The sequence below is a fragment of the Azolla caroliniana genome, unplaced genomic scaffold (assembly GCF_043228905.1).
Source record: "Azolla caroliniana isolate FFs.n. ecotype wild unplaced genomic scaffold, voAzoCaro1.0.p SCAF_1, whole genome shotgun sequence".
In the NCBI taxonomy this organism is placed as follows: domain Eukaryota; kingdom Viridiplantae; phylum Streptophyta; class Polypodiopsida; order Salviniales; family Salviniaceae; genus Azolla; species Azolla caroliniana.
The window spans coordinates 30,121,232-30,224,185 of record NW_028230436.1 but is presented as its reverse complement, the minus strand read 5'-3'; the positions used below and the strand labels follow the sequence as shown (position 1 = coordinate 30,224,185).

General features: G+C 36.7%; 10 protein-coding genes, 1 long non-coding RNA gene and 1 pseudogene across 15 annotated transcripts; 3 read left to right on the top strand and 9 right to left on the bottom strand.

Annotated features, from left to right (window-relative positions):
* Positions 1–1,528: 1,528 nt before the first annotated feature.
* On the top strand, positions 1,529–5,394 carry LOC147869618 (iron-sulfur assembly protein IscA-like 3, mitochondrial). 2 transcript variants are annotated; one of them, XM_087331369.1, is made up of 3 exons: positions 1,529–1,862; positions 4,852–4,997; positions 5,073–5,394. In XM_087331369.1, exons 1-2 carry the CDS (start codon positions 1,655–1,657, stop codon positions 4,971–4,973), a joined length of 330 nt encoding a protein of 109 aa, XP_087187495.1. In that variant the 5' UTR covers positions 1,529–1,654; the 3' UTR covers positions 4,974–4,997; positions 5,073–5,394. The 2 variants fall into 2 exon arrangements, with proteins under 2 accessions (XP_087187495.1, XP_087187489.1); XM_087331363.1 differs by having other exon boundaries at positions 1,532–1,862; positions 4,852–4,969.
* A 1,233-nt stretch (positions 5,395–6,627) lies between these two features.
* LOC147869617 (31 kDa ribonucleoprotein, chloroplastic-like) lies at positions 6,628–7,812 on the top strand. The gene has a single exon (XM_087331324.1). The coding sequence runs from the start codon at positions 6,670–6,672 to the stop codon at positions 7,558–7,560; it is 891 nt and encodes a 296-aa protein (XP_087187450.1). The 5' UTR covers positions 6,628–6,669; the 3' UTR covers positions 7,561–7,812.
* A 3,008-nt stretch (positions 7,813–10,820) lies between these two features.
* Positions 10,821–70,564, bottom strand: LOC147869612 (glycine-rich domain-containing protein 2-like). Of its 4 annotated transcripts, XM_087331287.1 has the most exons (11): positions 16,778–17,193; positions 16,492–16,633; positions 15,563–15,811; positions 15,034–15,471; positions 14,368–14,918; positions 14,099–14,214; positions 11,886–12,067; positions 11,616–11,771; positions 11,371–11,515; positions 10,978–11,187; positions 10,821–10,938 (listed from the first exon to the last, which is right to left on the bottom strand). In XM_087331287.1, the coding sequence occupies exons 1-11, from the start codon at positions 16,939–16,941 to the stop codon at positions 10,925–10,927; spliced, it is 2,367 nt and encodes a 788-aa protein (XP_087187413.1). In that variant the 5' UTR covers positions 16,942–17,193; the 3' UTR covers positions 10,821–10,924. The 4 variants fall into 4 exon arrangements, with proteins under 4 accessions (XP_087187413.1, XP_087187403.1, XP_087187423.1 ...); XM_087331277.1 differs by having other exon boundaries at positions 10,821–11,187; positions 16,778–17,194; XM_087331297.1 differs by lacking the exon at positions 16,492–16,633 and having other exon boundaries at positions 10,821–11,187; positions 16,778–16,945.
* Positions 12,193–14,092, bottom strand: LOC147869616 (uncharacterized). The gene is made up of 2 exons (XR_015531034.1): positions 12,841–14,092; positions 12,193–12,810 (listed from the first exon to the last, which is right to left on the bottom strand). It is a non-coding gene; the product is annotated as an uncharacterized LOC147869616 (long non-coding RNA).
* Positions 21,489–24,353, top strand: LOC147869615 (pentatricopeptide repeat-containing protein At2g13600-like). Its single transcript, XM_087331266.1, has one exon. The coding sequence runs from the start codon at positions 21,601–21,603 to the stop codon at positions 24,073–24,075; it is 2,475 nt and encodes an 824-aa protein (XP_087187392.1). The 5' UTR covers positions 21,489–21,600; the 3' UTR covers positions 24,076–24,353.
* LOC147869614 (Exostosin family protein) lies at positions 25,514–33,406 on the bottom strand. Its single transcript, XM_087331255.1, has 6 exons — positions 33,114–33,406; positions 30,813–31,109; positions 29,906–30,192; positions 29,321–29,553; positions 26,118–26,275; positions 25,514–25,857 (listed from the first exon to the last, which is right to left on the bottom strand). Exons 1-6 carry the CDS (start codon positions 33,276–33,278, stop codon positions 25,753–25,755), a joined length of 1,245 nt encoding a protein of 414 aa, XP_087187381.1. The 5' UTR covers positions 33,279–33,406; the 3' UTR covers positions 25,514–25,752.
* On the bottom strand, positions 36,390–38,670 carry LOC147869613 (uncharacterized). The gene is made up of 5 exons (XM_087339313.1): positions 38,496–38,670; positions 37,962–38,170; positions 37,377–37,613; positions 36,439–37,162; positions 36,390–36,397 (listed from the first exon to the last, which is right to left on the bottom strand). Exons 1-5 carry the CDS (start codon positions 38,668–38,670, stop codon positions 36,390–36,392), a joined length of 1,353 nt encoding a protein of 450 aa, XP_087195439.1.
* Positions 70,565–73,383: 2,819 nt separating the features above from the next.
* Positions 73,384–76,490, bottom strand: LOC147869611 (uncharacterized). The gene is made up of 5 exons (XM_087331246.1): positions 76,160–76,490; positions 75,670–75,719; positions 74,795–74,918; positions 74,541–74,648; positions 73,384–74,316 (listed from the first exon to the last, which is right to left on the bottom strand). Exons 1-5 carry the CDS (start codon positions 76,428–76,430, stop codon positions 73,679–73,681), a joined length of 1,191 nt encoding a protein of 396 aa, XP_087187372.1. The 5' UTR covers positions 76,431–76,490; the 3' UTR covers positions 73,384–73,678.
* Positions 76,491–81,499: 5,009 nt separating this feature from the next.
* On the bottom strand, positions 81,500–86,331 carry CLP2 (CLP protease proteolytic subunit 2). The gene is made up of 8 exons (XM_087331235.1): positions 86,131–86,331; positions 85,971–86,043; positions 85,035–85,155; positions 82,873–83,010; positions 82,664–82,780; positions 82,283–82,351; positions 82,079–82,174; positions 81,500–81,930 (listed from the first exon to the last, which is right to left on the bottom strand). Exons 1-8 carry the CDS (start codon positions 86,270–86,272, stop codon positions 81,793–81,795), a joined length of 894 nt encoding a protein of 297 aa, XP_087187361.1. The 5' UTR covers positions 86,273–86,331; the 3' UTR covers positions 81,500–81,792.
* A 1,292-nt stretch (positions 86,332–87,623) lies between these two features.
* Positions 87,624–90,224, bottom strand: LOC147869609 (putative TPR repeat-containing protein At2g32450 pseudogene; annotated as a pseudogene).
* Positions 90,225–91,279: 1,055 nt separating this feature from the next.
* Positions 91,280–94,495, bottom strand: LOC147869608 (pentatricopeptide repeat-containing protein At4g18520, chloroplastic-like). The gene is made up of 2 exons (XM_087331223.1): positions 92,078–94,495; positions 91,280–91,984 (listed from the first exon to the last, which is right to left on the bottom strand). Exons 1-2 carry the CDS (start codon positions 94,419–94,421, stop codon positions 91,821–91,823), a joined length of 2,508 nt encoding a protein of 835 aa, XP_087187349.1. The 5' UTR covers positions 94,422–94,495; the 3' UTR covers positions 91,280–91,820.
* Positions 94,496–96,330: 1,835 nt separating this feature from the next.
* Positions 96,331–99,059, bottom strand: LOC147869607 (large ribosomal subunit protein uL3-like). The gene is made up of 4 exons (XM_087331213.1): positions 98,907–99,059; positions 98,129–98,239; positions 97,342–97,646; positions 96,331–97,131 (listed from the first exon to the last, which is right to left on the bottom strand). Exons 1-4 carry the CDS (start codon positions 98,989–98,991, stop codon positions 96,466–96,468), a joined length of 1,167 nt encoding a protein of 388 aa, XP_087187339.1. The 5' UTR covers positions 98,992–99,059; the 3' UTR covers positions 96,331–96,465.
* Positions 99,060–102,954: the final 3,895 nt, after the last annotated feature.

The window sequence follows — 102,954 nt, the reverse complement described above, 5'->3', positions numbered from 1 at the left end:
TGGTGTATCCAAAAGGCAAAGTTCTTGAAGGTATTCCAAAATGTGACAAAGAGACACACTCAAAGATTATGCATAATCTTAAGAGGTTCTTTGGATAACATAAAGGGTAACACTCAACGGGCAGAGTTGCAACAATTGGAGTTTCATGCCATATGGGACAAAGGAATAGTATGTAGGCAAAAGTTGACAAGGTGGAGTGGATTTACTCTACAATGAAGTATTTATTTAAGTAGATAGTTAGAACTTGAACATTGTTCACAACTAGGGGTAATTACCTACGAGTACCTTGGGGCATTTCTTAATACTAAGGCATATAATTTCTTGAAAAAAGAAGAAGTTATTAAAGTAGATATCTCCTTAGAAAATATATTTGATGTGTTCAATCAACAAGATGTATATACACTTGTTGCCTCGATGAGATTTTTGCCACCATACAATGAGGACAAGAGGCTGCAACACCATTTTTTTTAAAGTATTATATTATGAGCCAAGGTCAACAAAGGGCACATTTCAATTAAGTTCCGTCTCTCACCTAGAGCTTGCGCGGATGCCAATGAAGAGGCATGGCTAGTGTATAGTTTCGTGTGTGAGAGTGTGGCATGGTGGAGGTGTTTGAAGGTCGGGTGGTGGTAGTGAAACATCTAGCAAACTCAATCATGTTGCCAAGGAATCAACTAGAAATGGTGCATGTCAATCAAGAAAACATTGAGTGAAGGGTTTGTTAGAGATTATTCCCAATGTAAGGATAAGACAATAAAGAGTAAGAGAGAGAAAGAAGGGTGTCGATCCATTTGACCACCCTTGAACAAAGGGATTGGGGCGGACCCGAGCCTTGATCAACGCCATGGCATCGAGTCGTACTTGGTACTGGAGTGCACTCATCGGAAGCGTTTGTTCACCACAAGGTCATAGCTTCGACGTGGTTGAATAACATGTTGATGAGGAGGATAGCTAGGCCTCATACATATTTATAGCCAGACCTAAGGCCCTCATGCAAGTTCACACTGGGGCTTGGCCTTTATGGGTTGTGTCAATCCCTTAGGATAAAAAGTAATCCTCACTCCTTTACATTCTCGATTAACCCTCACGCTTTTTATCCTCGTGTGTAGAATACTACAGTACGAACTACAACGGGATAAATGATGGTCATATGCCAATAGCATGGTTCATGCGAACAAGGAGTTCGGTTGTACAAAGCATGTGTGAAGGACCATAGTCTCAAACTCAACACAAACACAAATAGAGAGAGAGAGAGAGAGAGAGAGTTAAGGATCATGATATCTCTCTCGATGGGCCTTGGGCTCTAATCAACCAACTACAAATGCGAAAAAGCAAAAGGCAAAAGGCAAAAAGCAAAAGCAAGCAAGCAAGCAAGACAAATATGTAAATAGATTTTAAGGAAGAAGCAAATAATTTCGTCGGTTAACAAACGAATGAATATAACTTTTTTTGTTCTGTTATTATTATTATTATATACAGAGAGAGAGAGAGAGAGAGAGAAAGAAATAGTGTTGTCATCACGTGAAAAGAAAAGAAAGGAGGTAGGATTCGTCGTCTCCGTTGGTGGAGAGAGAAACAGAGCGCAGAGACAGACTACAGAGACAGAGAGACAGAGAGACAGAGACAAAGACAGAGAGGTAGAGAGAGAAGGATTATGTCTGCGGCGTTACTGGGTAAAGCCAGAGGAGCAGGGGGGGGTTCGGCTCTCGCCGCCGCCGCTGCACGTAGGCAGGCCATATCCATCACAGAGGCGGCTGCCAACAGGATCCGAGAGCTCCTTTCTCGCCGTCAGAAACCCTACCTGAAGCTTGGCGTCAAATCACGTGGATGCAGCGGACTCTCCTACACCATGACTTATGCAGGTATTTCTTCCTTCCCCAAAACCTTCCCTTTTTTCTTTCTTTTCTTCATTGCTCCCCCCCCCCCCTTTCCCGTCCATCCATCGTTTGATTTGTACATATGTGTTTCTTCTGGACGTTTGAAAATGGGAGAGAGAAACGATAACCAAGATTATAAATTATATATATAGTTTGATCGAGAGAGAGAGAGAGAGAGAGAGAGAGAGAGAGAAGGGGGGGGGGATGATGTGTTATATCTTCTAGTGACTACTACGCAGTCTTTGGTGAAGCAGAAAAAACCTTACACATTGGAATTCTCTGGACAATAACATAATCTCTGGCCTTAGAAGACGTTAATATATCTTTCTTTCTTTCTCTCTCTCTCTCTCTCTCACATGCATATCAATCCACAGGCTGGATTCACAGATTATGATCTGAAGATGATATCGCCTGCATACACTGTCCTTCTAAAGCTCGGGAACTCAAAATTCCAACATTCAATTATTTATGCAGTCTGAGAGGCATGCAAGATTTTCATATAATCAATTGTTAATATCCAGACCTTCTTAAAAATTTCGAAAGAACTTTGATAGCCATTTATACGACACGTTTTACTGTTTCTTCTTTTTCTTCGTGTGCTGGAGAAAGATGCCCAATATTCCAAAGTAAAGGGTCCAATGCTAATGTGGCTTCAACGCAGTTGTCAAGCATGAAAGAGTAAAAAGACATGTATTTCTAAAACATTGGCATTACTATGCAAATGGACATTCTTGGAACCATTCTCCAACAACATCAGAGCCCTGAACGTTCATTTGTAATTTCAATGGGATGGTGCAAAAAAGTACTCACTCAAAAAATCAAGACTGCAATTTTGACCCCAGGTTGATCTGTGAGATTCGAAGCCTATCGACATAAGTTGTACAGGGTAAACATTCAGACAGGGGATCCATCTCCTCTTATCATAGATAGATTATGCAGATTACCAAGTACAGCTAATTGTCCCTAAGGTTGAGAATGGGTTAGATTTCCTGGGTGTGATTAACCATCCTTTTAAAGAGAGACGAAATGTTTACAGCAGGTTGAATTAACAAGTGGAATTAAATAGATTACATCACATTGAGTCTAATAATCAAGGAAAAGTGGGTATTATTTGTCCAAGACACATCCTAAGCTGGCCTTTTTGTCTTCTTCGTTATCTTCAAGAATAAACTCATTGAGAATGGTTTCTCCAAACTACTCCTATATAGAAGGCGTTTGATTCTATCTACTTATATCATTTACCCCAACGGAAGGATGGTTTCTAAGTCCTCCATCTAATGCAACTTATGCAAGTATTCCAGTTTTGAAGGAAATAAGAATACTACCCGTCATTCTCCTCCCCATAAAAGGTACGATGCATAAGATCTGTAAGGGTGAACCTTACATTTTAAAGGTAACTGCTAGCTATGGATTTTGTGGTTTAGTGGGATTCGGGTCTTGTCATGGCGACTGTGGATGCAATAAATTGTTCCTGTTCATCATAAGCCTAAATTCATCAGAGTTCACTTGGAATCCATTGACATGATTGTCTACAGAAAGGCACTGGCCAGTCAATCAACTAATTACTACAATATTGAAATTGGTCTGCCCTTTCTTGGAAGCACAATGGATGCGTGCAATACAAATTGGCTAAGTATATTTTTGTTGTTCCTGGAAACAATTATGTCATAATCATAGGGGATGGCTATTTTTTACTGCAGTCTGTCTCTTGTCACCTCTCCTTTTTCCATATAACATGTGAAATATGAACAAGTTTTGGGTGTGTTAAGCACCCATAAATAGCTGTCAAATCACAAATCCAATGAAATAATACATGTGGGTCTTCTGTGCCTAAATAAATAGCTTACTAGCCACAGCCATCTTTTCATAGGGATTTCCCTTAGATTAGGGGTGTGGAAAATTCCGTCCTAATTTGCAGGTAACATCTATAAGTACGTCTTGCACACATATGAAAATTGCAGCACACAAATGAAGCCTGTGGCAGTGTTAGCTATCAATTGAACTAGGAAGCTTTGATATACTGCTATGCAAGTAGAGAATGGAAAACCACAGATGTAGGTTTTGTCTGTCCAACAAATAGTTAACTAGATCCTCTGCTCGCTTGCACATTATCTAACATTTCTTTAGCTTTCTATGACATAGTTGGGGCCAAGTTTGTGACTCCAGTATGTGTGCCCATATGCCTGTCTTATATAGTGATAGAGGGAGAAGGCTATGAATTTGCATTCCTGAAATGAAGAACACTATCATCAGATATTTGACAAATTATAAGCTATTTGAAGTATATGAATTGAGAGTATTTGTCAATATAAATTATAAGAAATAATCCTAGACCGTGAATTCATATTTGGAAAGAGATTGCAAGGAAAGAGAGGCTAATGATGAAAAAGAGAGTGAAACTAAAAAACAAGCAAAGCTCAGATGTTCAAAATTTGTGATTAAATAACAGAATGATTTTCAACTATTTCAGTTGCAACATTGTCTCGTGTAACTCTCCGTTGTTAACAAACTCATGGTAACTCAATACATTCTAGTCACTCAGATCCATTACAACATATAATTCCTGTTTTCCATTATTTCCTTAGCACATTACCAGATGGTAGTCTTAAATCTTTTTACATTATTGAATGCAAATTCTAAGTTTTGCTTTGGCATTGCATCTTTATTAGCATAATGAAAGCAGGAAAACTTGCCCCATGGACCAGAGATGGTCAGGTTTGGTAGCATCGATTAAAAGCAAGAAAGATTCCCCTTTCTATGGCTTCTTTAGCATTATTGGTTAAGGGTTTTCTTTTAACATGATTGCGATATTTCTAGGAGGTCAAGATTAACTATTTATTATTATTTACCAATTACATGGTTTTTTGGATGCTCATTAATAATTTTAAATAAAAGATTGCCGAAGTGTTTGTTTTTTCTTTCTTTATTCCAATGGTTTCTGAAGTAGTTTTTTGTTTGCTTGGTGTCTGTGCAGATGAACAAGGGAAGTTTGATGAATTAGTTGATGACAAAGGTGTGAAGATTCTTGTCGATCCAAAGGCATTGATGCATGTGATAGGGACGAAGATGGACTTTGTCGAAGACAGGCTTAAGTAAGGAATAAAATCCCCATGTAGAAATGTAAGTAAATTTTAGATACTGACAATCATCATTATAGTCATTTTAATACACTATTACACATGTTCTTGTTTGCAGATCAGAATTTGTATTTATCAATCCGAATTCAAAAGGTCAATGTGGATGCGGTGAATCATTCATGACTTGATAATATCTAAAACAACAAAAAATTGAATTTTTCAAAATAGTTTCAAGATGGAAAACCCCTCCATCTGAGGCATCATACCATGCATCATTTCATTTAATAATTCCGTCCACAGTGTGACTGAATTACAGTTGAAAAGCCAAGTACAGAGGCATGTATTGTAAATGTGATGAAGAGATTTGATGGATGAAGATTTGTATCTATTATTGTGTACCTACTCGATTTCTTAAGTTTTGTACACTATCTTCATCTCGATTCTCTGCCTTTTTCATAGTAAAAGCTATGTTCTCATGTTTGAGTTTGGTAACTATTATCTTAAAATAGGGCTAGAGTATGAGGTTGCCTCCAAGATTTCCTCTTGTACTTGAACCTTTTGGCCAAAAAATAACAAGTTTGTCAAGAACATGAATATCCGTAAGACATTGGTATGGTGGGGAAAGATAAATGCAAATGTGTAAAATGGTGATTTTATAAGATTGACGCTAACAAATCCAAGCTGGATGTACAAGGGTAAACGTTAACTCATAGAATCTTTTGATCAAGCACATAATTGTGTCTTCATCAAGTCTGTAGTGAATGTAAGGAGGAAAATGCATTTTCAAAGTGCTTCAAGCTAAAGAGTAGGGTCTAGTACTTTTAAGCATTCTGAGAAAAAAGCAGATTTAAGATTAAGGTAAAATACAGCACTCCACTATTTCCGTTTCTTGCAATACAGATTTGGTCATAACTAGCACTTGATAATCCACATCTAAGAAGGGTGAAAGATGAGCCTTCTTGCTAGATGCTCCTTGAAATTATGCGAGAGTTGGCAAGTTAAAGTTAGGCAAAATATATGTTTTGACTTGTTTCTCAATGGTTACCATTTGCATTGATAAGACAATTATGTCAGGTAATCATCCATGTCACCTTTTATGTAATAGTATTTGTATTCCATGTCACCTTTTATGTAATAGTATTTGTATTTTTGTCTGTCGTGCATTAAGCTATTTTGCAAGGGTTTATATACCCTTTTGTGATGCTAAATGGTCTCATCTTATCCTACCCCATGCCTTGTTTCTTCTTAAAGAATCAAACGGTGTTGGATACCATGCATGCTAATACTAATAGTGGTAGTCAATGTGAAATGGAATGGCTCACTAATAAGGTCTAAGTTTGTTTAAGTGTAGACCAATCTAGACCTTGATGCTTCTTCATACCATTGGTTAAACTGTAAATCGTGAATCATAAGACCCTAAACCGATGGACATAATCGAAGAAGACGAGGGTGGGGGCTGAGGAATACATACAAATTTACACTGTGTGACATTTTTGCAGTCCCAAACAAAGAGTGTGGGTGGGCACCCAATACCTTCTTCTTCTTCTTCTTCTTCTTCTTCTTCTTCTTGTCCATGTTGTCCTACCGTGTGAACAGAAGCGCGTTATGTCATGAATAACCAAAAAAGAAGACTTACTAGAGGAACCCACCTTCCCCTTATTTTGTCACTCCATTCCCAATTCTTCTTGGAGAGGGGTTTCCTAGGGTTTTTGGCTATGGCGATGGCTACCCTGTGCAGGAAAAACAGACTAGCAGGATCCACCCCGGCCGCCCTTTTCATCTCCTTGCTCAAGAACTCGGCTCTCTGTAATTCAGCTTCTTCTTCATCCTCTTATTTTTCTTCAATGCGATGGATTGCCTCATATACTCTCCCTTCTTCTCGGCTCCGGCCTGTCTCTTCTGTTTCGTCTACCAAGCTTTCCATATCCATAGCAAAACCTCTCTGCACAGTGGCCTTAGACCCAGATTTCTACAAGATACCGCACGTGATGGGCATACCTAAAGGAAGCAAACTGAAGCTATTCAACTTACCACCCACGGAAGACAGAGAGAAGCTAAAGAATGACTTGATAGAATGGTTTGTGACATGTGAAGAGCAAGAAGAACCAGTTAAAGTGATGAATTTCGAGTACACAGATGATCCGGAGTGGAATTCTCAAGGGGTCGGAGCATTTGTCGAATTTGGAAGCAAAATGCAGGCGGTGACGGTATACGCCCGAAGGGATGCTGCCAAATTCCAAGGGCGCTATGTGCGAATGGACTTTGTTGAACGTGACCCATTCCCTCCGGAGTGGCTGGCCAAGAATGCGAAATGGTTCCGGGATGATTCTTCAAGATCAAATGCAAAGATATTTGTGGGGAATCTCTCCTGGTCTGTTGATGATGCCAAGTTGCAAAACCTGTTCGCAGCTCATGGTACGGTCTATGATGCGAAGGTTATGACTGACCGGGAGACGGGGAGATCAAGAGGTTTTGGCTTCGTAACTATGTCGAATGAAGAAGAGATGAAGAAGGCCGTCGAAGCTCTGAATGGATCGCCTCTTGATGGTCGCCCCTTGCGGGTCAATGAGGCATCTCAAAAGCCTGCTGCTTCGGCTTCTCAATGATGACTTTGTCTTTACGGAATTCCCTCAATGCAGTCGCATTTTGATAGTTGTTTTGCTTCATGACTTTAGGGTATGCTATCAATGTTGCTCTTCATATATACATTTGGTTAGTTGCTTGTATTAAATGCGTAGGGTATGTGATCAAAGTTGCTATCCGTATATACATTGGATTGTGGTTTTAGAACATGGCCTATGGTACTTCCTCAATGTTGCACTCCATATATACATGATTTTATATTTGTTTTACTTCAAGACAGGGTATGGCATTAGTATGGTACTACATTTAAACAATCTTGCTTGTAGTTTTGCATCAGGACCTGGTGTATTGATCAATGTTACTCTCCATATATACGTTTGATTGTGGTTCATTCATGGCCTATAAGAGGCCTATGATATGCCATTAATGTTTCTATCTATATATACATCTAGCTAGTGGGTTTACTGCATTGACTAGGGTACGCCATTCTAATTTTGGTTAGTTGTGTTACTTCTTGACGTGGGTTATGCCACAAATGTTGCCCTTATTATTTTGCTTTTTGCAGAAGTCAATATGTTGGGCTAGGATATGTAGAATGGTTGATAGTTACACTTCATAGCTTAGGATATGTGCTTCATTTGGTGGCCCATTGTGCACTTGCGAGTGGTTTTACATAATGTTCTAAGATATGGCATTAATGTTGCTCTCCAAGTATACATTTTTGTTGATTTTACTTTACTAGTGAGCTAGGGTATGCCACCCAAGTAATTGTCTGTAAATACATTTGGTAGGTATTTGATTTTGTGCATACATTTTTATATATACATTTGATTTTGTGGATACATTTTTATATGATTTTGTGTATGTGCCAACAGCCGTTTGGTATCACTAGCCATGTACTGGTTTTACTTAACGACTTGTGAAGCATGTGTTTTTTGTGAAGAACGTACTTGCTTAGCTTTTGCCAAACTCCGTAAATAAGAAGCTTAATGCATGTATGTGTAGGTGGATGTGTATACATGTAGGCCAGTGTAATGGTTTTACGCTGAGGCGTGCATTTCTTGTGAACCTCAAATCAAATTAACTAGGTTCTTCGGGAAAATCAGACAATTAGACTAAGGGGAGTCCACTAAGAAAACTCACATGCAACATCTTAAAGAAAATAATAGAGGAAATCAGATTCATTGGAATCACAAATGCACAAGATTTTGAAGGGTCTTGTTATATACACATTGTGATGCACAATATTAGGCAACAACAGCTCGTTATGAGAATACACTAAGATGCTTACATTCTTCGTGATAGATAGTATCCTTAGGTATGCATATTTTTTGTGTCATTGGGAAGAAATGAAACCTTTCTTCCTGGGTGGAATGCTCATTTGTTGGCATCCTTGCATGGTATTGTATTGTAATGTGTTCCTTTTGAGAAGTAGAAAATTACGCAAACATTGTGATAATTGGCTCCATCTATATCACATTATGGCATCATACCTATCAACCTAGCATGACATCATCTCTATTGCTCTAGCATGAGGTTATGACTATCATCCTAGCATGACATTGTAGCTGTTGTGGCATAACAACTACTATGGTAGCATGATATTATAACAAGATTCCTTTGGAAACTCGAAAAGAATTCAAAGTTTGTTATAAATTGCGACTCCACCATCTTATGGTCTCCATGTCTATAAGGAACACTATTCACCAATCTCTGACAAGAATCAAGTTGTTTTGCATCAAAGTGTTATTACTCCATCTTATCCACATCAATTTTCTCTCATGAGTCATGAGTCTAGAGCAGAAATTGTGCTTGCAAATTCAACTGTTGAAATTGGAAATAAACAACTAGTAGACATTGTTGACAATGAGTTTTGTAATGAGAATGTTTTACTTTCATTCCATATTTTGTAATGAACATTGTAATTAGGAGTGTATTGTGAAATCAAAATTTGCTTCAAATGTTTTTGGGAAAGGAAACTCAAATACCATTGAAGATGGTCCATTGCAATAGAGAGATACAAAGATTTGAGAACTAATTCATGGTAAGATACGACTCCACCACTGGCTTTGATATGTGGAAATATGAGGAAGCACAAGGATATCATTCGAACAACTATTATATGTTGTACTAGTGATCTATTACGAGCCTATATCAATACAACACCAACACAACTAAACGCCAAGTCAAACAACTACATACAACCACATGATCAACTAAACAGCAGTCTTTAAGAAAATTATGATTTTTATATGCAAAATGTGCACCTTCCTTGGAGTCAAAGAAGAGACCTTGAATGTGTGCGATTGATGTGATAACTAGCTATGCATAACAATAATATGCCCTCTCTATTGTCTATTTGTTTGCTACAATTCAAATTTGCCCATTCCTTCAGTAAACTTCATGCAAATCTACTTCTCGTCAACCCAATTTTGATTTCAAAATGAGCTCATCCTTAGGCTTTTGTGCTCTCCTCTAGTAGAGATAAGACTTTGGCCAAAAATAACCTTTACGAACCATTTTCATTGCTCCTTGATCACCACCTACGGATAAAGGCCCAATGCATGTCCGTGCACATGTGACATGCATTTCGCAAACAAACGCGTGCCCAAAAGCAGATATGTAGATATACAATCAACATACTTGTTATTTATTAGTGTCAATGGATAGTACAAGAAAAACAAGTCCTCTATGAAACATATACATTACATTTTTGAGTCATTCAAACTAGGCAATCAGCCCCTACAACCTCCACCACAACCCTCACCCTCACCCCCATCACAACCACCACCACCAATCAACATACTTGTTATTTATTAGTGTCAATGGATAGTACAAGAAAAACAAGTCCTCTATGAAACATATACATTACATTTTTGAGTCATTCAATCTAGGCAATCAGCCCCTACAACCTCCACCACAACCCTCACCCTCACCCCCATCACAACCACCACCACCAATCAACATACTTGTTATTTATTAGTGTCAATGGATAGTACAAGAAAAACAAGTCCTCTATGAAACATATACATTACATTTTTGAGTCATTCAAACTAGGCAATCAGCCCCTACAACCTCCACCACAACCCTCACCCTCACCCCCATCACAACCACCACCACCAATCAACATACTTGTTATTTATTAGTGTCAATGGATAGTACAAGAAAAACAAGTCCTCTATGAAACATATACATTACATTTTTGAGTCATTCAATCTAGGCAATCAGCCCCTACAACCTCCACCACAACCCTCACCCTCACCCCCATCACAACCACCACCACCAATCAACATACTTGTTATTTATTAGTGTCAATGGATAGTACAAGAAAAACAAGTCCTCTATGAAACATATACATTACATTTTTGAGTCATTCAAACTAGGCAATCAGCCCCCACAACCTCCACCACAACCCCCACCCCCACCACAACCACCACCACCACCACCACAACCCCCACCACAAGCACCACCACCACCAACATCGGCACTGCCACAAGCAGTTCCACAAGCACCACCACCACATGCTCCTCCTACTACAACATTGCCATTGTCATAAAACAAGTAGACCCACAGTAGTGGTGAAATGTCCCACCAAGTATAATATGGTATCATGGATTTGTATGCAATATTTCCTCTCAAGACAACAGAGCCTACAAGTGAAAAACAAATCTCAATACTTCATCAAAACAAGATGACCTGTTTTCAAAAAGCAGCCTCAATCTTGTCACACAGATGACAAGTGAAAATGATGGGAAAATTAGCTAAAAATATGACAGATGGGAACATAGGCTTGTGATAAATGTTTTGAATACAGATGGCAGATTTTTACTCACCCCATTCATCAGATGATTGCGTTGATGGGCTTGGAAAAGCAGGGTTCGACTTGAATCTCACATCCAAACCCTCCATGTCAAATACAGACATGGAAATGATTGTTGACAATAGTAAGACAAGGATTACGCTTTCGTTTGGTGAGACCTAGAGCATACATACACCAATAATGTTCACCTTGGACATCTGCAAGTTACAAAAAGAAGTATACAACATTCTAATTTAGGGACAATGATATAAACCAAACCTCCATAGCACCAGTTCTCCAATTGAAGAGTGCTGTTGCTCGTCCAAAAGGTGCATCAATGGTGTCATAACGTATGAGAGTCACAAAACCCCTTTCGTCTTTTTCACTTGCTCCATTCACCTCGTACTCTAGTTTCCTACCACATTGTACACTTATCTGTATCATCCAAAAAAGAGCAATACTATGAGGTATTTCTGCAAATGTGGCATTTAGAGTTTACATTTAAAACATCGTGTTTCTTTCTCATTAAGGGTGGCATGTAGAACAAACCTGATTTCGGAGACTTCCATCGAGCTCAAGAAGAGGACTGAAAATCTGGCCACGTGTGTCTCTTGGCCTGGTCACAATAAGACGGCTGGTATTTCCAAAGAAACACCAACATCTTTGCATAGATAGTGCTTTTTTTGTTTCTTGGCCGGTCACAACTTGATGAGCAGTTGCCACTACATTGGCTGCAAATACAACATACGGATGTGTGACGCTTAAGAAATGAGTGTAAAAGCATAAAAGAGAACAAATTGTGATGAATTATGGGGGAAGAGGAGAGAGTTTCTGCTTGAAAATACACAAAATGGAGTTGATTATTAATGATGGAGACTAGCATTATTTATGCCATAGATTCCTTTCACATGGTGTCATTTTATACCGAGTTACCATCACTTAAAAGCCCTACAAATATAGCTTGAGACACATCATAAAAAATTGCGCATGATGCAAACGGTGATCACACTAATAAACCCTCGCTAACAGTGTACATTTCTTTCACCAGCACATTGTACAGGTACCCAAATGCATTAATCAAGTCTCAGGCCCTTTATGCATGACCAACGGTTTATGGGAGCAAGGTTATTATCTCTCATCTGCATAAAATTTAATACATGCCATTGTTAGCAAAGATGGTTGACGAACACCTTACGAGGCTTTCACATCTTGACTTTGATCTCTACATTTCATTCTCTTCAGCAATGTTTCATGAACATACCACGTATACCCAGATCCTTCTACATTTGGAAATCCTTCCTAATGGCCTTATTTGATGAGGACTGCATAACACACAAACAGGACCTAACGTATCTTGACCAGCTACTATTATCGTAAGACTAATATGCAGAGCCAATATATGAATGGTTGCACTGCATTCCACCACATAATACATTTTCATAGGTTTGTGTTCAGAATTCTGGATGCCCTACTTCTGCAAAATGTATCCTTTCTGCTTCTGAACCTTTGTTTCCAAATTTCCCATTTCTCCTTTTAATCTTGTGGAACCTAAAATTTCCACTTCTGGAAAATTCTTCCTTTTGCTGAACCTCTCTCTCGCTCTCATTTTAGTGCGCAACAGTGAAGGAGTTGAAGGAGACCGCATCCTTCCATCCATGAGAGCTGGTAGGACCACCATCTGAATTTGTGAAAACATACACTTTATTGCACAGTTCCCAGCATTTCCTTGTGGTGTAATCTGGTTTAACAAAACAGATGATCCCTAGGAATATGGCGACTGGACGCTTCTTTTCTCTTGCAAATCAAGTTATGTACTACATTGGACAGTAATGATGGAAAATTTTATTGCCCATTCTGACATCTCTTATGGAAGAACTACCATCTCTGGTCTTGGTGCAAGTTGTCGAGAGTAGCCAGGTAATGCATATTTTTAGGGCCTGTAATGACATTGATTGCCCAGTCACCATGCGTCTTACAACATGCTAATTAGCATCCCCTTTGATAAAAGATTTGAGTGCTCTGAGCATTTTCTCATGTATGAGATGGTAATGATTCTTTCATTTAAAGTTAAAGAAATTGAACTACCTTCTAACTGAAGGTTAATGACATTCTGGACAGCTCAAGATTGATATCATATACCCTGACACTAGCAGTCCTTTCAAAAGAAGTTGAAAGGTCTGCATGCCTTGGTTGCTCCTGTTTCATTAATTTTGAGGAGCCATGGTTGGATTGGTTCTTTGTGGGCAGAATACCACTCTCTAGGCGTGTCTATAAATCATATTTACAATTAGTTGGTACAGGATTGGGTGTTTCAATTAGAAGCTCGCAAAGCATATTCACATACTTTTCTTCTTTTTCTTATTAAAAAAATAGGGGATTTATATTACCTGTATCAAAACTCCAACAGCATTGCCAAGTTAAACTTTTGTCAATAGAAGATTCTCTCTTTTTAGTTAGGTCAATCATAAACTTGCTATTTTTGAGAAATTCTTGATATGCTATATTTTATATTATGCTAATCCAAACAATGACTAACACAATGTCATGGAAAGATGAACGAACATTAGTACATACATTATCTGTAAAGTACTTTTTATGTGTATTTTAATGAAATGACGAATCATGGAGCAATTAGTTCATATCATAGTTATAAGTATTCAATTATCTTTTATTTCTATTCTAGACTACCTTTATTAAGACAAGGAAAATAATTTAGAGGTTTTTTTTATTAATTAGAAAATGACTTGAAGTACTTGCTATACCTGGAGCAATCCCTTTACCAGTACTGTCTTTGTACTGCCAGCCACCTTGATGAATGTTAATGCACTTTTCACTTTCAGTTATTCGTTTGTAACCAGAGATTGTGCTACTAGTGTACCTAGTCAGAGATATAGATTATAGCTGAATGTTCATGATGTGATGGAAAGGTAGTTGCATTTGGAAGTTTTCTCTACACGTAGCATTGCACAATCCTAATACGCAATGCCTAGTCAAATGTATAAATATTTAGCAATTGATTTATATGAAATACCTGACACGGATGATGAAGACTTCCCTATTAGCATGGTCTAGTACAGTCCTAGATAACCAGCGTCCAGAATGTTTATCAACCAAATTTTGCATTGTGCCTGTGTTGTCTGTGGGTAAAGCCTTGATGGTACGCAACAACTGTGGTGCCAGCTGTGGAGGAGTTAAAGATACAGATATAAACAGGGATGGTTCTGGCTTCTGATAATTGCTGCTCTCTAAAGTGACCCAACCATTGTAGGCAAGGGATGGGGATTCAAGCACCTTTTTCCATGAAAGATGCAATTCCCCTAGAACCATGGTACGAGAATCCCTAGATCGGAATATCTCTGTGAATTTTTTTGAACGCCGAAATTGCAACTCCAATGTAAAGCCTTCTGTTGATATTTCAACTCCAAATTCCCATTTTTGGTTCCATGTTACTTCTGATGACAATGGAACAGCTGGAGTATCCATTTTAAAGGAGCTGGATTTACGCTGCATCCGCAACCTGACGGCCAGCTTACCCTTTAGGTTGGTCGGAACATTCCGAGCTGCAATAACTGCCAGAAACACCTGTGCATCAAAGAGTCAGTACATATGCTCATAACAGGGAGAAAGGAATGGAAAGCATGTTACTTTCACGGAAATCACAAAGCAAGGAAAGGAATTAAGAAGTAAACATACGTACTTGCATTGTTTCCCGGTGTGCAATCGGCGTAAAATCTAGTGGGGTTCCCAAAACTTCAGGAAGCATACGTTGTAGTGACATTGACCTAGGGATAGTACTTGGAGGCTTGCCTCGGTACATGGCACCAGCTCGCTCATATATGCTACCATATGTTTCAAGCCACAATTTACAAGTTTGATCAAACCCTTCTTGTAGCTTATGGCCAGGAGTTCGGTCGGAATCAGAATCATCATGCCCTAAAACTCTTCCGAGAATCTGTGTAATGTCTTTGTCGTAAGCTATGGGATTGAGCTGGTGAGCATGCCATATCAAGTCAATGTCATAAGTTGGAACGAGAAAGAACTTGGAGTTGGTCATTCTGAACAACTCCAAAAAACCCTTGTAGCGTTGCTCTGCGGCCCTCAAGAAACTTTCATCTCCCATATGTGTTTCAGAGACCTGCTCAAATCAATCCAAAGGTGGAGATCAACGGATGGGAACGAATTGTCACTATGCACAAGCAATTTAAAACATAGTACAGTAATCATACCTGGTAGAAGAAAGTGCTTTGTCTAGCAACCGCCGCATGGAGATCGTAACTGAACTTCGACTCATGTATGTTAGTAGCAGGAGGGATGCGCCCATCAGCAAACATGGTGAGATCAAGGGTGTATGGCTCATGTGGAAACCTCTTCTCCCAAAATCTCTGAGTGCTCTGTGTAGCCTCAAGAGAGTCAAGGTCAGGTGGGGGACCCAAGAGGCGCCCATAGTGAAGGTTACAATTTCTTGCATATTCGATCTAAGGAAAAGAGAAAACAGGAACTCCTTCAGTTCAGGAGAAAGATAAAGAAAAAAAGATTTGATCTAGAGAACTATTTATATACATACAACCTAGAATATATCATTGTTTGTTGGAATCATGATCCTATCCTAAATTAATATACATACATGACTCAAGAGTTATGTCCAGTTACACTTGTACATGGAGCACTTTTGTGGTCACATAACTAGCCAAAGTCTGATGAAAAATTTGATGTGTTTTGAGCATAGCAAAAAAGAGATGTAACATATGTCTCAATAATCATGTCATTCTCAATTTGCGGAAAACCACTTTCACTCCCCCCCCCACCTGAGCTTCCAAATTCAACAACAGGCACAAATCTTTACTGGATCAGTGGATTGGAAGGTTCTTCTAGATGGCGTAAATAAGTTTTTATGTACAAAAAACCCATGGCAGGTTTGGGTAAGGTCAAAGACAAGGCAATGCCAGTCTTTCTTTCTAGTCTTGTTTTTTGCGGGTTTTCTCCAGGCATGCGTGCTCTAGAGTCACAACAGAACCCTTTCTTCAACACAGCTTTCTCCCTAATGTCAGTCACTATACCATGTTTCCTGGAAACTAGAAGAATTAAAATAAAAAAAACCAAACCAAAACCCTAAAGAAATGAGTGGGGTTGGAAGTAATTTGTGGGAAGTTTTTACCGGGTTGAGGCGATGGCAAAGCCAAACCCACTCGCAGTCGAGAGGCGGGCGAAGCGGGAGCGGTTGTCGGCCAAGGGATTCGGCCAAAGGTGTGAACCCGTCGGGGGATGAAGCAAGGAGAGGGAGCCAGCATTCCTCGTATCTGTATGTATGTATGTATGTATTACAATTGGGTTGTGGGTGTGGGTTGTATATGTGGTATCAAACCAGAATGTACTCATTTGTTTTTGCCTTTGTTTTTGTCTTTGTTTTTTTGCCTATGAATAAAGTCAGAGCAATTCCTTACCTTCGTATGGCGGCGGACAGCGCGGGGCCGTGGGGGACATAGAGGCATGGGTGGCGGTCAACGGCGGCCAAAAAGGACCGCAGCCGTTGCGCCGATGCCACCAAATCAATGCTGAAGCAGATCGACTGAGCACGCCCCCAATTCTCCTCCTTCTCCTTCTCCATATATCATATATGTTATACTAAGTCTTCTTTTATTGTTGATTTAATTAATCCTAATGATATCCAATCTAGAACTTGATTATCTCTAATTATGCTATTAGATGGGTTTTAAGTAGACAATCTCCAATATGTTGTGTAGCAATTAACACCGATCCAAATAATAATAAACACCGATAAGATATCGATGATCGATCTTAAATAGGCAATCGCTTTTAAGTATGGTTGGTTATTAGAGAGATTAAACAAATTAGGCTATTTCATGGTATTACTGCATGGCATAGAGTTATGCTGAATATATATGTTTTAGATTGTGGCTTTAGAATTTGACCTGCATTATTTATATTATAATGAGCGCCATTTGCTTTTGTACATTTCTATTTAATAATAATAATGAAAGAAGACTACAAATATATGTGGAATAAAAAATAACCTGCCTGAAAAAAAGGAGGTTTGGAATGCTTAAAATCCTTAATGAATGCCCTATGAGAACCTATGTGTTTAGATAATGAAAACATGATATGTAGTGGAAACATTACCATGTTTTTAAAAGCATATTTATTCTACCTCATAGTTGTGTACAGCATTCATCATCAAGCAAACCTGCCTTTTCCTTTACATTAAAATCAGCAACATGACTTTGAATTCCTGGATTGGGATGAGAGGGCATGGAAGTCAAAGATAGAGTGGTCTCAACTTCAAAAGGAAAACGAGTGAGCATTTTGTCTTTTCCTATTCGGCCCCATGTTTCCAAAGATTGAATACAACAAACATATTTTGAGTGGCGAAGACATTTACCCTACTAAAGCGCGATGTATTGAAAACATTACATGTTGACATTCATGCATCTTGACAAAATCGGTCTAATTTCTTGTGCATTTTATGTGAACATGATGGAGTATATTGACTTGAGGTTCATAGGTTCGTTATAATAAATAAATAATAATAATACTTATAGTTCAAGGTCATGGATGGCCCCGAAAATACATCTGGATTTATGAATCACTCCTGAGAGGAGAAGACAATGTAGTGCACTGCCTTACAATATACTAATAGAATTATTGGTATTATTATACCTTAAAGATGGTGCACGATACGGATAAGGTTTTACAAATCACTTTTGATAACAAAAGCGCTAAAAACAAGACCGTTGCCTCGAGGCAATGCTAATAATGAAGCCACCCACCCAAGTATTTGTTTCTTCATTGACAAAAATTATGATATCATGGGAGCTTTTAAAGATATTTTCTCTTAAAAGCATTAAGAAAAAGTAACAATATGGACAAGTGAGAGAAATCAATCGAGGATGACCTTTCAAATTGAACACAAGTCCCTATAGCTTGCTTTTTGCTTGTCACACTAAGTAAGGCCAATAGGCAAATGGGCAATGGATAAGGTTAAGGATATAGATCTCTTCTTCTTTTTTCCAAAAAAAAACTCCTTCCATTAGTTATAAAATTTTACAAATGAGATGATTATGTACAAATCCCTGAAGGGACGCGATAGTTCCATCTTATGTGGCGGCCCCCTGACTCAAGAAAGGGAGAGGATGACCATTGTTGGATGAAGGCTATTCGTTGTCTTTCAACTCCCTCGGAGCCGCCCTTAAGGCCATCATATTGGCTCTTCAGAGTGGCTACAATTTCACTCCATATCTCTTGCAGTAATCTTGTTGGATGTGCGGTTTGGTTGGAGAAGACTCACCTACATCGTTGTTTCTATAGAATTCAAAGGGTTATTGGGCTGACCAATTCCAACACCTCTTGAGATTTGACATTAAGAGGAATGGAGTGGACATTGCTGCTGGAGGAGAAAATGACCTCTTGTGCTTTTATCACCAAAGTCATCCCCTCCTCCTGATGCTTGTATCTGCCAATTGTAGCCTGCCATGATAGCCAACATATATATTCCCCACTGGATTGAGCCTTGCACCTAGCATAATTGCAACAAGCGGCCAACCCCCCGCCATATTCGATGGGACGTTGGGCAGTCCCACAGAGCGTGTCGTATGGATTCTACTGCATGTGGGCACTCTGCACAATTAGGAGAGCTAAGGTTCCCATGTTGCCATGCTCCCACCGGTAGGGACTTATGTATTAATAGCCATTGAAACGTGGTAATACGCCTCGCGTGTTGTTGTTTCCAGATTTTCTGTCAAAACTTGGTGATTATTGTGGAAGGAACTTGAAATGTGTGTCAAACCTTCGTAGCAACTGGTTCTCGGGTGGCTTGAGCAGCTAGAATGTGGTGACCCAATCTAGTTGTGAATTGGAAGAAAGGGATGGGTTTGCTTCTTGCCCCGTGTAGGGATCACGCCATGTCCATTGCAAAGGGTCCCAAGTGACCTTACGTAGCCATGTGTTTTCATGAGTACATATATGCCAATTGGGTTGTACTTTGATCGGATCAGGATCTACAATCCATTTATGACTAGTATACGCGAGTACTCGAATTGCGTTATTCTGTGTTGGTGTCTCAGTGTCTTGCAATTCAGAGCCTTCGAGTCTGTCTGGTGGTCCCCTACCTCTTGGGATCAGAGATCCCTCCTCCTCGTGGCCTATCCATTTCTCCATTGTCGTCCTTTGAGTAGCAGATTCCCTAATCAGTAGAGCGTTAATGATTTCAGATATAGATCTCTTTCATTAACTCCAAATTCGCATTACAATGATTTAGATAATCTAAAGTAAGTAGCTATTTCCTTATCATTCTAGGGAACATTAGAGACCAAGGAAATGATTTTGATCCTTGGTTTCTAGAAGCAAACTTCAAAAATTTGTTAGTATTCATTATCTTAAACTAAAACTATGATGTATCTTTAAAATGAATTCACAACATATTTGACCTACTTGCGAAATACTTGAATACACAACCTTCAATACTAAATTGTGTTTTAAATTTTGTTAATATGATTGATAAAAGTTGAGGCTTATACTCACATACAAATTATTAAATACTTCTAGTTAGAAAGTGATATCTACTTATTGGGAGAATTTGAAGCTTGATTATAGGCCTAGTAATTCAACTTTAACCAAAGAATATATTACCAAACCAAAATGCTATAAGCATACTATAAGAACCAAAACATCAAAGTATCTTCATGTTATTCCATAGCTTCACCCCCTTGAAACATAAGAGTATCATCATGTTATTCAATAGCTTTACCCTTGAAACATAAAAGTATCTTCAGGTTATCCATAGCCTTAAAATTGTACAAGGTATTATGGAACCCATGATATTATAATTTTTGTCGTTGCTAATATGAACCAATCAGTCTTTGTGTTCCATTTTGCAACCTTCTTTATATTTGTTGTGGAGAAAGAGGGATAATATGGGGATCACATGGGTTGCATGGAACCATTTACCAACCCATAAGTGCTTTGGGGGAGATAAATATTGTACTTAATCTATTCATATGATGGTTCACATAGTCTCATTATTGCAAGATGTATGTTCATACTCACAAGTCACAACTACGAACATTGATTGTAAAATGTTTCATCGAGAAAGAGGGTGTAACACATGGGAGGAGAGGATTAAGACATCTTAGTGGTAATTACTTAATGGAAATATTCCACATAAAACTCTTTGTGTACTCAATAGTTTGTTGCCTCATGGTACAAAGTGTTTTTCTTTATTTTTATGTGCATTGTCGTCTAGTGGAGAGCATTGCAATAATTCATTGCAAAAGGAGTTACTTGTGTCTTCTAATTATATACGTTAGCATGGAAAGGAGATATTGTGGCCTAAGTTAAATCGTTTGTTTCGTTTAGGAGTCAAAGAGGTGGGTGATATAGTTGAGGCTCGATTTATGAGATTTTTGGTTTTGGTTGAAGCATGACGATTATTATGCATCCCACCCAATTACGACTTCATTTGATAGCAACTACAAAGTATAAATTTTTTATGCGGGGTCTCCCTTTACAAATCAATGTATAATGTTGATGGAGGTAGGGACATGCATGGGAGGAGCTAGTGATATGTTGGATTTAAAAATGTGACATACTCTACCTTGTACAAGTTAGTTAACAAAAAGTGGTTTGCACACACACACATAATGGTCTTTGTATCGATGATACCATTATAGAGACACAACCATATATGTATACATAAAAGGCTTTTCAGACGTGAACTTAGTGTCGACAACGAATGTCCACTTTTTCGCCTGTAAGTCGGAAGATGGAGAGTAGTTGTTTTCTCTCTCTAAAAAGATTTCAATATCAAAAAGTTATTTAGACTCTCAAAATTTTGTGCGGAGCACCTCAAGCTAGAAAGTATATGTCAAAAACAAACTCGTAAGATAGATACCGACTAGTTTCAAGTGCACACATACAACCCATCCCACACATGCTTGCGTAGTATCGTGAGCTTATATCGACTTGGGACACACTCTCAGGAGGTCCAATCACGAGCCAACAGACAAGACAAGATAGAATGGTGGGGGGAATTTGTGGCCACCACACCATGCCCATAGTGTGTGACTTTTGTCCATGGCTTCAGTTTTTTCAAATTACATACATACTAATAGTAAAAAGAGCAAGCAGACAGAGAAAGGCTTTGGTCTATGGCTTCAGTTTTTATCAAAATTACACACATACTATGCAGTAAAAGAGAATTAAGGATTTGAATTCTCTTGTCATGTGACCGACCAATGGATCCTTCATTCCCATGCAGAAGAAAGCTAGACATGGTTTCAAGGTTCTCCTTCTCCCTTCCCTTCCCTCCTTCTCTACTAAGCATTCGTGGAGAGCCTCGCTGCATTATAACCCTTACCCTGGCTCAAAGGATGAAGGAGATGTTGTTGAAAGCCCGATCTCCCTACACCAGGACAAGCGTGGATATCCCTTTTCTTCAGCCAGGAGGATTCTCGAAGGTCTTGATAGGTTGGACATTCCTGTGGATCCTTCCACTTATGAATCTCTCCTCCAGCTCTATTCGAATTCTCGGTCTCTCCAAGAAGGTAAGCTCGTCCATATCCACATCATTTCGCATGGAAATGGACTTGAAATGCATGAATCGTTGAGAAACCTTCTTCTAGAAATGTACTGCAAATGCGACGCTATGGAAGATTCTATTGCATTCTTTCATAGAATGCATACAAAGCCGCAAAACACTTCTTTGTGGAATGTTATGTTAAAAATGGTAATTGAACAAGGTGAAGAAAGATTGGCTATGGTGATCTTTGAGAAAATGTTGTTAGAAGGCGTTTTGCCAGATAAGGTTACTTATATAACCTTGGTTAGTGCTAGCATTGGCTTATCAGATGTGATATATGGTATCAGGATTCATGCTCGGCAAATGTGGCATGCGTTTGTAGTAGATGTTATTCTAGCCACGTCTCTAGTCAATATGTATGCCAAATATGGCCTGGTTGAGGATTCAAGACGCTTGTTTGATTATATGTCTAATAAGAATGTCATTACTTGGACAGCCTTGATTTCGGCATATTCTCACTATAGCGATAAGAGAAAGATGACGTTTCAACTTTTCTGTCAAATGCAAGAAGAAGGGCATTTGCCAAACCGGGTTACATACATTGCCATTGCCTCGATCCTCGTAGAGCTTCGAGAAGGAAAGCAGATGCATGCCATCATGTTGGCCAATGGATATGTTGGTGATGTGGTTGTGAGAACAGCCTACGCTGATATGTATGGTAAGTGTGGTAGCCTTAAGTTTGCTTTGGAAATGCTCCATGAATCATCAGAGTGGAATGTAATAGCTTGGAATGCAAGTATTACTGCATTTGTTCGATGTGATCGAAACAAAGAAGCTTTACATAACTACCACCAAATGCAGCAATATTGCATTTTACCAGACAAGGTTACATTTCTAACAACCATCGATGCATGCTCTAATGGTGTGGATTTGGTTCATGGAAAATATGTTCACTCTTGCATCGAAGCAAGTACATTTCATCATGATGTTACTCTTGCGAATGCCCTTATCAATATGTATGAGAAATGCAGTAAACTTCATGATGCCAGTGGTATATTTGATGGAATCCTTGAAAAAAATATTGTGACTTGGAACACCATGATCACAGCTTATGCAAAACGTGAACATGGCAAAGAAGCTCTTCAAGTCTTTGCTCAAATGAAGCAAGAAGGATTTGAAGTTGATAAGGTAACTTTATATGGCTATTTCGATGCTTGTGCTGCTGAAAATGCTTTGTCATTAGGTATCCAAATGCATGCTTGCATTTGCGTAACAGAAAGTGACACTATAAAATTGGATGAATTTTTAGGTAGTTCCCTCATTAGTATGTATGGAAAATGTGGTAACCTTGACTATGCCCAAAAGGTCTTTGACAAAATACCCCAATGTAATCTCATAACTTGGAATGCTCTTATTGCTTCATATGCAAATCTTGGCAGGAGGAAAAAGGCACTTATGCTTTTCGATCAAATGTTATGGGAAGGAATGACACCAACTGAACCTACCTTTGTTGGTATGCTTAATGCATTTGCTGAACCAGCATCTTTGGCTGATGGAGAACGTATACATTGCATCATATTAAGTTGTGGGTATGGTCTAGATGTGATTGTAGGGAATGCACTCATAAACATGTATGGCAAGTGTGGCAGTTTGAGCTTTGCTAGGAGTATATTTGATAAAATGTTAGACCGAGATGTGATTTCATGGACATCAATCATAGGAGTTTATGGTGAGCATGGCCAAGGAAAGAAATCTCTGTTACTCTTTGATGAGATGCGAAAACTTGTAGTACCTGACGAGGTTACTTTTCTCAATGTCTTAACAGCATGTAATCGCAGTGGATTGGCTGATGATGGGAAACATTGGTTTGAGGTCATGAGTAAGAACTATGGGATTGTACCAAATCCTGACCATTATAGTTGCATGATTGATTTGTTGGGGAAGTCAGGATGTATTGAAGAAGCCCAGAGTTTGATGATGAAAATGCCGTTTCCACCAACCTATAATGCATGGATGGCTTTTCTTGGTGCTTGTAGATGCAAAATTGATGTAGAACGAGCTGAGATTGCTGCTTGTCATCTCTTTGAGTCATATCCACAAAACCATCAACCTTATGTATTGTTAACAAACTTGTACACTGCAGCTGGCATGGTAGAGGATGCCTCGTGTTTGTTAAGCATGATGCAAAGTAAATTCGCAAAAACATAAAAAAGGGAATTGTTCATAAAACTATGTTTCCTATCATGTCTTGACCATGGCTTGTGGTGATTAAATTACTAACTACTACTACTTGGCCATCGAAAATGTAAAATCAATTAATGGGAGAACAAGTACTCCTTGCTTCAGGATTAATGTCTGGAAAAAATATGTTCTCATTCACAAAATTCAGGTTGAATTTTCTAACTTACCAACTACAAATATACTTTCTGTATATTTGTAAAGTGAACAAAATATGCTAATCCTATTATTTCATGGAGAAAAGAAACTTGAACCATTAATAAATATAATTTGGTATTTCCTATCGTTTCATGGGCAAAAAAGTAACTTCTGTCATTAGTAAATCAAACACAGGGTAGAAAACCTTATTTGCATTTACTTACAAGAGATGTGCAAATGTATGATAATGGAACATTTCATGCTGGTTCACATGAGAGATAAGATTTCATATTACTTGTCATTGTATCATGTTACTTGTTAGAACAACATAGATTATGTGATTCCACATTATGACTGAATAACATATGTTGGCTTATTAGGTGATTAAATGTACAGAAGCGAGTCAGTTAACATACACATCAGGAGAACTGAGATTGTACATATTCTTACTATGATAAGATGCTTTATTAAAAAGAAACTGAAATATTTTACCATTTGAAAACTAAGAGGAGTGTATGCAAATGAAAGTTAAAGGCATCTCCGTCTGGCCAGTGCAGAAGATATGATTTTAATATTAAAACACAAACAACAACCCAATCTCCCACCATAGCAAAATTCAAAGGGAATCCCTAATGGAAGGTGGTTTATCTAATGGGAGGAGAATGGAAACGGAAAACAAAGCTTATCATTAAGTTATGATTAACATGTCAGCAGGATGTGATGTCCATGAACCAAGCGTAGTCATTTTCATTTTGGTGGTATTTTATTTATTCACAGTGGTGCTATGGAGGATATTTTGGTATTACATTTTATTACATCATATTACAATTGAAATGTCAGTGGCATGTGATGGCTATGAACCAAGGGAAGTCCTTATTTTAACTTTGATGATATCTATGCAATGATCAAGATCTTCAAAAAGTGGCTGTCACATGACAGTAAATAAAATTGTGATGAGAGCTTGTTTTGTGGTTGACAAGAAAAAAGCAAACTGGATGCTCATTGCTTATCCAAGCTTGAATCTAAACAAGGAAACTGCTCATTTCATCAAAAACAAAATATATGTTAACATTATGTTAAAAGGAACTATCAAGCTCCCATTGGATCATCATCAGTTACAGATCACCTTTACACTTACCATGATACAGCTTCGCTAAAGATTTAGTTTAGTGCCTTCATTCTCTTATTCTGTGTGTAAAATTCCTCACAAGTCACAACAATTTTTAGTGTTCTCGATATGTATGAGCTGGACAAGTAGACTTCGTCAATATTGGATAAAATGAATTAATCTTTAGCTTGAAGTGAACAATTATATAAGTGGAGGCAACAATCGCGCTAGTTTCCTGTGAGTAATTGAAGTTTATTATTAAAACATACATATGTGGACTCAAACTTCGCATGACGACACAACCACTCTCAAATATTGTGCACTGGTCTGGGTTTAAAGATGACCTCAATCTCCAAGCATAGATCCTTGAAAATGGACAAAAAAAATAGAAGCTCTCTTTTTCAGCTATATTTTACAACATGGTGTCGATGCCAAAGCTCGTACATTACCATGTGGAAGGCATCATACTTTACTGGTGGTGAGTGCCACTCAAAATGCTTTTGCACCTGATATCATGCAAAATCGGTACCTTAGTTCTTTTCAATGAACTTTAATTGTTCATACAAACCAATAACAGGCAAGGGAGATGGCTTTGTCCACTGCCATGCACTATCAAATTAATGAAATGACTTATCGCTACTTTATTTCTCCTTTCTTGAAATAATCAAATAACTAATCAGATACCTTATTTCTCCAATTCTGATGCAATTTTCTTGAAATATTGAAGACACTAATATATTCAAATATGCGAGTTGACAACACTTACTCGACGAAGAGAATGATGCAAGGCTGCATATTGCTCATCCGAGACTGACTGCAGAACAGCCTTCAAGTTAGTAACATCTTGCTCTTTGAGAATTATTGAAAATCTACGCCAGTTCAAGATATCATTGAAAGGCAAATCGTAATAGTCTGAGAGAATCACTGCAACACAAAAATACATAAATGTTGTCAGATTACCTCGCACATTAACAAAAATTATCTTATTTATTAGGTTTCTCTGTTGTGCCAACAAAGAAATATTCATGAATATACTAATACACATCTAAACACATTATATTTGAGAGCTTCACATTAGTTCCGATTTAAAACTTGAAAACAAGATTGGAAGATATAAAAGTTCCAAAAAAAACCAAATATCTAATAGCATATCATATATATGCTAGATGTTATATGCATCATCTTCATAATCTCAATCCATGTTTATATTAGGAAGATGAAGAAGATTCCGATGTCCATGTACATGTCTGGGGGCTGTAGTTGTAAATTCCCAAATATCATATATTGACTCGGATTACTTGGAATGCCAAGGAAAACAACTACACAAGCAGTAAAGGAAACAAGGAAAATGTAGATTAGACTGATCATGCACAATGGAAATAATTGTGGGACACACAATAGAGGAACAACTTGCTTCTTTCTTGGAACCAATGGAAAGATCAGCTCGATTGAGGACTAGCTTTCTACCTGACATAGTGCAAGTGTTTATTTGATCACACAGAAACAAAGGGTACTTGGCCTTCAGAATCTACATTAAGCTATAAAACTCCTTAATTTCTCATAAACTCAACTTATCTGCATGCTTTCAATCATTCCGCTCTGAACCCAGATTCCTTAGTTGGATTTTTCCTAAAAACTGTTCTCACCATCCATGATCAACTTTTGAAGTTGTTGGGTGTAAAGGCCCTTTGTACACTTCAGGGTATTATTCATTTGTAAATGAGAATGCACCCTAAAATATATTCTTTGTGCACCAACACATTGCATCTTGGTACACCTAAAACGAGTAGCCGGTTGTGAAATCAAACAGTTTGATAGTTCAGGTTTTTTTTGGGTATTCTTTTCTTAAAAGACTGTAAAGATGGTTTGCAAGTAAACAAGCCTGAATAGATAGATATCTGATGAGGATTGGGTTAGGGTGAACAAGAAAGTTTTGGCCTTCATCAAAATGGGTGTCAATGATTATATCTTGACAAATATCAATTGCTTGGATACAGGCTAAGCTATATTGGGAGAAGTTGAAGACATTAAATGATATCACCACACCTTTCAATCAGGTGCATTTGATGCAGAATTTGGTGAATATGCAACTGGATGCGTCCAAGACAGCCTCTGAGCACTTGAATATTTATAGGTATTCTGAATCCGTTGCTGAAGGATGCAAACTTTGATTTTGAGGACAAGCTGAGTGTTATTTTCTTAATCATGACACTGCCAAATTGGAAACATATATTGGGAGAAGTTGAAGACAATAAATGATATCACCACACCTTTCAATCAGGTGCATTTGATGCAGAATTTGGTGAATATGCAACTGGATGCGTCCAAGACAGCCTCTGAGCACTTGAATATTTATAGGTATTCTGAATCCGTTGCTGAAGGATGCAAACTTTGATTTTGAGGACAAGCTGAGTGTTATTTTCTTAATCATGACACTGCCAAATTGGAAACATGTGGTTTCTCTGAGCAATAATCCTAGTCTTATGTTATTGATGCATTATCATCAAGTGATGATTCAAGTGCTTCAATTCATGTCACTCCATGCTCAGAGATTTTTGCCACATTTGATGCAAGCAATTATGGCAAGGTTTACCTGGGCAATAATAATGTTTGCAATGATTGGCACCATAGATTTGTTTTGGATGATAGACAGTAGTATGTACTCAAAGACGTCAGATATAAACTTAGTATCAAGAAAAATTAGCTAATAATATGAGTGATGGTTTTGCGTGGTTGCACCACACTCTTTGGTGGAGGATTCTGGAACCTTAAGGGTCTATGCTTGCTATCAAGGGCACACTATTATTTGCTTGCAAAGTCTTACGTAGAAAAATCTTGCTATTACTGAGATTAGATCTCATGTAGAGCTTTGGCATATGAGGTTGGGCTATATGAGCCAAAAATGGACTTAAAGTCCTATTTTCTTTGAAAAGGGTAAGGGCTCAAACCTTGACTTTTGTATGATTGTCAATTTGGTAAACATGTGAGAAGTTCTTATTATTTTGGGTCTCTCACAAGCCTCTTGTCTTGGATTTGGTGCATTCAAATGTGTATAGAAGTCTGTAAAATCTATGGGAGGTCCTGCATATTTTATTCAATGATTAATGAACGTTCCAAAAACATTTGGGTGTATTTGTCGAAAAAGAAAAATGATCCAGTTGCTCCATTTAAGTTTTTTATGCATTTGCAAAATATCAGAGAACAGAAAATGGTGGTGAATTTCACACTGCAGAGTTTAAGTTCTTTTCGGATTTGCCTGGTCTCAAAAGAGAACTTACAATTTTATGCAGCTCTTCTTCAGTGTGGTGGGAAAGATGTAACAGGACCTTGTGTTTGAGTGTGTGGTGCATGTTGTCCACTGCTAATATCCCTCATTGATATTGGGGAGAAGTGTCTGTATGACTTAGGCATGAGAAAAGAAATAACCTTTATTCCAAGTCCACCAAGAGCGCCTTTACGGGCTATTGTGATGACAGTGACATAGCCTACAAGATATGGTTACCCATTAAGTTTGAGAATCTGCCTCATAATGCTTTATGGAAGGCTGAAATTGTGATCAGCTGGTAATATTTAAGCCAGAAGCTGGACAGGTAAGAAGTGTTATTAAGGGTGATGGACAACATGATGCAGGTGCTGGTCTTGGAAAACACGACAAAGATGCTGAACAGCATGGACAATATGCTAAACATTGTTTGCAGAAGCCAGAAAATGCTGAAATTTATATGCTTCCTGAAATAGAACCAATGCCAGAGAAATTGGGTCATCAGGTATGCAGTCTATTTATTTTAGAAGGTATCCGTTCTTCTACAGACATGATATGTAAGCTATTGTGCCTTTAACCAAAGGAACAAAAGCTCTTCCAAATAAGTGGGTGTATAAAGTAATATTCTGTTGATGGGAATCTACACGCAAGGAAATGCTAGTTACACAAAAGAAAAGAGACAGAAAGGGAGTGTGAAAGAATATTACCAGGAACACATGCATAATGGATCGAGTCTGCAATACGAGCACTGTTGACCTGTGAACCTCCAGGGCATATACAAAATTTGCTTCTATAGAACTGCTTTTGATACACAAGTTCCCCAGTGGCCCTGCTAATTCGATTGTTGCTGATAGAAAGCACTGTATCATTCTCCCACATCCTTGCAAGTATAACTCTGATCTTGGAATTCCGATGACCAGCCCAGAATCCTAAAATTGTCCTGTTCATGATAAAAAGTCAGGGAATTTTATGGTCTTACTAAACATAAATGGGGAGGTGGTTATTTATGGGTTATGAAACTCAAAAGGTGTATAAATTTGGTCTAATCTTTCATATTTTCACAATATCTTATTTTGTCAAGTACTACGTGCAATTGCACATTTTGGAGAATCTATCAAAAGACTCGATCATTAAAATAACCAAATTTTGGCAAAATGATCAAAATTGAGCCATTTGGCAATAAATCACCCATTTTTATATCCTAGGACTCCTATCCTTCAGAATGTCGTCATCACAAATGATGACATGCAAAAAACTTAACTTGCCTAAAATAAATAGAAGAATACAACTACCTGTTTTTTATGTCATCTCCTCCTTGTGGCAGAGCAAATGGTTGTAAGATCTGTGGCAATGCTACATCCTTGTGAGGAATGAAACCCACATTATAACTAGGTGAGCAGACAACCCTAATTGAGTTCTTAACAAGATGTGTGACATTCTCTGTTGCTCGCACCCCAACATCATGACATGTTACAAAAAAATGATCTGCTCCTAGGGTTCTGTTCCAGTATGGATACTTCTCCATCAGTGTGTTTACATAATCCCGGACTATGAGTGCCATTTTCTCATAACTGGTTCCCTGGAGTTCAAAAAAACTGCATTATCCATAGCTGTTAGGATTGAATGCAAATTTATCATTTAAAATATGAGCCATTCTGCTTAACCTTAGAGATTCGCTCTCTGCCCATGAATATAAAGAACTAATTGCATCCCATGCTACACAAAGGAATATCTAGACCATTGGGATTTAGGGATGTGCACGACAGTGGCTTTAACTTGCCACCACTACTAGAATGGAGGGAAATATGTAATATGCACATGAGGATAGCCCAACCCTTGTATATACATAAACCTTGTATCTTTTGGACAAGCCATACTTATCCATATTGCTCATGGATAAAACCATGCACATGCAAATGGACCTATCTCTGGCTGTGTTGATTAATTAAACCTGAAAGGAACTCAAGGATAACATAGGGGTGCACTGCAGATTTTTTTTGCATAATAATGTTACAACTTAAATCCATAATATGTTGGTTAGCCATTTTGACATTATATTACACATTATACGTGCTTTGTCACAGCTTATTTGGAATTTCCCTACAATGGAGTATCATAAAATACACAAATTACTGCCTTGCATATTAAAGGGATTTCTTCTATTTTAGATTTTTACACAGTAATATAAGGAAAACAAACCTTGCCTCTCATTTTATGACAGGATATTGGAATGAAAAACATGTGGGCTTCCTCTGGATCATAAGTACGAAACTGACTTTCCCTTATGTTTTGAAAGAAATAACCTTCACTAGCATACTTTCCAGTCAATTTACGAGGTGTCTGATAGAAAGTATTTGGATCTCCATCTGGATATATAAACACTTTGAACTTCTCTTCCATTTCTTTATAGTTGAGCTTAAACACCTCTGGTGAGTTAAAGTCAGACATTGCAAATTGCTGATTCTCCTTATTATTTAAGCTCCCTGAAAGAGTGTCCTGCAAAATAGAAACAAAAGACAACCTTAAACGGAGACTCTTCCAAATGCTCTCTTTCTATCTCTCACCTTACAAGAGATCTTTCGAAGCTCAACATGATGAGCAAAAGAATAAAATATTAGGAGAATAATAGATTAAGGGTGCTTAACCACACCAACCACCCTCAAGCATCGAATATACCAACAGGACATGAGACAAACATAAAATACTATCGGTGTCCCATAACACTGAATAGTTTACTTCATGGTATACCGTGGTGGTTGAATAACTGACCCAACAACGAGAGCCTTAGCCACACCAATAGTCTCAGCAGCATCTCAAGATGTCGTAATGAAGGGGATAGCTAGTCCCCTTGATATATCCCAACAACTAAGGTTCCCAGATCACCACATGTTCCCACGCATCATAGGTTCTTCTTGGTTTGTCTCAATTCCTAAGATAATTGGTTTCCCAACTATCCTACCCATACCCCATTAAAATGAGCTATAAAAATTGGTTCATAAGGTTATGCCTATAACACTCTACCATCCCCCCCTTCCAATGTGACTCATAGGTTATGTTGGCCCCACATGGACTTGTTATCGAACACATGAAACCTCCATTGGAGTCATGTGTCATTTTGCCTTTTTGAAGTCCTGAACACATCAATTTCCATCTCCATATTCCATGTCTTCTCATATTGGAAATGATAATTTTAAGTTTTCCTTTATTTTCAAATAAACAAGCATGTTCTCACACACATTTATGCAGACAACATTGTACTTCAGACATGTTATCAACTATGACTGCAAACGCTTCTAGATATGATCATTCTTTTTTTGAGAATAGTGGCCTAGCAATCAACGTGGCTAAGATCAAGTTAATGGTGAGAAGCAATGTCTAATCTGAAAGTCAATAGCCTGTAGAGTACCATGAAGAGGAGACAATTGAAGTGGTTCATAGTTTCAAATATCTCAGTGTTGCCATACCTAGTCAGCACACTTGGAATACATGGTGAATGGAAACCACACAGATCCATACTATGAATTTGAGAGCATGTGACACTTGAGCACAACCCAAAGATGGGAGATTACAACAATGTCATTCGTATGCATGCATCACACAAACACTGCTTCATGAAATAGGTATGGGAAGAAGCAAGCTCATGGAATGAAATAGTGAAAGTATAAAAGAGATTTCACTGCCTTCATTTAGGGGGGTTAAGAGCACAACCCCCGTACATCTAGAAACGGTAAGCAAGTCAATCAAGTGGTGTGACCTTCAAAGGGTTTTTCCAAGAAAATATTGAAAGTAAGGATGACAGCACAAGATTGTATCCTCAACGCAGAATGTGAGACCATGTTTTACTCTACAACACTGGAAGAGGTCCATATGAAATTGAGATCAGCCAGTCATAGATCTAAATTTAAGTGCTATTCGAGCTGCATTTATACTCGATATTAAGAGAATTTTTTGGGAGGCTGGCCAAGGCCTAACCAAAAAATATGTCCACACATGCTGAAGCACGCAAGACATGCCATCACACAGATGTGCAACACTCGTGCACATTGAAGATAGAAACTGGGGGTGTCTGAATATCAAGCATTAAAAAGAGAAGATGTGAGCTATTTTGCATCAATGTAACGGAGAAACCAAAGAACATGTCATTTTGGACTGCCACAAATATGAGGATACCATGCATGATTTCCAAGAATTCCTAGAAGGTTAAACTAGCTTCCACAAACTCCTAACGAGGATGGAATTGAATGCACTGGGAATGCTATTTACTCGTCTAGTCGATCACAAAACCAAACTCATGGAAGATCCAAACTGTGAGATTAGAAAACAAGATTAAGTTTTCATGTCAAGTTTCTAAAAGTCAAGATATAAACACCACCAAACATGTTATTACTTCTTGACGCAGTATCAAAGGTGAGAAATTTCTACCCTCGCTCTCATCTAACACATCAACGGTGAAGAAAACTTGCTGAATGTGTGTACGTGTAAAGCGCGAGAGATACATACCTGAATCGGGAAAGCGGATGAAGAAGATGATGATGATAACAAGAAAGACGAAGACGCTGGGGTTCGAAGGTCGGGGAAACGGAAGCAGAGGAGAAGCAGGAGGAATGTGAGCATGAGCGTTATGATTGTCCATCGGTGCTGTGGAGGGAAAGATCTCATCGCCATCACAATCTCATCTGAGAACTCTCTCTCACTCTCTCTGCGTGTCCGTCTGTCAGTGTCGGAAAAACGTTTTTGCTCTCACTGAAGAAGCAAACACCGTCATTTCTCCTTCTCTTTCTTCGTCTTTGATCTTTTCTCTGTTTCTATTTTTACCTTTACCTTAAGACTGACTCTCTGTGTGTGCAACAAAGAGAGGAAGAGAGCTCCGATGGATGTAGCTCAGATGGAGACTAGGAGGTCATGGGTTCAACCCCTACATTCCACAGTGGCATCTAGTAGATTTGAGAGAGATACATATATGGAGTAATAGAGAGGTGAGAAATTGGGTTTGGGGACAAGCAGTGTAACAACATACTAGGGTAAGCTAATTAAAAAAGAAGAAGAGAGAGCGTGTGTTTGTGTGTGATAGAAGAAATTTAATTACCAAGTATTATCTATTATCCATGTACTCAGATCTCTCTTTTGCATAATCAAACCATTTCATCCAATATATATGTATATCTATCTATGCACAAACACACACACATGCATACATACATACATTGTAAAAGCTCCCATGCATGTTTTGGGATCCAACTTATGACAACAAATTATCGTCGTCCTCTTTGCCATGTATAATACTGACAACATTGCGCAACCTTCTTGGGATGCCAAGCTATAACCCTAGTGTTATTCCAATGGATGAACTATGGCTGGTCCTTCATTCTTCACTTGTGTTGTTTGAGTTTGTAGGTCGTGTCACGGGTCATGCAAGGCAACATTGTTTTTAGTACGTTATTTGGCTTGTATGAGTTGTGTGCAATAGACATCCATATTGCAAGGTCATGGTGTGAGGTTCATGAAGTTTTGCACAATATGAGATGAAGAAATAATCATCGCCTCAACTTGTAGACGACAATAGATACTTGTATACTCATCTTCTCCTTCTATCTACTATCTCAAAATTTAAATTAGCCCTATTTACCCATATATTTGGGTGAGCCCATGATTGGTAACATGTTCCTTTCTAGATTAGTGAATGATATGTTTCATCCTCTACTAGATGTTCCTATATAATTCCATCCTACATATTGCTTCTGAAACAAGAAGCATTGCTTAATGCATGTAGTTTGCCTTCTAATTACTAACAATAAAATGGATGTAGAAGGACATTTAATGGAATATTATCAAATTGAACCAAAGTGTATACTTTGTTATCCAGCTTCTTTGTTTTGAACAAGTCATGAATTGTTGCTTAATTGCACAACGTCCTAAAGTATAGTATCGCATATGTATATATATGTAACTCCATGCGAAGTGCTCAAAGTTTTGATCAGTTGGCAAGTGAACAAAAGGACCATTATTCTTGAATACTTAAGTAAATTTTGATTTCCATATAAATAAGTCAAAAACAAAATAAGACATCCCAAAGCAAATCTAATCTATGAAAACGATGGTGAAGTCGATTGCTCCGTGACTTTTGCCGGGAAACTTTTGTTTCTACTTCTTACGGACAAGCATACCGAAGGAGAGAATGTGTGAACATAATAATACTTAACAAAGCCGCGAATGAGATAGTACTACATATCGTAATTACAATTCGGAGAGGGGGTGGAGGAATCAAAACTCTACACATTGGTAACACAACGGATAGGAGCAATGGGATAATATATATAATGTAGACAATCATGGTTGAAGCACAGTGATTCGATTAGCAATTGATGAGATAGGGGCGGGGGGGAGTGTAGGTAGGGGAGGTAATTAATTAATTAATTAGGCTGTGATTAGGAGGGAGGGTTAAAAATAGGCGCTTGATTGCTGACGGACGGACGACATGGAGGGAGGTAAACAAAGATAAGGTTTTCTGAGAACACACGGTGGTGGGTAAAAGTGACACAATATGTATGTATGTACATACATACTACCTACAGACCTATATATAGCTATATATATATATACATATATATAGCCTTAAATGAAAGGAATGGGAGGGGGTCTATCCAAGAGAACTAATATCTTAACTAAAATCAATAAATTTCAAACTACAAAAAAAACAAATACAAATTAATATGTATAGTTTTTAGGGAGAAAAATAGGAAATGGAGAGAGAGAGAGAGAGAGAGAGATAATAATAATAATAATAAAGACACGGCATCCGTAGCACGTGGGAAGGCCCTGACGTCACGTGCTCACAGGCCCGTTGATGATGACGTCAGAGCGGGGGGCAGCCGTTGACCCCCACCGCCGTTAATCGCGCAGGTAATCGCGGAATCGCGATCTCCCGTCAGCATTCCGGTCAATGATTCCGTCAGCTGCACTGCCGGAAGGATCAATGAATCTCTCGGTCTGTAATCGCCAAATCCTGCTGTAAAAATGATAAACTGACTACTAATTTAGTTGTTGTTGTGGTCGTCATTATGATTATGGTTGCCATTGGCGCTACTGCTGTGATTAGGGTTCCTCATGTTCATCATCATCATCATCAGGAGTTCCTCCTGTTCTACCGCTACTAAGGATCGCAGCAGACTCACTGGATTACTAGTCGTCGTCGTCGCCGAAGAAGAAGAAGAAGAAGAAGAAGAAGAAGAAGACCCCTGATCTGCTTTTGCTGCTCCATGATGATGATGGTGATGATCATCACCACAATTCGCGATGCTTGCCGCCTCCATAAATGCACAGCTGATCCCTAATTACATATAATAATAGACGACCCCCAGCCAAAGGAAACAACCGAAAAAGATTAGTTATTTGATTTCCATATACAGTATCTGGAGGAAATTTTGATCCATTTTTAGTGCATAATATATAATATATGTACTGTATGTATGTTTAACGGTTTCCGATGTAGGGGAAAGAAAAAAAAACTAGCACGCAGATGATACACAATGCCAAGAAATCTAATTAAACAATTGACTCTTTTGTTTTTCCGTTATAGAATAATGAATGTAAACAGTAGATAAAGGAATTGTATCAGTACCTATCGCTTGAGCTGGAGCAGGATCTGCAAGAGGGGAGTTGGATGGATGATGGCGATCATCATGATAATGATAATGAGCAGGAAGAGGGGGAGCCTGCTGCTGCACCTTGCCCACTAAACATGCTATATTACCGATATATTCAGATGGATAATTAGCACTAATCATCTTGTGCTCAAGTCCCATGGCAACATCACAATTCATTATACCGGAGCTATTACGATGATGATAGGTGCTAGTATTAGAAGAGGGGTGGATGTAATTAGGGTCATCGACACCATAATCGTGCTTAATTAGGGTGTCGTACTGGGAGGGGGCGCCAGATGTCGTCAAAGGCCATGGCATGTCACGGACGTCTGCAGTTATCATACAATCCATCTGCGATGGCGATGGCGATGGCGATGGCGATGGGATCACCAGAATATTATTACTCCCACATTGGAGCTGCTGATCATCCCTGCATGCAGGCAATTCATGGCCGCTTGACGATCTGGACAGAAGGAGGACATTCCGTCCATGTGTCCGAGGTCCCTGAAGTAGGAAGCCATTATCGTCCATGTAATCAGACGTCGAAGCATTGCTACTACTGCTGAGCCCTACGAAGCTGTAGAGGCTGTTAGTAATAGTAGTAGCAGCAGCAGCAGTAGCCATGGTTACCTCCGCCTCCCCCAGGCTTTGCGACGTTGTAGTTATATTTGTGTGGGGCGACTCCTGCAAACCTGGTAACTGGTCGCTAATCGTAACTGTATTATTAACGTTGATCTTGTTATTACTGCTTATGCTCATATGGTGCCCATGCTTATTCTTAGTTTGATGATTATGATCATGATCATGATGATGTTGTAGCCGATCTGTCAAGGAGTCGTTGCTGTGATTAGGGAGCTTCGACTTAGATCCATTTTTCTTAAACACGCGGCACACGACCCATTCATCCTGTATATGTCGTAAATTAACGATCAAGGTGAGAATTAAACGCGAGATTTACTGGAGTACAAAGAAGCTACAGAGAAATTAGTTATATTGTAGTGATCGATGAAAAGAAATAAATAACTCGCGGCACATAATCAATCCAAATGCTAAAATTTTCAATTACGATCGACAAAAAATAATTTATAATGCATATCTATATAAATAAAAATATGATTACCTTGCAGGTGGTGAGCTTAGTCGAGTGATTAGGATGGAGTAAGGATGAATTATAAGTAGTGGCAGGATTCGGATTAGAGTAATTAGATGAGGCAGCAGCAGCAGCAGTTAATAGATGGTGGTCGTTATCAATGAGTCTGTACTCATGCATAATCCAATTGCTCTTCTCTCCTCTGGGTGCCCTTCCTTTGTAGAACACCAATGTCTTCTTCATGCCCACCAGCTTGCAATTCATGTTCTTCTTATTATCCTGATTATAACTAGCAGTACTGTTGTTATTGCTATAGGTGTAATTACTATTATTATGATTAGTAGCATTGCTCTTACTATAACTAACCGCATTTAAATTATTACTGAAAGAAATCAAACCGGCTGGTAGCTGCTTACGATTAGCGTTGTTTAGACTATAATAATAATAATTATTATTATTATAAGCAACAGCATCATCAAGTACATTGATTTCATGGTGATTCTTGCGATCACTACCAATCTTACAATTAGATGTATGATTGCTATTACTGCTAGCTGGTAGCATGTATTGGCGGTGGTTGTGATGAATGTCAGTAATAGGGTAGGTAGGGGTAACATTGTTAGGATGATTAGGGTTAGGGTTAATGGGGTGCTGGAAGAAGACTTGTCTGTCTTTGCCTGTGGCCTTCCAGTAGCCGGACAGGGTGGCCCTGTTGGTCCGTAGCCCTGTGGGGTATTTCCTGTCCCTCAGGCTGAAGAAATACCTGCACTCTGCATCCTTACTGCTACTGCTCTGTTCCTGGAGAAGACTATGATCGCCCATTTCTGCATTGTTATTTTAATCCATTTCAGAAAACCCCACTAATTCACTTCATGAAATCATTACAAAGAAAAAAAAACACATCCCAAATCCCAAACCATTTCTCCTATTCTTACTAATTTTGATTCAACCTCCATCCCCCACCACATTTTCAATCAAGGCAATCCGTCCCATTAATTAGGGGTAACCCTAATAAGCTACAGAAACGAATGGTTACAAAACATTAAACTGACCCAATCAATCAATCAGAGTTTACTAAGTTAGTCAATCCATTTGTCGGATATTTATATACATATACGAATATATATATAGGTAATGGTAATAAGGTACCAGGGAGGTCCCATGGTTCACACTTGTTGAGGTCAACTTCAGCGATGGCAGGAACGTTAAAGGAAGAAGGATTGGCCACCTTATTGGAGAGGTAATACACGATGAGCTCTGCATCGGTTGGATGGAATCTGTAACCAGGTGGCAAGCACATGGGCTGAATATCTCGAGGAGACATGGCCACGAATCCATGGCTATCACTGATCAGATGGTTCGCGCCATGATCATTGCAGCTCTGCAGGTGATCGTGATCATCACGATGGTGACGATGACCACGAGGAGCGCGACCACGATGATCATTCTCATGTGCATATTGATTATTAGGGTTGTTACCATTGTGAAGGTTGCTAATGGTGTTGTAATTAGCAGGTGGCCTCATTAGCAGTACATTAGTAGGAGCCGGCGCATTGTTTGTGCTCAACATGTTCATCAAATAATAACAATAATGATATTAATAGCAATTGATTAAAAGGTTGCTGCTAGTAATTAGTATTTCGGTTTGGAGTAGCAGTAAAAATAGTGAGAATTGTTTCGATTGTTGCTGATTGCACAGGGTTTTACTACATTCCACTATCACACATTATGGAATAGTTCCATTCACAGCCTTAATGGAGATTTTGAAGGGTTAAAAATGAATTAACCAACGTGAAGTAGTCTCTAATGTCTCAATAGGAATTAATCCGCTAAATTGGACGAATTAAGAAGGAAGGATTGGTATGTATAAATGTATGCAACGCTCACAATTAATGCGTGGAAAGAAAGGGAAGGCAGCAAAGCAATTGAGGGAATTAGAATTTGGGGGAAGAGTTTAATTATTATAGATGTGTTACAGTAAAAACAGAAGAAGCTTAAGCCATGCAGAAGAAGAAGCTCAAACGCAGGAGCCAGAGAGAGGGGTAGGCGAAGAACGTGGAAATGTAACACCGCACGCACATACATATATATACATAAATACAAATACATACATATATATATACGTATCTACGTATGTATGTATGTGTTTGTATTTATGTACATAAATATATATATGTATATATATGTACTATTTATTCTACATTCTGTATATTATTATTTTATTTTATGTCATATTTCTATATATTTGTTTTATTATTATTATTATATTTTTCGGATTATATATGTATGTGGTATGTACACACATGTGGGTATGACTTTTATGATGTGATTGATATTAGGTAGTCATGACAACAAAATCAAGAGGGAATTAAGGGGGGGGGGGGGGGTGGGGGGGGCACGCACATGCTCTCATAAGAGAATTTCCCTCCTAATTATATTTATTTACTTGTTTTTGAATCTTAATCTACGATTTTCTCTCGCTTGGACATGCATTCACCCATCATTTGCTTCTTCTTTTGTGTGTGTGTGTGTGTGTGTGTGTGTGTGTGTTTTGGTTTTGGATTTTGACTAATATCTTCAGCTTCATGTATCTCTTCTCTAATGTTTTACTTATTAAATTGATCAGAAACAAAGCTTCCATTCATGTCCAAATTGTCCTCCTCACTCATACCACCCTTAGTGTTCGCCTTAACCAATTAAACAAGTCAAATGGATGTGGGTGCACACCTCATGCAGTCAATCTGGCAGAGACAAATTCACAAGGTTTACTATATGGCAAAGTTCTCACAATAGATATAAAATGATTGACACCCCATATGTTAAACAATTTAGAAGGTTTTTTACCACTAACACATGTTTCACACTTTGAGATCCTAAAGTGTTTGGAATACATATCTCCAGACTTTGAGAGTGGGATCATATCACCCATATTGAGTATTGAAGGCATCATTAGAAAGCCTCCATCCCCTATCATGACATGCTACACGTTGAACAAGTACTTAATCAAGCCCGGATGAGAGGCAAATGAGCTCATCTAAGTTAGTAATCACTTTGGGGAGAGTTGAAGAATTGAGAGCATCTGAGAGATGCCAAGGCTGAATGGGAGAAGAATGAAACACTATACCTCGACACATATATTAGTAATCATCTCGTAGTCTTTGAAGGTTTTAGTCTATTGTTCTTCCCTTCAATGGCCATTGCACCATTCATTCTTTTTTTGCAAGCACTTTGTGGGCCAATGCTTTCATCTACCTTTACAAAGCCATTTCCAAGTCAATTATCCATTTCAATATCTATAAGGTGTTACTTGGACAAATATTCGATCCACTCCTAAGCACAATACTTCAATCAAGCTGACATAGCTCGTCAAGTTGTGGGTTGGTCAACATGGCCAATCCTACCACCTCTTTTATTATCTTCTTAGGTCTTTTTTTCTAAGTTAAATTCTTACATGAATGGATGAGTTGAAAGATGTGATGTTTGTTTTGGTTTCATATGCTAGATTGTAGGCTTCTTTTCTGTAGAGATATCCATACGCTTCTCCTATACGAGTCCTATGAAAACCATTACAATGGCATAGACGTTATAATGAAAGATTGACTCTAAAATAGAAAAATGTCCATGGTAAATTTGAGGTGTGAAGAGCCCATACCAATATTGTAGCACATAACTTCTCTTAAATGTGAATCGATGAACAATACCATAAAGAATAAGCCCAAGTGAGGTCATGTTTAGGTATCATAACATTTGTGGTTCCTTTAGGACATAACCATACCCTATTTTGGGGAAGAATATTTGTCCCATGATTTAGAAAACATCATTTAATATTCTTTTAGATGTTGAAAACCCCATAGTGCTTATCTAGAGAATGTGATATTTGTTTGTTTATTTATGACATGTTTCGTTATTTATCACTTTCTCTAATCATAGAAACTAAACTGACTAAATCATAGAAAAATGTCCATGGTAAATTTGAGGTGTGAAGAGCCCATACCAATATTGTAGCACATAGCTTCTCTTAAATGTGAATCGATGAACACCATAAAGAATAAGCCCAAGTGAGGTCATGTTTAGGTATCATAACATTTGTGGTTCCTTTAGGACATAACCATACCCTAGTTTGGGGAAGAATATTTGTCCCATGATATAGAAAACATCATTTAATATTCTTTTAGATGTTAAAAAACCCATAGTGTTTATCTAGAGAATGTGATATTTGTTTGTTTATTTATGACATGTTTCATTATTTATCACTTTCTCTAATCATAGAAACTAAACTGACTAAATCGTATGGAAGTCTTCAAGTTATCTTTTTGTTTGGCCACACTCATGTTTGTGCTCTTCTCTAGATAATGTGTTCACTTTTTCCTGGTGTAATATCAAAACTCAATATTCCACATTGATCTCCATGTGCGGCTATTGGAAAAACAACAAAACACATGTAGATATTTTCCCCTCCTTGTTATGGATTGCAAGCATAACCTTTCACAAATTACAGAGGAAAATCAAACAAACAATAACCCAACTCTAGCTCAGAAGTCCCTTGTAGCTTTACACATTGTTGATCGAGGGATGTCAAATACCAACATACTAAGAATTTTTCATTTATTGGACTTTTATTAAAGGACTATCTAGTTCACATTATAACAAAATAACTCATGATATGCTGAAACACAAAGTGAGAGATTTAATGACTCTATGATATAATTCATATCATTTAGTTCATATATCCTTAGTTCCCACCATATATGCAATCTAACAAGTGAATGTTTATAAGTTCATGATCATACTCTATGAAACGGTGAGATAAACATAATCATACATATCTTTGCCTTGCAACATCATTAAGGTTGTGGATTCAAGTGTCAAACCATGGTTGTACCAAGTGAACTTTTGTTCGTTATTCCATAATTTTCATATATTTATTTATTTATTTATTTATTTAAAGGTCAAGTACATACCCCTAATGTCTATCGCTTAATTCAAGTATAAACGTAAACTATTTTCAAAATATGAATGACCCAAATTCTCTATGAATAGCTATTCATCATATAATGTTCGAATATTCTATAATCGAGTATTGTGTTATGCATGATGTTTGAAGATATATAGGATTATTACGTCAACATCAACATTTATGTTAAAGGAATAAAGTAATGATGACTTTCCTTCAGAATTTGTGATTTGAGATCGCACTTAAAGCTTTTTATTTAATTATACGTGCTCATTATGACTACATAGGATGTTTGAAAATTATATACATCTCAATGCATTTAATTGTTATCATGTAGTATAAAACGCTTATGTAGTTTAATATACCATGCACAAAACCCTCTATGACAGGCCTTCCCTCTACTAAAATACCAAAGATAACAAGAGAAAAATGTTGGGGTTTGTTCAAGAGTCATGATATTATTTAAATTCATGATTTTAAATGGATAAATGTTAACGAGAACTCAATAAGTTTCAATGTAATTATAACACCATGCCTCAATTTCATGATTCGTATGGTAAATAACATAACTTTGAAACCTTGTTAGTGCTCAAAATCAACATTTCACAAACTCTCCTATGCACATATACTCGATCCTTGCAAGGAATTGAACCTTACACAAGCTCTTAGAGCTAGTAGAGGGCTTTGCGAAGCTTTTTTGAATGTCAATGAAGTTCTTTGTGAAAAGAAGAGACTAGGAACTAAAGACATGGCTACCTTTACAATGAGAAATTTCCTTATTAAATATTTAGATCATCTTAATCTAGCGCTTATGAAACTCACTAAACACGGGCCAAGGATGTCACAACATGAGCACCTTGTCATCTATTTGTTTGAAGCCCTAAATCATGATAAGCATCATTCGAAAATGTTAAGCCAACTAGACTAATCACTATTGGTCATATCTACAATTTCAAATGTTTAAACCTCTTGAATGATCTTCTCTTCTTTGGCTTCCTAGTTTTACAACCCTTACACCTGTCACCAATTATGAAATGCCAATATTGTATACCTTATTGGTGTCATTTTTGAGTTAACAACAATTTATGCACATCCTTGTTTTCTTAAATGGTCGAGCCTAAACTCATTTTAAGCCTCTCCTAAAATCTCTATTTCTTAGCAACAATCTTTATTTTGGTTCGCAATTTCCTCTTTACATGCAAAATAGGATATACTTGTTGGTCACCATTATAATATGCTTAAAGTTTGATCCACCAAATTGTCAACTTGCATGTTCACTTGTATGAAGGAAAAGGATGCAATATACAAATAAAAATCTAATAAAACCAAAGCGAGGCAATTAATCTATAAAATTTAAGCTAGACTATGCTTTTGAACCCCATACCCCTAACTAAGAATATCATAGGTTAGTGAAATTATTGATGCTCTTGAAATAAGAATTGAAAAATTATCTCTTGAATAAAGAATTGCTTGCATCCACTTGTTTATTGGCAAATAGTTGTTGGTGCCCTCTTGGGGATCACCATAAAATAAGCAATTATATCACGTGAGTTCCATTGAATGTAAATTCTAGATGTCTTTTAGTACTTTTTACACACACAAGGGTACAAATAAAAGATGATATTTACATAGAATAGAATGGATATGTTCAATTTATGAAACACATACAAATAAGGGTTTTTCTAATTTGTCCATGAGCACACATGATATAGCATGTTTATATAGAAAGAACACAATGACTTGGTGTCTTGTGATCCACAACGCATTCATATTCAATATTGTTGCAGTGTTTGGCAGACTCTGTTCCTCACATCCCATCAATTCTTAAAAATGACCTTGTCACAAAACATGCGGGACAACTTCCTGCAATGCCAAAATAAGTGGGGCACCATTTCTTCATCTAATTTGCTTAGATTTAATGTGAAGAAAATTTTCTTGGATAATTAAATCATATGCTATGTGAAATGTTCATGCATAGAATGAAGCATTGTAAATATTTATTTTGTATTTGTTGCATTGAATTGTATCAAAAGTTGTATGACTTATTGTCATGGACATGACGTTCGTGACACTTAATAGTTTAATAGCGTATAGTTTTATTGTTACATTCACAAACTAAATTTAAGTTTACATACATTTTGACAATATCTTATTGCAATATTGCCCTTGGAAGGCATAACTATATAACCCAAGTACATAATGCAAATATAGGTATTCAATACAATTTAGTGTATTCCATCGAAGTGAATTTGTGTTATGCATGAAAAAGAACACAAAACAAGTCTATTCAATTGAAATAAAATTGTTGTATGGATATGTTGATAATGGATTTAGTCAAGATGCACTAATGTGTTTACACATAATGTAGCTGGAGAATCAAGCTCCAAGTGTTACAGCCTTAGTTTCCATCTTGAAAGCATGTGGAGGCTTGAGAGTTGTAGATAGTCTATTCAATTGAAATAAAATTGTTGTATGGATATGTTGATAATGGATTTAGTCAAGATGCACTAATGTGTTTACACATAATGTAGTTGGAGAATCAAGCTCCAAGTGTTGCAGCCTTAGTTTCCATCTTGAAAGCATGTGGAGGCTTGAGAGTTGTAGATAGGATACGTGAAAATAATTGAAAAGGGATTTGAGAGAGAGATCCTAGTCAAAAACACACTTGTACATACATATGGCAAATGTGGCAGCATCAAAGAAGCACAAAATATTTTCAATGCTCTATTTGCAAGGGACATTGCATCTTGGAATGCAATGATAAAAGGGTTTGGAATAAACCACGATGGATATATGGTTGTCCAATGTTTCGAATGTATGTTGAAATCAAGTCTAAAACCTGATGCAACCACATTCACATGCAATATTCATTGTAATAGTGGAGGATTTTTTTATGGAAAAAGAAAACTGAACCTTCACCTAAGAAAACTAATTTTGCCATTATAGTTGCGCAAGAATTAGAACATATATTTTCACTTGTTAAAAATAATAAAATATACATGCAAACAAAGGACTTTGAATCTATGTCACAAAATAAAAAGGCTACAATTATAAATAGGAAAATAATCAGAATATTTATCAAGCAACATTGAGAGAACACGTTTTCCTTATCAAGAGGAGCAAGATCATGTATTGGAAAACTAGTAATGAAAAACGACTCGAGTAACATAGTTGCACATAACAGTATCATGGTTAATACATAGATCATAAATATATCAAGACATAACCAAATATTATATATTGCTCTTTGTAATACTACTTTTTTACTCATGCATTCAAAACTTATCTATAACATATTGACATAAAGTAGCAAATCCAATGAAAAAGGAGTAGCAATTTATGCCAAGTCATTTTGGCAATCAACAATTAAGTTATGTTTGTTAGTATTTCCAAAATATCTAACCAAGTAAGTGAAATGATAGTGTCAGAGTTGACTAACTATGGAGATGGTAAGGAATCAAGAAGCACATTTGTGAATTAATTAAGATCAATAAGAGAATGGAAGTACTAAGAGCACTGAGGACTACTAATGTGCATGTAAGAAGTACCATTTTACGACTCTGACTTTGTCATTAATTTGTGCATAAGTGCACGACATAGCTAAGATGTTGATTTCACATGGAATCTAGAGAGGTTACATTTTGGTTTCTTTACCATGATAAGGAGTTATGGCATACCAAGTTGGCAATCACTTTATGAATATTATGGAAGTTGGTATACAGTAATTGCACATAAAATGCTATTCGTTTTTTTTTCCTCCCTCGGGACTTTAAACATCCAATGCAGATCTCACAAAGTTTAAAACGTACGTTTACAAAATAAAATTACTAGCTTATATAGATAGATAGATATTCTAATAATGCATGTAGATGACATGTAGCTCTTCTATCAAAGGCAAATATTTCTGACAACTTCGTACCCTCAACTATATTTTATGGTTCCTCCTCGTGCGGGTTCCCTTTTTACTACTTACATTACGACAAACATGAGATGTAGAGATGGTAATGTGGAACGTACATTATGTTTTACAACAACTTACTCGTGGTTCGAGAAAAAGTGTCCAAAGTTTCTAGGGTTTCACTAAAAAGTGAAGCTACTAAATAAGCACACAATGCTCAAACACAATGTTTCATTCGCTTCTAATTTGCCACCCTAATAAATACATATAAAACTTCATTTCTGTATTTCTCCTTGGGCAAGGATCCATTTGAGGTGCATTAAGAAAACCTTTGATGTATACTTTTAGTTCAATATATAATGCCCTCAAATGACATACACCATGTTTTGTTATTGAAAAAAACTGAATGCATATTATCCAAATATGCTTTCCATTAAGACACATTAAGGAACATACACCATGTATGCATCAATGATCTATTTCAATAGGATGATGTAACTCAAACGGATTCATGATCTATCCGTGAGGACATGGCAAAATAAACATTTCTAACACATACAATCTTGATATGATATAGAAACAATTTTAAAAACTTACGTTGCATCATTATGTTCATTTGACCTAAATTTATAAAGGTAGCTTCATCCCTTGATTTGTTTTAAAGGTGCAATTTGATCAATTGTGCAGTCTTCCTTTGTTTAACGTTAATACTAGTGTACTATCTTTCTTGGGGAAAAAAGAAGGTTAATGGTAAGATTTTAACTTAAAATGTTCTTTAATGGGTGCGTGTCTTCTTTTATTCGTTTTTGTGACCCAATGAAATGGAAATCAGGATTCACCATGGATGCATGTTTTTGAGCAACATACCCTACTAGCTAGTTGCTTTGCCAATCTTGGCCCCAATACTTACCACTCATCTTCTATTATAACCTCGAAATTCATGCTACACATAAAAAGGGAAAAAACAACCACAACGCAACAATTGAGGGAATTAATGCTTATAAATAAGGAATCTATCCAAAATTTAAAAAGTTCAAGTTGCAAAGGATGATTGGATTTTCAGGCTATCTACAAAGTTCACAAATATGCTTCTTCTGGCAGTTTCTTTAATATCTAGATTGATATCCAAGTATTTCTAGGGAATGCTTAATAAAATGTCATCAGAAATGTTGTTTTGCTACAATTCTCAAGGAACATGTCGATCTTTAGTCATGCATACCAATATCAATTTATTGTTGGATTCAAACTAGGTTGTGCCTGCATCCTACTTAGTTAGTTAGGCAATCTCATTTCGGTTAATTTTATGACATTTTACAATGTGCCAACGGAAGTGTTGAAGTACAAATTTACTAAAACATAGAAATGAATAGCGTCATTGAAATGAAAAGCCAACTATAACGCTTACAAAAGCTACTTTTTGTTGGAAAAATGTACTACAAGCGTTTTTTTAGGTTGTTTGGCATTATTGAAACCCTATTGAATTTATTGTTTACAAATGGGCTTTTCGTGATCAGGATCGAGAAAATTAGTTTGAGGCTATAAGTTAGGGTTCACCCATATATTTGTTGGGCTCAATTGATTGCATGTTTTAGTCGAATTTTTACATGGGTTTTACATATAATATCCATTGACAAATTTATCCTACCTCAATACTAGAGAAATATTGAGATGATGAGTTTGTGTATGATGCAGAAACATCCCAAAAATTATGTATGAACTCTTGACAAATTGTGGCTTGGAAGGTCTTACTAGAGGGATAGCCATTAGGGGACTATGAAATAGAGTGAATGCTCAAGTAATTAATAAAAGTTTAGGCTTAAGCACAAAATTTAGTATTACTAAACAATGAGGAAATTTGCAACATCAATACAAGCGAGACAAAATTTGGCCTATGGACTTCCATGTTTATCCATTGTTTTTCTAAGTTAATCACTAGGGCTCCAATTTATATATGCTCAATGTTGAAGGAATATAGCCCCTTTGCAAACCAAGTTCCAATTATCAATATGAAATATCTTGTACTATCTTGTACGAATTTTTACATGGGTTTTACATATAATATCCATTGACAAATTTATCCTACCTCAATACTAGAGAAATATTGAGATGATGAGTTTGTGTATGATGCAGAAACATCCCAAAAATTATGTATGAACTCTTGACAAATTGTGGCTTGGAAGGTCTTACTAGAGGGATAGCCATTAGGGGACTATGAAATAGAGTGAATGCTCAAGTAATTAATAAAAGTTTAGGCTTAAGCACAAAATTTAGTATTACTAAACAATGAGGAAATTTGCAACATCAATACAAGCGAGACAAAATTTGGCCTATGGACTTCCATGTTTATCCATTGTTTTTCTAAGTTAATCACTAGGGCTCCAATTTATATATGCTCAATGTTGAAGGAATATAGCCCCTTTGCAAACCAAGTTCCAATTATCAATATGAAATATCTTGTACTATGTGATAAGTGCACTCAAAATCCTTCATGGTGAAATGATTGCATTTGCATATGAATGGAGGTAAGAACTATGCCACAAATGTCTTCTCCATTAGTGACCAGCGTACATGCGAGGGAGATATGACTTCCATTTTCACAAGTGTGTGCATCCTTTCTTGATTAAGGGCTTTATTCGAGTGCATCACACACGTATCATCCACCATCATTTAGATGGCATTGTCAATGGCCAACTATGGAAATCAAAGTTTAAGTTAACGACAAAAGCACAATTCAAATGCATCAGCATGCTACTACCCAAGTGGATCATTAAATAGAACAAAGTAACTTGATGTATAATTGAGCTAGAAGCATGCAACAATAATAACACTCCCAAGGAAACATGGGATTTATTTTTTTTATTTATTTATTTTTTTTTGGGGGGGGGGGGGGTTGTAAATGTAGCCTTTTTCTTCCTGAACGATTAACCGCGCTAGTCTATGAGACTACGGATAGAACTAAGCTAGGTGCTACAGTTACCTTGATGATCCTTTCGAACTCAAAATAACAATAATGTTGAATGTGTGTTTTGGCCCTTAGTTAGGGGTTGGGGGGGAGAGGGGGGGGACATTTTGGGAATCAATGAAAGAAAGAGAAAGATAATGAAGTGATAGATAATGTGGTCATGTGTTACAAAAGAGAGGACAAGGCTGGAAACCGTGCAAATGCAGAGAGATGGGGCCATCATCATCAACACCATCACCATCACTATCACATTAGGAGAAGCAATGGAAAGGAAAGGAAAGGAAAGAGAGGCTGGATGGATAGATACAAATGACAATATATGTACATAATGCGTTAGTTTATCATACATGACATACATCCATATTATACATATGTTCATATGTATGTAATGTATATATGTATTACGTAAGGTATGTGTGGAGGGAGCAACAGGACACTCGCATTAAATGCTTTCACACACAGCGAGGCTAGATAGCTATCTTCTGCCCCACGCACACCCTACTTTATTTATATATGTACATATTCATATCATCTCCCTCTTTCTCCCTTCTTATTTTTCGTATATGCATATATTATTCTCACACAATACATACATACGTACGTACGTACTCTGTACACAAACAATACAAAAATAATAATATGCCAGTTTTATGATTATTTAAGTATTATTATTATTTTGCTTTTTACCGAAATACTACGTCATTGGTTTTTTTTGCCTACGCTCTTTACTTATTTTATTATGCCTATATTAACTGCGAAGCTTAGCCCATTTAAGCAGCATTATTGGATTAAACAAACAGTTAGGGTTTTTATTTAAAAGTTTGAACATTTATAAAACGAATATAGATGGATTAGTAAAAGAAATTGAGGAGGGAACCCGGGGGGCAATGAAAACCGCTTTTGGGATTTGGGAGTTTTTTTTTGGCTTCGACGAGCGGTTTTCTGGGGTTAGAGTTTCGAGAGCAGCTGATTTCCGTTGACTTTTGCAATCTAAATCCTACATTACAATTTTCGGTGCCCTTCGTATTTAATGGCGCGCACGGGCCCCACATTTATTCTGCTCCAATTCCCCGCATCCACGTGGTCAGTCTCCTGCACTAAGATTCAGCCACGTGGCAGGCCATCGCCCCTGCATCTGACACGTGGACCCCCCCCTCCCGGGGGGGAACAAAGGGAAATGGATTTATCATTATTTTATAACAAGTCTTTAGAAATTCGTTTACATGTTTTTCCTTTCACCCTCTTTTCTTTACAAGACATATATGTATGCCATGGCCCTAGACATGTCAGCCTCAGAGTTTAAATGCCATCTTTCCTTCTTCTTTTTCGCGATGACGTTGAATTGCTAATCGCACTCACCTCAAAAACATCAGGCTTGGTGCAGAAATTTAAAGGATCCTTTTCGAACATTGGAATTCGGGGATCTGACGAGTGCCTGGTCTCTACATACTGGGACCATACAACTCTTCATTTGAAATGAATCCAATAGTGATGGGAAAGTGCTCTCAAGGCACATAAAGCTATTGGTTGCAAGTTCGGATTGGTGTTGAGCTAGGTAAAATAGGATGCATCAACGCTATGTAGAGTTAAAGTACCAAAAACCTATATCCAATGTCAAAATGTAATGTAGTTGGCCTTTGAAAGGGGGAGGGAGGGGTGGCACAATGTTGAGGTGTTGGAAAAATATTCGTTGTGCCATATGTGGTAAGCCTCGTGTTTAACTATGTAACAACATTTTGTGATTTGTTGTTTTACAATCTTTCAAAAGGGGGTTGGGGTGAAATTTGAAAAAGCATAGCCTAATAGTAGGCGATAGCGCTCACATGGTGATATAAAGGTATCTATGTAAGATAAGAGGTTGAAAATGTGGTGATTCACGCACAACACGCTCCATCTCCTTGGCTTTTGGTTTGGGAGAACATAAATTTGAGAGAACCCATGTGGTTTATCCTTGCCATGGGCGGCCCCATCTCATAGATTGTAATTGGTCTCCTGTGGATCTCAAAGAGATCTCTCTCTTTGTATTGTAATTAAGTTACCCTAGTGGTACGTCATTACACTACTAGTACTACATCTTGGCTCTCTCTCTCTCTCTCTCACACACACACACACACACACACACATATAGAGGAGATTTATCTAATATTTGGAAATTTTACATCATTATTCTGTGATTTGTGATATATTCACATACACTAAGTATAATGTATATGAAATGTCCTAGCCAATAAGCCATGGTGAGCCTTGTTGTCTTTCATGTGGTTATCCTTGGGCTTGATTAGAATTTCTTTTCCAACAGAATTTGTACTCTCTAAATTCACAATGTCTCGAGTTTTGATATATCAAGCAAAACCTCACCCTTTCCTATTATAGTTGATTAAAAGTTTGAATGTTTCAAATATATCTTAGTTCCAACGGGTTATTGTTTCACAAAATTGATGTTAAAGATTCGATCATATTACCCTTCTTTTGTTTTATATTGGACAATAATTTGCAACAACAAGGCACTTGGTAATGATTTAAAAGCAAAAAATGTAAGAGTTCATGGCATTAATAAGCGAAGATCATTCCAATAATTCCATTTGTGAGTTTTCATGTATGTATCTAAGATATTGAAGTTGGTGTAGACTACACTATGAAAGGTTAAATTTTGATTTTGTGTTGGCTAATAAAATTTGGTGAAATGTTGCTCATTCCATTTGACTCCATAATCACTCAAGACTTCTATGTTTGATGTCTCAAGAACTCTTGGATGGAATAATCCATACAAATATAATGAGAAAGTAAGAGCATCATGCTTTTATGTTACTTAGAAAACTAGTCTTCGTTCAAATGAGGAGAAATCAATGGCCTATAATTAATACGAAAAACTTGCATCTCATGACAATAAAGGCCAATTATTCAAGTGTCCATTACCTTATGACATTTGCCATATTGGTGGCTCATAGAACTATTTTCAATCATGATTGTTGAAAGTGGAAAAGGTCAACGCATTGCAACTGTGTGGCAATTATAGTATTAGTATTATGCTTCTAACCTAGCAATATTTTGGATTGAATTTGGATAGCATTAGTGTATGTTTAAATAGTCCCAATATCATTTAGGCAACTCAATGACCCTCTTTGTACGCATATAGATTTTGATAACTAGCCTTGGAGACTTTGATTAATTAGAAACCATGATCAACATTCATGTACTACAACATAATTATAGATTTTAAATTTCAATGACTAAAATGGTTTGCCAATTTTGTTGATAAGGACGTCTCCTTTTGATTGTGAACCACTAATACATTGTTTTCCTAGGCTAATACCATATTTTCTTTGTAAGATGGTTCACATTGAGCAAGATACATTGTAGGAATGTCCTCTACCTTTTAAAATATTGTGGAAAATGTGTCAATGTCAATTATGTGAAGCCGTAAGTTTAGGAGCCAAAAACTAATTTGTGTCAACTAAAAGTAATATTATGAAGATGTTTCATGATAAAAGCATCACCAAGCTGCTTTGTTGGAGACTTAAATCCACAACTAAAATTGCACCCCTATGTAATCATGCTTTTATATTGGCATTTTAGAACTATAAAGATATGTAACAAAATGAATCTTTAACAATGATTTGAGAAAGCTTCTTAAGTCATTTTTTCAATGTATAAATGCATGTTTTCCCATTGTGCTTTAGGGCTTAATATCTTCTTTGTTAGAAAGCATTACTCCAAATAAAACAACTCCATAATTTTGTGCAAGGGAGTTATTTAGAGGTTTGGCTACTTCCAATATTTTATGATCAATGTTTGAAACAATTATAGTATTGTTATTAAGAATTTGATCAAAGAATATTAGTTACAATTTTATAACAAGCACAAGGGGACAAGTGAATTTATGATAAAGACCTGACAAGCAATATTTTTGTCGTAGTCAGAAATGGTTTTCACTCTAAATCAATCATGTATAATGTCACTTACTTAATGGCTAGTGTCGTCTAAACTATAGTAATGGTAGCTACATACCATTTACTTAAAAAAATAGGGAAACAATTTGTGAGCATCATTTCATGTTGACGAATCAATCACAAATTAAAGGAGAAGTATTAGTTTAGGTGTTTGTAGTACTTAATGAAGTTCAATAGGTATGAATAAACAACTAAGTCTCTAATTTCAATAGTTTCAATAGACAAGGTAAGTACCACATCTATCCTATGCATTGTATATGCACGTGGCTTCTTATAGTATGCAAGCATGTGTAAAACTTTTCTCATGGGATACCACAATGGACTTGGAAGAGGCAAGCCACTTAGTGGAATGGCACCAATATAGGGATCACATAAATGCGGATTTTGGTTTAGTCACAATCTCATACTAGGAACATTGCATGGGGCAAGCACTATAATACCATAGAGAATATACGCCTTCAATGGGCATTGATTGAACAATGGGACCTGCCACTACTCTAATGGCTCTACAACCATTATCAACTAGGCCTAAGAGCTCTTTCCAAGGGACAACAACTATACTATTTTTATAGAAAACAAGTTTTTAACTACTAGGCCTATCATTAAGTTATTCAAATAAATTCCTAAGGAAATTCAAAATTCTTAGAGATTTCTTGAAATTAAAAATGATGCCCATGAATAGAACTTGCATGTGTTATGTTATCATTCCAATCACATAATTTTACGAGGAAGAGGATAAGTTTTATTGCTGTAAAATCATTGCAAGCACCTTGGATCAAATGAAATTTATCGATGTAAAAAAACCTAATAAATTAGTTTGTGAACTTTTCTATTGTCTAGAGTAGGAGGATTATAAATATATATTTGTCGAATACCCTAGTATATGTATTTCATTTAACCTATCGGTCTAAGCTCTTGAATATAACAAATCTAATAAATTGACCCCTAACCATTCATTAGTGTGACAATCACATGTGACTAGAAAGTCAAATAAGTTAATATCGAATGTTATCAAAGGTTGTTTCCTTTCTCTAGTCAATTAGGTACAATAACGGATTCATTGTCGACCAAGTTTATGAGCCTTCGTCTAAGAAATTTCATATATGAGGTTTTCATAGATGATAAAGTTGTCTGCCTATATTTTGTAGCGAACTAGTTATATCAAGGTTATATATCACGATTCACATCACTATTATTATCATAAATGAAAATCAATGAATGAAAGCGAAATAAAGCTTGAAAATGCCAAGAAACCTAGGCTTCCAACATTCTTACATGAAGGTTTATGGTTATCACAAAATAACGTTTAGCAAGATGGAAAGTTTTAAATAAAACTACTTGACATTAATTCCTTTATAGATTGGAAAATGCTAGTAAAAGTGGAAGCATCGTCCTAGGGGATTAATGCATTAATTTGATAGTTGTGTGCCTTCTAGGAGTGATGTCGATCCCCTAGTCATTGAAGACCAATTTGCAGTAAGACAATCCGGTTTTGTCTCTTGTATCTTGTTGCTATTGTACATTCATCATTCTTCTATTTATTCTCTAGACCCAAATCATCAAAAGTGACTCATGAATGAGGTATACACTATGAATGTTTCATGTTTTTCACTTGTATATAGAGCTATTCTACATTAGGGGCATGATAATTAAGTACGATGTGGAGGTATTCATGAGAATTAAATTTGAGAATGATAAGGCATTATCATATGTAAAAGAACCCAAGGATTCCATATGAAACAAATCCCAAAACTAGATAAATGGAGGAAATAAAACCTAAAATTCAACCTACAATGGATGAAACCGAATTTTCTTAGAAGCCTCTCCACATGAAACCTTACCTTACGTTTTAGGAGAGAATGGGAATGAATATTTTCATGGAAAACATAACAATAAAAGGACAATGCACTTTAAATATCTTGGAGATGTAAAAGACAAATTACAAATGAAGCTTGGAAAAAGTTGGATTTTCATTTTGGGAGGCTTTCTGCTCTTTGTTGTGAAGATCTCTTATCAAATCAAAGTTTTCCTCACATTCCATCTTTTGTTTCTCCATAACATCAATAATCCGAAAAGATATTCTAAGACATTTCATTGCATCCTTGACAATGCTTCAAACATGAATATACGTGGCTGAATATAGAGTGTACTTAATAAGGAAGCCGAATATTCTGTAGGGTGTGATTGATGTTCTGTAGGTTTCGGTTGATGTTCAGTGGCAACGGCAAGTGGCCTTTGAGAACCACCGATGGCAAGGAATTCACTTATTTTTGGATACAACTACTGATCTGAAGTGGAATTATGCCATACCTTCTTTTATGTTGCATAGTTGATAGTTATGGTTCTACTTGTTTCATATATGACATCATCTTTTTTATCAGATGCTTATACTAGCCTTTGCATCACAATAGAAGTGAGATGAAATGTGTCCTTCTGTTTTCTCTATGTACAATTTTCAAGTAATATATTAAGGTGCATATTAAGATATTCTTTCAAAAAAAGAAGAAGGGAAGCTGAATGTTTTCTCAGAGCTAGAGAGAGCAAATTTATTGAATAGAGTGAAATTACTAAGGGATGAACTTTGCTCTAGGTGTTGAGTATGTAGTGTTTGAGATATTATATACTATAATTTTAGTGGAAAAATTTGCTAGATCTGATTAAGGATGACAATAAGAGTTCCAAGACTGTATACTCTATTGGGATTGGTTATGAGTGAGTGCTCTATGATTATATACAACATCATGTTAATTAAGTTTCTCGTGGCAACAACAAAAAATCTACCTTTGTATTCTATTTTATTTTGAACACGAATAATATGATTAGATTAGTAAAGTAAACCCACAAAGAGATTACGAGGACTTGATTGGAGATGTTTGCTAGCTAGGAACATGTCGTCACGTACCTCAACACTTGGTTGTTGATTTTTTATGTCACAACACTAAATGTTAATTTTGTGATTGGGATCTTGATGCAACCATGTTATGAATCAACATTTATTTTCCTTGATTTTGCTTATTAGTCTTCGCATAGAATCTTAAATCTTCTTGCCCAAAAAACGGATCCCATCGGCCAAGCGGGATTGATATATCTAAAGGTTGAAAAGTCAAATGATGTCATTCGGCATAAAGGACTCTAGAACGTGTGTCTAATTCAATTCATACTACTTATTCAATCAAACAATCAAAACCTCATACAATAATGTGCTTTTGCATACTTGATCATTTCTATATTTTTGAAATTAAACTTTCAAGCTACCCACTAATTACTTGGTGTCTATTAGCAAAAAAAGTCAAAATAATTGTCTATGCATGGAGGAAACAAAGACAACAAAAAGACTATTGAAGGACAAACTATCAACTTCCTAAATAAAGCTTGAAAAGTGGTGTCCATTCTCAACAACAAACTTAACCTGAATTTTACAAGTACATGATTCTTCTTTCTATGATAATAGTAATATTAGGAAGGACAACTTGAAATTGAAATTTGAGTTGATTCCATGTCATTCTTTATGCATGTGAGTTTTTATTAAAAAATAAACACTTGAACAAAAATGAAATGATGTCGCGTGGACCTTTTCTTTATGTACACTCTCTTAAATCATGTTTGGATTCCCAAAAGAGGAGACTCTCATGTCGATGTATATTATGTATGGAAGACTACACTACACAATTTAGCACCATAAATTTGTTTGTGGGAGCGATAGATAATCATGTTTGATTTCCAACTTGATTCTTGAATCTACATCGACATTGTGTGTTATGTTAGTATAATCTTAATGCATAGAAGCATTTCTCATTACCTTCCTTTTTTCCATTCACCCATCTTCAAAAGGGCTACCCTAAAATTTTCCAATATAGAGTGTGAAAGAGTATTGCAATGAATATGTTTGTAAGTGTTGAGAGTTTGTTTGATCATATGTTTGTAAGTCTAAACGAATGACATTCAACATATCTCCAACTAGTGAGGAATGGAGCTCAATAGAACTTATATTTGTGACAACATATGCCAAAACTTGATTCATGCTTTAAATGGTAGAGATTTGAGCGAAGAATTGTGTACGTTAGTTGATCGCCTTCAAATCCGAGATGACAGGTTGAAGAAGTATTGAATGGCTCATAACTTTGACGTGAGAGGGCTTGTTTCCAAATAGAGCTACTTTCGTTGTTGCCTATGGATAATGATATATTGCAATGTGTCTAGGGATTAGATTGTAATTGTTGAATTGTTTTCTCTATGTTGGAGTACATAGATTTGTTTCCTCAACCATTGTCTACACAAGACGGGCTTGGGAAAAAATACTTTGTATGATGTAACCGTTATGACCTTTATTTATGACTAATGGAAGGATAATTTGTCTTGAAGAAAAAAGGAATTATGGTACATTGTAAGATTTTAGAATAAAATGTAAAACAATTATATGCTAGAATCCATCTGATCCATGGAAAATTCTGACTTGCAATTTCACTATTTCGGCAAGCTTTTGGTGAAATCAAGACTTAGGTCAGGGTATGTGCCATTTTCTTCCTTAAAAGAGAAGAAGACAAAAATGAGGTCCTTTTGTTTAATATTGATCGAATGTTTCAACAAGTGTATTACTTTGGTGTCATGGTTCACAAAGCTAGGATAATACTTCATATTCGTATTTGTCTTTGTTTTTTTAAAACAAAAGATACACCTTGGTATTATAAAATCATAAGCAATACAAAAGTTGATGGCTGTTTCGGTGAGAAGAATAACCCCACCAAAACAAAGCTAATGCTAACCATAAATTCATCCATCCATTCATGAGGAGAAAGGGACCTAAAAACATTTTTGATTCATGGATATTTGCAACCTCCATGCCGATGAGAAATGGCTGAAATAATACTTTGGACATCGGAATCGTTGTGCACCTGTAGTTATCACTCCATTCCACAATATAACATTTCAACTTGACAACTTTCCGAGCAGTTTTTGTGCTTTCAAAGGAGCACCACATTTAACATACATGCTGATCAAAACAATTGCTACATATGTCTTTGTTGTTTTCTTGATGCCTAAGGACTAGGAATCCGATTCAATCGGACTAGCTTTACAAGGGACAATTGTTTTGGTTTTCTTCGTCTTCTTTAGAGAAAAGTGAAGGAAACATGTGAATGAATGTCATATCCCATCCCATGATTCTCTCCATTTTGCTTGCCCATCCATTGATGTGCGCATTTTTGGTCATGCCATCCATCATGATGCACACTCATCACACACACACACACACACACACACAACGCCACTAACTTTTTATTCATCACATCAATTCTGTATATTCTAATTCTTATCTTTCTCCAATAAAAAGCAAAACAAACATTTTATTCCCTCTCCTTATAAAAAGAAACTTTTTATTTGTAATATCTAGATGCATGCACATGATACATCGTAACATCACAAAGCAACGACAAATAGATATACATATGAAAAAACCCTCCCCAAAAGGGTGATGACAAATGGGTTGAGATAGCTAGGAAAGAAAAACATAATTGAATCATTTGATTGTTAAGGTCCCAATGGAGAGGCTCACTACTCAATCGTACGCCTTTTGCTATATTTATGAACCTCTATATCTATACCCACCACGTTATCAAAATATAGTCATGTTGGGTCTAGTCTAGACTCTAGACCACTTCTACTCCCAATTGGCTCGTAAATCCTTTGGGTCTTGTCACGGCCCTTCGAAAGTGCAAGATATTCACCATGTTCTTATTGGCAAATCCATTATGAAAGAATAGCATCCCAAGAACATTTTTCTACTACTACCTTTGTACATCCCCACCTACAAACACATGGTTGTCTCAGTGCTCAATGTCCGTCTAACACCCCACCCCCCCCCCCCCCCCCCCCGCACCCCCCACAAGTGTAGTTGATTGTGCAAACTAGATGTCTAGTGTATTCTTTTATTGAGAAATGATTATGAACGAGTGACATCCTAAAATTTCACTTGTTATCTACAACGATAAAATGTTATACGTAAACTTAGATTTGTGTTGAAATTTTACATGCATACGAGATATTGTCCTATTTAGAAAACAATGTACTGTGAAAATCTGCATTGCCATGCATTTTGATAGCAAAAAATGTTTTTATGTGATACTTGGTCTCACCTCAACGTTAAATCCCCGTTGTCTATCAATAGCCATCTCATCATCCCATGATTTCTTCGAAAACCTAGGAAAAATATTGTATATGACTTTGTAGCACACTGTGATAATTCATTTCCTTATATTCTATGCTCGTTTTAAACTTTTATAAATTTACTTATCAACTCCACATGCACTACATGAAAATGTCACATTTCAGCCTCATAACGACAAATCTCTCTCTCTCTCTCTCTCTCTCTCTCTCTCACACACACACACACACACACACACACACACACACACACACACAATACTATGACATAAAGCATAAAAAACTAGAGTTCATGTTAGATTGTTTGTCCATGAATTTTTTTTTCCTTTCCAAAAAAGAATATCCTTCCATTAGATAAGAAAACCAAGTTTGCTACAACATACAAAGTATGTGGAAAGAAAACCAAGATACTTCCTAAACCCCTCTTGTAAAATTCAATGGGCAACCATAGATCTTTCCCTAAAGAGGCTAAGGAGATGGATCTATATACATCCCAACTTACAATGGAGAACAACCAACAAAGGGGGGGAAACTGCTAGATCATCTTATAATCTACTCATCGAAAAACTAGAATACAATTTCGAAGCTTCTGAAAAGAAATTTGTAATAACAATGTAGAATCCATATATGTAGCAATACTATCATATTTGTCTTTTATCCAAATTAGAGAAATGCCCATGCTTTGTATTTGTTCAAATGAATCGAGTGCTTTGTGGCCCTGTCCATGCTGCCCATCACTTTCTTGGCTGTTCCAAACCTACCACATTTGTCATACATGTCCATCGAAGCATTGCCCAATACCATTATATCATTATCCACAAGAGCCATATCTGGTTTTCCCTTGTCGATAGCTTCTACATTTCCACAAGCCTTTGCTACGACAAGCTAGGAGACCACATGTAAAGGAAAAAACAATCTCCAACATGTAAAAACAAGTCCATTTTATCATGATTGCATTCCAAATGGCCACATTTGTAGTTAGAAGCGTTTGTCCATGAATTCATTTGATATCATGTCGTTTTTATAAGCGACTTATTGTAACATTGGGCATAGATGCTACGTAACATCGTTCTCACCTCAAGTTTCAGAAACCTCAATGACACACACATCTCTTTGAATGGTTAGTAATCATATATATAATTTGGCAAATATTTCAAACCCTAAAAAAATGATGCCACACCCACCCTTCTTAGTTTCAAGACTGATATTGCTTCACAGTTCTCAACGATACACTTCAAAACTTAGTAGAAAGCGTATATTTGATCTCCATACATAACATGGGATGTTTATGTCAGTTGTTAATATGCTATTTGGTATTCTCAGAATCCACAACCATGTACTCAATAGATAACATGGTATTGTTACTTTATCTATTAGAGCTCACTAAGCTAATCTTTTGAGAAGCAATCATATCCCTAACAAAATACACAAGTATATTGTACGCATTCATGTCCCTTTGAATGTGTAAACGAAATTTCTTAGTAGAATAAGTGTTTAGTTTAATTGAATATACGTTCATACACACATTCAAACTTACTTGAGCCCTACACTATCCTTGATCCTTGATCATTCACCTTTACATAGATGTTCTCCATTGAGTTTTTTTGTTTTCCCCCCTCTAAAATACATTTTCTTTTGCATCCCTTCATAAAAGATAACACTTGATCAAACGAATCCACTCTTTGTATACTGTCAACCAATTCTCAAACCTTTCCAATATGATGAAGAGCACAACATATTTCCAAAATTAAGTTACATGCAAAAAGTAGAGCCTTTAAGTAACTACTACTACTTCTACCACTAATACTAATACTACCACCACAACCACCATTCCTCTTTACTATCACATAGATGATGACTGTTCCTACTAGGAAAATATTTCTTTAAAGAGGAAAACAAGTAAATCCATATGACCTAACTTTCTTAGTACAAATAGTAAAAGAATATCACTTCCATCTTTTCACCAACGTAGATCGTCACATAACCCTATACAAGTCCCTACCATACACGCCCATTAAAATAAAATAAAATGCATCAAACGAGGTTTGCTTTGTCATCCTTTTGTTGTTGGCCATTGTGCCCATATCATTGTTGGAAGAAGGTATTGTTTAATCTTTCTTTTCTACATGGAATTGTTTATGATTAGTAGAATGTTTTAACCACTTTTTCATCATGTCAAACATTGTCTCATTGTATCAAACCCCTTTCTATCATGTCAAGTCCTAGTAATAGCAAATGTATATAAAAAAGAAATTTTGTAGAGAGGGACGACAAACAAATAGACTATAGTCCCAACTTGCATGTACAATACATTAAAACAAAGATACATTTTATTTTTGACCACATATTTTATAATTTGATACACCTAATGCTCTCATAATGCTCTACCCAAGAAGGCATCAAAGAGATTGATAACACTCATATGTACACGATCTTACGTTACTTAGTTTATATCATACTACAAATGGTTCTTAGTATACCAATTCCAATATAAGTTGCAAATATTGTATTGTTTTTATCTGAAAAAACTTAATCTCATTTTCCAATGTTATTTTTTTCTTTCATCGTCACCAACTTATTATAGAATTTGATTGTTTGCAGTTCCATTACCTTCCTCACAATGATCAAATGATCCTCAAGTGGCACATTCACTCTAACTAAATACTCTCTTCATCATCATAAAGATAAAATAGTTAAGGTTATAAAACATTACGAGGAAGGCATGAGATATGCTAATTTTTCCCAGTAGTGAATGAGTCGTCAAAGATTTATTAAGTGAACTCAAAAAACATGTGCATGTTTTATTTGTTTTTTTTTAAAGGAAGATGCACCTTAGTATATTACTTGAAAAGTCTACATAGAAAAAACAGAAGGAGCCATTTCATCTCACTTCTTATTGTAAGATACAAATGCTAGTACATCTGATTAAATAGATGATGTCATATATGAACAAGTAGAATACCATTATCCATTATCCAACATAAAAGAAGGTATGACATAATTCCACTTCGAACCAACATTTGTATCTGAAAATAATTGAAGTCCTTGCCATTGGTTCTTAAAGGCCAATTGCCGTTGCGACAAAACATCATCTGAACCCTGGAGATAATCATATTGACCATGTCGTGTGTGAACAAACAACATCCAAAATTCAATAAGCATAGTGTTGAGCTGTATGTGGACATTGTTAAAAACAAAATCACATCTCGCTTTCCATATTATCCAAAGAGCCAATGATGTAATAGTACGCCAAATGACCAGATTTTTAATTCTGAACCGTGGAATAGAAGAAGGAAACGAGGTGAGAGAGAGGTGTCCATAAGAAAAACGCATGTTTTATATGTTTGTGAGTTCATATCCCAACTTCTGATGCAAAAGTTCATGCATAGTTTAAGACCTCACATCCTAACTCATGGCACACTAAGAAAACCCATGTATAGTTTGGAAGGAAGAAATTTGGTTTGTTCACTAAACGAGGGATTTCTGGATATGTCATAGGTTGTTAGATATGATGAAACTTCTCAAAATAAAACTCACGAGCAAAGATATGTAATGTATTTTGAGGCCTTTTTTTTCAAAGAAAAACTCCTTCCATTAGTTATAAAATTTTACAAATGAGAGTGTTATATACAAATCCCTCTAGGGACGCGATAGTTCCATCTTATGTGGATGCCCACTGACTTAAGAAAGGGAGAGGATGACCATTGTTGGATGAAGGCTAGTCGTTGCCTTTCAACTCTATGAGAGCCACCCTTGAGGCCATCGTATTGGCTCTTTAGAGCGGCTATGACTTCACTCCATATCTCTTGAATTAACATCATTGGATGCGCTAGTTGGTTGGACAAGACAGGTCTACACCGTTGTTTCCATAGAGTCCAAAGAGTTATTGGGCTAACGAATTCCAACACAACTTGAGATTTGACAGTAATAGGAGTTGAGTGGATATTGTTGATGGTGGGAAAAAAAACCTCTTGTGCTTTTATCACCAGAGTCATCCCCTCATCTTGATGCTTGTACCTGTCAACTGGGACTTACCATGATAAACAACACACATTTCCCCACTAGATTGTGCCTTGCACTTGGCATAATTACAATCGGCGGCCAACCTCCCACCATATTCGATGGGTCTCTGGGCATTCCCACAAAGTGTGTCATATTGATTTTGTTGCATTTGGGCATGCTACACTATTAGGAGAGCTAAGATTCCCATGTTGTCACGCTCCAACCGGTAGTATTAATTCGCCTCCCATGCTAAGATTGTGCCTTATGTATTAATAGCCATTGGAACGTGGTAATTCGCCTCACGTGATGTTGTTTCCAGATTTTTTGCCAAAACTTGGTGATAATTGTGTGAGGAACATGATACGTGTGCCAAACCTTTGAAGCAGTCAGCTCTTGGGTGGTTTGAGCGTTGAAGCCTTCAGCATTCAGAGTGCATGAATGAATACATAATAAAGTTTTAACTTAAAATTACCGTAAGTTTTGAAAGCTTTGTGAGTCAATGACCATATGGAAAAAATATGTATAAATAATATAGTATTTAATATGATCTTGCATTTTTGTTTTGTTTGATGGTGTTAATGTACAATGTTATGGTCATGTGACCAAATTTCATTTAGTGAGTTGATTTCTCATGCCTGATTCAAACATGTTGTTAGAACATTTGCATTATGATGGCGTCATCGTTGCCCAATCACAACCTTTGTTTCCTTAATCGTGCTCGAGAAATTTGTATCACGTCGGTTTCTCATCCTAACATTTGGCTTGGGTGTTCTTGACATCCAAATCTCACTTGCAGTCAAATATTTATGACGATCTAAAGGGTTTGCTTAACGTTTGCAAGGCAGATTCTTGTAAGATTTCTATAACTCCAATGAGGGAAAGCATGAGACGAAGTTTTGGAAGAGCACATTGTGGAGCATGGAATAAAAGATGTATATATAGTTCAACGATTGTATGCCCGCAAATTGTTACCAATATATGTATTGGTCAAAATTTACTTATTGAACATCTAATAAAGCTTTAAATCATCTCAATGAGTGCACCAAGTAGAAGCTTGGCTCTTGATTTTGATAAAACATATTTACACAATTTAAATTGTTAAACGTAAATATATGAACATGTCAATGCACTTTCCAGTGTTGCATCATGAATATGTTTCCAGTCTTCGGCATTGGGCCAAATATGTTGTGAATTCAATATGTAAATCCTTCATATTTTTAGTTTAAGGTCATGAATACTAAGAAATTCCTCTATTTACAAGTTTATTTTCTCGAAACCAAGATAATTCTGTTGGCTTAGAAAATCCACCTATAAATGTGTGGTTATAATTTCTAATTTTATATTATTTTAGATCCTCGTAATGCGAAAGACACTAGAGTGGCAAAAGATAGATTTAACCTTAACCCCATCTCTTTCTCGTTGAGGTGTACAATTATGACAAGCAAAAAGGAAGTTAGTTGAAGTTGTGTTGAATCTAATGGTCATCCATTGTCGCTTCTCTTATTTACCCGTGACATTACTTTCTCTTCAATTCTTTAAGAGTAGATCTCACAAACCTCAAAAACATAATGACTTTAGCAGCTTTATAAGCACCATCGCAAGGCCATGTCCTTGTTTTTAAGACATCGTTGAAGACAGTGATTTGTAAAAGCTTGTCCTTAGGTGCATTATCTCGAAGATATGAAAATGTTAGTAGCACCTCTATTAGTACATTGTAATACCATGATATTATTTTCAGCTCTTGGGTTGTCGGAAGTGATTTGTAAAACCATATTTTTTAGGGTCGTACATAATAACCTCAGACTAGAAATATCAAGATTTTTATAATGAACATATGATTAAACCCACAACCTTAAGGACGTACAAGCTTGATTGCTATACCATCATGTTCACATTTTTTAGTTTATATAAAATGCATAAGAAAATATTTTTTAGATCAAACTGGTCGGGCTGTCTAAATGATTTATAAAAATGATGCTTTCACATTGTGCTCTAGCATTGTCTTCACTCTGGATAACTTAAATCTTTGAATATATTTTGTTGTATGGAAAAAACTCAACTATTGCTTCGTTTTCCCATGAAAACTTGATTGAACTACTCTTTGACATTCCTCTTAATATGAGAAATTCAATGACGTACTAGCTTTTATTTACATGAAAGTTTCCTTGATCCTATTAATAAAATTTTTGGCTATAAGCTAGAGTAGGCAATCTAATATATTATATGGCCATGTCCTACTACACTTTGGCAACTTGTGTTAAAAACAAAATTAAATCTATCAAGACAAGTATGTGACATACGTTTTCATGCGCAACAAGGATTTTTAACGCCACCATCTAGAAAAGCACATCTCTATGCCATGCACAGGAAAACACGTTAGGTCACTAATGCGCATCACGTGGCATAAAGTTGAGCGGAGATCTTTACAAAATGGTTGGCAAAAGCTTTCTTTACTCACATAAAGATCCCTTTAAGGAAGGGACATTCAACAGACCAACCAACCCTTCCAAGGAAAAATTAGTATTGTATTTGTATAAATCAATGGTTGATTAGGTTATATTAATCATATATATTAATCAATGGTTGATTAGGTTATTTGTATTTGTATAAATCAATGGTTGATTAGGTTATATTAATCATATATATTAATCAATGGTTGATTAGGTTATTTGTATTTGTATAAATCAATGGTTGATTAGGTTATTTGATTAATATAACCTAGTTTGCTTAATCTATCTTATAGTCAAAAGTAAACATTATGGAGATGATTAGTATTAGCATTCCTATAGAACGTACCAGAAACCTCTAATAATAATCAATCCATTTTGCTTGATTCGTTCAGTCATGAATATCGAAGATAGTCTACTTTTGGTTGGACATCTCGAGCAGTATTACCAAGATTAATACTATTAACAATAAAACACAGACATAACATGTATGAAGAAGAGATTTGGTAGATACCACTTGAAATTGAAAAGAGAAAGCAAGTAAATGAATGGATTCTGCTATGATACCAAGTACCACTTCAATACATATATGCAGGGACCAGGTTAGATTCTGGCCAATTGTTACCTATAATATACATTTTTGCAGATACCAGGAATGCTGGCTCCTTCTTCTCCCCTCATGATCACCGATCGTTTTGCACCTTTGGATGAATCTTTTAGCCGATCGCTCACGCTTCAGTCCCTCCTCGATTGCGAGTTGGCTTTGCCCACTGCCTCAACCAGGTAACCTTCTCAATACTTCAACTCCTTATTTCTTTAAGTTTTACTTATTTTTATCATTTTAGTTTTGAGGAAACATAAGTGACCTGTATTTTTAAGTGGATCTGAGAACTTCGTAGGCAAAGGTATCCAAGATTGACATGGTTCCGAAACTAGGAGTATAAACATATAACGCACTTTAAGATTCTAGTTAGTTACTTCTCAATATTTCCTTTCAATTCAAATGCAATATAGAAATATGTCAAACCTGATTGATTTACTTAGCACTACATATGTCTTCCGGCTACATAATATAATATGAAAAGGAGAAGAAACATGGAAGGGAAAAGTAGAGAAATTGGAGCAAATTATGTAGTGAGCTAATGCAAATCAGAAAAGACAGAGTTTTAGAAGGGATACTTAGGCACACTTATATATGTACAGGAGAACTCATACTTTCAATTGTAAATTGTAATAATTTATAGACCATTTCGATCTTTTAACAGTAACAATAAATTTTCCTTTCCTTTTCTTTCTATGTAAAACAAGGTTTTTGTAAAATTTATACACAAACACTAGATCATGTTAAAAAATACGAGAAATCATCATGTCAAAAAACTTTAAATAATCAAAACTAGTAAACATTTGTATTGTCAAGTAGATTTTCATAAAATACTATAGACAATCATATTCGGAAATACGAGAAACTGTAATTCAAACTTTATCCAAACTGGTAGATATTTCAGCATTTCTATATGGATTTCTTCTACGCAAAAACTACTAGTTCACTCCTCATAGTGTACAAACAATCGTCCTGGCAAAGTTGATCATGAAGACTAGAGACATTGCTGTTTGTCATGGACCCTGACCTGTACACCTTCATAACATCAAAGCCATTAGTACAGGGCATTACGACATCCTCGTCATCCCACTGCCCCTTTCTATATTGGATTGATGCATGATGAAGATTTTTCACAGAGTAGTAATTTCAGATTCAATGATCAAACATCAAACCCGACTTTGGTTATTTGTGATTACATCAAATACATTTCAAGCCATTTGATTTCAGGAAACCAGGATAGAAAAACTTTTCTCTTTTCTTGTCTCTCCTCTTATGTGACAGGCATAAACAGTTGTAATCTTTGATAGATTGCATATACCATTATAGTCTTATAGAAATTTTCGTATATATTTCTTCCTTTCAAGTATGGAAAATCTGCATTTCAAAATCTTTGCTGTTATTGGAACTGGTGAAATTTAGTGTTTTTCTCTCCATCTGTGTGGATGTTTTCATGAAAACTATGAAACACTGGCAGTTAATATTCTTTGTTATCCTAATAAGTAAAGATTTGTAAATGAAAGCAAATTTTTGTCGAATTTGTATAAGTAAAAGCTATGTGAAACTCTTCGCAAAGATCAAGATTAGCATGATTTTGCATTGGTTGAGAATGTTTCTCATTAGCGTCAGCGGAGGTCATTCAGTGAGGTGAAGGATAAATAAAAGAGCAGATGCATCTTGATAGAGATATGAAAGACCAAATGAGCATTGTCAATGTTTTGAAAGTTCTGAAAAACAGGATGGGGCAAACCACCATCCTTGATATGAGTGCTGTATACAGATTAGAGCGTTTAGAGTGTATGTGTTTTTAGAACCGACATACAATAGAGATTCAAACATAAGCATCTATATAGAGAGATTAAAGGCCAAACAAGCACACTTTCCTAAAAGTGCTGACAATCTGGTTATAAATAGGAGAAACACAAGTTTGTTTCATATAGGTTTCTATTTTTGAGGTCAAGGATCTACATAAAGATGAGGGCAAACGATCAACCGCACTGCTGTCAAAGTTCTGAATAACTGGGAAAGAAAGAGGAGAAACAAAAGATGGGTTCAGATTGGTTCTTTTGGCAGAGATCCTTCTAGGGGTCTTCACAATTATTATTTTTTGATTATAAGCTTCTAAAAAGTTTTGAAAATACTGAAAAAAAGGAAAAATAAATAGCAGAAACAAAAGGAAAATCAATTTCGGCTAAGGAAAATCAATTCCAGACAAGAAGACACTATGAAAAACGCGATTGAAGAAGTTTTCTTAGCTGAAATAGCTTTACTGAATCACCACACTGCAAACTGTAGTGCCACTTCTAGGATTACCTCCATCTCAATCCGAGCAGAATTGAATTGGTGACCAATCATGACAGGGTAGTGTATTGACTCCAAGCCTTTGGGAGAATCTCTACCCAGGCTTTATTGAGTGTATGAGCATAACAGAGCACTGTGTATGCTGCAAAGTTAAGGTGCACTCCATATTTGCGGTGTGGTTTGACAATATCCCATACTTCGGCATCATATTGCCTTCAACACCACGTTCAGATGGGGAGGAATTTCGTGACTCCAGTATTGAGGGTTATCAGGAAATATGAAGTAATGTGGAACTTCTGAGGATGGGGATTGTTTTCTGACAAAAAGACAAAGAAAAGAGTAACATAAAACGAAAGCTAATAAACAGCTAAAACGGGCACCAAAGGTAAGAGAAAAATTGGTAGAAATAGGCGAACAAAAAGAAAATCCCTGCAACAAAGAGATATGGTATAGGTAGTGCAACCATCCACATGTATGCCAGACTCGGACATACTATGCCATGATGGCTGGACATGGTTTGTTGGACCTGTGCAATATTGTGGCTGCATCTCTAGTCATAGTGAATAGCTTGAGCTCACTTAAGCATCGTGGAGACATGCTTGTAATCCTAAAAGGATGGATTTTAGTGGTATTTGGAACAAATGGGGATGGAGCTTCTCTGTTCTTGCAAAATCAAGTTATGTATTCCCGGAACAGTAAATCATGCCAATTTTCATTGCCCATGTTGATATCTCTTATGACGGTCTCTCATTTGAGGGTCATCTGATCACCATGTGTCTTACGACATGCAAATTTACCTTCTCCATGAATTAAAGATCCAAGGAGAATTCACTAGAAAACATGCTCTTATCATCTTCTCAACTACAAGATGGGAACGTTTCTTTAGTTTCAAGCTCGAAATTCAAATACCCTCTAAGCATAGGTAATGGCATTCTGGACAGCTTGAGATCGATATCGTATACCCTATCACTATCAGTCCTTTCAGAAGAAGTTAAAGAGTTTTCATGCCTTTTCGTTGATGTAGAGGAGACATGGTTGGATTAGTCTTCTTTGGTCAGCATATCACTCTCTAAGCGTGCCTATGAATTATGCTTACCATCAGTTGGTACGGTGTGCTTCATTTAGATGTTCGCAAAGCATGTTTGTGTTCTTTACGTCTCCTTTTTCCTCTTGCCAAAACAGGGTATTTATAGTAACTGAATAAAAAAATCCAACACATTGCCAAGTTCTTGACAGCACATACAATGTTCTTGCGTTAGTCAAATTTTCTTCAATGAAAGGTTCTTCCTTTTTAGTTAGGTCAATCAATGGATTTAATATTTTTGAGACTTTCTTGATATGCTGTATTTTATATTATGCTCATCCAAACAAAGCTTAGCACAGTAACATGGAAAGGTTAGTGAACATTGTAAACTGTATAAAAAATAGTCATGGAGCAATTAATTCGTATCACAGTTATGAGTATGTACTCTCTAATTAGCTTTACTAATACAAGGAGTACAATTTGGAGGTTTTTATAAAAAGTAATTCATGCATTCAGAATACCTGGAACAGTCCCTTTGTCAGTACTATCTTTATACTGCCAACCACCGAGATGGATGTGAATGCACTTTTGCCTCTCAGGTATTGGTTTGTAACCAAATCTTTTTTTATCAGAGTACCTAGTAAGAACTTAGAATTCATCATTCTGAACAACTGGAAAAAATCCTTGTGCAGACATTCTGCAACCCTCAAGAAACTGTCATCTCTCATATATGTTTCAGAAACCCACTCAAATTAACCTGAAGGTGAACAATAATGGAACAATGTCTCTATGCACAAAAAAGGAAAAATATAGCAAAATTGAAAGCATACCTGGTAGAAGAATGTGCTTTGTCTAGCAAAGGCTGCTTGGAGATCATAATGTATGTCACCAGCACCATCAGCAAACATGGTAAATTCGAGGGTGTATAGCTCACATGGAAACCTCTTCTCCCAAAATCTCTGAATGCTTTCAGTAACCTCGGCAGAGTCAAGGAGGCTGGGGTGCCTATGAGGCGCCTAGAGTGAAGGTCACAATCTCTCGCATATGCAATCTAGTAAAAGAGAAGCGGGAACTCTTTCAGTATAGGACATGGATAACAAGTGAACCTGGCATGATGCACATACATGTATCCCAGAAGAAGCAATTATGCATTTTCTTTGTCAGGGCGAGAGGTGTTGAAGCCATTAATATATCAACCTAAATGCTTTGAAATCCAAGACAGGAAGGATCCAGATGAACCTGCTTCATTGATTGCATCTTCTGACTATGATGGTTAATAAACAATTGGTGTTCTACCACCCAACTTGTATGGATTGACAAATTGGTTAATGGCATGGTGGTCCTTTTTAGGACCCATCTCATGACCCGTTCCTCCAAAGTCCCATAAACCAATAAACTATACTAAATGAATTTCCAACTCTCAACAAATCTTAGTCTCAACCGTATCAATGACGATTACACATCTGTAGCATCACACATCCTTTCATGGTAAATGCAGCCAAAGTGACAACTGGTCATCAAATTGTGACTGGCCAAGAAACAAAAGAAATGCTATCCATGCAAAGATGTCAGAAATGTTTTGGAAATACTACACGACGTATTATGACTAGATCAAGAACAAAACCTGGCTCAGATTTTGAGCCCTCCTTGAGCTTGCTGCCAGTCTTCAAAATCAAATTTATGCTACTTTCCATCCTTAATGAAAAAGAAAGTTGTTTAAGAAGTAGACTGTAGAGGCCACATTTGCATAGTTACTTTATAGAGATGCTCTTCTTTCAATGGTACAGATAAGTCTAGAATGCGGTAGGAAACTATAGTAGAGGTGAAGTGAAAAAGATGAAGGGGGTTTTGCGACTCTCCTATAGTATGACAACATCGATGTGTGTATTAGACGAGCAATGGCTCTCTTCAATAGGGGAATGGATACCATGGGGGTTTGGTTTATACAATTGTCTGTAGGTTTATACTTTGCAACTTCTACATGTGAAGCCAACAATATTGGTGTATGCTGTAGGTCTCACCGAATGTAAGTGTAATCCTTGTGTTGCCACTCTCAACAATCAGTTCCACATTGGTATTTGACCTGGAGGGGTTGGATGTTGAATTGAAGGAAAAAATGCTCTTCTAAACTGATCAACGCAATCTTCTGATGATTGGGGTGAGTATAAATCAATGTCTTCCATTTTAAATGAATTTATCACCAGCCTAGGGCTTAATTTTGTTTTAGTTATGCTCCCATCATTGTCAATTTGTGAAGAGAAGAGGCTGCCTTTGAAAATAGGTCACCATAGATGATTGTTTTGATTAAATATTGAGATTTGTTTTTAAATTGTAAGCTCTGTTATCTTGAGAGGAAATTACGCAATCCACATCCATGATACCATATTATTGCTGGTGGAGCATTTCATCAATATAATAGGGCTACTAGTTTTATGAATATGACAATGTTCTAGTTGGCAGATCAGTGGGTTCAGCTACTGAGGTATGTGGTGGCAGTGGTTGTGGCGGTTGTAGTTTCAGCTGATTGGAGGTTTTTATTACTCAAAATGTAATATACATGTTTTAAGGAGGATTTGTGTTTCTTGTACAATAGTACCATTGGCACCTGTTGGTACTTGATAACTAATTAGTACATTGACTGTATATCTCCAGTTTGGTTTTGGACAAACACTAACCTCAAAATACTGATATGAATCTAGTGGCCACATCTCAACTGGAATTCAGAAAATTAATTAATTAGCCATATGTAAGAGACATATCTTAGCAGCTCAAAAACTCCGATGTCAAATCAGTGTTTTTTATGAGAGTTAAACAACTTGATCAATTTGATTTCTAGGAGAATGATGCCTTCAAGACCTTTTCCACACCTTTTGGTCCAATACATTGTTTTCTAGGCCTATATGAAGCAACTCTAGCTGAGTATTTTATGTATCATAAACAACATACCTTGATCATTGATGGTATGTTCAGATCATTTTTATGGAATTAGTCGCAGCGGCATAATGTAACCAATGGCATTCTATGTCGATTGTGACTCGTGATTCCTAGGTCTAAAGATATGTGATGTGGAGTTGTATGGATGTATACACTAAATTGAAGGTTTTTGCTTGAAAAATAATAACAACATACTTGACAAGAATTTCTTACAATACATTTGATGGTCTATACATCTTGCATGTAAAATGTAAAATGTACAGAATCAAATTACTTGTGTAGAAAGTTGAACCTTCCATGGATGGATTTTTTCGTCATGAGACATTTACTTTCTGATGGTTTGGTAAGTGCAATTGAGTCCATTTTATTAATTGAGTATAAGGTGTTCAAATCCATTTACGTTGATGAACTTATTATTAATATAGACCTATTCAAAACGTCCACTTTAAGAAAAGCATGGTTTGAACATAAAAACATTAAAAAAACTTCATTGAAAGAGGCAATGCATCAAGAATAGCGTATGCTTTTAAATATTGCACATAACTTATTGGCTTGCTTTAAAATGTTATTTAAATCCATTTCTAAACTTCAAATCCATTACTTAACTTGGAAAGTTTAATATTTTAACATCTTTGATTAGCAATTTTTAAAATTGTCTTGATCAGTTTGTTAAACTTAAGGCAAAATTAGAAGGCATGAGTCTTGAGAAATGTATCAGTTTGTCACTTCTCAACTAGAATAATTGTGTGATATGTTTGACACAAGCTTTTAATATTAAAATGTTTTTGACAATTCTCCAAAATTTCGATAACTTAATACAAGACCAATTTCATACAATGAGGAACACTATGTCATACATTGTTTGCAAAGGCACAAGGTGTTTTGTTGCCATTTATTTTCCTAGTATCGATGAATTATGAATTGTTGATAAAAATAGCGACTCGGAGGGGCATAGAAAATAGTAAATCATTATGTAGCGAACTTTATTTCTCCTATTTTTCAAGGAATTACACTTTCTTCATCCAATCGCTTAACTTCACTTCTCGGATTGCCCGAAAAGTTTGTTTCAAACACAATGTTACTTTCGGATATTTCATCATGACCTATTTTTGAACTGAAAAACGAAATAACATCTTATGGTGATAAATTTGCCCAGGCTCGACAAGTATAGAAGGGAAATTGGGTTGATTTATAGCATTTGGGTACCCTTGTGTTTCTAGGCACAAACCGCTATGAGGTTGATAAATAGTTCCATTTTTCCCTCGAATCCTATCCAAGTGGTTACCAGTGTAAAACTGCATACCCGGCTGATTTGTATACAACTCCAATATTCTTCCACTCATCGGTTCACTTACTCTTGCAGCTAGATGTAAGTCCATTTGTTCGACCTTGATCACTTTTCCACCTTTTAGTGCATAATTAATGTCGTAGCCACCTTTCACATTCTTAAATTGACTCCATATTGTCCTCTCAGTTGTGAAATCATAGGGTGTTCCCCTTACATCCTTCAACTTTCCGGTCGGTATTAGATTCTCATCAACGGTTGTCACTTGATCGCCAAATATTTCCACCTTATTTTTCAAAATGGTTCCACTATCGTGTCCTCCTAAATTCCAATATGTATGTTGTGCCAAATTCACGGGGGTCGGTTTTATGCCCACTGCCCCTTTCATATCGACAACAAGTTCTCTATGTTTGGTCAACTTGTATTTGACACTAACATTTACAGTTCCTGGGAAACCTACAAATATACAAAGTCCAGCATGTTGTTATTAGGTTATATGAACCTTTAGCATCAGCCCAACATATATATCACCCAAATCATATGATATCCCATTGAAAGCATACAACACACTAGAGGTGCAACTAAAGCATATAATGATTTTCTTGAAACCAAACCAACATTCCATACATGGTCATTTACTATAACATAAAGATTTACACATGTCGTCAGAATATTAGTACCTTGTTCACCATCGAAGCTGCGATATTTAAATGTTGCGGAAGGAGAACCATCCATGTCAAGTTTTGAACTGACTTCCCAAAGAACTTTATCATACCCTACTTTACCACCTACAATTAGTAAATTCGACATGGATTTTAAGATATGGAATGAATCCATACTTTTAAAATAGTACAAAATATTGGGATGGATGTTCTATTAAGATGAACAATTTATGGGGATATTGCACAATTTTATAGAAAATGCATTTATTCACCATGAAGTGTGTTATTTCCTTCATTTTTAGTGAGATTGTAACGAACTCTATCAAGGACAAATGTGCCTCCCGCAATTCGATTTGCAACTCTACCCACAATAGCTCCAAAGTAGGCACTTCCATTCTACAGAAAAAGATTGCAATTATAAAATTCCACTTCTTAGTCTCCCTTCACATGTACACACACATCACATTAATCCAAAAGAGTACTAGGGTGTACAAATACATGTTTCAACGTAATCTTAACGCTATGTGTGGGCAACAGATGCACACGTTCAAGTTTGATAGGATTGACAACATATTTGTGTTTTCCAAAGAAATTCGCCTTTACAAAATTAGGTTAGTTGTCTATGCTTCTCTATGATATATGTAAACATTGTGAAATTTTGGTTCACTAACATGACAAAGTCATTTCTAATCTTTTTCGACTCTAAATATAATAAAGAAAGATAATGGCACATGAAATGATCTTTTTGTGTTTAGAAAGTAATTATAATTCAGGTACTATATGTATGAATATGGATTATGGAGAGTTATTTGTTATTTTCTTGTCCCAAACTTATGAAGATTTTACAGTTGATTCCAACACAAATTCATTGTAACCTAAAGTGCACGCATATGGATAGAGGGATTGCAAGGTTAAGCAGAAAATATTGGACCCAAGTTTCCTTTATTTTTCTTTTCTTTGTGTGTGTGTGCATATGCATGCCCAATGGGATTACAAAACCCTAAGAAAGTAAGATGGAACATGTATGTGTTTCCTTAACTTGTAAAAACACTTTTACCATCACAACAAACAAATCACATGTAAGCCAATTATAGACAAACAAGTATGTAAGCCAATTTCAAATTAGATTTAGCTAAGTTCTCAATACCTGATAGCCCTTCAAGGAGTCGTAGCCCAAGACCACATCATCCAGGTCCCCTATATATATCATAAAGGGCCAAAAGGAAAAAAAAAAACAGAGATCAAAAAACTATACCGAGGATGAGTGGATGAATGAATTAAGTTACGAGAAATTTGAGGAATTGGGCACTTCTCGTGAGTGTTGTCACTAATCACATGGATACATTGAGTTCCACACTTTGACAATCACATGGTTACATTGAGTTCCACACTTTGACAAGCTGGGGGAGATCTCTCTCTCTCTCTCACTCACTCCAAAATGAGAACAATCCCCCATAGAAACAATAAGGAACTTACAAAGTGTGAAGGAACTTGTATAAAACTTAAACACTTCACATACAAAGTGTGAAGGAACTTGTATAAAACTTAAAACACTTTGTAGTAGTAGTGTGGTAATTGGGTAGTGGGTGCTAAGTCTAGTAGTCGTGGTACTAAGTTAGTAGTGGTGGTGGTGGTACCTTGAGCATTGGGGAGGAGGAGGGAGGTGATTGTGGCCCCCCAGTTGGTAAGGGAGAGGCGGACACGGCCCCTCCGGAGTGCCACCAGAACCACCTGCCGCCCATCCGATGTCCGGCCATACGGCCTCAACTCCACTCCCCTTGACCCCTCCACCCTACTTACCCAACAAATCTCATCACTCGCAATCATCAGCAGAACCACTACATAGAAGCTCATCATCACCAATGCGCTTGCCCTTAATGTCAATGACATTGTCATTCTCATTGCCATCCCAAACCTCTCTCTCTCTCTCTCTCTCTCTCTCTCTCTCTCTTGACACTACCTACGTCTAGCTGCTCTTGAGTGGCAATTTGGTTTCACTGTTCAATCCCAACTTATAGAAAGCTCCCATCTTTAGTTGGGCCTACTTGGGACGCCTTTTTCTAGTATTTATATATTTGGCCCTTTTCTGTTTCTCTCTTGCCTGCGATTTCACATAGTTTGAACTTAGGCAAAGATATCCATCCAATCCACTTGTGGATGTGAGTGTCAAGTCATCGTGTGTGTGTGTGTGTGTGTGTGATCCATCATGTGTACACACATATCCTAATTCTTCGTTGTATTCCACGTTTGTCCCCAAATTCAAAAGATTTCCCACTATAGATAAGTAAATTACTGGTTCCCAGCACTGGCTGGCTTGGCTCATCATCACATCATGGGAGGGGGGGGGGGGGGGACAGAACCTTGGATGTCAACAATGTTTTTTTGTGTTTTTTGATGATACCTAGTTTGGACTCATGGCAAATTCTTGCATTTCGATATCTCCGAATTTCGAATTTGTTTGACTAGATGCAAAGAGAATGAACATACCTTCGAAGACAACATTTAGGGTGTGGTTGTATTATGTATGGTGAAATAGGAACCAGGCTCGATACAACATCCTATGTTTCGACATATGTAAATACGTGTGAGATGAAAGGAATGACTTTGTAAATCAAGAGCACGAGTTTGGAATCGAAGTTTTGAAACTTAAGGATTAAGCACTTTGCATTACAATCCCAACAATATTGAGTTAAGTGACATCAAATTCCCCTACGTCTCTATTCATGTAGTTAAGTGGCATAGCCCAAATATCAAACATCCGATAATTTTATGTGCTTGTCTATTGGAAACATCTATAAAGGGAACAAAATCCAATAAAAAAGATCCGAAATTGTCCAAGAACATTTCTCCATATATTTTCCCATTCGTTTCAGGCAACGTGAGCTAAGTCAAGATTGCGAATGGGGAAAAAAATCCTAGCATGCTAACCATGGAGGTTGGTTCTTTCGTCTAGATGCTTGCATGCGAACCATTGCATAATGTAGAAAATACAAATTATTTAATAATAATCACCATAAGAAGTATCAAGAGGAAAGTGGCCAAATTGTTGTTGTTTGGCCTATGGTTGTTACTTGGAGGGACACTAAGAGCTACAAAACAAACAACTAAATAACCTTTTGCATTGATGTTGTACTGTCTAAACATAGTTTTTTTGTTGTTGTGGCTTCAATTATTACTTTACAGAAAATACAACTACTACATGGAAAACTAGTCCATTAATTAAAGTCCCTCTCCTCTCTATTAGTGGCTGTATATTGTTGCAAATGTTAGTTTTCCCCAAATGCCCCTAAAAAAACCAAACACGTTTTTTTGGTCTCCCAAAATATCCTATTTGATCAACCGCCTCCAAGAGAGAAAACAACGAGCATGAAATGATTGAGCATTTAATTCCTTATATTTGTGCATCAAATTTGATAAGCAATGGGGAGGGCATGAACATATAATTGCTTGACATGGGGGTGAACTAAAGGCATTTGGGAATGGTTCCTTCCTTTTCGAGTACTAAACAATAGGAAATTGTCAATCAATGCCAAACATGCGTTGGAAATTAGTAGGAATTTTATCTTCTCCTATTGGTTTTTTCTATTGGGTCACTTTCACACTAGTTAGCAAATGTGTTCGGAAATTTTGCTTTACCAATTAGGTTGAGTTTCCATTCCATGTATGAAATAATAAGAAACTAAATGAACAACCACCACAAATGTTTTGAGATTTAGTAAAAAATGTATCATAGTTGTCGGTTTATTGCATTTATAAATATTTCAAACTAAAAAACTTAAGATTTCCAATCAACATTTTAGCGCTCAAAGCAAGGTATAGGAAATAGCCTTAGACATGTCATTGATCTTATATGGACCATGATTATGGTCAATGATCGAGGAATGTTGCTCAAAAAGTTTTTGCTCAAAATCATTTCAATAATGTTGTAGTGACATATAAGTGCATTTCACATTAAGGCTTCTCGCGAGCATATGCTAGTAAACTCCCATTTAAAACTAGTTATGTAATAAAATGTGAAATGAAAGGCCTAGTTGTTGCAAGATTGGCAAAATCGGAACTTAAGGAAGAGCATACAGAATCAGTAAATTATGATGCAAAATCTAAAGTAGGTCAAAGGTGGTGGCTTCTACTCTATTTATTGTCAAATCCAAAATGATATTCTCAAATTCTTTAAAGGAAGTCCCGTGGACTTCATCCTGGGGGTGATTGTCATTTGATGATTCATAATGTAAAAATTGTCATGGCCATGTACGGGTATGTTAGGATTCAACCATACATTCCTCCAACCATGTTCTTTGGACAATACCTTTTTTGCAATGTGAACCAAATGATGAAACTTATCCTAGAATAAATGAGAATGTGCAAGTTCCAAATTTAAAATAAACATGAAATCTTTTAGGAATCATGATTTAAATAATGAAAATTTCAATGAGGTATTGTGTGTCCGAGTGTGTTAGGCTCAAACATATGCTCGCAACTCCCTCGTGCATACACCCATATATGTTTGTAATCACCTTGTGTTTCTACATTGTTTGAGGATGTATATACCATTGAAAGTTCGTGAAGAATAACTACACATTCATCATGCATGATCAAGAATGTGTCAAGATATAAAAAAATACTAAGATGGCATAATTTAAATGATTTTTAGTATAATTCTTGGAAGTTGGGATATTTGTAAGATAGCTTCCCATGCTATATATACTCCTCGCAATACAATTTTCCAAATGGCACAACTGGCATGGAAGAAAGGCTCTACAATGAATATGAAGGTATATCATAAAGATTTTATGAATACTAAACATATTTGTTTTAGGCAAACACGATTAAAAAAATGTACCCGAATTGTTAGGAAATTAAATGGGGATTAATTTCAATGTGATCTTTTTGGAATATGAGATCAGGCTAATGGCATGCAACTAATGAACCCAATCATACACTTCTTGCAACCTCGAGAAACAAATATGCTAAAGAATTAGATAAATAGCTTATAACATTTAATAAGTATGATCAAGAATATCCTCTTGTAGTATATAACCATAGTTGTTATTTAAATGAGCTTTGCTACCCATAAAGAATCAATGAATAAGCATGATCAAGAATACAAACTAGTTGTAAAAGCAAGTGTAATATTTAAATGGATTTCATTTTTAGGATAATTAAATTTTTTTTGTCAAAGATTCATATATGTTTCCAAAATACCTAAGTTCAACTCCTATTTGACATCAACGGCATGAAAATAGAAGAATCTATCCATTATGTGTACCATATCTGTAACGTTCAATAACAAACATAGATGGAAAATGGAAAATTGATGCATACTCAAGTGCATTTTTATTCAAAATGACATCTTGAACGATACATAATCGATACCATTTGTCCAAGTATATATAATTGACATCATCATGTCATCTCGTAATATTTTCTTGTCTCATCAATTTTTAGGAATTTCCTTACACTTTTGTTTATTCAAAGAAGAGGTCAAGCAATTTACTTTTCTAATTGTATGACAAAAGATGTAACTAATTTATTTAAAAGATTTTTACGTGATATTTTTGCCTTTCTTAAATCGCTATCATGACAAGCCAATGGGAAATATTAATGAATCATATAAAGAAACTTAGGCATTCTCATATATGATTAATTAAAACCTCATAAGAGTTACCTTACTAAGATTGTGACATTCGAATATATAATGGTGTAATTATGATCTGTAAACTCGATGGTTTGGGTTTAACTTTCGAGGATTAGGTTGATTGCATTCATTATAATTATAGTAGTTTGATCCTAAATTTGGATTTTAAGATTAACCTTCACAACTTGTTCTACAATACAAGAAGTGATATCGATCGCATTGCATTTAATATAATGAAAAACAGAACACACTTGAAAACTTCCTTGAATCGTATAGCATTTGCCTAGGAATTGTGAATGTTGCTCCATTGTAACGTCTGGGAAACAAGAAATATATATGTTTGTGAAAAAGGATTTTTTGCAGCTATGTATACACATACACCTAGTTACATACACCTAGTTCATCCTATGGTGTAAGATTGTACCATTGCAATTGGGTTTCAAATATATATGTGCTTCGATTTATGTGTATCTAAATCCTTATAAAGGTTATATTTTACTGTATGAGTTCTTTGTAGCCTTTGGGCATCTTTCCATTAATACCAAGGTGAATCTTTATTTAATATATATATATATACATATGATTGTGTCAAACTTGTAATCTTGTCTCCGTATTCTATGTGGAATTATTTTGGCAAGTATCTTAGGAGGATATCTCTAGTAATACAGTTGTGGTGAACAAGATTCTAAATTATATGGTGCAAGAACCAATGCATCACCCATCCTATGTTGTTTTGGCATTCATGTTACTTTCTTTCCTTTTAAAGAGACATAAACAAGAATCTTGCCACTTTTACATAACCACAATCAACACTCAAGTTAGAAATGAGTAGAACCTTAAACAAACACCAAATATTGGCATTGTAGAGGAATCTGACAACTAACTTGTAAGCTTCTTTTGCATCCTGACCATTACCCAAGGTATAAAATGTGTTTCCACGAGCAAATATGATCCTACATGTACAGGTTTTAGCTCTTTCCCTCTTGTGAAGCTCACCAAAGGTTCTTTATAGAAACAATGATCAAACAAAACCCAGGCATTTACCAAGTGAGCATCAAATTCTAATGCATCTATTTTCTCCCAACCTTCAAATAGCCTTTTATTAAATGAAACACAATCTTGGCCAGTAATTTCTTGAGAGGGTCTCTGAAGGTTATCAAATGAACCCATTTGGCATCAGGTTATCACTTCATAATTCGTTTTGTGTGATTATGAGTGTTAGCACAAATGAAAATAAGAAATAGAATCCAATCAATGATTTACTTAACCATATTTTACCTAAATGCTCAAAATGCTCATTGCTAAATCTCTAGACATCTAAAATGGAAACTTATTGTATGAGTTTGATCTTTATGGCCAACAACTTTATATTCCATTATCTTCAAAGATGGTCAAGAACTTGCCTATAGCTCTTTGATTATAGTGTGATAGAAATAGATTTAAGATCCTCAAATATCAAGTCTACATACTACATATTAAAGATCACTGCGATAATGACGAATTGAAATGGCGTAAACTCATTTTTCAATAATGAGACCACTTAATACATTCTTTTGAGCATTATGTAATATCTTCAATCCAATTGCATTGAAGGCAAAGGAAATCATGAAGACGCTAAAGCTGAAGGACAAAAATTTAACCAAGCCCAACAGTGCTTTCTTTTTTGGGTGCATCGGGTTTGATTCTCCGTGGCCTAACAATCCGATCAATTAAACCATAATCTAATGCTTCCTGAGCACCAAAGCGCTTGATTCGACTGAGATCTTGAGCAATCTGCAACCATAGACATTGAAAATATCCTGTCTTTAACAGTCGATCTTTTGCATGTTATCAATCATTTCAATGTTTTAAATTTTTTTCCATGCTTCTGGCATTTCTCCAAATCATTGAATGTGCCATAAAAGTCTTTTATTTTATTTACCTTTTCAACTGGTTGTCCAGTCTTCCTTGATAATTGATTGAAAAGGTAGTTTCGAACACGCAACAATTCTTTAGCTTCATTTTGTATGTCATCAGCCTGCAAAATTGGTCTAATGCCATGGTTATAAACTTCAGGGTATTATAAAGCTAACTATCTGAATGTATTATTTTCAGGGTACTATAAAAGCTAACTATCTCGATGTACCTGACCACGTGCAGCTCCGGCAGGGGATATGAGAGCAATTCTTGTTAAAGGCATTGCAACTCGTAATCCCTGAAGAAGAAAAAGGGATTGAATAATTAGTTTACTATCATGCTACTTTTTCATTTTTGCATTACACTTTAGGAAAACCTCGGATGTACTTCATTTTTGCTTTGCCACGACAAATGCCCCTAAGTCTTCGCCAAATGCCATCATCGACCCCTTTTTGAGTAATTATGTGCTATTGAGCAGTTCCGTGATCAATTCATTCCTTTCTATTCTCTTTCAGGGGTTGACCAGGGGGTCATGGAGAAACAACTTGGGGGCATTTTGGGAAACAAATTTAAACTCGTGCATAGTTCAGTGTTCTCCCCTTTCGTATACCTTTGTTCCAGCTGCAAGCAAAAATCCAGCTGTATTATAAGCATATCCTAAAGCTAATGTGCCCATAGGACTCTTCAAGCTATCCATAGTATCATATAAAGCCATGGAGGGGGTGATCTGCATGAAATATCAAGTACAACAAATTGATTAGTTATTAAAAAATACAACCAAGTAGTCATAAATAATACTCTGAAGGATAGCTGACTCACATCTCCACCTGGAGAATTCAGATACATGTACATATTCTTGTTTGAGTCAATGCTATCCAAATAAAGCATAGTGGCTAATATTTGATTGCCAAACTCCTCATCTATGTACTGCCCTATAAAAATTATTCTTTCCCTGTACTGCAACAAAAAAGCATAATTAGATGAGCAAGAGTTTCCAAAGTTGCTGTCGCATTCAAGCAGTACAACACAATAGTTACACATAACAAGTCTAAAGTTGTTTGCTTTCATTTCCTACTTTACATTTGGTTTCAACTGAGGTGTGCCAGCAGAACATCCTTACGCATCCTTCTCACATGTTGGGTGTTTCTGGCATACTCAGTGGATCTCTAATCAGAGTTAAGCCTGGTTCTCATTGTGTGAAATCTAATAAGAACTGAGCTGCATCATAACTGTGTAAAAAGGAAATTGGTCTGTATACTTGACACGTAGTAGACGTGCATGTTGGGTTCTTCAACTGAGGTGCATCATAATTGTATACAAAGGAAATCAATCCATATCCTATACCTCAGCATAGTAGAGCCTCAAAGATAGTATCACTTACTTAATTGATGCAAGTTATTTACTTCAAATTTTCCAAACTGTAATTCATGTTACACTAGGTCTTTCCAAAATGAAGAGTTCTTTATTATGGACAACTCTCCCGTCTTTTCCTACGCTTTTTTCTTCAACCAATACTTCATAGTTCTGGCAGGCAGCTTCTACCAAGCCCGTCCTTTCTTCCACCAGAGCTTTCCATCTGGTCGCTTCTTGAACCATCGTTATGGCGTCATCTGCTTCTCATTTTCAAAGCTTCCCCTTCGTAACACTGCCCGAGAATCGATGACCAGAATTCAGCCTCATTTTCCTCCTGGCTCTGTGTTTCTTTCCCTATTCGAATCCCAGCCGATGCAGAGTAGTGGATGGCCTCGACATTTCACGCTGTTTGAATAACGCAAGCTAGAACCCACAAGAATATACAGAGTTCACAAGCCTACAGATAGTTCACAGTACATACTACATAGTACAATGTCCAAATGGCTAGTCTGTATAGATCACAAATCGCCTTAAATTCAACACTGAATCAGACGGGACATATCACAACAACACAGAAGAGAATCCAAAAGAAACTACAGAAAGTGGGAGGTTTTTACATTCAAAAGAGATGAATGTATCTTTGGTAAGGTTAAAGGGTAAGCATGATCCACATTTGTAAATTTTATCATTACAACACTGGCATAATGGAGGTCTGGCTATTCATGTAATGGTAGCTGAAACTGTTTCACAAATAAAACAAAGACTCTGAGCTATTTCAGCTAAGGTAGAAGGTATTGTTAGCGTGACATCTATGTTGAAATACTGTAAGTGGTGCAACGTAGTTGAAACACAGTAAATGTACTGCTGAGGCTAATACAAAAGTGAAACACATCTTCACTCTTGTCACTCATCCCACTATCAGCACTTTTCTTTTGAGTAAATAGCTCTCTTAATATATTTATCATGGTAACTGATTGTTTCAACACAAGCATACTTTTTGTCCTCTAAGTTAACAGTGATGGATGGCAAGGAAGAAGCATTTTAGCAGGCAATTACCATCATGAAAAACTCCACCTCTGAGCATGTAGGTCCTGCCTGAATGATATCTAAGTGTACGTTCAGCTATGCCATTGCATATGATACCCAGCTTTGTACCAAGGAAGAGAGACAATAGGCTGAAGATTCAGGAATAATTTTAACGCACACAAAATAATGGTAAGTACAAAGTGCTAGCGGTCTCAATGAAGGTTGCACTCTATGGTCAATCGTATTGCTGATAGGCTTCAAGCAAAGCAGCCAACAATCAAGTGAGCTACAGTGATCAAAACGGAATCTGTACCACCTCATCAGCAAAAAGGAAGTTTACTCTAAAGACAACCTAGATCTCCATGCATAAACCAATTTCGGTTGTTTGGGAAGAAGGTCATTACAATGACAGCAATAACCATTAGCCAAGTAAACAAAATTCAAGAAAAATATTTAAGTTTTCTACTAAAGACCTCATAATTACTGCCATTTTTCAAAGAATTTCCTGATAATTCATGCATGAAACAAAAATTCAGCAGACAAGGAAACATTTTCCCCCAATACTGTTAACACTGAAGGCAAACACTGAATAAAGCACTTACAAGCACATTCCAAATGTCAATCCATTGCCATCCTCCCTCTCCTGGGGTTCTATAAGGAACTTTTGGAGTGCCTATAGGCATCATTGTTACCTGAGCTCGCGATCCTCTTGACTTTCCATGACTGACAAAAAAATCAAAGACCGGTTTAGGGTTTAGGGTTTAGGAGTTTCAACATACAAAGCTGCCGAAAAAATGATCGAAACAATTTAACTTTCATGACTGGTTACTAAACCAGATACCAGAAATCCAGCAGATGTATAGAAAAGAAAACACTTTTACGAAAACGTTGTTCCAATATTTAATTACAATGGTGATGGTCATAAAACCTTTTCCTAAAATGGTCAAAAAACCCTTATCTAAAACATGTCATATTTTAGAGGCATTTAGATCTTCAATCTCAAATTTTAACAGTAATTTTCCTGACAATGCAACTACAAAATCCACAAATAACTCTATAAAAATATGGGAACAAAAACTTATCTTACCATAAATAATAAATCATTTTTATCTAAATTTGTTGAAATTATTTATTTAAATACTTGAAACATTTTTGAGATTTTATCTCAACACAACTCGTCAGTTGGAGGTAGTTTGGTATCTTCCATTCCGAAATTTGAAAATGATTTTCGAATAATGCAACCACAAACTTAATACACACAGGTCCATGAAAAAATGTGAAAAGAATTGGCTTTACCTATATCTCTTATTAATAAATACTATAAATATCTCAAATTCAGAAGTATCTGCCTCACCAAAAATAAATATTCAAAGGTTTTTTTTTTAATAATACACATACAAATTCGACACCAATCTGTACAGGATATAATAACAAAAGGTAAACATTTGTTCTAAAACATATCAAACTTTAAATAGTTTGGGTGCAAATTCAACACAGTTCTAATTAGTTAAAGAAAAGACACTTGTAATCTACAGCACCTTACTGAGAGAGACTGTTGGACTTTGTCGAAGAAACAGCGAGAAATTCCTTGTTTTTGCATTGACCCGATACCTGAAAAGAATTCATTTATATTCTGGAATAACTAATATGTAATATATAAACAGTTTGGAAAGAAAATTAGTTTTTGTTTTTCGCAACCTGACGATTTCCATGGGTTCTGCAGACAGGATGTCGTATTCTTTGAGCTAAACAAAGGAGAAGAAAATGATGATGAAGGTGATGATGATGAAGAAGAAGAAGAAGAAGCTCCCCTGGGAGCTGAGATGTGGAGCATCGCCATCACTGCTCCTGTTTCGCTGGCTCTCTATCCTTTCGCAAAGAAGAAGAAGGAAGAAGGAAGAAAGAAATATCTTTCCAACGTTATGACTCTAGTTCTCGCAAATTACAGATTTAGCTCCCCCTTCATTTTTCGAAGACCATGTTCCGCTGTGTGCAAGCAAAGCAAACATCTCTTCATTTGTCTACATGATATGATTACGAGAAGAAGATATATACATGTCCGCGTGAGTGTAAAGGTTACCAAGTGAAATGTCAATGAAGATCTATTTGTCTCTAATGATGCAATGGCCCACAACCTTGGTTCTTCCTCGCGCGCACTTAACTTCTATCATATTTATCCATGGTTTAGTTGCAAGATGGCCTAGAGCCGGTTTCCGTATAAGATTCAAGACACACATTTAAACAAGCAAGATGTGCCATTGTTTGTCATTAGTAACAAGGGAGGAAGTATTTTATTGTGAGCATATATATTGGGGATAATAAACCATCGCTAATTATTTTGTGGATTTTCTTTGCCGTTTGTTTTGTCAAATAATTGTTATTTGTAAGGCTGCGATCACCTTTTGTGTTTGTTGATTGTACAGAAAAAGCTTGAAGATAATTTGGTGAACTTTATGCATTGGATTCCACCATTATTCATGTGTTATACAAATGGGCTACTCAACCTTTTTCACCAAAATTGTGAGGAGACCTCTTGTTTACCAAGGTTACTGAAAAGCCTATGTCTCAAGAGGATTGAGAAGTTGTGTTTTTTTTATGCTAATCATAAAACATTTATGGCTCATGGTAATGTTAGTTGACCATCGATAACTCCTATCTCTCTCTTATGTATTTTGAAAGCCTGATTTTTATCACTTGAAATACAAAGAATGGGTGACATACTGCATTGTGCTTTGCACAAAAATTATTGTCTATAGACTCAATGCTTGATTCATAACACACAGCCTAGGGACAATGCATCTACACTATGTTTTACACAGTTTCTTGTTTACAAACTCAAAGCTCATTCAATGAGGTAATTCAAACGTTGTGTATCCATAACACATGGCATAATTGGTTTATTAACCACATGATTCACATATGCAAATGCTTCCATTTTGAGCCTCTACTATCAACTCAGTATTGATACATCATTGGCAGCATTTTTATTATATGTTTACATGACATTCCAAATAAATTGACGAAAGGGAACAACCTTAATAAACTTGCTTGTTTCTCGCGTATGAACATGTGGCCTTAATCAACATTTACATATCGACCTTAATTGAAGAATACCACTCTCTACTTTTAAAAAACTAGATTCTAAAGCTTTAAAAAAGATAATAAATTTTGTGATTTTAAAGAAATGTTTTTTACAGTTCAGAACAAGATCCAAAGGGCGATCGAAAGACCTGAAATTTATCAACAAAAGCCTCGAGCTCACTATTGTATTCCTTGAAATAATAAAATTGTTTATGCTTTGCACCAGAAGGCACTTTACCACTACTGTAACACAATGCACAAAGGCTAAAACCAAGCGTGGTCTCTTTGAAGCGAGGTCCATCGATACGATAACAACATACAGAACAAGAATGCCATTGATGCTGAGAATGGCTTCCAGCCTCGAGCTTTTCCAATATGCTTAAGACCCCAAACCCCCTATCAGGATCATCAAGCATTTCCACAAATTCAGGAAATGCAACACTAATGTCAGTTGTACTATTGCCTTCATCATCAATTCTAGTACCACTATTTTCATCTCGGGCCTTCTCTGAGGGTAGATATATTGTTCGCAACTTTTGAATATACATTCCAGCTCTTCTCTTTGAGATTTCTTGACGTGAATTTAGCCCATCATGGAAAACTAAGGCATTGAATGCCAGATTTTTCCTTCGATCCATGGAACCCCCACAAACAAGAGCAAGAATGGCAAAAACAAGCCCTAACTCTAGTTTCCCCGAACCATTGAGGTCCAACCTCAAAAGAACCTTCTCATTGATCACCTTCATTGCTCCTTGAAATGCCTCAGGCTTTAGAAAATGAAGAAGGCGCCATAGAATCTTCTCCAACGCCTCCTTTCCAATAAGTCTCTCAGATATGGCATTAAGCTCCTTTTTTGCACTGGTTACATCACATTGATCAAGTCTAGTACAACATTGGAATTGCCGAATCTCTAATGCTGAGGCGATCCAATGGCGGGGTGCTGTCCGAACGTTCGCCCTTCGGAAATGTGAAGGATCGACAATGATGAAGTTGTCTCCGACGCCGACAAAACTATGCCCCCCAGATTTTTTTGCATCCCGGAAAAAGCTCTTCTCCATGTGTTGAAGATGCACCATCGCATTGTAAAGCTCCAATCTCCCCGTCATCTTATAAGCTTCTTTAAAAGCTCTCTTTGATTCATCAATTTCCCCAACTCCGAGCAAAGAAACTGCTCTGTTCAGCTGCGCTCGCCAGTTTCCAGGTTGCAAGGAAAGTACTTTGGAATAGGTGCTCACTGCTTCTCGGTATCGCCCAATGTCTTTATATAAAGTTCCAAGGTTATATAGAGCCTCCACATGGTCCATTTTGAGCTCAAGAGCTTTTTCAAACTCCACAATAGCCTCATCATGGTCTCCTAAAGCATGCCATACTGATCCGAGTTCACAGTGAGCATCAGCATATTCTGGATGCAAAGAAATAGCCTCTAGAAGGGAATCTTTCGCAGTATTGTATTCTCCAACTCCATACATAGAACTTCCAAGGAGCTTTAATGCCCGAAAATGTTTTGGCTCCTTTAAGATAGCCTCTTTGTAATGCTTACTGGCACCGAAAAGCAGGCCTTCAGCCTCCATTGCAATGCCTAAATTCACATGGATTTGTGGAAGAATCCCAGCCCATTTATTTGAATCATCTTCACTTGCATTCAATGCTAAATTGTAAGCTTCTTTTGCCTCCTGAACATTACCCAGCGCATAAAATGTGTTTCCCAATAGGAAATATGGTCTTACATCGGCCGGTTTTAGCTCTTTCCCTCTTGTGAAGCTCACCAGAGCTTCTTTATAGAAACAATGATCAAATAAAACCCGGCCACTTGCCATGTGAGCATCAAAAGCATCCTCATGCATTTCTAATGCATCTATTTTCTTCCTAACTTCAGATAGCCCTTTATGAAAGGAAACAGAATCCTGGCCAACAATTTCCCGAGAGGGTCTCCGAAGGCTATCAAATGAACCCATTTGGCGTCGGAAAGAATCATTATCACCATGCATGACCACATTATTTGAGTTTCTTCGAGAGGCTGTTTTCGAAGGACTGGGACCTTCTCTTGGTGTCTGAGAGCTATAATCAAAAGAACCAATTTGCCGTTGACAAAGATCATTATATTCACTATCGATAACATCATCACTTTCTCCTCCACATCTCTTCCCTTCAAGATTCCGTATAAGTAAACCCAGCTCATCTATCAAGTTTCTCCAACTATCATCAAAATGCATGCCAATGTCTGAAAATCTCATGGCTGCCGACGAGCTTACCACCCACTTTCTCCTGGGTCGGGTAGATATATTATTTTCAATGAAGGTCTTATCCTCTCCTGTATTATTAGTGTTAGAATCAGGATTAGAGACAGGGACAAGGTTAAATGTAGGGTTAGATTTATGTTTAAAGTTAGAGTTAGGGCTTTCTTCATCCAACCCTAAACCTAATTCATTGAAATCTCTATCAATATCACCAGCCCCATCATCATAAGTCTGAAGCAAGCCATCAAAAGTAAGACCATGTTCACCATTGATGTAATCAGTGTAGTTCCGGAAGACTTCTCCGAGGATAGCTTCCATTTGATCTTCACTGAAGCTAACCTTAGGATTTACAGCTAGCACAAGCGCAGACATTTCATCTTTGTTAAGATGTCCATCGCCATCGATGTCAAACTTCGAGAAGATCTTTGAGACTTTCTGAACGCGAGGGTTAGGTCCAATGTGTCCAAATGACATTATGAAAGAAAAGTTCTCTCTCTCTCTCTCTCTCTCTCTCTCTCTCTCTCTCTCTCTCTCTCTCTCTCTCTCTCTCTCTCTCTCTCTCTCTCTCTCTCTCAAAGAAACCCTAATTCTGCACAGAACGCCTTAAAAATAAATTACAGTGGAGGGATTGTTGTTCTTACTTTTGAACAAGAAAAAGAAAAAGAACACGAAGGTTCGGTCCAAGGTGTCAATAAGACATCACAAAAAAGCAATCCTCTTTCTCAAGAAAATCCTAGTTTTGCGCAGGAAGAAAACTCTGACACATGAGCATGGTGTTCTTCTTCTTCTTCTTCTTCTTCTACAGGCTGTTAATCAGAGAAACAGAGAAGAAATCATCGCGCTCAAGAACAGAGGAGCATGAGCGCCACGAGAAAACAAGCCATTCTCCATTCCACACTAAACCCCACTCAAGATAAATAAATAAAATTATATTTTTTAGGGAAAAGACAAAAAAGAAACGGGAGCTTCCCTCCCTGTCTCCTTAAAGGTTTAAAGAACTCCTCGTGGAAACATTATCATATCTCATCTCGAGGAAGCAACTCACTAACTACACTTTGGGCAATGTTAGTCTAAAAGAGAGCAAAAAAAAAAAAAAACTGACAATTATATCTAAAAAATTCGAATTTTTTGCATGATTTTCCCATTAATTCATATGCTGTAATGAAACTCTGACAATCCATCAAAGAATTCCCGAAATACTACTTTTCAGCCTTTAATGGAAAGTTAGCACTCGCTATCGCCTATTGTATTTGCCATGGACCATGAGCTAAAACATGAGATGCACACATTAGAACATGATCCTCAAAGGGCACTAAACAGAGAATGACAGCAAGTTTGTGTGACTCTTGCATGCTTTGCAAAGCATAGGTGAAAAATTTTGGTTGATTTTGGATTCGTACTTGTTGATGCTTTAGTTTTATGCTTAAAATAAGTTTTGGCTTTCGAACAGCTCATATACATTACAAATCAATTCACAATGGGTGTTAAAAGAAGGCATTTGTCAGATCCTAAACAAAGAAGTAGGTTGCAAAAATGAGCATTGTTTTTTTCAGCAGTGGAGTTGATTGGTGTTAAAATTTATGTAGTGAATATGTTTGCAAAAATGTGCCATATCAGCTTCAAACCCTATAGCAACCTAACTATCAATCAGCTGTCATATACAACTGTTAGAGCAATCCAAATTAGTCATTTGCATTACTTATTTGAATAAAAACTGTTGGTCCTCCAATGTTAAGGACATCAACTTTTGAGGGCCAATGTAAAATACATGTCAAACCTTAAATCAATCTTCACAGCTACGTGCTACTTCACTTCCTGATTTAAATCTTGTTTCAATTGCATGGTACAGTTCATCTTGTTAAACAATGTTTTAAGCCTATCACTGAATTCAGGCATAGCACAACATGCCTTATATTTTCATAACAAAGGTTTCTTTCTTGTCTTCGTCAGTTTGTTCTGATGTTACTATGTCTGACGTGCCATGGGAAGAAATCCAAGCATTTCTTTAGTTTTTCTCATCCTTGAAAAGTTTAATTGTGTTTTCCATGTATCATTTGTTATATTTAACACCTAGAATGCACTTTTCGACACCAAATCAGCAATAGCACCAAAGCATTTATGTCCCACCTCAGCATTGCCATATCTTTTGCACCCACTGAGTAGTGAAGTCCATCCAATGATATTTCTAGACTCTGGCATACTACCCAACAAATCACGTGCCTCCTCAAACAAGCCTGAACGAACAAGAAGATCAGCTAAGGCATGAAAATGCCGAAAGTCAGGAGCAATCTTATGTTCATTAATCATTGATATGAAAAACTCAAGACCTTTTTCCACCATTCCTTCTTGACAGCAAGCAGCTAGAATATTGGTGAAGGTTGCATTGTCTGGTTTTAATCCTTCACGCTTCATTGCGTCAAAATATTGCATAGAGAGTTGCCCATCTTCACGTTCTACAGTATGAGAGATTGTGGCAGTCCATGATACCACGTCCCTGTTTTGAAGATTGGTGAGAAGTTGATAAGCTTCACTTTTACTTCCACATTTTGTATATAGATCGACAAGAGCATTGCCAATAATGACATCGGAATCTTGACCAGTTTCAACAATAAGTTTGTGTAACTTCATGGCACATATCATGGTACCATTATGATGGCATGCTTTCAAAATGGATAGAAGAATTGCTCTATTAGGTGGTATAGTTTGTGATTGCATTCTCGTGAAGAGTTCCAAAGCAGGAAAAAAATGTCCATGCTGAACAAGTACAGCAATCATGGCACCCCACATAACTATATCCCTGTTTGGGTTTGCCTCAAAAACTACCCATGCATCCTCTAAGCTTCCACATCTACCATACATGTCAACAAGTGTGTTTGCAATGGGACCATCAATTTGTAGTCCAGTTTTTATGACGTATTCATGGACTAAACTTCCCAATTCTATAGCATCCATATTCATACAAGCTTGTAAGATGGTAACAAATATGGCTTCCGTTGGCTCTATGCCTTCATGTAACATTTCTACAAACATGTCAAGTGCAAGATTATCGTGCCCAATCTCAACATGACCATAAATCATTGCTCCCCACGATACCACATCTAGATCAATCTGTCGTTCAAAACAATTAGTCGCTTCTTCCACATTTCCACACTTCACATACATGTCAATAATAGAGCTCCCAACAAATACTCCAAATTCAAGTCCATTTTTTACCACTTGATTGTGTATCCTCTGACCTTCTCCTGTGGATCCAATACTGATACAAGCTTTCAAGGCGGACATAAAAATAATTTCATTCGGCATTACATGCTGTTGTTGCATCAATTCAAACATATGAAGAGCATGAAATCCTTGGTCATTCTCAGCATATCCATTAATAATGGCACCCCATGATATAACATCCGGATTTGGCAATTTGTTAAAGATTGTTAGTGCATCACACATATAACCACATTTTCCATACATGTCAATCAGTGCATTCTCCAATGTCATGTCACGCCTGAGATCAGTATCTATGATCACATGATGAGTTATCCGCCCTCCCTCAATATTGCCTGCAGTTGCACATGCCTTCAAGACACTTACAAATGTAACATTGTCAGGTTTAGTGCTTTTTTGTATGAGCCTCTTCAGAAGAATCAATGATGATAAATCATCTCCTAATTGAGCAAATCCTACAATCATTGCATTCCAAGTAACAACATTCATAGTGTTCATCTCATTGAAAACTTTCCAAGCTTCTTCCAAGCTCTTACACTTTGCGTATGCATCAACCAAAGCAGTGAGAACAACATCATCTAATTCTAATCTTGCTCTAACTATCCAATAGTGTATTTGGCGAACCTTTCCTAAGAGCCTAAGGCAGCAGCATGCTTTCAAAACACATGAATAAACAACTGCATTCGGCTCAGCATGATATGATTGCATATCTTCAAAAAGCTTCATTACAAAGCATGAATCTCCATGATGAGAAAACCCCACAATCATTGCAGCCCAAGAGACTTCATTGCGAACCGAGAGCCTATCAAATATACCATATGAATCATATAAGCAACCACATTTCGCATACATATCAATAACCGTGTTTGCTATGGCGACATCCAGGACAAATTTTACTTCAATCGACACAGCATTTTTTCCTGAATTTTCTTTAATTCTGTCAGCATTTTGCCCTGAAATCTTTTCCATTGTTGCAATATTTTTCCCTAAATCCTCTTGAATTGTTGCAACATTTTGCGCTAAATTCTCTTGAACGATCCAATCATGCATGTTTCTCCCCTGTTTTAAGTCTCCCGTCTTACAACAAACACCCAAAATACAAAGAAATGTACATTTATCTGGATTCAACCCACTTTGAAGCAACCTCTGAAAAAGCTGAAAAGTCATGTGACAATAACCATGCTTGGCATAAGCAGACATGAGAGCGTTATATGCAAACAAATTAGCGTTTGAAGAATCAAACAAGTTCTGAGCTTCTGGTAAATTTCCGCATGAAGCGTAAAAACGAAGAATGTGGTCTTTGAGTATGGGTATTGTATCAAGACCTTTCGAGACCATGGAAAAGTGGACCTTCTTTCCAATGGCAAGATTTCTTTGTGAAGTACAGAGCTGTAAGAGGCGATACAGAGTATCTCTTGACGCTCTCCATAGCAAGCCATCAGCGATTTGCATTCTAATGATCTACTGATATGGCCCATTCTAATATCTCCGCTTAGCGGGATGGAGATTTGAGTTCTCTCTCTCTCTCTCTCGTAAATTTTATGTTTGTATTAAAACATGACACTACAAAACTCTATGTATATATATGTACAAAACTCTCTGTATATGTGTGTCTGTAACAGTGTATACATATACACATATACATAAATATATATACATTTATAATACATGGAGAGCCAACAAAATACCACTGAAGTTCTTATAGATTGCAACTTCCCCCACCCAATCTCCTGGAAATGAGAGTAGCAAAGTGATTAAGAACATTCTCCCCACCCCTACATTTCTCTCAATACACCAGCACTTATGGCCACACATTTCTTTCACCTAGAGAATTATAGTTATTACTAATTTGACTTGTGCTTACTTGGCCAAATAATTCTCCGTTTCTTACAATTCACTCTGCAATTTTCATTAAATAGGTTGCATACTAATTAATTCTTTCTCTCTCTTTAGTTGCAACGTTTTGTAACAGTTTTGCAATGACCAATTGTTCTGTATAAGCATGTGCTTTTGTGTGCTGCTGTTATCATAATCATAAACTGTTTGTATTTTAACCCCAGGTTCTTTACACCACATGAAGTATATAAGATCACTTTTTGAGGAGATCATTTAATTTTGTAAAACATTCAATTGATATTACAAGCCAACGTAGAGAAAAAATACCTTCAAGTTTCAACTAAGAGTGTTATATGGAGGTCATAAACTCCAGTCAAGCACTTCGCAGCTATTAATAATAATACAGACGTAGTAGGTAGGTATGGAGGACAAAGGTCATCCTTCTCATTCGTAGTCGTGTTATTAACACCTGGGCTGATATAATAAACCGTGCTAACCTAGGTATGGAAGTTATGCATGAACGTAACGCTCATAACTTCGAAAAGATATGCTCAGTTTTTGGTGTGAAACCTCAAGGTTTGGAAAATAGAGAGGCTGATATTTGGAAAAGCTTGAGTAGTCGGATCGATTATGAACCTTCCCCACAAGAAAGATCTGATGTTTTGGCATACCTACGTCAATTCTGTCAAAATGATCTATTGAGTTACAAGATCCGTAGGTTAGATCCTGCAGAGAAGTGGGCTCTTTTCGCCCTCAAAAGAAATCTTCTATTTTCAGCAACGACGAGACGGAGAGGCGTTCTAGGTATGCCATGTCATGACATACCTATCTCACTCCAATCAGGATTATTACCATCTTGAGGGAACTCCGTTAGTAGGACCCATAGAAACTGGACGATCTTCCATCATTAGGGATATAGCATCCAATTCCTACTTTCCGTTGGTGAGGCTACCAATAAGAAAGTAAACAAATAAGTTAATCCGTCACCCATACACATGTATAGCAAACCATACCCCAACAATGAAGGAAATTATCAAGTCTTATATTTGCTATGAGCAAACTTATAATTCTAAAGGATTACACATACACCGAATATGTATCCAACTACTGTCATGAAACAACAGTATCATCTCCTTTTAACTCAACTTTTCACTTACATTTAGAATAAAGATTGCCATTCATTCTCTTATTTCTTACAACTACATCCCACAAAACAATCACTAACGTACCCAATATTACTTAAAATCTGGTTTACTCAAAACATCAATATAATCACTAACGTGCCCAATATTACTTAAAATCTGGTTTACTCAAAACATCAATACAATCACTAACGTGCCCAATATTACTTAAAATCTGGTTTACGCAAAACATCAAAACAATCACTAACGTGCCCAATATTACTTAAAATCTGGTTTACTCAAAACATCAAAACAATCACTAACGTGCCCAATATTACTTAAAATCTGGTTTACTCAAAACATCAAAACAATCACTAATGTGCCCAATATTACATAAAATCTGGTTTACTCAAAACATTAATTCCACAAACTCATATTGATGATAAGACTCAAGTAGTCCAATAAAAAGTTGCACCATCGTCAACTTAGGTCTAATACAAAAAAGCATAACTACTGAAAATCTCTTACTCCAAGCAACTTCACTTAACTCTGCCGAAGGTCTTCGCTTTCTCTTGAGAAGTCTGGAAACGCCCGTGTCCGAATTTCGATGATGTATCAATGAACTTCAACTTGATGTCTTCCAAAGCATTCCTTGATGTTTGCTTGTACAAAGATTGTCTCAGTGTAATAACTCTCTTCTTAGGACCCAGACAACCCCCTTTAATCATAATGTAATCTTCATTAACCACACCATAATGAGCAAATCCACCCATTGGTGTAATTCCCTTATCAGTTGTATCAAATTCCGTTGAAGCTTTATGTGATTCATTTCCAACCTTACCAATCTTATAGATTTTCTTATTCATTTCAGTTCGATGATGATATCCTCTTTGCCCAGCTCTAGCAACAGTGTATGAAACTCGAGCAGGATGCCATGCTCCTATACAAGCTACTTTCCTAAGACCTCTATGAGTTTTCCTTGGAAGCCTGGTTACTCCCCATCTAGTCACAACACCTTCATATCCATGACCTTTAGTGACACCAATGGTATCTATCATTTCATCCTTACTAAATACTGAGTCAATAGGTACAGCCTTCTCGAATAATTTGTATCCAAAATCAACCTTTTCTGCCACTGTTCCACCATTTACTTGAATCTCCATAAGATGAGCTTTCTTTTGCTTGATTCCTTTCAGTTTCCTTACCTGAAATACAAATAATAAATACATTAAAACATTCATTACAGAACTTCAAATGCAATCACGGTAAAGCTCTAAACACGCAGTTCAAGTGTGTTGAATCTAGATGAATTATCCAAAATAATAATAAGAATAATGTTTTTCAAATGCAAATAAGAATATTGTATCTATTGACAAAATCAACTACAACAAATGAAATGCGGTTTAAAAGAATACCTGAGTATGGGCAAGGACTCGAATAGCAGTAGCATATTTTTTCATCTTCTCAAGCTCAACTTCAATGTCTTTCTTACCTTCATCAGTTTCATACTTCTTCGAGTACTTTGTGAATGCTTTCTTCTTGGACTTGGACCAGTTCTTATAGAAACGTCTCCTAACCTCGTCACTAAGATGCTGTGCAAAGACAGTGTTTAGACTGCGCAAACCTCTAGGAGTCTTCACATAAGCTACAATTCCAACAACAATCATCGCTGGGGTCTCAATGATTGTTACAGCCTCACATGTCTCCTTTTTGTGGAGCTCTGCAATTTGAATAATCATATTAATTTAAATAGAATATGGAACGTACATACGAAAACATTTGGATTCAGTGAGTTAAAAAATTTGAGCACATAAAAATCGATGTGGATGAGAGTAATGTACATCATATAATACATATACTAGATTAACCGTATGGGACAACAAATTATGCATATAATAGTTACACCCTACAGAGAATTGTAATTAATATCCGAAATTGAGGAGAATTGCCGATAATACTACTTTAAAGTAATAGACCTTACTAATCACTCATACATGAAGCTTATGAGACGAAAAAACAAATACTAGAATGGAGTATTATCTTAGCTGTATGTCATCTTCAAACAACTTACAATCAAATTGCAGTCACAAACAAGGAAAAGACTTAATAGTACTATCTCATTTAAATTTAGAGCACATAAAAAATGAATATGGTATGCACAATCGAAAAAGTAGAATTTGAAAAGGAGAAAATAAGCCTTACTTGATCCTGGCTTCTCCACTTCCCTCACGATATGAGTCATTCCAGATTTGTATCCGAGAAAAGCAGTGAGATGAGGCTTCTTAGATGGATCATCTTTAGGGAACGACTTCACTGCAACAACAATACGACATTAAAAATGTTTAAACTCTCCACGGTTTATGGCTTTATTTCTTTATTATTTGAAATAGCCATCAAATTATTTGAACCTAGGTCAACGACGAGGAAATATCCATTTTTTCGAAAATGTAAAGAGTTAAATCATTCTGGATGAGAACGCAAGGTAAGCGAAAAGTTAAGGACACAACGTCGATGGCTTTGACATACATGATTAGCGCGACATTTCCGCCGAGATTATGATCTCGAGCATTATTCTGAGCAACCAAGTCTAGATAAAGATAGGGTTGTGATAGACCTTATAAACTAAGAAAAAAATGAATCTAGCTCAAATACTATGGCTACAGTGCCTGCCAAGTGCTAATGCAGACATGAAAACAATAGGCATTTACTTACTTAAGTCCTAGGTAATAAGATTGGAGAATCTCGAGGACATGCGTTTCAGAAAAACGATCTGCCATGCGATCAGAAACGCAAAGTGTATACTTTCTTTCTAAACAGAAGATTAAACGAAGCAATCGCAAAACCGCCAATAAATCATGAGACACCACAAATGTACAAAAACACAGGCATCTTGATCTGAACAAAAAGTGGGAATATCAAACAAATGAAAACCTATAGAAATATGATAGGAAGTAGGAGAACAAAGAGACAAGAGACATGCCTTTCCCTCTATGACGACGAGCTCGCTTCCGGGGAAGAAAGCCAAGGGATCCATGGCGAGGATGCTCGAACTTGCGATGACTCATGGTGCAAAAGGAGTTCCTGCCTCTCACTCTGTCTCTCCCTCCCTCCTCACGCAGGAAAAGATAGAAACTGGGAAGGAAGAAACTTACACGCGAAGGCGCAACCTTACAAAAACCCTAGCCTAACCTAGGGTTTCCACATTCACACTTGTCCGGACATAAACGAACAGATGTTTTAATGGTTTTCGCTTTTTCTACTCTCCCATGAGTTCCTAAGTGTTGACATGGCACTAAAAATGAATTATCGTGGTAAAATGCCGACTGCCTTATAAACCCAAGATCCATAGGCTCAACTAGCAGAAGAGTTTTTCTGAGGCCGCACTCGCCTGAACATAATGTAGTTTTGGTCAAGCAATTCCCTTGTTGAATTAGAAGGAGACCTTTTTGCGGTGTCTAGATGGATGTAATTATTGGTAGTAAAAATGTAGTAGTCGTGTGGCAAAATGCTAGAGAAGCTTAGAAAAACACTAGTCCTTTCATGTTGGCTATATTGTGATTGTTCTGAAATAATCGGGGGACCTCATCGTTAAGCTCGCAGTAATAAAGATGATATCTGTTGAAGTTTCTCTCGTGACAAATCTAACAACTTTATACTTATCGGCTCCGAAGTGCATGCACTATGACACTTTTATGGAGTGTTGTTATGCCAAGTTAAAATTGGATAATTATTCCAATGTCTCTATGTGTGGTAAAATAGAGCAATATACATAACACCTCAACTACTCCAACCAAGCTTCAAATATTGTTAATTATTGTGTGGTAAATAGAGCAACATATGAAACATGTGAGCTCTATGTTCATGCAGTTATGAATGACCAAATGCATATACAAATTACAATTCAATACCTTTGAGTGAATAACTAGCCTTAACATTCTCACCAAGGTTCTTATGTTGCACCAAGTTATTAACCCATGGTCAAGGGTTCACTATGTATTGTTCATACCACCCCCTCCCCCCCTTGTGCACTTCAACCACACCATCCATATCACTTTGTGTCCTATATGTAATATTTTATATATTGAATTGCCACATAATATTAGATTTCTTGAAATGATGCATCATCGACATAATTCAACCCTAAATTAATCCAATTCTTCATCATGCACTAGTGGCTTCCCCCCTTTTGAATTCTCCACCATACTTTCAAATATGTTAGAATACACATGTTGGCTTGCCAAAAAACTCTTCTCATCATATGATGCGAAAATTGCTAGAGCTCCTGCTCATGGGCTATGTTGGTTATTTTGTTACACAAGTGTAGTAGATTTCATCTTTACCATAGTCAACTACTTCTCCACCCTCTCCAACCTTGCATATCCAACCTAAGTCAACTTCAAATGGACCCCCATTCGCATGGAAGGGGACTTACAATCCTTCATACCTGTGACCTTAAAAATCAAGCAAGCAATTTTGACACGAGTACAAATATCTCATTGTTTCGTGGAGATAAATGCAACAACAAAAAACATTGTTTGGTTTTCATGATGCACAAACATCAGAACACACATTAACAAAGGGCGTGGACTCAACATTGCCCTCTTGCACAACTACCAGTGACTACAACACACATGATCACCTAAATGACCAAACACAATCCTAATTTGTGCCAATATAGAAGCATCCAGTTGTTGTACCTCGAGTTTGCATTTTCGAGCTCAAATTGTGGCATGATATCATGAATGGAAGCTTAAAATTTCTATCATTCTCCACACAACAAATAACACATGGATTAGTGCATGACTATTGACAAATGGTCATTCAAAACTCTTCCTCTTGAATGAAAGTGGAGGATTTTGTTGTCAAGCGATTTAAGTGTTATGTCCATACCATCAAACCTAGGGGGGCATTGTACAAATACACATGTGCATCAACCTTCAACAACCATATGGTCTTCGATATACTCGATTTGCATGATAAACATATATTGTTATGATCACCTTATTTTTAGCTTAGCATTAGCAATGAATGACAACAACATGTCTAACATCAATAATATTCTAAGCATGTTTCATTTTACACCAACCTCCTCACACTTACTATGCATAGGTAGGTTGACTTAGACCACAAGCTCCTCTGACTTATATGTCACTCAAACAAACATTAGATATACAAAGCAATAATTGACGAGAAGGTTTAAAATCATATAACGTGTAAGGCAATGTATGCTTCTTGCATCGTGTTTCGGTACACAAGATCCAGTCTTTGAAAACATATAGATTGAGTGAATCAAGTTGTTTTTGTACATCGAGCACTCCGAGGTGGAAGGTGGGGATGTCCTAGTTACTCATCATTCATAGTCGATCCGATTAGACAATCACCATATTGGGCCGATTTCTTAACGATATAAATGAATAAATAAATAACTCTTTTTTTTTAGTAACACTTTTATTACTAGTGGGAAATCTCAAAGTGAGGTGAAAACCCACAAAGAATAAAGAAAAATATGGAAGTGTCTATTAGACACTAAAGAGCTTAAAAGCAGTCAAAGTAAAGGTTGTAAATTTGGAGTGTGATGTCTCTAAGTTGCAGACAATCAAATAGACATTGCCTAAGGGATTTCTTAAAGAAGCTAACTTCATGCAGGTAGTTTCCATCAAATACCTTATTATTGTGGGTTGTCCAAATGGTCCAAAGTGCCCAAATTTGTGTCCATTGGAGAAAATAGGCATTGTCGGATAGGGCGCATGGAATTTGTCCAAATATCCAAAAGTGTTTACCAAACCTTCGGCTAGGAAATCCATGATAAAGATATGCACTTAGTCTTTGTACAAATGTTGTAGTGAATGAGCAAGTCCATAATAAGTGTAGGATCGTTTCCAATAATCCACCACATCTTGCACAATGCGGCGAGGCTATCGATCACTTTTGAAGATTCGACCTAATCGGGAGCACACCCAATAAGCATCTCCATGGGAATACTCGTTGTTTAAGTGGAAGACCAGAGCTCCATAAGTTTGCAAGCCTGTTATATCCACCAGGACTGCGTTTTGTGTAGGTTCCATAATGCATTTGCATGTTCGTGAAACCATGGGGTATGTTGCAACAACATATACACTGAATGTGTTGTAATGTTATGCATTGGAATAACAATGTTCCTTTTTTGTAACATCCAATCTTGAATCCTGCGATCTCCATTGAGAGGTGGCACCAACTCAGTGACTTGATTCCAGATAACGCGATGATGTGGCCCAAGATTATAACGACATGTCATGTCATTGAAGTGCAATAAGTGACCTTGGTCATTTACCACATTTGCAATTGATTTTAGCCCCTTCTTTGCTAAAAAATAAGCTTTCCTAGGCTCTTGTTCAGTTAATGACTGTGGGAATATAACACTCTTGTGTAAGCTATCGAGGCGTGAAGAGTTCCTTGATTCTGAATTCCTACCTCTCCATTTTATGTGGTGCAATATAAATAAGGGAAAAGTACCAGGATACCCCTGTAAGTTTGTCTATTTACCAGAATGCCCCTAGAAGTTTCAAATTTACCAAAGTACCCCTATATCCAAAAAAATACACTTTATAAAGTAATTATACACTCAAATGTACAAGCCCTGTTTACCAGAATACCCTTGGCGTTCGTCGATCGGATTGTCAGGCTGCTGTTTCTATGGCCCGACAAGAAGAGCCAGCTTGATTCTTCGTGGATATGGTGGGAGATCGACGATGGCGGAAGCTAAGGCTCGACAACGTTTCGCAGGAAGTGCCACGACTATGGTAGCTCATGCGTTTCCTTGATTATATGCAAGATTAACAATACTAATTATACCGATTTCCTTCTCTTCTTCGCCTTCTTCTGCTTCCTGTCCTTCCACTGCCCCCAGCGCTCTGCTCTGCCTCTTATCCACCTTCAGTTTTCAATCAGCTCCTGCCTTTTGGGCCATGAATCCATGGTGTCATTTGCCTCTTTCGATTATGTAGGAATCATCTACTGATGAATCATTTTTGTTTTCTGATGATTTCTTT

Excerpts from the sequence above, each read along its gene's own strand:
- LOC147869618 (XM_087331363.1), top strand. The coding sequence starts at position 1,655 with ATGTCTGCGGCGTTACTGGGTAAAGCCAGAGGAGCAGGGGGGGGTTCG. Across the intron at positions 1,863-4,851 it reads CTACACCATGACTTATGCAG|ATGAACAAGGGAAGTTTGAT; the intron begins GTATTTCTTCCT and ends GTGTCTGTGCAG. Across the intron at positions 4,970-5,072 it reads TTTGTCGAAGACAGGCTTAA|ATCAGAATTTGTATTTATCA; the intron begins GTAAGGAATAAA and ends TCTTGTTTGCAG.
- LOC147869617 (XM_087331324.1), top strand. The coding sequence starts at position 6,670 with ATGGCGATGGCTACCCTGTGCAGGAAAAACAGACTAGCAGGATCCACC.
- LOC147869612 (XM_087331277.1), bottom strand. The coding sequence starts at position 16,941 with ATGGAGAAGGAGAAGGAGGAGAATTGGGGGCGTGCTCAGTCGATCTGC. Across the intron at positions 16,634-16,777 it reads CTGTCCGCCGCCATACGAAG|ATACGAGGAATGCTGGCTCC; the intron begins GTAAGGAATTGC and ends ACATACATACAG. Across the intron at positions 11,188-11,370 it reads GCAATCATCTGATGAATGGG|GCTCTGTTGTCTTGAGAGGA; the intron begins GTGAGTAAAAAT and ends TTTCACTTGTAG.
- LOC147869615 (XM_087331266.1), top strand. The coding sequence starts at position 21,601 with ATGCAGAAGAAAGCTAGACATGGTTTCAAGGTTCTCCTTCTCCCTTCC.
- LOC147869614 (XM_087331255.1), bottom strand. The coding sequence starts at position 33,278 with ATGGCGATGAGATCTTTCCCTCCACAGCACCGATGGACAATCATAACG. Across the intron at positions 29,554-29,905 it reads GGAGATGACATAAAAAACAG|GACAATTTTAGGATTCTGGG; the intron begins GTAGTTGTATTC and ends TATCATGAACAG. Across the intron at positions 26,276-29,320 it reads CCATTATGCATGTGTTCCTG|TGATTCTCTCAGACTATTAC; the intron begins GTAATATTCTTT and ends TTTGTGTTGCAG.
- LOC147869613 (XM_087339313.1), bottom strand. The coding sequence starts at position 38,670 with ATGTCTCCTCGAGATATTCAGCCCATGTGCTTGCCACCTGGTTACAGA. Across the intron at positions 37,614-37,961 it reads ACCCTAATCATCCTAACAAT|AACATGAATTGCAAGCTGGT; the intron begins GTTACCCCTACC and ends GATAATAAGAAG. Across the intron at positions 37,163-37,376 it reads CTAAGCTCACCACCTGCAAG|GATGAATGGGTCGTGTGCCG; the intron begins GTAATCATATTT and ends CGACATATACAG.
- LOC147869611 (XM_087331246.1), bottom strand. The coding sequence starts at position 76,430 with ATGGCAATGAGAATGACAATGTCATTGACATTAAGGGCAAGCGCATTG. Across the intron at positions 75,720-76,159 it reads CCTCCTCCCCAATGCTCAAG|GGGACCTGGATGATGTGGTC; the intron begins GTACCACCACCA and ends TGATATATATAG. Across the intron at positions 74,649-74,794 it reads AGGAAATAACACACTTCATG|GTGGTAAAGTAGGGTATGAT; the intron begins GTGAATAAATGC and ends TACTAATTGTAG.
- CLP2 (XM_087331235.1), bottom strand. The coding sequence starts at position 86,272 with ATGGCGATGCTCCACATCTCAGCTCCCAGGGGAGCTTCTTCTTCTTCT. Across the intron at positions 86,044-86,130 it reads GAACCCATGGAAATCGTCAG|GTATCGGGTCAATGCAAAAA; the intron begins GTTGCGAAAAAC and ends AATTCTTTTCAG. Across the intron at positions 81,931-82,078 it reads CTGGACAACCAGTTGAAAAG|ATTGCTCAAGATCTCAGTCG; the intron begins GTAAATAAAATA and ends CTATGGTTGCAG.
- LOC147869608 (XM_087331223.1), bottom strand. The coding sequence starts at position 94,421 with ATGCAAATCGCTGATGGCTTGCTATGGAGAGCGTCAAGAGATACTCTG. Across the intron at positions 91,985-92,077 it reads AGAAGGAATGGTGGAAAAAG|GCTTGTTTGAGGAGGCACGT; the intron begins GTCTTGAGTTTT and ends TTGTTCGTTCAG.
- LOC147869607 (XM_087331213.1), bottom strand. The coding sequence starts at position 98,991 with ATGAGTCATCGCAAGTTCGAGCATCCTCGCCATGGATCCCTTGGCTTT. Across the intron at positions 98,240-98,906 it reads TCGTCGTCATAGAGGGAAAG|TGAAGTCGTTCCCTAAAGAT; the intron begins GCATGTCTCTTG and ends TTGTTGTTGCAG. Across the intron at positions 97,647-98,128 it reads AGTGGAGAAGCCAGGATCAA|AGCTCCACAAAAAGGAGACA; the intron begins GTAAGGCTTATT and ends TTCAAATTGCAG.